Source organism: Anabrus simplex, chromosome 10 (genome assembly GCF_040414725.1).
Source record: "Anabrus simplex isolate iqAnaSimp1 chromosome 10, ASM4041472v1, whole genome shotgun sequence".
Classification (NCBI taxonomy): Eukaryota; Metazoa; Arthropoda; class Insecta; order Orthoptera; family Tettigoniidae; genus Anabrus; species Anabrus simplex.
In genome coordinates, this window is record NC_090274.1 from 51,130,396 (window position 1) to 51,255,346 (window position 124,951).

General features: G+C 38.8%; 1 protein-coding gene across 1 annotated transcript; it reads left to right on the top strand.

The window, feature by feature from the left end:
- Nucleotides 1-29,197: 29,197 nt before the first annotated feature.
- Nucleotides 29,198-102,345, top strand: LOC136882346 (zinc finger protein 718). The gene is made up of 7 exons (XM_068229448.1): nt 29,198-29,252; nt 44,809-44,891; nt 51,806-51,937; nt 64,722-64,835; nt 72,504-72,596; nt 88,493-88,575; nt 99,277-102,345. The coding sequence occupies exons 2-7, from the start codon at nt 44,823-44,825 to the stop codon at nt 99,938-99,940; spliced, it is 1,155 nt and encodes a 384-aa protein (XP_068085549.1). The 5' UTR covers nt 29,198-29,252; nt 44,809-44,822; the 3' UTR covers nt 99,941-102,345.
- Nucleotides 102,346-124,951: the final 22,606 nt, after the last annotated feature.

Sequence of the window (124,951 nt, forward strand, 5' to 3'; positions counted from 1 at the left end):
TTTATTTGAACTTATTTGGCTTGTGTACTGGGATTTTATTTCCCTTAATCATCCATTGTTAGGAGCGGCTATTAATTCTTGAGCTCTACAATTCCAAATATTTAAATCTATGATCTGCTATTATTACGTTGATATGGAGGTGAATTCTATTCACTCAATTGGAAATCAATATTGGTGTGCATGCTCTTGACTGATTTCTGGACAGTGAGCCCCTGTTAGGTGCTGAGTATTTCTCCGACCAGGCTACAACATGCAGGTCCGTTGGCATGTGTGTTGGAAGACATATTTGAATGTTGGAGGAATGTAGTCTAATTCTCTGGGTTAAAGTAGCTGAAGACTAAGGCTATGCCTTAAATTGACTTTTGTGTTCAGAGTTATTAATGTTTAAGTTTTAATTTTATATTAAGTCATGTGAGAGATAAATTTCTAGCTGTGTGGCTACCTTCAAATGTGTCTTTAAGTATGTGAGTCTTTGGAATACATATATTTGGATTTTCCCAACAGAAAATGTAAGTAATTATACATTCTTAAACAATCTCCAACATTTCTATGGCATTGGATTACTTGAAGAAGATATTACCATAAAGCAAAATAACAAGCCATCGCTCATCATGTGACATTATTAAAATTAAGCTAATCTGTTGTAAAAAATGTTAACAATAATTTGCCTCATTAATCAGAACGACGTTCTCTGCAAAATAAATTGTAATAAAATAAGGACAAGACGTTAAATCATTATTGTAAGATTTTAAAATATTATTGTAAGATTTTAAAATATAACTGTAAGTAAATTATGAGGTAATTTGGAAACACGGTGTATGGGCCTATGAGTGTTAGTCATTCTATTAGTTTAATTTAACTCTGATTTTCATTGTATTAATGTTTTGCTCCTTTTTTTTAGGAATTAGTATTATTATTATTATTATTATTAGTATTATTATTATTATTCAGATGTATTTCATTCTATCTATATTTCCTTGTTCCAGTGCTGTGATCATTTTACCATAATTTTGTGTGATACCCTTTGTGGGGTGATTTGTCGAAATGGGATCATTTCTTCTTGTCTTTATCTTTCACGGTTGTGTTTATGTCCTATCTAACATGCGCATTTTCACGGTTCCAAGCCACCTCATATTAAATTTAATAACATCAATTTTGGTCCTCTGTTAAATCCTCCATTAAATGAAATTTTAAATTCAATCAAAATATTTCCTACTTTTTAATGTATTATTATTATTATTATTATTATTATTATTATTATTATTATTATTATTATTATTATTTATCTTCTGTATCGCCGTGCTTTGTAAGAAATTGAAATTTGTTTCTCCTAATTCTTAAATCTTCCTTTGGTTTACGCTCACCTGACTTATTCATATCCGTGTTTTGTTTTGTTTTCCTCACATTTCTTGTTGCGTCACTTATCGTAGCTGTATGTGTTTATTTAGCCAGCTTTGGCCATTATTATTGATAGCTTGGCTTGGTGGGCTGCATATTTCTCTTCATGTGTAGTTGTTTTGTACAGTTTATGGAACTTTAATATACCTTCCCATTATTATTTTGTGAACATTTAAGTGAATTTTTTCTGCTATTTATTAGTTTATCATTTCATTAAATTATTACTTTTCAGTGTAATATTTTTCCTATTTTGGTCACAATTTTGAGTTGGGGTATGTGACCCTATTACTATGATTGTTCTTTAAATATTTATGTGAAAGTAACTTGAAACAAATTTCAATTTGATGAGATTAATTGTACCTAGGTAAACTTACAATGCTGTATTTATATTTTTTTTTTGAAAAGGTTTTATTTAATATTAATGATTGGTTTATTTAAAGGTATCAATTTTTCAATTTTCTTTATGTTTCAATTCATTGCAAGAATTTAAGAAGGTACCAGCTTTTCAGTATTTTCTAGCGTAATTATTAATGAATTTTTAATTTCTTTAAAATTAGATATTTCAAATCCAATTTTTATTTGGTGTTTTCATTTGGTATACTTAGTCACATTGACCTAGCAACTTCTCCAATGTAAATTTAAGATCCTGGTCTCTTAATATTCCATCTTTCTGGGCCCTTTGCACATGTTATGTTTGTAAGCTGCTGAACCCAAGGTAAGTAACTTTGCACTTTGTTGGATTTTTGTTGTTGTTTTGACCATGTTCATTTCCTGTGTCCTTTGGCCATTGCAGCAGTAAGGACCTAGCACCTTCTCCAGTGTAAATTTAAGATCCTGGTCTCTTATTCTCTCATCTTTCTGGGACCCTTGCACATTTTTTGTTTGTAAGCTGGTGCACCCAAGGTAAATAATTTTACTCTTTAATGTTGTTTCTTATTGTTTTGACCGTGTTCATTTCCTGTGTCCTTGGGCCTTGTAGTAAAGTTTCTGGTTGAACACATCTCATCACTACAAGAAAGGATCACTGTATTATGCACCAAGCACATCATAACCTCTTCACATCTAAGCTTGCCATCCACAGACAAGTAATGGACTCCCTGCAATATTCTGTGTCTTCCTGCACCACTGGTCAGACTAGCTGCAGTCAGTCTAGGGAATTGCCATCCCATGTGTAGGCTGCCATTGATTTTTAGTGAAAAATGGAAATGTATGTATAGGTACTTAAAGGTAGAAATAGGTTCCATGAAGGACATTCCAGGAATCATTAATGAAGAAGGGGAGTGTTTATGTGAGGATCTTAAAAAAGACAGAAGTATTCAGTCACCAGTATGTAAAGATTGTTGGTTACAGTGATAAGGTGCAGATAGAGGGGGTGACTAATGCTAAAGAAGTATTAAAATTTATATATGATAATAATGACATTTACAATAAGATACAAAATTTGAAAACTAGAAAAGCAGCTGGAATTGATAAGATTTCTGGGGATATAATAAAGACAACGGGTTGGAATGTAGTACCATATCAGAAGTACTTAACTGATTATTATTTGCATGATGGAGCTATACCAAATGAATGGGGAGTTGCTATAGAAGCCCCTGTGTATAAAGGAAACGGTGATAGAAATGAAGCTGAAAATTACAGGCCAGTAAGTTTGACATGTATTGCATGTAAGCTTTGGAGAGCATTTGTTTTGCATATATAAGACAGGTTTGCAAAATTAATAACTGGTTCTATAGAAGGCTGTTTGGGTTTAGGAAAGCTTATTCCACTGAAGCTCAACTTGTAGGATTCCAGAGAGATATAGCATATATCATGGATTCAGGATGTCAAATGGACTATATCGCGATTGACCTGTGTAAAGGACTTGATAGGGTGGATCATGGGAGACTACTAGCAAAAATGAGTGCAACTGCACTAGACAAAAGAGTGACTGATTGGGTCGCTGTATTTCTAGAAAATAGATCTCAGAGATTTAGAGTAGGCAAAGCTTTATCTGACCCCATAATAATTAAGAACAGAATTCCTCAAGGCAGTACTATTGGACCTTTATATTTTCTTATATATATATAAATGGTATGAGTAAAGAAGTGGAATCAGAGATAAGGCTTTATGCAGATGATGTTATTCTGTGTAGAGTAATAAATAAGTTACAAGATTGTGAACAACTACAAAATGACCTCAATAATGTTGTGAGATGGACAGCAGACAATGATATGAAGATAAACAGGTTTAAAAATCAGGTTGTGAGATTCCCAAATAGGAAAAGTCCTCTCGATTTTAGTTACTGCATTCGTGGGTTGAATGTGCCTTAAGAGGATCACTGTAAGTATCTAGGTGTTCATATAAGGAAAGGCCATCAATGGGGTAATCACATAAATTGGATTGTAAATAAAAGGTACAGATATCTGCACATGGTTATGAGGGTGTTTAGGGGTTGTAGTAACGATGTTAAGGAGAGGGCATATAAGTCTCTGGTAAGACCCCAACTAGAGTATGGTTTCAGTGTATGGGACCCTCACCAGGATTACTTTATTCAAGAACTGGAAAAAATCAAAAGAAAAGCAGCTTCATTTGTTCTGGGTGATTTCCAACAAAAGAGCAGCATTACAAGAATGTTGCAAAGTTTGGGCTGGGAATACTTGGGATAAAGAAGATGAGCTGCTCCTCTAAGTGGTATTTTTATCAAGAGTATTACAATAATGTTTATTAAGACCACCTTTTCAATACAAAAAAGGTTTGGTTGTTAAGATTTACATAGTATTATAAAGTCCTTTTCATTGCATGTTTGTCCCACCTTCAGCCTTGAATCAAACCTTAAAGTCATTGGTCAGGATCTGAAAGATCCTTATATGTTAACAAATATTTTAAAATTCGAATTATTTCATACTTGTATGGTAACTTGAAATTGATACAATAAAAATCGAAAATTATGGTTGAAACAAATAATTGCTAATGGAGAAAACTTAATGGTAAATTTAAGTTGCACTCAAATTAGACATTAAAATTGCTCTTATATAAGGTGTTTGCTGGGTAAACCCAGCTTGCTATCATGTGTAATGAATTGAATGAAAAACAAGTTCTAAAAAAACGTAATATTAATGTAGCATTCAGGACAGCGAATACTAATCAGAACATATTCTTTAATCACAACACAATCAGTCATATTAGAAGCCATTATTCAGCATATACAGACCAACTTGCATACAATGTGGAGTCTCATGTATTTGACAAACAGGCCGGAGTTTTTGTACTAGATAAACAGAACATTACAACGCCAACAAGCATAGTAAATATTCAGTGACGAGCTCTCACATAAGGGAAGCAGGATATCATTCCACATCCATAGAAAATGACCTTACTATTGTCATAAGAATAGGTAAAGGTAAACTAATGAATGAATTAGAAAATTTATTTATCTTTTTAGACCTATGAATCAACACCTCGCTTATTGCGCATTTTGAACTCGAAAAATAATAAATTCTTAAACATTTTTAAATTTTCGTACTTAAAAGCTCCCACTACCTCACAAAGCACCACACCCTTCCACGCCGCCCCTAAAAACTCTTCCCAGCCAACAGCGCACACCATCAAAGCTCCGCCTACCCCATCTTCCCCTCCATGTTCCCCAACCCTACCTTTACACCGGTACGATGCTAGAAGTAGAAGCACCAGTCAGGCAGTCACAGCCGGAGCAACCAGACACGCCAAGCCCAATTGAAGGAGTAAGTAACACGCACACAGTGACCTCGTTCAAGTTTAGGTGTCTCGTGTAACAAATCTAATTCTTCTACCTTTCCTCACGTTACAGATAATTTTCAATCATACTCTACAAGTTGAGAGCCAACACCTAGCAACTGTATCAAGCATCACCATTCGACCAACAACTTCAAACAGCAACAGTTATACCTACATAGTCGAGCAACAATTTTAGCTAACCTTTATCGAGAACTTGTTATTCGTTCAATTCATCACACATGACAGCAAGCTGGATTCACCCAACAAACACGTCCTATAACAGCAATTTGAATGTCAAATTTGACTTCAACTTAACCAATCGTAAGCATAGACTCAAATGATGTTTCTACAATAAATGGTTTATAGTAGTATGACACATTCACTCGAGATTGAGTTCACCTTAGGCTCTGGAACCAAATAGTAATGCTTTTACCAGAAAGAACTAGTCATCCGACAAATGACTACTAACGGTTTTAAGCACTCATGGGTAAAATAATTGAAAATCCATTTTAAACTTAAATATTGTAAACTTCACAGGAGGTAAGAAAGGAATGACCAAATTCTACTTTTAGGAAAGTTTCTTTGTCATTAAGTTTTCTCCATTAACAACCATAAATTTAGATGTTTTTATTGCATCAATTTCAAGTTATCATACAAGGATGAAATAATGAGAATTTTTCAATCTTTGTTAACATATAAGGATTGTTCAGAATCCTGACCAATGACTTTAAGGTTTGAGTCAAGGCTGATGATGCCCCTGAAGGAGGGCGAAACATGTACCAAATTACCAATAATATTATGTAAATATTAACTACAAGAACTTGATTTGTATTGAAAAGGTGGTCTTAATAAACATTATTGTATTACTCTTGATAAACATTAAATTCAACACGGACCAAACATGAGAATTGTCACATGTAAGTGATATCTTCCAAGCTGTCAGTGGAGAGATGGGATGGAATGACATTAGTAGATGAATAAGTTTAAGTAGTGTCTTTGAAGTAGGAAAGATCACAATATGAAGATTAAGTTGGAATTTGAGAGGACAAATTGGGGAAAACATTCATTTATAGGAAGGGGAGTTAGGGATAGAAACAACTTACCAAGGGAGATGTTAAAAAAATATCCAATTTCTTTGAAATCATTTAATAAAAGGCTAGGAAAACAAGAGATCCACCTGGGCGACTGTCCTAAATGCAGATCAGTATTGACTGAATTCTGCAATACAAATTGCTGCATTTGGAATGGTGCCGTGACCAGCAAATATGGACTGCTGATGAATGATGTCGCATTATATTCAGTGATGCATTGTGGTTCTGCATTATCCTAAGTGACCATTGTCTGCTAGTATGGTGGAGACCTGATAAGAGGTTCCAATTTTGGAATGTTTTGGAGAGGCACTGTTCTATTACTCCTGGAATCATGCTGTGGGGTGCCATCGGGTATGACTTCGCTGATCGAGAGAACGCTGATGGCACAACAGTATGCAACATACATCCTACTTCCTCATGTGTTACCTCCCCTGCAACAGAATTGTGGTGTCATTTTACAACAGGACAATGCCCCACTACACACAGCACATGTCTCTATGAGCTGTCTGTGTGATAGTAAGGTACTCCTGTGACCAGCAACATCCCCAGATCTGTCCCTGATAGAATACGTGTGGGACTAGTTTGGATATCCACTATGTCCCGGTGTTAATGTCCAGGATATCTGGGACCAGTTACAACAATTGTGGGCCAGCTTGCTTGAGAAGGAGATACAATGGCTTTATGTCCAGCTCCATGGCTAAGTGGTTAGCATCCTGGCCTTTGGCCACAGGGGTCCCGGGTTAGATTCCTGGCAGGGTCAGGAATTTTAACCATAATTGGTTAATTTCGCTGGCAGGGGGGCTGGGTGTATGTGTCGTCTTCATCATCATTTCATCCTCATCATGATGCGCAGGTCGCCTACAGGCATCAAATCGAAAGACCTAAATCTTTTAGGTAATAATATAACTTGTAATAAGACCTAAATCTGGCGGACCAAACATGTCCTCGGACACTCCCGGCACTAAAAGCCATAGGCCATTTCATTTTTCAATGGCTTTATGATACGCCAGAGAGGGTGCAACATCGTACTGATAAACAGGCTCGTACTGTAAAGTTGTATGTAAATTTGGCCGAATTTTGTAACCTTTCAAATAACATAACACCCTCCTAACATATGAAGTTCCATGTCATGTACCCCTCACTTTCAGGTACTTCCTTTTATGCTTCAGGCAGTGTGATTCCAACAAAACTGTTACATTATTTAACAAATATTTCTTGAACAATATTTTGATTAAACAGAATTAAATCTGCTTGTAATGAAAACCTACAATTTTGCCTTAATTTCTCTTAACAAATCCATCCTTTCCACTTCAGAAGATTAAGTAATTCAACACTGGAATTCCACAGCACTGGCAACACACATGCAATACAATCATATGCAAAAAGTGACCAATCCAATGCAACCAAAATCACACACAGTCAACGATGTCAGTGAAAAGAATACAAGCCACAAAATCACACAATTGTATAAAAATATTATATATGCCCTGGATAGGCTCATTTAAATCAAATCTACACACATTTTTAAGTGAGAGGGAAGAAATCAGAGGACATGCATATCCTGTGAAGAACTTCCTTACAGAGTGAGTAAATCCTGGACTAAGATGTATACAACATGACCCTAGCCACTATAAAAGATGAGCTTGGCATAACTCTGAAAACAGACACAATAGGCCATAGCCAGGGACTAGACCGCCATCACAGAACTACTGCTGATGCTGTTGCTGCTGGTAATGGGACTATCATATTGAAATTCTCAAGGTACTACCAATGTGACCAAGTTTGGTGAGCGAAAGGGAAGTTGAAAGGGACTAAGCTACTAAATCCTTGACTGCAAAAAGAAATGAAAATAATAATCTACAGCCTGTTTCCAGTCATTCAGTCACATAAGGAATTGAATGAATGAAGCCCCCATCTAGCTTCGAGGATAGGAACGGTGTTGGCCATGGAGGCTCATGCAAAAAAGAAATGAAATACTAAATAAATTTGGTGTGCATAATATCTGCAGATTGGATTGTCGAATAACTGCAGTGATGATGGCAGGAAGAACCAATTGAACACATCTCCAGAATTGAATTGATTTGAGACGAAATATATAATATATAAAGCTTTCCACACTTTCTAATGAATGGATTCCTAGTATGATGTTCGTTGGTCGTCCCTCTCTCTTTATTGCCATCACTACTGTTTCGGGTTCGCTTATCTTGAGATTAAACTCCTGGAATTCAACCTTCCATTCATTGATTCTCGACTGTACGTATTCCTCGGTTTTTCCCCAAATCATAACATCATCAGCGAAAGCCATTGCATTTAGTTCACCAGAGGTTTTCTTGATGTTCTTCATTATGTCATCCATGATGGTGATAAACACTAATGGGGATTATGCGCTGCCTTGCGAGACTCCAGTTTTGGTCTGGAACCACAATGAATATCCGTCACCCAATCGCACACAGCTGGTACAGTGTTCATACAGTTCATATTCATAGAGATTGTTATTAATACAGTTAAGAGTGGATGTCCACCTTTCAGTGTCAAAAAATTGTATTCTTGAATTTATGAATTATTTGAATGAATAATCTTTCCTCTTTCATTTTGTGATAGAAAAATGAAAATATCTTTAAATGCCTCTAAATGTAAGTTGCTGTCAGTTAAGTTTTCTCTCAAGTCAGACCACCATGCTCACATTTGTTGGTCACCTACTGCACTAAGTAAGTTATTATTCTCCAAAGTGTGTTTGATCATGGTGTCCATATCGGAAAGCTTTGCTGAGGGATCTGTGCAGCAGTACACTCATAAGAACTGTATTGACCCTGCTATAATAGCGGCAATAAAGCCAGTATTCAACAATCTTGTCCTAACAGAGTTGCTATGGCAGGGTATCGACAGCCACACCCAAAATAATAATGAACCATAAAACTGCAATTATTATTAGGTTCGTTACGACCCCTGAGGATCACGAGTGACTTGTTCGGTACGTCTTCTTTCTTCCCAATACCTCTTCATTCTCTCACTCCTCCTCTTTCACTCGGCTTCCGTGATCTAAATCTGGATCCTGGTGTCTGTCCATCTGTGACCTTCCACTGCAATATTTTCAAAAAATGTAAAAAAAAAAAAAAAAAAATACTGAACATGCTGGGAGAAAAACTGTTGAAATTGCAGTTAATGATATCTAAAATGTATTTTACCCCAAAAATTGAAAAAAGTCCAGACAGGATAATAATGAGGAAAATACTTTCCTGAATCTGTAAGTCAATAATATTAGTCTATGTTGTAGCCTTGAATGTTGTTAACAGCTCAAAACAATATTGATATAAAAATGTAAAATTATGGGGTACTTGTCATGAAAAACTGTCTGACTGTACAGAAAACAGCTGGAGGTTTGTTGGTATAGTGATGCATGACAGCAAGCATATTATAAAATGTGTTTTTTGCATAATAATGAATCAACTGTGGTTAATAATCTTGCAATTTTTTTATTTTTTTACAACACAGTTTATGAGATATGACTAATTTCACTGAATTAAAAGTGTTCGTGAGAAAGGTGCATCCACCCCTTAACCCATTCAAGTCACAACAAATGGCCACATTGTTGACTGTGGAATCAGATTTAATATTCCTGCCCATCGTTTGAGTGTACATGTCACACAAAAACTTGCATAAAAGAAAAACTAGTGAAGATAATTCACTCAACTTTTACACTCTTGCCATTGAAGATTATGACTTACCGATTCTTCATTCCTTGAGTGACTGCTAGATGTGGTACAATTGTTTCATTTGAAAGAATTTCAAAAAGAGCGGATCCATGTATGCTAAAATCATCGCAATTTCGGACAGTGGGCAGACCATACATTTTTCGTAAGTATTTCTGAAACACCGCTGTATCCATGAAATTGATATATATCAGGATTATCACCTTTATTCTCCAATTTCCAGTCACAATGGTTCTTTTGTCTTACCAGCCATGCACATTTGGAAAAAACCTGGTGCGGGATTTTCACTCCTACTTTCTTCAACATTCTGCTCACTTCAGTAACTTTCACTGTTGCTTTCACTATCTCATGCTCGGATTCATTTTCCATAATGTCATTACTACGGTACCATAATTGCCATTTAAACAATGTCTACAACTGCTTTCAATCTCTCGTTGATATTGCAAAACCGCTTCTATTGCATAATGAACACTGAATATCGATGAAAGTAAACTGTTATTAAACAAATCCAATGCTACACAGAAATACAGACAGCATTGTTTACCAACAGTACATGCCTCTAGTTCCATACAGTGTCCACTGTTAGAAATTAAATTGCAAATAGAAATCTAATATATGAAGATAAGCAAAGCACTGCGCCATTGCGAGCTGAGTTTGTCATTTCATTCATGCGCCAAAACACTGCGCGCGACCACAACTCGTCATGTGACAGGACTGGGTTAAGGTTCCTTTTGCAGTAGTATATATTGTGCCCTTTTCAAGGCAACAACTGCGGTGAACTCTTCCTTCTTCTGTGCGCCGGCTGCTCCTGTAATAAATGACATATAAATGATACTCACCGCTGCATGTAGACTCTTCTTCCTCAGTCGTGACCGTCCGCTATCCCCGAAGAGAGGCCACCCGTCGATCAAGGAGTGAGGAAATGAAAAGATGGGTAAAACTAACTATAAATGACGGTACCCAAAGACTGAATTAAAATTTAAATAAAAGACTGATTTATTGAAGAAAAAAAATGCAAAAAAAATGCCAAAAATGAATGTAAGTGAACTAGTGCAAATGTAAACAAAATGAAATAAATGAGATTAAGAAAAATTAAAGATTGAGATTCTGCCTCACAATAACACCATAATCTGCCTAATAAACTGACTGATGGTCAATCACATTAATTAAAATATTCCAGACTCTGTTGACACTGTCTCCAAGTTGATAACGTGAATCAATCTAAAACTCGGGTCAGAAAGACCACCTTCTTGAAATTCAGAATTATATTATGTAGAAAAATATCTCTCAAAATAAATTAAAATAGTTGAATCATAATAAAGTAATTAGTTACGTCATCAAATCCACTATCTCAGAGGAGTTATGTGGCTCATTTGGGAAAACACCCAACTTTAAAATAATCATGGACTGCACTAACCAAGTGTATCACATAAGGAATAATTCGAAGAAAACAGCCATGAACATCACCCTTCATTTACCACATAACTACTGTCTTATTCAAACACCTCATGATTAAACAAAATAAATTATTGAAACATAAATCTGAGTGTTACAACCACTCATCTATTTTTTTAAACTTCACTTGCTTGCCTGTGATAGACTGGACTTCTTAAGAATAATCCAAAAGATTAGGCCAAATGCCTCATGTAAACATTTCAAATGTCAGCGATCCTTGTACATTAAAGTTTCTGTTGAATTTTGCCGCTAACTGCATTTCATTATCAACTCATTATTTGTGGTACCACCACTAGATGGAGGCAGATGCCATCTTGTTTACCTCATTCATTGCGGCAGTTTTTATACAATTGGTTTATTAAAGATCGCTTCATTTTCTAAATAAAATGTAGTGGATTTTAAAAGGTTTGGTAATTACTAAATGCCTGGTATGAGCATACCACTACTATGGTTCCGACTGTGACTTAATCGATGATCCATTAACCTAACATCTGAAATCTTATTTACATCATTAAATCTGTCAACGGAGAAACACTGCTCCGACAAAGAAAATACAGAAATCAAAACTAGCCTATCTACACCTATCTATTTACATCAAATCAAATATAAATAATTCACATACGATTACGTCCTACAAATGAGCGATAATAAGGTATACTCAGAAAGAAAAACAAATAAGCAAAACTAGATCCCACCATCGCGGCCTACTGGAAATTAATAAGGATGGAATGCGCAAAATAAAAATCAGAGTCACCAGAAAAATATACCCCGCTGCGAGTAGCAAAACTATAAATATTGTGAATTTGACGGCAATCTCTAACCTCAGACGATAAATGTCTGGCCATGATACTATTTAACCTTTATGGACAATAATTACTGTTATCTCATGTCATCCATGACTTTACATGACTATCGAAAAACACATTGACTCGTCGCTCTGCTCACATGTACAATGGCTAGCATATTTACCGAACATCCACTTTCCCTGGAATTATTTAAACAAATACAGGCTTCTGCCTACAATCATAATCCATGTCGTAACACATTTAACACTCTTGGTTAAATTATTCATTTCACAATTCTATTTACTCATTAATTCTCGACGTCATCATTATTCATTATTCTCACAATACGGCCTCGCTCGTATCCGGCGGGCGAAATATCTGTCGTGCATATTACGATTTCTTACGACAGTTCATGACATGGTCCAAATATCACATTTCCATTATCAACGTAGATCATCAGGGATATTATTCATCTAGCTCGATCTCTCGATCATTCTCTGCTTCACATATCACAAAATATCAGAGCTGACTCATCAATGGCTTCCTGGCACTCACTGTTTCTATATAAAAAAGACGAGATTGCCTCTCAAAACACAGATGTTGAAACATGTGTAACCGCAACTACACAGAAATAAATACTCGCGTCTACCAACAGTCGTCGCAAAAAAACACGGGATAAGTACTACCAGAAACGGTCACCTGAAAGATGATCCCCCAACATAAAACAAGCTGAAATGCGCATAAAAGCAAAAATAAACATTAAAAACAACAATGCGGCGTCTACAAGATCAAAATTCCAACAAAATATGACTCAAAACCAACGATATAATAACATGATGAATATAATAATAAAATAAATCGGCGTTACACTCATAGATCAAAATAACATAGCTTCCTAAACTGTCAAAGTGACATACTACAGAAATAATCCATGACAACACGCAAACAACATCTACCTAAACGAAACGCACAAATAACTCTAGCTGAAAGTGCGACATTATTATTATTATTATTATTATTATTATTATTATTATTATTATTATAGTAGTATAATAAAACTGTGAATTATTTACAATCCTACCTAATACTCTAAGCTACATTTGATCATCGATTAGTCACGGTCCTACATATTTATTTACATTATTTATTGATGCTCATACCTGGTGATGGAGGCATGCTGGCTCACCCTCCGGACTCGTTCATGGTGAATTAGAATACAATCTTGAAGCTGCTGTGGTATTCCAAATTTTCACACACGCAACTTTGACACATTTTTGTCATGCCGTAACACACGCTTACATTAACATAAAACACTCGCATTTCTCGCACTCCAGTGAAGGTTAGACGATAGCACTGCAGATTCCTGTCGTGAAGTTGGAAGGTCGTCTCCGCTATCTACCTGAAAATCACCTGTTGGTCTGCACTCTGGTCTCTCAGCTTTTGTTTACATAGAGCTTACCGTACATTAACCCCAACGGGACATAACTGTTTGCTCAAGGTCTACCACTGCTGCCTTCATTAAAGAAAAGTCATTCTCCTCCCTGTCTGCCTTTACTAGTCTCTCCCCGCAAACATCTCGCTTGCCAAACAGTTTATTAAGTGGTAAAAGCAAGCTAAAATAAAGTTTCAAATGTTGTGGAGAAGTTTATGCTGATAACAAGTGTGAAACTACCCGTGGGTTAGAGAGGTTTTATGTAATTATGCTGAAAACATGGACTTGTTCCTCTCGACTCGTGATGTGAGTTCATTTAAGCCAAGTGTTGAAAGTGTAGCTCTTGCCTGTTATCTCTGCATAAATAGTAAAAGTTCGTTAAAGTGTTCATTTTCTGAAATGTTACTCTCCCAAGTAAAATAATACAAGGCTTTCTCAAAATGCCTACAAGTGTCTCTACTCGCTTTCTTACCAGCCAAAAGTAAAGCTGACTAACTGAATTAGCTGTCACCTCTGTCACACTGTCGCTCTGATTCACACTGTCAATCTGAAGTTTCACTGAGAATACTCAAGAATCACTGCGACTACTAAAGAATCACTGAGAATCTGAAGAAACACTGAGAATTCAACCCCCTGGTCGCTGGGTTTTGTAAAGAGTTCTCCCCCCCACCTTGAAAATAGTTCTGTGGAAGGGATGCGGCGTAGTGATCTAGCCCTCGGGAGCGCTTTATCGTACATCCGTAGGTTAAAGTTTTCAAAATTTATGTGCAAAACTTCCTAATTTTTGTCTGACTTACATGTAATATTGCGTCGTGGGAAATGATCACAGGATAATCCACACGACGGCGCGCGTCACTGGTGTTATTTTCTTCCGGTGAATGACTCCATCCCGCCATGACAGTTCATTTTCCTGGAGACTACTACCCCTCCGTGTGGAGTTAAATTTTATTAATTAGGCACTAATTAACCAACGATTCGCACTGATAAATTTCCAAATATTATAAAGAAATCAGGACACTGTTTTTCACCACCACACCGGGCTTCAGATAGCGAAATACTGACTGTAGATTCCCGCTATGACAGTTCATTCAAATTTGGAATTTTGTGATTGGCTGAGACTTTCGCGCTCTTCGTAGCGTGGATGCTTCCATTTCCTCCCAAGAGTTGGCGGGTATTGTCGTTGTCCCTTTGTCCTAGCTAAGTAGGTCAGGCCTCAACGCGTGCTTTTCTCGTGAGAACCAACAGAAAGTCGCCACTCCTAGGCGGTATCATAAAATTTATTGGAAGGAGTACTCAGGGCGGTTTACAAGTTGGTCGTGCTCTAAGAAGAGTTTCGAGGATTCTACTCGCCGTCACACTGGCGCCAGAAAGTTCCTTTGTGACTGCTATATTCACAGCCTACTGTAGCATTGCATATGCGAAATATTCAACTTTTAATTTGTAAATTAATTTGGTAAATTCGCTTATGGTTGCAATGCTCCCCTACGACGTTAGAAATCTTACGCGATAGTGGAAGATTTCTCAATTCAACCAATGATATACACATACTTGCAGCCATAAGCGAATGTATACTCCTGACTATGAAGTATACCTCTGCTTATGTCTGAGTTTTTCTCTGATTTCTCTCTCTAAACTCTTGTTCTCTTTCTCGAGGTCATCTGCAATCTGTTTCATGACTGCCAGTATCTCGGCTGAGTTCTGTTCGCATTCCGGACAATTTTCTTCTGTTTGTTGACCTGTCTCAATCTCGAAATGACTGTCGTCTCCTGGGTTCGTTGATAGGGTTTCCTGGTCATCTTCTTCTTCTGCTTCAGTACACGGGTCATCATCATCATCTTCTTCTTCCGTGCCGGAACTTGTTTCTTCTCCTGCGTTTGAGCTCCTTGGTTTTTCCACGAGATTCACTTGAGCTGCGCCTGGTGCTATTTTATATATTTTAAGATTGGATGCATTCATAACCATTTCATTCTCTCCATCTAAACTCCTAATTTTATATGCATTGTTTTGCATATCTTGAACAATGCGGTAAGGGCCGATGTACAATGGTGCGAATTTTGCGTAATACTTCCTTTCAGGATCGGAGATGGCTGGTCTACGGATCAATACCATTTCACCTACTCTTAATGGCCTGTGAAATCTTCTTCTTCGAACCCTTCTCAGCCTGCGGTCAGCTTGCTCTCTTAAACGTTCTTGTACCTGCTGTGTACACACTTCCGGAGATAATAGGGGTTCTGGCGGACAATTGACGACTGGATTCCACGGTCTCGCCGGTTGTAAGCCATTGTGCACTGTGGCTGGAATTTTCGCTGTTGCTTCATGGACAGTATTATTTATGCAGTCAGTGATCAATGGGAGAATATCGACCCATCGCCAATGCTGTTCTGGGATATAAATTCTGCTGAATTTTGCGATGACTTTCATTACTCTTTCTGCCGGGTTCGACTCTGGGTGACGTGTTGAACTCAGAACATGCTGTATTCCTAGTTGCCGTAAACCTGTTTTGAACTCTGCGGAGGTGAACTGTGTTCCGTGTTCTGTTAATAATTTCTCCGGTTTTCCCATAGCCGGAATTATTTCCCTATTAATGCATCTCAAAACTGACCTAGTATTGGCCTTTTGCATTGGAGAAAGGTTTGTAAATTTCGAAAATACATCCATGGTGACTAATATAAACTGATTGCCTCTCCGTGATTTCGGGATTTTTCAATGTGGCTGAGCTATTCGATGGAGTCCTTAATTCCAATTCGGAGGATATTCTTTCTTCCTAGCACCTGTTTCCTTATGTACGGGTGCCTCTGGGTTTAGTGGTCTGCTGTTCTGGGTTTCTCTCCTGGCTGGCTGCTGGAATTCGAGGCTTTCGGCTCCCGTGATATCCGGGTTAATGTCCTGGGATTCGATTGCCTGTTTCCACGGATCGCGCTGCTGTTTACTATTCAGATCATTAATATATCGGCGCCCCTCTTGGTATCTCGGGTCCGAGTTCCTATCTCGCTGGTAATTTCTTCTCTCGTTCCATCTTCTTTCAGGGTCACGATAATAAGGCCTGTCTCTTCCTCTATCTTCCCATCGCCTTCTATCTCGTGAGAGGTACCTCCTTTGGTATGGCTGCCTGTCCTGGTATCTCGGTCGCCTGTCTGGATAGTTAGGTTTTCGATACCTCGGACGTTGGGTTTCTTCCTCCTGGCGTCTCGCGTTCATATCTCGCCGCGGTACAGCACCTGAATTCGGGCCGTTTACCTGCGCGTTGCCTCGTGTATTCTCACTTGTGGCATTAGCTAGGTAAGCCCTATGTTCTTGCGTCTGCCTAGTTACTCTCTGCGGTACATTACGGGTTGATGTGGCGTCTAGCTCCCTTAAAATTGCCTCAACTTGAGCTGGATCATCTACCCTCGCCGTAATTAGCATTCGCTGCACGTCCGGCGGAAATTGCTTGATTATTGTCTGGACGATTTCTGCGTCAGACACAGGGGAGTCTAATTGTCTAAGTTTCACCAATTGTGTTAAGAAAAAGTCCAGGTAACGTGTGGGCTGTGTTGACATGTACTTGCGAGTGTACAAGTCCATTCTGAGTCCTTGTTGTGTTGACAAGGACCAGTACCTTTCGAGGAAAGCTTTTTCGAAATCTTCGAATGTCTTAAACGTATCCACGAAACCATAGTACCATGTCTTTGCCTGTCCCTCCAGGTATTTTTCTACAATACGTAGTTTCTTGTCTTCTGGGACTTTTATATCTTGGAAATATTGTTTTAATTCCCTAAGATATACCTTTGGGGTAATTTGTGACGTTCCACTAAATTTCTTTGGTTGATCGTCACTTGTACGCACAATGTTTATTATCTGGGTGGAAGCTTCAGTTCTTTGTGTACTTTCCGGCATTGTCCTTTCCACGTTAAATACTTGTGTTATCGGCTCGCTCTCTGTCTGCTCACACTGCGGCTGTACCCTAGTTTCCTTTACTACCTGCGACTCGGCTGCCTGCTTGTCTACCAGCAGCTTGACTAAGGTCGACAGGTTTTCGCCCTGGGTCTTAATTGCCTGGATTTTTCCCTCAATGACCTCGTTAAATTCCTGTCTTATTGACTGCTTACTGAGTGTAATCTCCCCCTCAGTCTCTGCTATTTTCTCCGACAGCTCTGTTAACTTCTTTGTAATGTCCTGGGTTTCCGACTTTAGGGTCATGATTTCGTTACTCATTTTCTCCTGAGTCTCTCCAACCTGCACGCATACTTTACTCATTTCTTTCCTGGTCTCGTCCTCAATTTTATCTATTCGTTCTTCCAAGAGTATGATACCTTGAGCTAAATCCTTGCCCTGATCTTGTATCATCACCCTGGTTTCCCTCATACTTTCCTCAACAGTCGCGCTATGGCTGTCTAACTGTTCTTGTATTTGTGCTTGTACATCTGCTAACTTCTTTATTTCTTCCATTGTCTCCTGCCTGTTCGCATTACACGCCTGCATGAGTTTGTCCTGGTTTGCCTGTAACTCTTTCTTCAATTCAACCTGGCTCTTTATTAATTTTTGTTCGAGCTTTACCTCGCACTGTTTGAATTCTTCTAATACCTGTCCTTGTACTGCCTCTACTTTATTTGCAAGTTCGGCTTGGCTATTTTCAATCTTATTTGCAAGTTCAGCCTGACTAGATTTCAATTCGCTTTGTGTGGTTTTTAACTCGTTAGCTAATTCAGCCTGGCTACTTTCTACCTTGTTTACAAGTTCGGCCTGACTGGATTTTAACTCATCTTGATTTATTTTAAGTTCAATAGCTAATTCTGCCTGGCTACTTTCTATCTTATTCGATAGTTCGGCCTGACTAGATTTCAATTCGTCGGCTAATTCTGCCTGGCTGGATTTCAGTTCATTAGTTGTTATGCTTAAATCACTAATTGTTTTTATTAACATGTCCCACTGCTCCTGACTAATCGACATTTTGTATACTGAGAGAAGCGACTGAGACCTTCAGGTTCCCCAACAATACTTCCAACACATGCAAGACACAGTAATCACCAATACAAAACAATTTTACCCTGAATTTGGATAAAATTATACAAACATGTCATTTATAGTTAATACCACTACTTGTCAAACAGTACTATCACAGCATTCATATTTATCAACACTCAGTAAACCTATGTTCATGGCTGTTAGTCTGGGTACAAAAATAAATTAAATGTAAAGTGCAAAATCCCGGGGATAAGCAAATCTGGCCCCAAAGGTGGGCGACACGCTTTTCACTCCTCACTCCGGCCCCTGTGCCCTTTTCAAGGCAACAACTGCGGTGAACTCTTCCTTCTTCTGTGCGCCGGCTGCTCCTGTAATAAATGACATATAAATGATACTCACCGCTGCATGTAGACTCTTCTTCCTCAGTCGTGACCGTCCGCTATCCCCGAAGAGAGGCCACCCGTCGATCAAGGAGTGAGGAAATGAAAAGATGGGTAAAACTAACTATAAATGACGGTACCCAAAGACTGAATTAAAATTTAAATAAAAGACTGATTTATTGAAGAAAAAAAATGCAAAAAAATGCCAAAAATGAATGTAAGTGAACTAGTGCAAATGTAAACAAAATGAAATAAATGAGATTAAGAAAAATTAAAGTTTGAGATTCTGCCTCACAATAACACCATAATCTGCCTAATAAACTGACTGATGGTCAATCACATTAATTAAAATATTCCAGACTCTGTTGACACTGTCTCCAAGTTGATAACGTGAATCAATCTAAAACTCGGGTCAGAAAGACCACCTTCTTGAAATTCAGAATTATATTATGTAGAAAAATATCTCTCAAAATAAATTAAAATAGTTGAATCATAATAAAGTAATTAGTTACGTCATCAAATCCACTGTCTCAGAGGAGTTATGTGGCTCATTTGGGAAAACACCCAACTTTAAAATAATCATGGACTGCACTAACCAAGTGTATCACATAAGGAATAATTCGAAGAAAACAGCCATGAACATCACCCTTCATTTACCACATAACCACTGTCTTATTCAAACACCTCATGATTAAACAAAATAAATTATTGAAACATAAATCTGAGTGTTACAACCACTCATCTATTTTTTTAAACTTCACTTGCTTGCCTGTGATAGACTGGACTTCTTAAGAATAATCCAAAAGATTAGGCCAAATGCCTCATGTAAACATTTCAAATGACAGCGATCCTTGTACATTAAAGTTTCTGTTGAATTTTGCCGCTAACTGCATTTCATTATCAACTCATTATTTGTGGTACCACCACTAGATGGAGGCAGATGCCATCTTGTTTACCTCATTCATTGCGGCAGTTTTTATACAATTGGTTTATTAAAGATCGCTTCATTTTCTAAATAAAATGTAGTGGATTTTAAAAGGTTTGGTAATTACTAAATGCCTGGTATGAGCATACCACTACTATGGTTCCGACTGTGACATTGTAGAACGTGTTGTCGTGTGCCACAGGACACGTGTATAGCTAAGAATGCCAGGCCGCCGTCAACGGAGACATTTCCAGCAGACAGACGACTTTACAAGGGGTATGGTGATCGGGCTGAGAAGGGCAGGTTGGTCGCTTCGTCAAATCGCAGCCGATACCCATAGGGATGTGTCCACGGTGCCTGTGGCGAAGATGGTTGGCGCAGGGACATGTGGCACGTGCGAGGGGTCCAGGCGCAGCCCGAGTGTCGTCAGCACGCGAGGATCGGTGCATCCGCCGCCAAGCGGTGGCAGCCCCGCACGCCACGTCAACCGCCATTCTTCAGCATGTGCAAGACACCCTGGCTGTTCCAATATCGACCAGAACAATTTCCCGCCGATTGGTTGAAGGAGGCCTGCACTCCCGGCGTCCGCTCAGAAGACTACCATTGACTCCACAGCATAGACGTGCACGCCTGGCATGGTGCCGGGCTAGAGCGACTTGGATGAGGGAATGGCGGAACGTCGTGTTCTCCGATGAGTCACGCTTCTGTTCTGTCAGTGATAGTCACCGCAGACGAGTGTGGCGTCGGCGTGGAGAAAGGTCAAATCCGGCAGTAACTGTGGAGCGCCCTACCGCTAGACAACGCTGCATCATGGTTTGGGGCGCTATTGCGTATGATTCCACGTCACCTCTAGTGCGTATTCAAGGCACGTTAAATGCCCACCGCTACGTGCAGCATGTGCTGCGGCCGGTGGCACTCCCGTACCTTCAGGGGCTGCCCAATGCTCTGTTTCAGCAGGGTAATGCCCGCCCACACACTGCTCGCATCTCCCAACATGCTCTACGAGGTGTACAGATGCTTCCGTGGCCAGCGTACTCTCCGGATCTCTCACCAGTCGAACACGTGTGGGATCTCATTGGACGCCGTTTGCAAACTCTGCCCCAGCCTCGTACGGACGACCAACTTTGGCAAATAGTTCACAGAGAATGGAGAACCATCCCTCAGGACACCATCCGCACTCTTATTGACTCTGTACCTCGACGTGTTTCTGCGTGCATCGCCGCTCGCGGTGGTCCTACAGCCTACTGAGTCGATGCCGTGCGCATTGTGTAACCTGCATATCGGTTTGAAATAAACATCAATTATTCGTCCGTGCCGTCTCTGTTTTTTCCCCAACTTTCATCCCTTTCGAACCACTCCTTCTTGGTGTTGCATTTGCTCTGTCAGTCAGTGTATAATCGAGATGTGAAATGGACTGCTGTGAAAGGGCTTGATCTTTCATTTATGCATTACTTTTTTAGCTTTAGCATATCTGCCTGAACTTTCATGGCTAGATTTGACTATTTTCTCATTAAAAAGCATCACGTTAGGACAGTTGTCAATAAAAATACCGGCACATTCCTTACACATATGATTCATTGAATTTACATTTAAGAGCTGGACAATTTTCCTTTTAACTTGAAGCCTACTAACAGAGAGAAAATCTATAAATTTAGCTGCAAAAACATTCAAAATTTCCCTATAAGCAATACTTGCCATTACATTAGGGTAAAGCAAATTTGCATCATCATCACATTTCTTAAATCACCCATATTTTCTTCAGTGCTTGACAACGCGTTACGGCATTCCAAATTGGGTACCTTGGAACACAACCAGCCACACACATATGCATTTTCCTGAATTAAATCAAAACCACAGATCACACCTACAACAACACATCGGTATTGAAGGTTAAAATATGGCTCGCGCAGGTCAGAAGTTTAGGAAGTAGGCCCTCTATAAAAAAATCTTTGTAACAGGAAGAATATATATGTAAACACAGTATTTACCTACATTTTCTTGTCACGAGGGAAACGGAAGAAAGACCGCGAATCCTCTTGCATTTCATAGTTATTGCAGCCAAACACAGCACGTATCTGTCCACTCATATTGACAGGAGATAGAAAGGAATGACACACGCTACTATTTACTTATGCCAACTTAATGCAAAGGGATAAATAACACCAAAAACTTAACAAACAAATACACCTGCTCATATGACAGAATCAGTAACTCTCAGGTCATTCCGCTGGATAGCGCTCTAATCGCTGTCCCGCGATATCTCGCAGAGTGTCGCGTACTGTCTCTATTGTAGTGATGGGTCGAACTAGCTCTTTTGACGGAGCTAGCCAATTCGCTCCCCCTCCTAACTGAGAGTCGTTCAAAAGAGTCAACTCTTGGGAGCGGGAAGGTAGGAGAGAGCCGAGGAAGTCCGCTCCAGGTTCGTTCGTTCATCGTTTGTCCGGTTTAGGGCAGACGGCTCTTTATTACTTCCGGTCCCTCTTTATGACGTCCGGGAACGAATGATATAGCGCAAATAGTTTACATGGGATGTAAGTTACTATAGCCTAGTATATACTAAGGCATGAGTTATTTATTCATAAAAGCCCAGAATAGTATGATTTTACATTTTCTAGGTTAATCATGACTCCCGTTTTTATTTGAAGGAGCGAGATGGCGCGAGATAGTCCACATTTCCCTCAACAAATGACAACACAATGTCCAGTCTGGCACGCTACTCTTGGAATAAAACAAATGAACAATATATACATTGCTGGCATCATTGGCAATTAATCCAATGATAAAGCTTTATATAGAGTAACGAAGAAACGTATCGTAAATATACAGTGTTAATTGATGACATATAATACTAAAGTTCCATTCTCCTTAATATGATGTCTTTCAAGACTGCATGCACCGTACGGGACGTATGTTCGAGTCTTAGAGATATTGGCAATACTTCCGTTCGACCCCGGCAGTCTAGATGAGCACAAGAAGAATCTCTGTTCCTCTTCACGTAGTTTAAATTTCACTCAACAGATGTTATCAGAATATCCTCTTTCGATTGGAGCTACAGAAAGTTTTCGCGCCTGAATCTTCGCGTTGGAACAACAGATTCTTTCATTCAATAATGCAGCGTAGGAAACATAACTGATTAAACGCGATCTTTAACGAAAATAATGGAAACTACTATCAGCACAAATGCACATATAACCAAGTATACTACTGTATGCATAGCATTTTGCCTTATTTTTCGCGTGCAGTATGGTCACACTGTCTTCTATTTTTTCCAAGAACGATGACACCGTATGAGACGTATATGTTCGATGTATTGGCATTCCTTACACGATTACACTACGTACTTCTTCTTATTCTTCTTATTATTCTTCTTCTTCTTCTTCCTCTTCTACTACCACTTTCCCCACACTTGTGGGGTCGCGGGTGCGAACTGTTCCGCAAATGTGGACTTGGCCCTGTTTTATAATAAATAATAATGTTATTGGCTATACGTCACACCAACAACTTTTACGCCAAGGTGCCGAAATTTAGCCCCGCAGGGATTCTTTTACGTGACAGTAAATCTACCGACTCGAGGCTGACGTATTTGAGCACCTTCAAATACCACCGGACTGAGCCAGAATCGAACCTGCCAAGTTGGTGTCAGTAGGCCAGCGCCTCAACCGTCTGAGTCACTCAGCCCGGTTGGCCCTGTTTTACGGCCGGATGTCCTTCCTGACGCTAACCTTATGCGGAGGGATGCAATCAATATTGCGTGTTTCTATGGTGGTTGGTATTGTGGTGTGTTGTCTGAATACGAAGAGGAAAGTGTTGGGACAAACACAAACACCCAGTTCCCGAGCAAGAAGAATTAAATTCCCGACTTGGCCGAGAATCGAATTCGTGACTCTCTGCACCGAAGGTCTCAATGCTGACCATCCATCTAAGGAGTCGGACTCCTTGCACGACTACACGTTAATAAATAATTATTTGAAAATATACTGCAGTATACACTTTGGCATGAGTTATTTAGCCTATATTGTAAAGCCAAAACTAGCGCTAATTTCTATTCCCCTTAGTTCGATTTAAAACGACGGTATATTATTTCATCCACTGTACTGTAAAACCGAAAGATTTTGGCAATATGTTGATTTATAACTACGACCGCATTTAAGAAACAGGTGAGGATTTGTCAGAGTATTTCTTAATTATTTCAGACAGAATAATACTACGCCGTTTCTATTTGCCGAGTGGTATATTCAGTATTCTGGATAGTGACCGTTCGTGCTTAGTTGAGGATCGTTAACCCGAACTTGCTGTCGGTTTTTTTTTTTTTCTCTAGCTGCTTTACGTCGCACTGACACAGATAGGTCTTATGGCGACGATAGGACAGGGAAGGGCTAGGAGTGGGAAGGAAGCGGCCGTGGCCTTAATTAAGGTACAGCCCCAGCATTTGTCTGGAGTGAAAATGGGAAACCACGGAAAACCATTTTCAGGGCTGCCGACAGTGGGGTTCGAACCTACTATCTACTATGGCCGCACTTAAGCGACTGCAGCTATCGAGCTCGGTCGTTTATTTGCTCTTAACCTACTGGATCTATACTAGGCTCTACATCCTTCATAGATTATGAGGGCATACAGGATGTAAACTGGTAAGTATTGCTCAATAACATGTTTTTTATTTCATTTCATTGTTTCGTTAGTTAGCAAGTTGCCAGAATGATGGCGCAAAAAACGTATCTGGCAGACAGACCACAACAACTGCACTCAGAGCGTTGAGCACTGACTGAGTGCGGGAAGAGGCTAGACTGGGCAGCCTATAAAAAGGAAAGCGGCTTCTGTATGTCACGTGATTATCTGAGGCATGGTTTTGGCCAAGACCATCTACAATAATATCAGACCTTAATACAAAAACAACATGGCCGACGCATCGGTTCCATGTAAACACGCCTGTGATACATAAACATACTCTTTTGATTATCGTATTGAATTGATGAGCAGTCAATAATAACGAACAGAAACTTTACTTTGGGTAATAGACCAACACTATCTAGAAACAGCCTGTGTTTAGATAAGCAATATATGGATAATTCAAAATATACGGTACCGGTACATATTTTATATGAACTAGTATGGTAAAAGAAATAGGTAATATAGGATTGCATTCTAAAATAACAGTCCTGGGGGGAATATTTGATACGTTTCAATTCATTCAATTAATAGCTCACCTATGATCTGAATTTAGGGCTGTCAACCAAGTGGCAGATTACGTATCAATTGTCTACTATACTTAGTACTTAAGTGATTTCAAAGAAATTGGAAATTTATCATATTGGTATAGGAAGCATCCTTGGTAAATTATTCCAGACTGTAATTCTTCTTCCTATAAATCAATACTTGTTTTATAAATACATTTATTTGAATGACCATTCTATTACCATATGTTTTAAGTAGGCCTATAATAGCCTACCTCGTTCAAGAAAATTTTTAGAAACATAACCTTGTCGCGAATTTCAATTCTCTCATAACAATGATTCTGACAGGGCCTAATGGTCCACCAAACTGCTACATCTGTTTCACTTCAGAGAATCTATAGGAGAATGAACTTGAAATTCTCTGGTAGCATATTTATTTTCGTTTAAAGCACTTTAACACCCACATCGTTGGCAACGTAAATACGTACTGTAAGGGACAGTATATCAATTGATACCTTATCCTCTAATTTAAGAAGGAGAATATAATCTTCATTCACAGATGAATAAATAGCTTTATCACTTTTTATAATCTCACTCTTAAAATACTCAAAAGGTATAGTAATTGAGAAATGTACTAGGATTGGCACCAACACAGAGTTTTGGCCTTTTCCGAAAAAAGCAGCTCATCAATTACACGGAACACATCCTCTCTATTGACAAATTTATCCTCGAATGTTTTAATGCACCGTAAAAAATTACTTGTAACTACGAAATCGTCACGATGCATTGAGTACACTTGATCCAAATGCGAGTGCATCTCCTGTAATATGAATTACATCCAGGCATACAATACGATCGACACATCCTAATATATCAAAATAGTTTTAAAACCATATTTAAAAAAAAATGACTACACTAACGTTTTCTAATCGATCCAAACCAACAGAAAGAACTAAACAGTTGCTTTGCACATGCTCATGTTTACATTTGAACAAACCGATCGGGCCGCCATTTTAGCTAATAATAATAGCTGCATTAAGGTCTGATATATTGTAGTTGGTCTTGGCTAGCTCTTTCTCGGAGTTGATAAAAGAGTCACCGAGCTCAATAGCTGCAGTCGCTTAAGTGCGGCCAGTATCCAGTATTCGGGAGATAGTAGGTTTGAACCCCACTATCGGCAACCCTGAAAATGGTTTTCCGTGGTTTCCCATTTTCACACCAGGAAAATGCTGGGGCTGTACCGTAATTAAGGCCACGGCCGGTTCCTTCCCACTCCTAGCCCTTTCCTGTCCCATCGTCGCCATAAGACCTATCTGTGTCGGTGCGACGTAAAGCAACTAGCTAGCTAGCTAGATAAAAGAGTCGGCTCGTACTAGCTCTCAAGGTGCAAGGAAAGAGCTAACTCTCTACAATGAGTCATTCAAAAGAGTCAGTTCGTTCATGAACGACACATCACTACTCTACTGTACATGGCTCAACACTGTCACAATAGCAGTGGATCGGTAGCAGCAAACTGCGAGTCGCAGCGCAACATTCACAGTGGGAGTGGCCGGTAGCAGCAAACTGCGAGTCTCAGCGCAACACTGTCACAGTAGCAGTGGACCGGTAGAGAAGAGACTCCTGGAGCAGATTATCACTGCTCCACTCCGAGAACAGGTGACGCGTACCGGTACACCAGTACCGCACACCTCTAGTGTCACATTTGCAGCCATGAGAATGACAAAGCCATAGATTAGTGATGGGCTAGCGACGGAATCGAGTAGAATCGAGTAATGTGCTCTTAGAATCGGTATTACTCGACTCCAGACTCGAGTCCAAGCATACTGGTGTCGCTATCTGTGGACATGCCTTAGAACTAAAATCTACTGTACTGCAGTGCACGGCATTCAGGATCATCCACAGAATATTTTTGTGGTGTGGAGTGCAATATGTTTGCTGCTGATGATTGATGTTGTTCAGTCATCGGTCGTCAATAATTCGATTGTTATGATTATTATTATCATCATCATAGGCACTAAAGGTTGTGACTTACTAACAAACTGTCAGCTGTTTAGCTAGAACAGAATGACGTTCTGTCCGCTGATTTGCTGCGTGAACGTACGTCACATTCTGGACGCCTCATCTTAATACCCGACATTATATCTGCCGAAAGTATGATGTACATATAAACTGCTGTAATTCACCTGTTCCCCCGGACGATTGTAGGCTTTGGCGCGGTTAGCAATAGGCTATGGTTACAATAAATCTGTCATACTACCGATCATATTAGCACATCTACGCCCGTGTATATGCATAATGGCTACATGAGATATAATTTACCAGTAGCGAAGCAATACAATGTGTGCAGAAATACCGTCTATAGTGTACAAATAGCACATGTTTAAAATACACTAATTACAACATACATACCGTGACAGGGATTTGAAATAATAATAATAATAATAATAATAATAATAATAATAATAATAATAATAATAATAATAATAATAATAATAATAATAATAATGTTATAACTTTTACGTCCAAGTACGTACATTTGTATGGTTTTCGTGGATGCCGAGGTACCGCATTTAGTCCCCCGGGAGATTTTTTACGTCCCATTCTACCGACACTAGGTTGACGTATTTGAGCACCTTCAAATACTACCGGAATAAACCAGTATCGAACCGGCCAAGTTGGGCTCTGAAGGCCAGATAAGCTATATTATCAATATTAGAATAGATGGCATATTCAGTGAAGTGTGTGCGAGACGCCGTAAACGGATATTTTCATATCTTATTATGCGTATTAAGTGGCATTATTATCGTTCTCAAGTAATTATCAAATTTAGGTTATTCCTTTTGCGCATTCATTCAGTTTTTTAACTGAACAACTGAGCTGACCATGAATCTCAGAACAACACACATCCTCGCAGACAGTGGTACAGTTAATTCGCATTTGTCGGGAGGTAAGCTGACAATAAATACATCCAATTGTACTGTAGTAAATGCTCGAACTTGGTTAGCAGTGCAGTGGTAATCAGAGGCAATAATAATAATAATAATAATAATAATAATAATAATAATAATAATAATAATAATAATAATAATAATAATAAGAAGAAGAAGAAGAAGAAGAAGAAGAAGAAGAAGACGACGAAGACGAAGACGAAGAAGAAGAAGAAGAAGAAGAAGAAGAAGAAGAAGAATTCGACATGTTTCCGGCCAAATTAACGGTGGAGTTTTTCACATCTCCAAGGAAGTAGTGCATCTCTATACTCCGTCAACAATCTCATTTCGTTGTGCAAAATATTTCAAGAGACGTCAGTTACATCATTTTCCTTTTACCTATAATATACATTGACGCACTTCATTCACCGCGTTGTAAGAAAATGTCATGAATGTATTCCAGCACGGGAAATCGTGTTTACGGTATAACCCCATTTTATATTGATATGTAACGAAGTTCTTTCAGGGAAAGATGAAATTTGTATATGCTATGTGACTTACATCACTTGAGAATGAATTATTAAAGAAAGTGCAAATAAAGGAAAATTTCTTTTTAACTATGCGATATGTGAGGACTGAAGGGTTTTCAATATTTTGTTGTCCTGACATATTATCTGCGCACTTTTTAGTGATAGATTTACACCCTAGTGCTGAAGTGGTCGACTTCGGTTATCTTCGAGATTCGTATTGGCAACCTTTGAAACACAAACTAAGAATCGCTTATCATCGCTGTGCGACATCTGGCGTACACTTTAACCTGGATCCGCCCAAGATTGAATTTTTTGAGAATAAAATTGTAACTTTTAGCGTTGGATACAGTGCGCGCGGTTACAATAATAAGAGTCCAAGAAGACTGTGTAGTTTGCCGTGCCATATATGGCACGCTGGGCGGATTCAGGTTAAGTACTCGTACTGTTGTTGTTTACACAGTAAAGCCAAACTATAGAATTCATGCTAGGAACACGTTTCGCAATGGGAAATGTTATATAGTATTATATATTGTGTGTGTGACGCAGTTGTTTGCTTAAAATAATAAAGGTTTATAAAATTCATATCGATCGATCATATTATCGATTCAATTCAGATTTCATTTCCATTCAGTTGGCAGTATTAACGGAACCCTTCTTACTTCTCCAACGAGTACAAAAATCTATCATTAAAAAGTGCGCAGATAATACTTCAACTTTTCTGCACCCTGTACCCTTGTTGGAAGTGATGCACCGTACGTTAAAACATATCGTAAGTGCTGTATTAAGACCTCGATATTGTTACGAACTTTTGAAATATAACTTGTAGGTAACTACTCATCAGATGATTGGCTATTGTGAATTCAAACTGTGATATAATATTCATGTGAAAAATAGTTTTATCTAATACCGATCTCTTTCCGCTTCTTTCTCACGGTGGGTGAGAATCGTGCCTTTCAGGTGGACTTGGTTTTGTTTCACGGCCAATCCTCGCGGCCGTGGCCTTAATTAACGTACAACCCCAGCATTTGCTTGGTGTGAAAATGGGAAACCACGGAAAACCATTTTCAGGGCTGCCGACAGTAGGTTTCGAACCTACTATCTCCTGAATACTGAATACTGGCCGCACTTAAGCGACTGCAGCTATCGAGCTCGGTCGAGAGGGTTGTATTCACCATTGTGTGTTTATGTGGTGGTCAGTGATGTGCATATGAGTCAAAAGGTATGTATTAAGATGAGCACTAAATTCCAGTAAATAAACCAGATTAATTAATCTGACATGACTGAAACTATGACCCAGTCGGTTTTCAAACACGGGGCTCTCTGTCAGTGCGTTGCAGAATTGCTATGTGATATATATCATAACTCTACTCTTCCTGTGCATCTAGATATTCACATGAATACTATCCAAATGGTGTATGATTTATTTTATTGATCAAGTCATAGGCATATTGGTTATTCAGTGCTCTCCCCAGAAATATTCGTTAGCTGGGTGGCAGGAATGAGTGGCCGGGCGGGAAATACTACATAAAAAATAATTGTGATACAATTTCAACTTCTTCCCCTCAGGCCATTGATAATAATATTAGACAGGTAAACATTAACTGCAAAGATGAACTATTTTAGTGTTATCTTGAACAAGACATAACAGAGTGGTTTGAACTTCTAGTTTTTTACTGCTCGTTCATAATCACTCTGTTGCTGTGGAGATTTAGACGGGTTTGTTATGTCCCGCGGAATTGAGTGCTCGCATGCTATTCCATGCTAATCCAGACACCGCTTGTGCACGACACTACGTGATAAGCTGAACTCTGATGTAACTCGCGCAATTATGCTGATAATAATGAAGATTTTTCATTGAAATTAACAATTTACAGTGTTTACATTTTAATTTGGAACACATAATGACTCGAATATGTGTAGCCTCCATAGCTCAGGCAGCAGCACGACGGCCTCTCACTGCTGGTTCCGTGGTTCAAATCTCGGTCACTTCGTGTGAGATTTGTGCTGGACAAAGTTGAGGCGGGACGGGTTTTTCTCCGAGTACTCTGGTTTTCCCTGTCATCTTTCATTCCAGCAAAACTCTCCACTATCACTTCATTTCATCTGTCAGTCATTAATCATTGCCCCAGAGGAGTGCGACAGGCTTCGGCAGCTGGCACATTTCCTATCCTGCCGCAAGATGGCGCTTCATTCATTCCATCCCTGACCCGGTCACTGACTGGAAAACAGGTTGTAAGTTTTCAATGACTGAAATATATATTAATATCATGTAAACAGAGTGAGTTAGGAGCGCACAGCTGTGAGCTTGCATTCGGGGAAATAGTGGGTTCGAACCACACTGTCGGCAGCACTGAAGATGGTTTCCATGGTTTCCCATTTTCACACCAGGTAAATGCTGGGGCTGTACCTTAATTAAGGCCACGGCCACTTTCCTCCCACTCCTATCCCATCGTTGCCATAAGACCTATCTGTGACGGTGTGACGTAAAGCAACTTGAAATATCATGTTACTAGCAGATATCTAGGTTATGATAGCTGGGTGATTAGTGAAAATGGCTGGGCGGTGCACCCATTAGAGAGTTCCTGGGGAGAACTCTGTTATTATTTTGTTTTATATATGTCAGCTTTATAAATAGACCTCGATGTCTTTCACAATAGATTTTAAGGAACAATTGCAGTTTCTCTCTCTTCCTCACGTAGGTGCACTGCACATTTTGGATAGAGGTGCAAGTCCAGGTTCCATCGGCATGGACTCCGCAGCTGTGAGCCATGCGTCTGTGTAACATAATGGACGATGGTATTGGAAAGCAGATAATTTGAAAGGAGATTGACGACCTGGTGTCATTTGGGTGTTTGATAAAATGTACAAAATTAATATAGATCAAGGGTAGCCTGTGAGTATATGCTAATGAATTAAACAATTACTTTAAACCCATCCCATAGGCTGTTTATACAGTTTTCCACGAGTCATAATACTTCTATTATTCCATTTTAATTCCTTTGTTCTGTCACATTTACTTTTAATTATGATCGAACCAGCTTCATGAGCCTGTCACTTCGATTTCTCTACTAGGTTCTCTGGTTCTATCAGCACCATGCCTGGAATATTTTATCCTCTAGTTGGTTCTATCATTCTCTGATTCAGCTCTTCTTCATGGACTAAGTTATCATTTTCTATTTGTTGATCGTGCTTTTTATCATTGGCGTTACCATCACAGCTAACGTTTGGTAAATTGAGATTACCTACTACAATCACGTTCCTTTCTGAATAGTTTCCCACATAGCTGATGATCTTATCAAATATTTCTGCATGTGCAACTCCCCATTCTGGTTGCTGCACCCCAGAAACATCAAGTTACCTATTTCAGTATAACTCCGATTTTGGGTGCCCTGAATATAGCATAAACCACCATTTAACGGAAGAAATTTCAAGTCCTGAAAATTATTCCAAGGGAGCAGCTCAATTTTATATTCGATTTAACATAACATTAGGGCAAAACTCATGTTTAGCATAAGGATTGTTAAAATTCTCAAGTATTTATTTCTGTTCGTTATGGTTATGGGACATTAAGAACCTACCTAAGAGACATCATAAGATTGCTATGTCATAAGCTTGCTAACAATGATCCAAGGCAGAAGGGGAATTTAGAACTTGGGCACTTAGGGCTAAAGTTAGATGTTTAGACTCAGATACACATCCGACCGCAGCTGTTGTAGTAAAGTAGAAAAGAATCTCATTTTAATGACAATATTATTATGCTCCTTGAAAACTCCTATATTAATCTGTGTGCAATATCCTTCAGTTACAGTGAGAACCCTTTTACTGATTAATCTGGTATTACGTGCAAATTTGGGCTGGTTAGGTTTTTCTGCTATGAATATTCATACACTCTACTCCAACGTTTATATCAGATGCAATCGATTATCTTCCATATCGATTCCCCGCTACATGCACGAGTGAGCTCTCCCCTTCTCCACAATTCTGACCAGTGTAAACAAACATTGCAAGAACATGTTTTTGCAATGAGTGCACTGATAGCAGTTGTTAACTCCTTAGAAATAAAGGATTAAGTAAATGATTGCTTAATTTTAATACTATGTACTGAAATAAAATAAGAATGTGATACTTCTCCTTCTGAAGATACAAGGGAATGCATAATTAAAAGACGTTTTGTGTCTGGGTAAATTTCAGAAAGGGTGTTCCACATAAATTTATAGTAAAAAGGTTATCGTTACTCCAGAGGGAGCTTGAAATATATTTTCACAGTATGTGTATGGTAAACTGAGGTTAGGTGATGCCATTTGATGTAAGAACGTGGAAACAAGCCTCTGTTGTAATTTTTAAGAATGAAACTGAATATACAGTTCAGACTATTGGAATTAGAAAATACCATGCTAATGCATAAACCACTTTTTGGAAAACATCCACGACAACTTTTAAACAAACCAATTGCTGTTTCATATTGATTTAATATGTTATTTTTGTGTGCATTTTGCATATTTCTAGACTTCTATGGAAAATCATGTACACTTAAGAAAATGGAAATTGCAACACCATGAAGGCATCGGTCGTTTGTGTTGATTCTCTAGATATGGAACGATGCCATGTAGGTATGTAAACGATCAAAGTTTCAGACCCATTGGATTGTTGCTACAGGTCTTCCCACGTGATTGGTCGCGGAGGAATCAACTCCAGTATATGGACTCTGGTGTAGCGTAGTTGACTTGCAGTATGTGCAATGAAGTGTTCGCCATCAAACATGCCCTGATGACAGAGAAGAGCACACTATCAACAACTGTCGCCGTTTGAGAGGGTTCGGATAATTGGGCTGTGCGAGGCTGAATTACTAAGGACTGTCGTTGTACGTGTTGGCCGAAAGGCATCTACGGTACGTGTATGGCAGCAGTGGTCAAATGAAGGTACTCACACTCATAGACCTGGCACATGCCTAGCGCTATGGACAAGTGTGAGAGAGGATCGCCGCATCATTTGGAAGGCCCGGATGGAACCCCATGCAACAGCAGTGCAAATTCGAGCAGCTGTGGCACCCCACGTCACACAACAAACAGTTGGTAATCACCTGCGTGCAGCTGGCTTACGAGCCCGTGTCCCTGCAGAAGCTGTTCCATTGACCCCACAACAGCGCCGTGTAAGGCTGGCCTGGTGTCGAGAAAGATCGACGTGGGTCGACGAATGGCGTAGGAATGGAAAATTCAGAATTCCCATAGAGGGAATTAGATATTTTTCACCAATAGAGCATGTCAAAAACATATCAGATGTGAGGCTTTTCAGGCGTTTGCTCTATTAACCGCGTTTCGGCTTAGGTCTGACACTAGACTCGTCAGAGTGGGATGTGTCAGACCCTACCCACTTGCCCGCAGTGATCGCCGGAATCGTGTGGGCCGACGTACCGGGGAGAGGGGCTGCCCAGATCTTATTGTCTAGAGGCACACAGGGCCAAAACCAAGCATTATGGTCTGGGGAGCTATTAGCTTTAATGTGAAATCACAATTAGTGCTTGTTGAGGGCACTATAACTGCTCGACAGTACGTTGATAGGGTACTCAATCCAGTGGTTGTCTCTATGATGGCGAACATTGCTAATGGGATATTTCAGCAGGACAATGCCCGGGTTTACACTGCATGCATCTCCAGAGAAGCTCTCCACGACATCACAACCTTAAAATGGCCCGCCAGATCCCTGGACCTCAGTGCTATTGAGCTTGTGTGGGACATGATGGGTCGACAACTGGCCAACCGTCCTCAGCCACCCATAACTCTGGAACAACTGACCCGTGCAGTGCAGCAAGCATGGGTCACAATTCCTTAGGAAGTGATCCAGGCCCTTATTGACTCCATGCCTCGTTGAATTCATCAATGTATTGCAGCTCGTGGTGGGCACATCCTGTATTGATTGTTGTCCAAACTTGCGGTCAAAGGGACTTGAAAGTGTAATTATCGAATCATAACCGAACACTCGTCCTGCATGTTCAATTGCAGCAGAGTAGCACCACTCCTGGGTGTTGCAATTTCCATTTTCTTCAGTGTATAATCTTATAAGAACAACCTTAAACTGAAGGGGTTTTGCATTCACTGACAAAAATCTCCTGTCAGAAGAAGGGGTTAACAATGGGCTCAGCAATATCAGGAATAATAGTGAACGTATTCCTAAATAATATTGAAAACAATTTCTTAACCAACTAAGAGACGCAGAAGGAGACCAAGTTTTAAGAGGTGTGCAACTAAAAGGAGCTACAGAGCTGTTTACAAATAGGGGATTATGGAAGCACTTAGTTAATTTGCACGGGTTTTCAGACTTAATGTTAAAAGGCGTAACAGTGTACAATGATGTATGTATGAGATTATGATCCATCATCTAGCTACCACATTTCCTTGTGTATGTGCCTTCAGCAAATATTCAGTTTGGTTCTGCAAATAGCATAGAGCCCAGTTTATTCAACCGTGTGTTTAATTTTACTAACCATTGTAAACTAACAATTGTTATTAGTTTAAACCGCCACGGCACTTAACGCCCTTGAAATGGCCTTGGCCTGCCCAGCAACCGCTGCTCAGCCTGAAGGCCTGTAGATTACGAGGGGCTATGTGGTCAGCAGAATGCATAATCTCGGTCGTTATTCTGGGCTTTCAAGACCTGGATTAGTTTAAAACTTAGGTTGAAAGTACCCTGTTTCACCAACACATTTCCAACATATGTATTTTGGCTTGCGCGTTATCATGGTATTTTCTAATTCCAAATTTGTTATGAAGCAATTGTTAAAAACAAATTAACACATTTCATTGAGATTTCTGAATGTGTTTGGCAGTGAGCGCCGGTTGTTTCTTTATATAATGCACTCTTATAGTGGTGCATACCTGCCAACTTTTACGGTTTATCCGTAAAATTTACGGAAATTGCAGCATATTACGGTTTTATGGATGGACGGTGTCATTTTACGACTTTGCAGACAAAAATTTGAAATAACATTTGATAAATGCTCCACTTCTGTACAATCGATTGTTTGCGTGGGTCGAAGCACGCTCTGTCTTGGTTGAAGGCAAGTCCACGATAGTCGATAACTCATTCTTTGATATGATTGGTATTTTTACTGCGTGTTGTTTGTGTCTTTATTAGAACTGAATTTAAAGCCGGGATAACAGTTATTCCTTGTGAATTTTAGGTGTCGACAGGCTCTGCTACGCAAATTCTTTGTTCTGGTCCATTCGCTTGTTGTGATTTAACCTATATTCTTTGACCACGCGAGTGTCGTTCTTTGTTTACGGACAGTACTTCCAGACATTTAAAGAATCATATTGTGTTGATTTTCCTTTCATACTAAAATCTAGAATGTTTTGGCCTTTTAAGGTTATGATTTGTTTTTTGTGTTATAACTTCGTGCTTCGCAGCTTCCTGTATTTGTTGGACTAAGTACATTCGTTCCAGTGACTTGGTATACCGCTGTTAGCGAAGTCCATTAAGTTATAAAGAATAATAATAATAATTACATTCATTCCACATGTGTGTGACATGTTTTAATGAAGTGTTTTACTGCCTTGAGTGTTTATGTTATAATTTTATGTGACGTTCAGTGGTCCAGGTTCCTTTCGATGTTTCATTTTGTTCTTGGACATTTTCATTCGCTATATTCTTATTGTAGATTATCGTGAATAAATCCAGCAAAAAAGTACTTCCAGACATGTAAAGAATCATATTCTGTTGATTTTACATGCATTCTAGAAGAAAGGGAGAAAATTTTTCCTTTTGCACGGTATGTGATTGTGATATTAACAATTTAGGTGACGGTGAGTTAGTTGTTGGCATTCAGACTTCCAACATAGTGAATGATCTCCGGGATACAGATAAATCCCTTTTCTTTTCATCAGTGAGAAACTACTTTTGTAGTGCCTGTGACTACATCATCGTCATCATCAACAAGTTTCCACTCATGGTTGATGTGTTAAAGCATGCTCAAGTTGCTAGGTTAGACAGAATTTAAGATGCACAGTTTTCTTCCATTCGTTTTATTCTTGGAAAGGTTTCCTATCATGTTATGCAAGGAAGAGAATGAAACTACAGATGAGGTGGTGAATGAGTTCAGGTAGATGACACTTTGGTTGCAAATCACGATGCTGCAAGCGATTCCAGTTGGGCACAAATATCAAGAATTCGTGGAGCTGATGGACTTCTTAAGTAAAACCAAATTTCTAGAGTAATGCTGTCTATTCTCACCATACCCCATGGCAATGCAGAATGTGAACCTGATTTCAGCCTTGTGAAGAAAAATAGAACAGTTCATCCATGTCCATTGAATCTCTGGAGTCTTATTTCTATTTTAAAGACCAGGAGTTCTGGTCTTTGTTATGAAAAAACATTTTTCTGGAAGCTAAAAAGGCCACAACTATGACTTTCAAGTCGAACTAGCATTTGATTTGCAGCGTGTATTATATTATTTCTTGCCTGTGTTCCGTTAAACAAGTTTTATTGTGTAAAGCCTTTTTCACTTATCGCATATGTGTTTAATTTATCAAGGAAGTCCTGTTATCTATGCTCCAAACAAACATTCATCACGCCTGCTGCTGTTTAACATGGATTTCTTTTTGATTGTTATATTAATCTACAAATCATTGGCATATGATGTAACTAGATATGATTTCTTTTAAGTATTCTATTTAAAACATGAATTCTAGTATTTTCTTTTTTTTTTGTTTGCTAGGGGCTTAACGTCGCACCGACACAGATAGGTCTTATGGCAACGATGGGATGGAAAAGGACTAGGAGTTGGAAGGAAGAGGCCGTGGCCTTAATTAAGGTACAACCCCAGCATTTGCCTGGTGTGAAAATGGGAAACCATGGAAAACCATTTTCAGGGCTGCCGATAGTGGGATTCGAACCTACTATCTCCCGGATGCAAGCTCACAGCCGTGCGCCTATACGCGCACGGCCAACTCGCCCGGTCTAGTATTTTGTAGCCCAGAAGTATTATTATTTTCGCCAAGCCGGGGTACGTCATAAATCGTTAGATTTTTTGTCGCGCATGAGTTTTACTGATAGCCCTTTTCAAAAGTTGGCAGGTATGGTGGTGTGTTGAAATAGTATTTTGTCAGTCACACATGGTTGGCATTATTATATGCACCTAGCTTGATAACTGCAGTGGGTTTGAACCCCGCTGTTGGCAGCCCTGAATTTGGTTTTCCATGGTTTCCCATTTTCATACCAGGCAAATGCAGGGTGTCCCATTTGTTGCCATAAGACCTGTATGTTTTGGTGAGACCTAAAGCAGACTGTAAAAATAAAAAAAATAATGTGAATATTATAGGTTATGGTTAGCGGAGACTGCTAAGATGTAAACATGTGAAATAAGAGGCACAGAAGTGCTATTAGGATGAATGGAAGACAAATATTGTTTTAGATTTAATTTTAAAGTGAAAAATGAAAGAATTCAATTCAATGTATTCTTATATGAGTGCAATCTACATGTGATATAGTGGTTAGTGTGATATTCTGTAAATTGCACTACACCTTATTTTCTAACTGAGATTAACATTCTCACAGTGACTGCTGGATATCTCTCTCTATAGATAAATACATACATACATCATCATTATACACCATTCTGTCTTTTATCATTTAGTCTGCAATCTCTGTGAATTTAGTAAATGTTGCCACAATCCTCTATTTGCAACTAGTGGTATTGCCTCATTTAGTTCTGTGCCTCTTATCTTTAAATCATAGGAAACTGAGTCTTACCATCGTCATCTTGGTCTCCCTTTACTTCTCTTATCCTCCATAACAGAATCCTTTATTCTCCTAGGTAACCTATCCTCCTCCATTCGCCTCACATGACCCCATCACTGAAGCTGGTTTATGCATACAGCTTCATCCATCAAGTTCATTCCTAACTTATTTTTTATCTCCTCATTCAGAGTACCATCCTGCCTTTGTTCCCATCAATTCATACCAGCAATAATTCTCGCTACTTTCATGTCTGTTACTCCTAACTTATGAATAAGATATCCTGAGTCTACACAGCTTTCACTCCCATAAAGCAAAGTTGGTATGGAAACAGACTGATGTAAAGATAGTTCCTTCAGGAGCTGACTTCCTTCTTACAGAATACTTTTGACCCCAACTGCAAGCTCATTGCATTAGCTTTACTGTACCTTGACTTTTGTCGCCATAAGACCTATCTGTGTTGGTGCGACGTAAAGCCCCTAGCAAAAAAAAAATGTACCTTGATTCAATCTCACTTGCTAATTACCATCCTGGGAGATCACACATCCTAAATACTTGAAATTATCTTCCTGTTTCAGCTTTGTATCACCAATCTGACATTCAGTTCTGTTGAATTCCTCACCTACTGACATCAATTTACTCATTGAAAGGCTAATTTTCATACCATAGTGTTTGCACCTTTTTTCAAATTACAACATATTAGACTGCAGGCTTTCAGCACAATCTGCCATTAACACCACAGCATAGGCCAGACTGCATACTACATTTCCACCTAACTGAATCCCTCCCTGCCACTTTATACCTTTCAGCAGGTTATCCACATAAACTACAAACAACAAAGGTGAAAGATTACAGCTTTGTCTAACCCCTGTAAGTACCCTGAACCAAGAACTCATTCTACCATCAATTCTCACTGCAGCCCAGTTGTCAACATAAATGCCGTTGATTGTTTTTTATAATCTACCGTTGATCCCATAGCCCCCCCAGTATGGTGAATATCCTTTCCCTCGGTGCCCTGTCATATGCTTTCTCTTGATCTACGAACCAAAAACACAACTGTCTATTCCTCTCGTAACATTTTTCATTTATCTGGCACATACTGAAAATCTGATCCTGACAGCCCCTCTGTGGTCTGAAACCACACTGGTTTTCATCCAACTTCCTCTCAACCACTGATTGCAGCCTCCTTTCAAAGATGCTAGTGAAAACTTTGCCTGGTATACTAATCAATGAGATACCTCAAAAGTTGTGTACAATTCCCTGTCTGTCAGCCCTTGTTTGGAGCCATTTCTGATAAGCCTTCTTTTTAGATTTACAAGTTGCTCTTACTTTTTCATTCCACCAAGATGTTCACTTTTTCCCTTCTTTACAGACGGTTGTTCCTGGGCATTCCCTTGCCGTTCCTACTACAGCATCCCTGTAGGCCACGCATTCCCTTTCTGTATCCTGAACCTGCTTACTGTCCACTGTTCGGAATTTCTCACTAATTATATACATGTACTTCTGTCTAATTTCCTCGTCTTGGAGATTTTCTACCCGTATTTGTTTGCAGACAGATTTCACTTTCTCTATTCTAGGCCTAGAGATACTTAGTTCACTACAGATCGGGTAGTGATCTGTTTCATCTAAAAATCCCCCCAAAACCCGTACATTCCTAACGGATTTCCAGAATTCGAAGTCTGTTAAGATATAGTCTATTATGGATCTGGTACTCCTAGCCTCCCCTGTGTAGCCTTATGCTTGAAAAATGTATTCATAACAGCTAAACCCATACTAGCACAGAAATCCAGCAGGTGATTCCCATTCCCATTAGCTTCCAAATTTTCCCCACATTTACCAATCACCCTTTCATATCCTTCAGTTCTTTTTCCAACACTCACATTGAAATTTACCATTAGCACTATACTATCCTTGCTGTTGACCCTGACACTGATGTCACTCAATGCTTCATAAAACTTGTCCATGTCATCTTCATCTGCACCCTCACATGGTGAATACAACAAGACAATTCTCATCCTAATTCATCCAACTGCCAAAGCTACCCACATCATTCGCTCGTGTATGTGCCTAACAGAAACTGTGTTGTGTGCAATAGTATTCCTGATGAATAGCCCTAACCCAGGTTCTGCCCTTCCTTTTTTAACACCTGCCAGGTACACTTTATAATCTCCTATCTCTTCCTCGTTATCTACCCTTAGCCGAATATCATTTACTCATAGCAAATCCAGATGCATCCTCGTTGCTGACTTAGCCAGTTCTACTTTCTTCCTTCCATAAGCCCCATTAATATTGATAGCTCCCCTTTGAATTTCATTCTGTTTGCCAAGTTGTTTCCAAGGAGTCCCTCGTCTGTCAAATGAGAGTGAGACTCCATTAGTCCAATAGGTCCGAGGCTTGCTTAAAATGTTCGGAGCTCGGTAAATTAATGAAGCAGGATGCTACTCTACTTACACAAAGTCCAAGTGAGGATATCTCGTCTAACGGGTTAAGGACCACTGGTGGATTGTATAGCCCTAGCCGCCTAAGCCCAAGGAAGGCCATGACTCAAAATATATCCGAGATGCCCACTCCCATTTCATAGCAACTGGTATCCCGACTCCCAGGACCTCTTACTAGGCCACTCAGCCGTTGCCCATGGTTCACGAACTAGGACATGATTACAGTAACCCACACCATATATATTTGAGGTAGAAAATGAAGTTCACTGCAGTTTGCCTAATAATTTTATTCACATTTTTATCTTCATGTTCCCTCAAAATGGTAATTTGTTTTTAAAACGATATATAGCTAGAACAAGACTTAATCTCATGTTGTCATGCTTTGTGGAGAAATATGGTGATAATTCGGCCACCTGTCCACTTGACTACGATGTAAATCTCAAAGTGTATATGCGTTGCATTGGAATCGGGGGGGTTCATATATTTTTTTAATTATTAGGTTGCAGACGTGATATGTTTAAGCAAAATGTGTTCACCTTTTAGTGTTTTATCACCTCCAGTACGTCCAGAGCAGATCCTGTGTCATGGCATTTGTCCTCAAATCTATCAAAAACGAAAGCATCGTTGAGTTAAACCCTTGTACATGAGTTAATGTTTAATGTCCTCCATCAGGTACATTCAAGTTCATTTAAATCAGTTGGTCTTGGGAGGAACTCTAAGCAACTGCTCCACTGGAGACACTGATAAGTTTCAGTCTGTTGGAAAATAACCTATTTTCAATTTCTTCTGGAACCTTGTTCATTGTGGCTTTGTTCATTAAATATCTTTGTAGAAAACTTTCTTCTGACAACTCTAAAAAGTTGTTTTTCTTAATATGGTTTGTCCTTTGACTTCTTCAATTTATAAATAGTCTCCATACAGCAGTAACACTTCAGACTTACGTCTTCTATATTCTACCATTTTGAAATTTTAACGCTCTTAGGAGGTTTAACACAGGGCTGCTGCCATGTTAATTTATCACAAGTATTAACAATTTTTTTTAAGTTAACAACTCTTGATGGGATGGTCATTTTTAAAAAATTATGTTTAAGTCTCCTTAAGAGCACGTTATAATTTTTTTTTTTTTTTTTCATATTAAGAGCAGTGTTAACATTTAACATTCGTTGAAGAAACTGGGCCTAGGTCTGTTAGTCTGATGATCGTGCAAAGGAACAAACTTTTATTTATTCATTCATTTACTTTTTATACATTCATCAATACAGGCCTCTTGCTTAGATAGCAAGGGCAGTTTAACACAAGAGTAATCTTCAGCACAAATAGTACAAAGTTGTATCTAAAGTAGTGTGTGTAGGATAGATATCTGATTTTATTACTGTCACTTTTTAAAGAATGTGTGATGGTACAATTTATTTTAATACAGGCAAAGATTTCTTAAAAATTTCTACTGAAACCTCAATATAAGGTAAACCCCCATTTAAGGTTAAATCCAGAGATCTGTAAAAACGCCGTTTTTTCAAAGATGAACCTTACACCGGGATTTTTTGTTTGTTTCTCATCCTTAACTTTTTCAAAGAGTACAAATATTTCTTTCACCAGTGCTACAAACTTGGAAACAATTGAAGGAATACAAAATAGATGCATGATAATATTTTAGGAGCTTGTGACATTAGAGCAAATGCAACCATAGTATGACCAAGGGCTGAAACTTTGTCTGCTCAGTTAATCAGTCTAACTGAGCAGACATACTTTCAGCATAGAGCACCCCAGATGTAAACTAGTAGTAGTTCCTGGTCTGGCTGAGTGAATCGTATTTTGTACATTATGTCACAGGCCGACTCAAGGAATGTCCCACATTACCGGTATATGCCTGCAGATTTTATATCTGGAACGGTGCTGCCTTTAAATACTTTGGTGCTTGAGTTACCCTCCACCTTGTTATAAAAGCTTGTACATAAGTAACAAACAAGTTACAAATCAAGGTTAGTCTTATATAAAAGATAAGTGTTCTCCCCAGAAATTTTCATCAGCAAGGTTGCTGGAATGAGTAGCTGGGTGGGGAATATTATGTAAAAAATAAATATGATAAAATTTAATTTGAATCCCCTCAGGGCATTAACAATAGTATCAGACAGATAGACTTTAACTGCAAAATTCAACTATTTTAGTGTTATTATCACGAACAAGACCTAACAGAATATTTTGAATATCTAGTGTTCCAATGCATGATCATAGTTATGTAATACCTGGACCTATCATTCGGTTGCTTTGGAGTGCCAAACAGGTTTGTGACGTCTAGCGAAATCTAGTTAATCCAGCCACTGCTCACGCACGATACTGCATGATAGTCAAGTGAAACTTTTAAACTCCGATGTAATGGATGCAATTATTTAGATAATTATAACAATAATAATGGCATGTGGCCTGCGAAGAGGCCTTGTGCCGGTCTTTAGAGTTGACGCCGTATGAGCGACCTGCATGTCTATGAGGATGCGACCCTATCTGTGATGAATTCTAATGAAGAAGATGGCACGCACACACACACATACCCAGCCCCCGAGCCATCAGAATTAAGAGTGAAGGTTAAAATCCCTGACCCAGCTGGGAATTGAACCTAAGACCCTCTGGACCAAGGGCCAACACTCTAACTATTTGGCCACAGAGCCGGACATAGTGCTGATGAAGATTTGTCTTTTAAACAAACAACTTTACATTATAAAAATGTTTATTTGGTACACTCAGTGATTCAAATATATATTAATATTATGTAACTAGCACATATGAAGGTAATGTTAGCCGGATGTTGTGTAAAAATGGCAGGGCAGTGCACCCATTAAAATGATCCTAGGGAGAACACTGGATAAACACAATGACAGTTGAATGTGAGAAAGGAAAGGAACAACAATAGAAAATAAGGACATTTAAAGGGGACAAGGACATTCTCCTCAACTTCACATAGTTTGTCTTTCTCTTTCTCTCTGTGCATCAATCCCAGTTCTTCTACATCCATTTCTGCTTCCCAGCTTCAACAAAAGTATGGATATCTGTGAATATCGCCATCCTTTTAAGAGCCATTTTATCAGATATTCAGTTTTGATGTGGGAAGTGTAGAGTGAAAAGGAAGCCACTTAATTTTTGGTTTCCATATTTACCTAATTGATTAGTTTTCTATTTCTGTAATTGTACCAAATTTGTAGTCTGTTATCTGCTGTTTTCATCATTGTTTTAATTTCTTTCCTTTCTCTCTGTTTTTCTTCTATAGACTAAAACAGGTGCATTATTTTCCTCATGATGTCCAAGATTGATTTTTGACTGTGACAGTATCGAATTGACTAAGGTTTGAGCGATGCTAGTAACATACCATTCCCTGTAGACAGTCCCTGTGATGAATAGTACGAAAATTTCCCTTTATAGGGGCTGTTGATATTATATTTATATTCAGTGCAATATATTCATTTCAGTGGCCTTGGGAGCACCTGGCACATTGAGTAATCTGTGGGAAAATGCCTCACGATTCATTTCTTCGGTATTTTCTATATCAGTTCGAGGTGAAATTGTTGGGATAGAACAAGCCTTTTTTAAATAATGTTATCATTTTTACTTCCCACTGATGACTTTTTGATGGTTTTCGGAGATGCTGAGGTGCTGGAATTTTGTTCTGTAGGAGTGCTTTTATGTGCCAGTAAATCTGCCAATAAGAAGCTGACATAATTGAGCTCCTTCAAATACCACCGGACTGAGTCGGGATCGAACCTGCCAAGTTGGGGTCAGAAGGCCAGTGCCTCAACCGTCTGAGCCACTCAGCATGGCAAACAAGCCTTTGCACTGAAGACGATTAACATACATGCATATCTAGTTACATAGGTACATGTAACACTATTTTTCCAAGTGTACAGTTACCTATCATTTCATATGTAATAATGAATTGTGTTAAATAATTCAATATTCCTGATAAATTAGAGCATTACTCCTCACAAGCTGTCAAAAATTGTGGGTAATTTTTGTTTAATTTGACTTACTTGGTAGAGTCTAATTTCAAAAATCATCATGTCTTTTATTCTCTGCTTAGAATGCATTAAATAAAAATGTTTGAGTAATGTAATTTAAAACATTGTTTGGTCTTCTAATGTTCTCATTAAGGAAATTGTTTTTATTTTTCAGGATCTTTAAACAACATGCAGGAGCCACACTTTGTAGAGTGTCAGAGGGGATGGCTGGCAGCTGCAGGAGAGGCGGCTGCTTGTGTAAGTGAACTTTTAATTAGTATGTGACTGAATGGTAAAACTTCAGTTTCCTCTGAAAATGCTACTGAATGAAAGTGTGAAGTGTCAAGTCGTTTGACAGAAAAAGAGTTGTGTTTATTGTGAAAATGAAAACCTACAACCTGTTTTCCAGTCTTCGACCCGGTCAGGGATGTAATGAATGAATCATATATAGGCTACTAGTACAATGGAGTCACCACTCCCAAAGTGATTTATTAATGACTGATAGATGCTGTGAAATGAGAATGGAGAGTGTTGCTGGAATGAAATGTGGCAGGGAAGACTGGAGTACCCAGAGAAGAACCTGTCCCACCTCTGTTTTGTCCAGCACAAATCTCGTATGGAATGGCCAAGATTTGAACCACGTTATCCAGTGGTGAGAGGCCGACACGCTGCCCTCTGAGCCATGGAGGCTCTCATTGGCAATGTATATAGGCCTGTTAGTATTAAAGTAATAAAAGAAATACAGCTGATCAATACTCTTTGTGGTGATTTTATCAAATGACTGGCTTTTACCTGTGATCTCCCTTATGAATGTTCATAAATGAACACATTACACACACATAACTTTGTAATAATCTGCTCACATAAATACAATCATCATCACTCATAGATTTACTTATTTCTGAGCGTTATGACCCCACTGGCTTCTTTGCTGGTCACATCCCTGCTGTAGCGTCGCCATTCCAGACAGTCTTCTGGTTTCTTCAGGGCACATTGGAAAGATGAACTGGCAATAATCTTCAGTTGTCACATCCATCTGGTTGCAGTCCTTCCTCGTGATCTACTACCCTCAACTTTCTCTTCCATGATAAACTTCTCCAGACTTTCTCCAGGTAATCTTGCAGTGTGTCCGAAGAACTGAATTAGTCTTTTATTGATATGAGAAGAAAGGTATTTAAATTAATTTTATTGACCTAGAAAAATTCCTTTCCTCATCTCTTTCTCGTAACTCGTCACGAATAGTTGACCCAAGGTATACAAAGTCATACACTACATCGAACTCTTTCAAACAACCTCTGAGCTCTCAACCTTTGTTGGTTTGAGTTTGGACTTACCGAAGTCGACTTCCAGTCCATTATCAAACTGCCATTCTTCACTATTGATAACATATCTGAAATCTCTTCCTCACTGCTGGCAAGTAGGTTGATGTCATTTCTCTCCCACCAATTGAGATGCCCCCAATCCGATCATCAAATACCTTCCGTATGGTGTACCCACTATATAAAGGCAATAGTAAGTTGATATCCTTGAATTCAAGGATTATAATCTGTCAGTAGCTATTGTGGTTCCTTAGGTAATTAATACAAGGTTCTTCCTTTAATTCCCTTTTCATTTGTTGCTCAATCTAAGCTTTCATTGCCTTAGTTGGTGTACTGATTTTACCTTTTTACCTGAACCATGGCCATGACGAATTGCCTCTGTGGCTCAGGCGGCAGCGCCCCAGCCTCTCACCGCTCGGATCTGTGATTCAAATCCCGGTCACTCTTTGTGATATTTGTGCTGGACAAAGCAGAGGTGGAGCAGGTTTTTCTCTGGGTACTTCAGTTTTCCCTGTCATATTTCATTCCAACAACACACTCCAATATCTTTTCATCTCATCTGTCATTCCTTAAACATTGCCCCAGAGAAGTGCAACAGGCTTCAGCAGCCTGTACAATTTCTATCCTCGCTGCTAGATGGGGGCTTCATTCATTCCATTACTGACCTGGTCGAATGACTGGAAACAGGCTGTGGATTTTAATCACCTTAACCATGACAATCACAAAAAAGTTAATAAAGTAGCATGATGTTGATGACAGTTTTTTATCAAGAAAAATGAAATAGAACAGGCCAACAAGAGTTTGGCATACATAGCAACAAGACTTTGGGATGTCTATATTACTAATGAGACCATTCAGTTAGAAAAACAGACAATGTGGCTTATGAGAATCAGTTGAAATAAATCTGTGCATCCATTACTTACTAACCAGAGAGTATACTGCAGAAAATTGCATCATCCTGTAATACGTAATATAACTACAGTCGAACCTCCCTTCTGCAGACACCGTCGGTTCCGAGGAAAAATGTCCGTTACGAGAGGTGTCCGCTAAAATAAGTTTGTAAAAATAATCAAACATTTTAACAGCAAAGAACATCCACCTTAAATAAAAGCATACATATCTTTATTTTTATTATTCTAAGTCAATTCTGTGTTAGTATTTCATAGAGAGTTATTATAAGTGATTTTACATCATTCACAAGCGTTACAGCTTTGTGAAGTAATCGTGAAGCTTCGTCTGTCTAAGTTTAGCACATGTTTTCTTAACTGTGATATTCAGTTCTATTCTTCACAATAGTGTTTATTTGAGTTTTCCTGCAGTTTAATTTTTCGGCAAGCTTTTTCACTGAAAGTCCCTTGTCACTTTCTATAATTACATTTCTTCTTCCCTCGAGATCTAAACACGATCGTCCCTTGTTACTCATGTTTAACAGACAACTGAACTGCTATGATATTTCTGTCTCACTAATTAGCGCCTGTACTGTACTGTCTTTTCCTTCTCAAGTTGACTACCTGAGCTCGACCTTATCAGCGACAATATGAGTTATGAATAGAATGATGCCGGAAGGATCGAAAATCCCCAGGTAACTTGTGAGTCAACAGTCTCTTGCAGCATTTCTGGGTAATTAGAATTCTCAGAATAGGCCTATACACCACTAGGTAGAACTGCACTCTGATGTACACTCTCTCCCCTCGCACTCGAAATAGTACAAACATTCAAAGGGGATTTCCTTATGTCTGTAGAATGGTTTTAAAAGAAAGGATGACATGTGGTCCGGCGTAATAAATTGCCCTGCAACGTGTAAAGCATCCGCGTAAGTCAAGTGGACAGGACAAATGGCGATGTCCGGAGTTCAAGGTGTCCACTTAAATGAGGCCAATTTAACACTTGACTTATGTAAAGTTAAGTCGGTTCCGAGGGAAATTGTCCGTATAGGCAGGTGTCCGCTGAATAACGGTGTCCAGTAGGACAGGTTCGACTGTACTATATTTTGAATGACAATGTGATCGGGTGCTGCCAGAATGAAACTAAGACTACGATTAACCCTAACCCCTCAAATTAAAGTTCTCTGTGTTGTCTCTACTACTCGTATTTTAAATGTGAATTCTTATCTTACATGACCTGTATTTATCTTTCACAATTTTGGAGATAGCACTTGCTTTTAACACGTTCAGTACCTGCTTCTGAGCGGGGCACTTGAATGCCTGGACCAGCCATTTTCATGCCCGGCCCTCTTGACGTGCATCACTTAATACAATTGACAAATACTACTAAACTATAAATGTTAGAAAAAAGATACTTTGTGCTTACCTCTAGTAAATATTTAGGGTGTGATATCTGGTGTCACAGGTTTCAAAATACGTCTAATTTTATACAGCCTATCTGTATTTTCGGCATAATGATTACTGTCACCGAAGTGAAGAAATGGAAGAATATGAAGGAAACGTATTCGGAACATTGTTTAAGAAAATATCGGGGTATGAAAAACAGGGTCTTCGGTCCAGTGCTTTTTATATCAGGATTTTGGACTAATCGGTTTCCACGATTGCATGATCGAATTCTTTGTGAAAGGCCGGGGCACCGCACTTATCACTTGACTCGCGTATAGATTCGTCTGCTCACGCACATACTGATAAAATTTGTCATTCATGAAAATACTCACGTAACTCAAAATATCCTGCTTATTTTCTATTTGAACCATTCACTCTAAATGGCGGAACGGGTGGACAATAACTAGGATGATATGTATCAGGCACTTAACTTTTCTCTATAGGCCTATCGGATTCGGGAATCGGAATTTCCTCGTCACTCTCACTTTCACTATCTGAGTCTATTTCAGGAATAAGTTCGTCACCAGAATAATCATTGTGAACAATATCTAATAATTAATCTTCCGTAAGAAACTTTGTTCTATAAGCCATTATACTACACTCAGTAAGAACGACACGAACTGCATTGGAATCTCAAGTACCGTCTTGACGCGCGAGGAAGTGCTGAGATATTCCCGCTAAAACAGCTAAGATAAACATGAGCCCACTCAACGCGAGGGTTATCTCAAGAAGGTCAACCAACTTCCTGCTACAGCTAATAACGCTGAATAAGGTGTAAGAATGCATAGATGACGTATATAAACAGCACTGCTTGGCGCGGAACATTAAACGTCTTACGCCGTCCACGGCCCGCAGCATAGGGGCAAGCTTAAACGTCTTTCGCCGTCCACGGTCCGCAATGAGTTAAATGACGTATTTAGTCTATACACATTTACAGCAATCTATACTGGAGCAAATAAAAGCAATATGTGCAATTTAAGACAAATTAATTTGCATTTTTATTGTTATTACCACTATCGTTATCACATTCTGATTGGTTTTGTTAATAATTTCACTGAACAAATTATCGGTAAAATGTAATTGAAATACTCTATTCAGTCTCTGGTTTCATACCTCGTGGTAGTTTTAAAGACTGAAAAAGCTGTAAACGGCGATTTCTTGTAATTGGGATCTGCTGATTTATAATTGCCCCTGCCACCAGCATCAGCCACATGTTGGGATACGGTACACAAGCTGACCATCACCAGTTTGCTTTTAGGCATCGTCAAATGCTATTCGGTAATTCATTATGGTACAGTGAAGGAGTAGAGGTGCGAAAATACTGTGGTTTGTGTGTAACGTGATATAAACAACATTGAACAGTAAACTATATATGACTAGAAGAGCACATGACGACCATGTTTGTTTACTATTGCTCAAGCGTGAATTGACAGCTGACGGCTACACTGCCATCTAAATAATAGATTTTTGACTGACTCAAAGAGTACCTGGATTCTACAAAGTTTGACACTGAACCAAAAGATGGCAGTACAGAATAGCATCGTGTATTTTGTTGGCTAAGAGACGTCAGATGAGCGGTGGGTGATAGAATGTCATGTCGGATCTCGCCCGACATGTGACTGGAACAGGAATATCGTAATGTTGGACCTCACCCAACAGACGAGAGGTAAGGGTTAAGCTGTAATTGTGCACTTTGCATTTGAACATGACTAGCCATTCTGTGCTTTGGTTATTGGGTGATTTATTTGCCAAGTGTCTTCAAAGGTGACATCTTGAAAACTAGCCACACTGAGTGGCTGGGACGGTTGAGGCGCTGGCCTTCTCACCTCCAACTTGGCAGGTTCGATCCTGGCTCAGTCCGGTTGTACTTGAAGGGGCTCAAATATGTCAGCCTCATGTTGGTAGATTTACTGGCACATAAAGGAACTCCTGCTGGACTAAATTCCAGCACGTCGGTGTCTCCGAAAACTGCAAAACTAGTTAGTGGGACGTAAAGCAAATAACATTATTATTATCTTCAAAACTATTCAGTTTAAATAATTCCTGTGATTTTTTTCAATTGTCATTAAACTTACTGACCTATGGATAGGTTATATTCATAAAGTGCATCAGATTTTTTGCATTAACCATGCAAATAACTTTCTGTTCTTTAAGTGTTAAGATTTGAAACTAGAAAACACATATTTTGAATTATCTATTGGGTGAATGTTTCCGCTTATATTTGAGTAGATAAGATCAAAAAATAATTTCATTACTTTTGTCCAGAGTTTGATTTGAGAATGCCAGAACTCTAAAAGAGCTATATCAATCCCGTTGTGCCTTCTTGTAGGATATTTTCTTCTACTGCATGTGCTTCACTTGAATTATCTTAATAATGTGTAGTCTACCTTTTAGGTTAAAAAATGCTCCTGAATGATGGCTAAATACTTTGAAATATATCCATCTATTTTTGAGTTGTGGCAGTACAAAACCCTTGAAAATTTATAATACATGTATTGATACTAAGGTCATCACATAATACTTGGAGTATGAATTCTAAGTGAAATAAGATAATTTTCTATTTATCACCATTGATCTGTCAGATTTAGTATCTGATAATTGAAAGGGCAGGATTATTACAGGATCGGGTTAGCAACAAGGGGCAGTGAACGGCAAGGGCATAGTAATCCATAAGTTACAAATATACACACTCATATTGCAGTGGTAGCTGCTCTGTTTCTCATATTCGAGGATCCCCACTTTTTAAAACATTCTCAACATTTGTATTTTTAGCTGTAATTTCTTCTGTGTTTTTGTAATAATAATAATAATAATAATAATAATAATAATAATAATATTATAAGGATGAAAATTATTTTATGCTGTGTAATATAGGGATAATGGCTCTTCTAAGTTGCTGTGCCATTATTGTACAGGATGAGTCTCTCCTCTTTGACAAAAAATGAGGAGGTAATTGGGATTAGAATGAGGATAATATATCAGAAAGTATGGTCCAGTACATTACTTCTGTTTGGTAATTACAGGTTATCAAATGTGGAGGAAAATGTGCATCATGTTATGTTGTCTCTGGCTTGTGAAACAAGTCTACACGACATTGATTACTGTGGAAGTTGCCTGCTTTGCTAATCATCGATTGCTTTTATTGCCAGCTTTTCCTTGCTCAGCCCAGTGTAGACTTTGTTACATGAATTCTACTCATCAAGAGTCTGCTTGTTGATTGGAGTACAAGATAATTTCTTACATACCCATTATTCACACTTGTATATAAATTGCTTGTGTCAGTGTTACTATGAATTGTAGTTGCTTCAGCATCATGAAATGCAGGCCTGGCAGTTCAGTTGCTTGCTGCCCTAGTGGCATATATTTATAGTACAAAAATGATAATGAATTGAACTGGGCATCTAATTTTTTTTTGCTTTGTTATCATTGTTACCTTCCAAATAACCTCCTTGTTTTTCCATATTAGAGTAGAGAATCACTCTGTTCGTCTTTGTTTTTCTACTAATTTACTGAATATTCTTAGGTGCCAGATCTGCGCTTTCCAACTGCTGACAATAAACTGGTTGCAGTAAAGGTTGAACCACACCCTGAAATTGGCAGTGAAAATGTTCAAGAGGCAGATATGAGCATTGTCAAGGAGGAGTATGAAATGAAGGTAATTACTTTGCTGTGTAATATTTTCATCATCATCATCTTTATAATAATTTCTCCTTATCCAGTTCCTGCCAGGTTGGGGTATTTATGGCATTTCTCCATCTTCCTCTTTCCTTCCACCATTCCTCTTCCACAATCTTGTCCCACGCTAAATTTCATCTTCTTATGCTGCTTTTCACTGATTCAATCCACCTTTTTCTAGGTCTTTCTCTTGTTCTCTTGCACTTGCACTTTGCCTCCAGCATCTATCTTAGAATTCTATTCTCTTCCATCCTCTTCACATGTCCAAACCACCTTAGTTTATTATTTTCAGTTCTCTCATTTAGCTTTCCTATCCCAACTTCCTTCTTAACATCTTCATTTCTCACTCTGTCTGTCCTTGTCTTTCCTATCATACTTCTTTTTTAACAATTGGCTTAACGTTGCACCGTCACAGATAGGTCTTATGGCAATGATTGGATAGGAAAGGCCTAGGAGTAGGAAGGAAGCGGCTGTGGCCTTAATTAAGGTACAGCCCCAGCATTTGCCTGGTGTGAAAATGGGAAACCATGGAAAACCATCTTCAGGGTTGCTGACAGTGGGCTTGAACCCACTAAATCATCCAGATGCAAGCTCACAGCTGTGCACCCCAAACCACACTGCCAACTCGCCCGGTGGTCATACTTCTTAGGAATTTCATCTCACTGGCTTGAATTCTACTCTCTTCTGTGCTAGTCAAATTACAAGTCTCAGCTGCATAAGTCAGTATAGGTACATAGTACATTTTGTACATTATCTCCTTACTTTTCCTTGGCACTTCTTTGCTCCAAACAAGTTTTCTTACGCTTTGATAGAATACATTGCCCTGCTGTACCCTCCTCTTAATCTCCATGTCCACCTTAGAATATTGCATTAATTTACTTCCTAGGTATTGACAGCTGTCCACAATTTTCAGACTCGGACTTCCAGTTTTCACAGTGCCCTTTCCTTATATTTCCCCTCTCGATATCACCATAGTCTTGCTTTTATCTGTACTGATTTTCATGTCATACTTCTCAAGTTTCTCGTTCAGTACATCTAGTTGGAGTTGCACTTCTTTGTTGTTCTTTCTCCAGATCACATAATCATCTGCAAATAGGAGTATCTTCATCTCTTTATCTCCATAGGCTTCCTTTGTTTTGTTTACAATTTTGTACTGTAATAATAACAGTAATGCTGGCCCCATGGTGTAGGGGTAGCGTGCCTGCCTCTTACTCGGAGGCCCCTGGTTTGATTCCTGTCCAGGTCAAGGATTTTTACCGGGACCTGAGGGCTGGTTTGAGGTCCATTCAGCCTACATGATTAGAATTGAGGAGCTATCTGACGGTGAGATAGTGGTCCCAGTCTAGATAGCCAAGAATAACAGCCGAGAGGATTCGTTGTGCTGACCTCACGACACCTCGTAATCTGCAGGCCTTCGGGCTGAGCAGCGGTCGCTCGGTAGGCCAAGGCCCTTCACTGGCTGTAGTGCCATGGGGATTTGTTGTAATAATAATAATAATAATAATAATAATAATAATAATAATAATAATCATAATAATATTTTCCTTCCTTAGTGCTAAGCGGAGACACTATGTAGCTGAATGTCTTGCAATGAATAAGGAAATTCTGATAGAGAAATTGAAAATCAGAGAACTGAGATCTTGAGGAAAATCCTTGTTCCTGTCTAGAAACAAACTTGAGAGTTCAGGAAAGAACAACGAACTACATGTGCTTGCGGAAAAGATTGAACGAAAGTTATCATTTTTGGTTGTAAAATTTATGAACATTCACAAGGAACCCTCCTGAGTGCGAGGTTATGGGTGTGATATCTAGTAAGGGGCATTTGAAAGTTGTAGTAACGATTGAGACAGGAAACAATATTAGTTGCTAATGATGCACATTGCACATAGGAGGGCGACAGCAAATGTGTGACCGGGTAGTGCAGAGTACAATGTTCTGTGGAATGTTTGTGTTACACTTCACAAATTGGTCTTCATCAACGTTCACAAAATGTTCGAAACAAACCTTTAACTTTCATCATGAGCACCAACTGAAAAATGACGCACCACAGAGATCATAAATGTTAGCGTCAGGAAGATCAAAGGGGAATGCCTTGGGAGTTATAAATTGTTCAAGATGATCAACTAGTTATTCACTCTTACAGAATGGGTAGATAATCATATTGATACAACATGGTGATAAGAACTGTTGGAAAGTGATGACATGTAACCAAATGCAATCCAGTCTGTTGTGCATTTTATTGTGAAACTGGCTATTCTGTATGGCGTAGCTGCTGATGATGCAATAGTATGTTTTGTAGGCACGGAAAAGAAACTGACATCCAGAGGTTGAATTTGTCCCATGGTTCCAGCTGGTATGAATTGCAATCACATGCTTTCCACTTTTCTCTAACACTTCATGATTTTATAGGCAGACCAGGAGTCAAGCAACAGCAAGTTATTTTCACCAGCTATAGGCCGAAAGCAGTGTTCATACCATAGCTGTAGTTCTGGTAAGCCCATTTTCTCACCCTTGCTTGCTGTGATGTAAACATTCCCTAACGCCTTCCTAGGTCCATGACACATGATAGAATCGTTGAAGCCAGACAACCTTCAACTTCTTGCAGCACTATAAATAACTTCCCAGCCAGTTTTCCATCCAGACTAACAGTAGGCATAATCGTATGTGTTTGCATTAGGGTATTGACATTCGTTGTTTGTGCTATAACTCTGCTGGTATCTCCAACTACCAGAGTGCCTTTTATACGCATTTCCTCATCAAATCCTGATTGATATAGATGTAGATTCCCATAAGGAACCTGAAATATGTTCCAAAAGAGTAATTTTTTTTTTTACCAATATATTTGGTCTGTTATTGGACAGTATAAATTTTCCAGCTAACTTATTCCTGGTTGCCAGCGTAAATCCTGACTGGTCGAAGTTGAAAACGAGTTCCATACTAATGATGGGATAAGATTGTCATCTGCAAATGCTTAAATCAATTCTGCAGTTTAGTGTGCATCTTTAAGTTGCCACTTTGGAATCTCATTATTTTTCGTCATCCAATGTTGCAGCTCTGTTTGAAGTTATGCAACCATCCACTACATCCCTTGAAGTCACTGTATCCTATGTCCTGCGCAATTTGATGCCCATAACATAGTAGGTCAATATCATGCACATTGCGTGACTTCCCTCGAGTGTCCTTGAATGGCGCAAACATCAATAATTTTAACAGGTTCACCTTGTCCTCCCTTGGAGTACTATAATTTTTCATATGCACCACGCGGTCATATTGCGGCGGACTTATTCAAAATCTGTTAGTGTTTATTTTTACTATGTTGTAGATGGACATTATGTCTTGTACCCGCTTGCTGGACAGCGATTCACTGGAGCCGGGAGTTGTGGCTCCAACATGGACAATGAACTACATGCCCGATCATCTGTTTCTATATCACTTTCGCTCGTATCGTCATCAGTGCTATCCGCGTGTGCACTGTCTACTTAGTCGAGAGCATGCGACGCTACAAATTCCATGGAATCATCTTGCAAAAACACTAATATTTCATCTGCCACTTCATTCTCACACTGCGAAATGTTTTACGTTCCTTTCTGACGGAATGTCAAGTTGTTGTAGATACAAAGCAGTGTTTTTCTTTGTTTATGGTTGCCATTGCACTGGTTTATATCAATACCATGAGCAGTATGGCACTGTTATGATGTACGTGTTGAATGTGCCATTAAACTGCATCTCACAGTCTCATGGTCTCATACTCTGTTCACATTTGGATACCTACAGTTCTGCCCCTTCTTGCCATCAGCAGCCAATACTGCTCATGCAGGGTAGATGATAGATGAAGCTTTGAATGCATTCAATACAATTAGCTGTTTGCGACCTTGCACTCATGAGGGTTCCTTGTCAAACTAAGAAAATAAAATGGACTGCAAGTGTATTTTATTCCGAAAGTAACTTATGTTATAGAGAAGAAAGTTTCCACCTTTTCAATACAAATTTATTTATATAAGAATTCAATCTACAGTACCGGTTTTGACCATTTTACATAGAAATTTTTATATAAATAAATTTGTATTGAAAAGGTGGAAACTTTCTTGTCTATAACATACGATAACTGTCAATACGGAAAATGAAACTGACAAATCAAGAGATAACTTATGTTGGTAAAATCCTGTGTTAGCTATGGAAAATACATTTTGATTTATCCATAATCTTTCATTCTTGTCTCATATGTTACCTGGTCTTGCCCTCTATTTCCGTTGTAGTTTAAGGGAAATATTCACCGAGCTCTATAGCTGCAGTCGCTTAAGTGCGGCCAGTATCCAGTATTCAAGAGATAGTGGGTTCAAACCTCACTGTTGGCAGCCCTGATGATGGTTTTCCGTGGTTTCCCATTTTCACACCAGGCAAATGCTGGGCCTGTACTTTAATTAAGGCCACAGCCACTTTCTTCACAGTCCTAGCCCTTTCCGGTCCCATTGTCGCCATAAGACCTATCTTTGTTGTTGCGATGTAAGGGCAATAGCGTAAGGGAAATATTCGGTGCTTCTTTTGTTGATAAACTGGAATAAGAAAGAACTGCAGTAACTAGGCCATGTTTTACACATCGATAAGAACACAATTGGGAGAACATTGATGAAAACCATGGTGCCTGGGAATATGCCGTGAGTATGATAAAATATGAGGTGGCTTATGGGATGAGCCAATAGACGACAGTCCTTCTGACCTATTGACATGCTGCAGATCTTCATGTATGTTATTAGAAAATCTTGCAAATGGCACAAATTCTAGGAGAATAATTTTATTTTCGGCTCCATTATTATCCTTACATTGGAGCTATCATTCATTTACTCTTTATGTGCATTCTTCTCATCCTTTGTGCCTATGTACAGTATTTCGCACAAATGTACAACAAATTCAGACGACTCCATACTAGATATTCTACAGCATTGAAACAGATGATACAAGATCAGCATCGTTTCACACACCATACGAAAAGTTGTCTCATCCGGTGAATCCTCCAATCTTGCAATCATTAAGATGTAAGGCCAATAGCGTAAGGGAAACATTTGTTACTTCTTTTGTTGATAAACTGGAATAAGAAAGAGCTGCAGTATCTAGGCCATGTTTTACATATCGATAAGAACACCATTGGGAGAACACTGGATGTCAGGACACATTGAAAGTTACAGAAGTGAATGAGATCATTTTCTAGCAGAAGTCTACTCCACAAGGAACAGATTGAACATATTGTCTCCAAAAGCCTCATCCAAAAAGCTATTCATTCCAGATGTCTGTTGGCACAAGCACACCAAAATAACTCCCCTTATCCTTACATAATTCCTATTGGAAAATTCCTTTAGTACTTTCACAGAATTGGTAAAGCAACTGTGAAGAGGAAACTCACAGCATTTCATCTTCTCAACCAATGCAAACAGCCATTTGTAGAGAGACCCACGCACATTCCGCAGCCAAGTGCTAAGCTCTGAATCCCAGGACAATTATGTTTAAGAATGAAATATGCCAGACCCTAAGTTAATGAGATATATTCCAGCAAATGTTAACAAATGTAATTACCTACACTACCATGCAAGTTTATTACAATTTTTTTAAAATTCAAATTTTTTTCGAGGGTTGCCAACAGTGTGCTACACTTTACTTAGTGGTATCGCACTCTATATGGTTTCTTTGCAGTATTATTAATTTGTAATTAATCTGTGTGATGGTGCTTTATGTTAAAAATGTATTTATTTTTTATATATGTCATTTTTGAAGAATTTAAAGGTGTTCTTTTACAATTAATAATGCCTGTCTTCAATTGATATGACTCCAAGGAAGCATACTGTGTGGTTTTTATTGTAGACACTTGAGTTTAAGCTTTAATTGCTAACAAACTGAAAGTCCTATTGCCAAATAAGTTATACAGATATTTTCCTTATTTAATTCTGCATTTGAGTGAGTAAGATAAATTGTTTTTGAAGTTCATTAATTAATTTTTATTTGTGTTTGTAGTAAATATCGTCCTGGTTTTTGGCTTCTTCTCTAGGAACCACTTACTGAAATATATACACAGGTAAAACTTTGTTATAGCTACATGTATTCATAATATAATACTCGTGTTACTCTAGTTTTCATCTACTCCACAGAAAATTCATATCATTTTTGTACAGCAACATTTTCTCAGCCCAGGATAAACGTACAGTAGGAAACTTGTTCTTGTTTTGAAGCACTCAGTTGTGGTTATCAGAAACTGCCACCACTGTAACCATACAGTGTGATACTGAATTTATGAAGAGTTATATTGATGGGAAGTTGTGCATGCGCTAGACCGTGCAATTAAAAGCAGGCAGGGTGGTGAAATTGTGTACAGCTTTGCTGTGTTTAGTAGTAAATACAGCGCACATTGAACACAGCTTTTTTTGTTTATTTTCAACCTTTGATTTTATTTCTCTGTATAAATTCTACTTCCCATCACCTTTGCTTTAAGGACTTTGGGCATTCAGTTGCAGGTTTGCAAATGGTAGGCATCCTCATTTAGAAATATCACACAGTACAATTTTTACAACAGTTATTTACATTACTACTCATATATATATTTACAATATTTTATTCTGTCGATATTCTTTGTCTGAAAAATCACTATGTTCCGATGGATCGGAACTGCTACAATTCATGTTGATTATGACTGGCTCGAAATGAGGGACATTTTTAGACAGTCCCATCTTTCTCCCATTTTCTTGGCATGTGTTTTTACATTGCTTCCAGAGTTTCAGAAGTGTAGAAATTGACATATCAGTAAAATCCCCCGTATTATTTTCCAACAGTTTCAGGCAGACCCTTTAAATTGTGGAGAATGTTTTATTTTTGTGAAAATCGCTTATATTTCCTCGTATTATGGCCAAAGTAAAATAATTTGGATTTTTGAACGTCCCGGCATCAAACATTGCTTTTTTCTTGACCTGGATGATATATTTCCACCAAGCTCGAAGATGGTTTTCCGTGGTTTCTCATTTTTACACCAGGTAAATGCTGGGACTGTACCTCAATTAAGGCCATTTCCTTCCCACTCCTAACCCTTTCCTATCCCATCGTCGCCATAAAACCTATCTGTGTCGGTGTAACGTAGAGCCAATTGTAAAAGGAAAAAGATATATTCCCAATCATTCTCCTTTGAAACAGCTCCTACTCCCTTTTCTGATGACAACAATAATCTAAGACAATCTGCCATTTTCTGGTACACAAAGAGCCTCAAGCTGGAAATAAAACCAGAGCTGCTCACTTCTCAGGCAATATTTAAATTGAAGCTCAGCAGAGGTTTAGGCACCATCAAGTTAAAAAATTCATAATGTTAAATCTACAAAATATAACGTAATGAAAATTTTAGGGCTACTTACTGATATCAAGTCCAATGTTTTTGAGCACTACATGTGATGGCTGTTGTTCAGGGTTGTCCATAATCACATGCAATATTTACAAAAATATGTAATTTGGGCAAGTCCAATATGGAAATTTGTTTCCAGTATATTTATGAAGAATGCAACTTATTTACATGAAAATTTCCTTTTATAATTTCCAGGAAAGGCTGAATTTTTAAAATCTTTTTAGGTCCTGTGTATGTACGCCATGTAGAATTATCAACAAAATGTAAATATCGCAAGATGACTTCAAACAATGGCAAGGGACAGGTTTGAGGGAATATAGAATTTCTTAAAAATCCATCCCTGATGAAATAGCTCTTCAGAGTGGGTTTCTGACCCCATGAATATTATAATCTCCAAGAACACATAAATTTCCTCCCCTATCTCTGGCTTCCACTTCCAGGCGCGCGACCTTGGTTCCAAGGGCGCGCCAAGTATAAACTCTGCCGCGTACCTATTTGTTTCTCGAGAAAGTAGATCAATCACTTTGTCGTAAAAAAATGGCAAAAAACCATCTAAAACAGACATGAAATGCTTTCTTGTACCTGGCATGAAGGGAATCTTTTGTGTGTTCATGATGACATCTACCACTCACCACAACCACTGAACAGCGGACGAAGTTATTACGGCTGAAGCTATTTCTTCTTCATCTGCGCTGTCTGCCACTTCTCCAGTAATCTCTTGCTGTGCATAGTCACTGTCCATATTACTACCAAAAATATCACTTTCTGATACATCAGTTCCACTACTGTCATCTATCAAACCAACTACCTCCGTGCCCGAAAGAGAATGAGAGGGCCCAGTCATTCCTCTGCGACTGAGTAGCTGTTAGCCTGTGAAGAAAAAATATATATCTGCGCACTATTTGCTTTCAGTGCTTTCCCTTTGTATGTGGCAAGAATTTTCAAGTTAGACGTAGTTCACAAAATATTCTTGAGTTGGCAGGAAAGAACCTTTTAAAGCAAATACCTTCAAACTAAATAATAGCGCATCACATGTATCCCTTATCAATACGATTCAAAAGCAACAGATATCGATCAGTTTCGTGTTTGTTCTAATAATGAAACAGAGATGGCATGAAAGTACGTTACTTTTTGATTCATAGGGTGAAAACAAACCCTGTGAAGCAGCAGTATTACATGAATAATAGGCATTCTAACTTCTACTCGCACCGGCCGTTTGTCCCTGCTCTGCGGCATAGCAACAAAGACAGCATTTCGCTTACTTTATCTGTGCATGACATTAGATAACAATTAAAATTAAGAATTAAGAAAATAAACTCGTACCTTATGACAGGAGCTTATAATAAGACATATGTGTTGCTGCGACATAAAGCACATTGTAAACAAATTTGTGGTTGGCTGCTGAGGACTTCAAATGCATATAGTAGACTTTTGTCAACTGGAAGAAAAACCTACAAGACCTGTAAAAAAACACCTTCTAACAGGAGAAATATGTAGAAAAAGTTTCTTACTGTGGACACATAAGACATCAGGATTGACAGTGGAAACCAGATAGAAAGGTCTTTTCTCTGATGAGACACTTTGATGTGCAGAGGTAGAGGGTTCAGTATGTGACCCTAGTGAAGAATAAGCCAACAACTTCAGCACTTTTGCAAAACACCTCATGGAGATGATGCTTTAAGGTGCTTGATTAAAAGAACTGGCACCAGTCTGCCCAGTACATCCAATTACTAGAAAGGAGAGTTGTTGGTGAGCTGCAGAAGGGGATTAGGCTCTTTGAGATACTTAAAATAATGTGAGCACATTCTTCATATTCATGTCTTATGGTGGTCAGGGAACTCCATTGACATTAATCCAATAGAAAACATGCAGGTTGTTTTCAAAAGACGGCTCACAAATCATGATGGTTCCACCAAAGTATGCATGATAATCTCAATTTACAGTGTGAATTTATGATGGTGAAAAAAAAAATGTGCTTAAAGCCTGTGGAATCCATGTCAAGTCATTGAAAGGAACTTACAAAATAAATTGACATAGTAGCAAAGATTAAAGATATGTATTAGCTGAATAAGTACACACAAAAAATATAAAATATGTATGTTTTTAGCAGGTTTTGATTAATTTGCATGGCCTGGTTGTCTTTCAAGAATATACTACAGTGATTTTCTCTCATCGGTTGGTATAGCCAGCTTATCTACCTCCTGTTGACTCATCAATCCCTGCTCTGCGACATACCAACAAGGACAGCACTTCACTCCATTTGTCTATGCATGACATTAGATAACAATTAAAATAAAGAAAATGAGTAATTAAGAATTAAGAAAATAAACTTGTACCTTATGACAGGAGATGTTGGAAATATTCTCCTCCTGCATCCACACATTTCTGGCATTGTGTTAGGAAACTCCGATTCACACATGTGAGTTCGTCTCCCGAATTGAGGCTATTTCTCTCCAGATATGTTCTTTTTTTGAGTTCGTCTGACATGTGAGAAGTTCTTGCATACACTTTATTGGTGAAGCTCCTCTTTAAATAAAAGTTACAAACAGTTATATCTGGAGACTGCGATGGCCATTAGTCCATACTAATAACATAGCTCAAAAAATGTCCTCAATTAAGTTTAATGTGTCATTAGCCTCTGTGCGCAGTGGCAGAGTCTTGCTGAAAATATCGGTTTCGACAGTTGGTGTCAGTCTGTCAAAAAATAGTTTGAGTATATTATCCCTGTATCTTTGTGCATTAATTGTACCCTGAAAAAGAATAGGCCCTATAGTTCTGTATCCATTCACTGCACACCATACTCCATCCGTTCCTCTTGTAGAGGAATATCATATATTTGATTGGGGTTTTCTGTACTTCAGTATCCATTATTCTGCATCAAAACATACTCATGTAAATGAAACCATGCTTCGTCAGAGAAAAATATTAAGCGCTGATCAATTATTTCATCATGGACATTTTGCAACATCCAATTACAAAATTGTACCCACTTATTGTGATCACATGGATACAGTTCTTGTTCTACAGTTACCTTGTATGGTTTCAGTTTTAACATTTTCATAGTCCGCCATGCTGAGCTCTTCGAAATCCCGGCTTCTTGTCCACGTCATCTTAGGGATTTTGTAGGCATATATTTTAATCTTTCTGCGATTTTATTTACATTTCCCCACTAAGTAGACATTTTTTTTTACACTTCACTTGTTATCAGTTAAAGAACCAGTTCCACTCAATTTGTTTATGAGTTTCTACAGGGTCTCTCTATATGGAGGGCGTACACCTGGAAATTGTGTTACAACTTTCCTCATGACTTCCCTGCAAGATTCTGTTTTCACATAATTATCGTACATAAATACCCTTCCCTCGACTGTGTGGACTTGTGGAGACATTATGAGAATTATACCCCGAAGTAATATTTCATGACTCGAGAACATTGGAGTGACAGTTCAGCACTTAGTGCACGTTCTGAGCATGGACCTGAACTGCGAAGTGCCGGCATTTTCTACTGTCACTGAGCTGTGTGGTGGGAAATAATGTGTCAATGGGAGGCAGATAAGTTGGGTGCACCTGTCGGCCGACCATTGAGAGAAACTCACTGTAGATGCTAAATATCCTATGATATATCCAAAGGGTGAAAGGTGGGTTATAACTGCAGTTTGAAAGGAAGGATATCGTCCCTGCTCTGGCAAACTAACGAATCTGCAAATTGTCAAAAGGTTAGGAGAGCTGAAAGAAGTTGTGATTACTCATGCCAAATCAATTTTTATATTTAATTATTGGTTTTATGTGTTAGGCATACAGAACGAGCTGCAGATATGAGACTTTATTAGAGGGTAGACAATATATAAATAACAAAATCTAGACCAGAACTTCAGAACTACAGATTCCTTAGTTTGTCAGTTTCGCTAGTTTGCCAGAGTGGGGACGATATATTGACAATATTTTAACCCAAAGTTATTCTTTATAATATCTCATTGAGTTTGTAGCTAAATTTAATGATGTTATACTAGGAAGTCTTTTTGTACTCTGCACCTTCTGATTGGACATAAGCTCTAATCAGATTTAACTATAGAAAAGGGAAGAAAACAAGGAGGATTGCAACAGCAGTTTTTGAGGTGTTTCTGTGTCTTCTGTTCCTGTTCTCTGCTGACCTATCACAGTGTTTATCATGTTAAAAGTTCATATTCTTGTTCCTGTCTTTCCATGTATGACTTTATTATGCTTGCCTGTTTTCTTTCATTCCTGAACATGGCAAGGTTATGAAATTTGGAGTGCTTTATCTCCATAACTGTTTATCATTTTATATCCAAAATACCTTGGTGTCATCTTGGACCATACACTATCCTTCAAACAACACCTCCTGAACTTAGCACAAAAGTTGAAGTCTCGAAATAACATCCTTCATAAACTGTGTGGAACTACCTGGGGGTCTTCAGCAACCACTTTGCGATCTTCAGCCCTGGGTTTGGTGTATTCAAGTGCTGAGTATTGTGCACCTGTTTGGATGAACAGTCACCATACAAGGCTTGTTGACACCCAGGTTAATACCACAATGCGCATCATATGTGGCGCAATCACATCTACTCCAATTCATTGGCTTCCACTGCTAACTTGTATAATGCCACCTGATCTACGCCGATCTAACGCCTTTATGAAGGAATTCCACAAGATCTCAAGAAATCCTAGTCTACCCGTGAATAGTGACCTGCCACTTCTGAATCTTAACAGACTAAAATCACGCCATCCAACTCTGCGTGATGCCTCTAACATGGATGCTAAGGATTTTAAACCTCTTGATGAGTGGAAAAGTAGATGGGAAGCAGCAACGGATGTGCGCCTTCATACCTTCTTCTGAGGTCCCAGACTTCCAAGTGGATCCCACCTACCACGCAAGACCTGGACTGCCCTGAATAGAATCAGAACAGGACATGGTCAGTGCAGAGCTGCTCTCCATAAGTGGAAAAAGCTCCAGACTGTTAGTCATATATATATATATATATATATTACTGATTATGTCTGTCCGGCTCCATGGCTAAATGTTTAGCGTGCTGGCCTTTGGTCACAGGGGTCCCGGGTTCGATTCCCGGCAGGGTCGGGAATTTTAACCATCATTGGTTAATTTCACTGGCACTGGGGCTGGGTGTATGTGTCGTCTTCATCATCATTTCATCCTCATCACGATGCGCAGGTCACCTACGGGTGTCAAATCGAAAGACCTGCACCTGGCGAGCCGAACATGTCCTCGGACACTCCCGGCACTAAAAGCCATACGCCATTTCATTTCACTGATTATGTCTGTATAAGCCATATGTTAAATAATAATTGTATACAATCTGCAGATGTATGTTGAGGTCGATTTGCTGAATAGTTCTTGATGTTATAATTTTCTTTTAAGGAGGTAAGTGTCTACCCTTCAACTGATCAACAGCTGATAGTGAAAGTGAAAGATGAACCACAACCATATACTTACCCATTTGAGGAAGAGTTGGATCTCAACAAAGTCAAGGAGGTATGTGTTTTTGAAGTAATATTATGAAATTTCTTTATAGTTTTTCTCCTTCTTTGGCTGGTGAACATTTCAGTGTCACTTCCCTGGAATATTTTTTGTTCTTTATGCACTGTCACAGTCTGTATAGTGGTCACCAAAGGCAACCACAATGTGAAGGTTACTGTTATTATACAGGACATGTCTTGGAATAAATTAATGGGAAAATAAGAGTAGGCAATGCGGCATAGGAATAAAAAACAAATATATAAAAGAACCAGAGAACCACGATACTTGACAACATAACACACGAAGGTGGAAAGGGTGGAAGCACAAGAAAATGGGAAAACAATCAACTAGACATTCAACACTTAACAACAAAATGATAACATTTATGAAATTTACTTTTCATACAGTAAAATGAACAGGAGGGACTATGTGTGAAGAGGGAATTCTGTTACTCTATAATCTCAAGGGGAGGAGAATCTTGGCACTAAAAACCAAAAAACCTCCCCAAATAAAGCTGACAAATTGAATTAATTAATAATTATAAATGTATAATAACAACAACAAATTCCATGGATCAGTTATCCAGTTAAGGTACTCTTGAGGTAATGTGAAAATAAATTAAGATTAAATGAAATTTAAGATTTAACCAACAATGATTCATGAGAAAATATGAAAATAAATTGAAATTAAACAAAATTTGTGAAAAAATATGAAAATAAATTGAAATTAAATAAGATTTGTAGATTAAATAAGAGTGATTCATTCTCAAACAAAATTGGATGCTGTACTGTCCTATAAATAAGAGTCCAATGCCTTATTAATTTATGTCCATCTATGTATAATGTTCAAAAAAATTATTAAATTTGGAGAAGAAAATCTTGCAATAGGTTACTACATCCATTACTGGAGCACAGTACAATGGCATATTATACCACGACATCTATACGCCAATTAACAGTGAGAAACAACACCAAGGACATAAGAAAGTCAGTTACAATAGAATGTTCAACAATGCACAACTAGATATAACTGGAAAAAAATAGAAAACTAGGATAAAATTTTTCACTGGGTCAAAGAAAAGGTTTCATACACTTGTTCACAGTTAATTTACTTTATTTGAGTCCAGTTAAAGTATAATCTCAAAAATAAATTAGCATCACACTATGAAATCATATTCTCACAAACAGAAATTTTTAATAAGAGGATTCAAGAGGATCAAACAGGTTTCACATTTGAAAGGTACATCTTTGTAACTCCTAGTTGAAATAATAATAACAATAACAACAACAACAACAACACCCACCAGATTTACCTAACAAAAGTTGAGGCAAATCTTTCTTGAAGGAACAATTTAATCATGAATTAGAATTTCACAATGTAAGAGAAAACAATTTACAGTTGGAGAAGTTAGAAAATATCTCCGTTAGTAAACACAAGTGGGGTAACTTCTCAAAGTAATGAAGTTGGTGCAATTAGTCGTACATTATGGTTGAAACATTACATTGGAGGTGTCTTTCTCTGTGTGAATAATAGTTACTGAACTCTCTAAACAACGATCAAACACCTTTTAGAAGTAAATCCTATTGGTACCTGAAACAAAGTAGTCCCATTATGATAATAGGAAGTTGTACTTGCAACACCCAGTGATAATTGTGTAATATTAATTAATTCCTTACCACAGAATTATCATTTCCATGTTTTCTAGCTAATAAAAGTAGACATGACCGAGGTTCCGGTCAATCCATGTCCTTGCAGCATTTCACCAGTTAAGGCTATTGAGAGCCTTGTCTGCAAGTACATATTGGCAGCCAAGGCTCCACAACTCGATAGTAACTGAAGTCCTTAACTTGCGAGCATGAAGTCCTTGTGCGGACAGAGGGGGAAATATCCCATGATTCCGAGCATTATGCAGTGCATGCACATCATCATTTAAATTAAGAGAGACCATAAGTACAAAAGCAAGCTATTCCCTCAGGATATAATGTCTTTAAAATTAACATGCATCATAGTCGATTAAATGCGGGTATTTGTTTAAAGGAGTTGACTTCACAGCCGCATTTCAATGTATATAGGGTTTCGGTATAAAATATTGTTTCTAAATTTGGTACACTTTACTAAAGTTTTAAGGGTACTTGAAGTAATACTGCAGAATGATTTTGATAAACCACATGACAGTGGTGTGGATTTGTGAGTGAATCCAAAAAGACCTCGAAAAAGTTGTGTAGTTGGAGAGCAGGCAATAGTATGATAGCAAACAGGGTGAAAAGTCAAGTTATAAATTTTACCAAGAGGAAATAATCTTTTGGTTTTAATTACTGTGTTGATGTGTGAAAATACCCCATGGGAATCACTAAAGGAAGGATCTTCTTTGAGCTAATCACAATAATGATGTTGTAATTAAAGTTTGGAGAATTTCTTACCAAGATCTGTCAGATAGTGATGAAGGACACATGATGGTCTAGTGACACCATTACTGTTTTCTCACCAAACTGGCCATATATAAAATCCTGGCTTTTACATGTGGAATTTTTAACTCTCTTGCACTCAGCCTATATGCAGGGGTTTGCTCGAAGCACCTCAAACTAATCCTTGTGATTTTACAGCCAAATTATAAATAAATCTACACATAAACAATTTAACACATATTAAAATAAATAACACTAATATAGGAGACTATAAGCATTTTAGAAATGAACATACCTTGGATGTATTATTATTGGTAAAGCCAAAAAAATCATTAAACTTTGAAAATAATTGTTGAAAAATGACAGAAAGGTTAAATATTATTGCATCTTTTTTTGTTTACTCTTAAACATTAAAGAAAGAACATTTAATTCTGAGTAATTTGTATCAATATGATGTGTGTGCTGCAATTCACTCATGAAGTATAGCACAAAGTTATTCACTGTACACACAACTGTCATCGATGTCAGGTTCTTCAAGGTCCAATTCACGATTTACAGCTGTGACCGTGTGAACATCTTCAGGGGTAACAACAGTGAACACATGATATACCAAAGAAATGAAATAAACTTTAAACTGAACTGATAGCGAGATCAAATTGTTTATTCACAAGGTAACAAAAAACAGATCTACGCAGTAACAACTTCGAACAACCACAACAAACATTCACGGTCCACAGATTTCATTTGTCGAAACTAAAAATATTTCGTAAAGCTGGTGGATATACCTATTGAGTAATATGCAAATTCAATGCTTTAAGTTACTGTCACCATCATCTGTTACCATATAACAGCCACACGAATGACCAAAACCGACACCATGAGCTTTCTCGCCATAACCTCTTGCGCCAATAGATTGGCACACTGAGTGCAAGAGGGTTAATATGAAAACTCTTGCATCTCTGATTGAGATTCCATAAGACATAGATCCCATGGCTGTAATACAAAATCAGTGGTCATATCTTGCTTTAAGCATTGAGGCAATTTTGAGGTCTTAACAACAGCAGCTGTAGAACTGAGCGTTCTTTATATTTTTGTACAACTAAGGAATGTTGTGTTCCAGTTCTAGACATCCCTATCAATTTCTATGCAGCTGCTGGAAGTAGTGATGCAATTTCTGCGAATAAATGTAAATAAACACGTCTTGTAAGAAAGAGAGCTCACCTGGTATCGAGTACAGCTTTGCAGATGCACCTGGGTTATTCCTTCTTCCTTTTGCTTTAGTAAAGCGTAAAGATTCAAATATGGTTCAGAATAATACAGTAGAACTGCTATTTAACATTTTTTACAGGAACCTGATTTTTTTCACCTTAAATAGTGGTTTACCTTAAATAGAGGTTTCAGTAGATAGCCTGTATTAACATAAATTCCACTATCACACATTATTTTCACAGTGACAGCAATAAAACAAGGAGATATTTACCCTACACAATATACTGTAATTAAGCTTCGTACTGTTTGTGCTGAAGATTACTCTTGTGTTAAACTGCCCCTGCTATCTATGCAAGGGACCTATGTTGCAACATAATTAGCTCCGGCTCAGACTGTAAATAAATAAACGAATAAATAAATTGAATTAAATAAAGAATTAATGCGTAATGCATGGGTGCAGCATAACAAATTTATTTGTTTGCACTATCATCAGATTAACAGACCTATGCTATTTGCAGAACCCAGTTGAATAATAGCTGAAGGCTATGCTTAATGATCCTCACCACATACAAAGGGTAATATGAATTCTAGATGATAGATCATTATCTCATACATACATACATCTTCATTGTGCACTGTTATGCCTTTTAGTAGTCAGTCTGCAAGCTTCTGCAAATTAACTAAGTGCTTCCATAATCTTCCATTTGTAACCAGCTCTTTAGCTTCTTTTAGTTACAAATCTCTTAAAACTTGGTCTCCTTCTACGTCTCTTAGTTGGTTAAGAAATTGTTTTCACTGTTATTTAGGAACATGTTCATTACTATACCCGATAATGGTGAGCCCTTGGTTAACCCTTCCATTTAACAGTCGATTTTTGTCGGTGAATGCAAAATTGCATCTGTTGTTCTTATAAGGTTATCTGCGATCTTCGATAAATTTCAGAAAATATACCAAACTCGCAAAAAAACACATTAAAATCGGTATGAAACAGCATTTTTGCAGATGTTTTACAAACATCGGTATACCATACAAGTGATAAGCTTTAACAGCTTCATTTCAAGTAATACTAATCCCGTATTGTCTGTAATCAATCAATGAATATTCAAGATAAACTTAATATTATAATTAAGTGGTCTGCCTATTCAGTACAATATATAATTTATTATATCTAGTACATGTTTCGTCCCCTAAGGGACATCATCAGCTAATAATAAATTAACATTAATATATCAGAAATAAATATTATTAAAATTGGAATGACACATAATTTTTTTTTTTTTTTACATTTAAAATAAGATCTTCGAAATTTTGTTAAAATTGCAAGTCATAAGAGAGATAAAACATTTAAATAGTCCCTATTTCTCTTGTTGATGTTCTTGGGAAATACCAGTTTTGCTTATAAAATCTTAAAATATCAGTTGTTGTAAATAATACACTTGACGTGTATCTCTTGGTAGAAGATTTGTTGAAAATTAATAAGCATTCCTTAGATGGTATAATAAAATTTATACGCTTCAGAATTTGAAGTCAGATCGGGGCCGTGATGGTAAAGTTCTGTGTGGTAATGGATATAATTTTTATCTGAAATAAAATGAAAAAATATATCCATTACCACACAGAACTTTACAATCACGGCCCTGATCTGACTTCAAATTCTGAAGCGTTTAAATTTTATTATACCGTCTAAGGAATGCTTATTAATTTTCAACAAATCTTCTACCAAGAGATACACATCAAGTGTGCTATATACAACAAATGATATTTTAAGATTTTATAAGCAAAACTGGTATTTCCCAAGAACATCAACAAGAGAAATATGGACTATTTAACTGTTTTATCTGTCTTATGACTTGCAATTTTAACAAAATTTCGAAGATTTTATTTTAAATGTCAAAACAAATTTAATGTGTCTTTCCAATTTTAATAATATTTATTTCTGATATATTAATGTTAATTTATTATTAGCTGATGATGTCCCTTAGGGGACGAAACATATACTAGATATAATAAATTATATATTGTATTGAATAGGCGGACCACTTAATTATAATATTTAAGTTTATCTTGAATATTCATTGATCGGTATACCGGGCGAGTTGGCCATGCGGTTAGAGGTGTGCAGCTGTGAGCTTGCATCCGGGAGATAGTGGGTTCGTATCCCATTGTCGGCAGCCCTGAAGATGTTTTTCCGTGGTTTCCCATTTTCACACCAGTCTGTACCTTAATTCAGGCCACAGTGGCTTCCTTCCAACTCCTAGGCCTTTCCTATACCATCATTGCCATAACACCTGTCTGTGTCGGTGCAACGTAAAGCCACTATCAAAAAAAGAAATACAAATAGCAGCTTACTCATTAGCACAGTAATTTCTAATTCCAATAGTCTGACCATGCATATTGAGTTTCATAGATAAAAATTGTAATAGAATCACTCCAGAGGCTTGTGGCAAACATTTTCATTTTCTTACTTCAAACGGTGTTGCCTGATCTAGGTTTACCGTGCAAGTATCATGAAAAATTTCAAGCTCCCTGTAGATTAGTGATAACCTTTTCACTATAAATTTACATGGGAACAGCCTTTCTGAAAACTTTCCGGACAAAAAGGTACTTAACCTAACCTATGAAATTAGTTACGCACACTGCTGTATCTTGAGCAGGAGAAGTATTACATTGTTATTTTATTTCAGTACTTAATTTATTAAAATTAAGCAACTGATTACTTCGGCCTTTATTTCTAAGAAGTTAACGACTGCTGTCAGTGCATTATGTTTGCTTAAATCATTGGTGAGTTTTTATGCTCGATGTCAACAGCACCTTTGAATGTCGGAGAGAAAGCTTGCTTGTGCATGTAGTTAGAAATCTGTACAGATTATCTTCGATTGCATTCAATATAAATACAGGAGTAGAGTGTATGAATATTGCTAACAGAAAAACTGACACACCCAAATTTGCCCATAATAATGGTCAAATTAGTAAAAGGGTTCTCATTGTAAACGACGGATATTGCACCACAGATTAATGTAAAAATTTTGGAGGGCAAATAATGTTGTCATTACAATGGCGTTCTCTTCTACTGTAGTACAATGGCCATGGTTGGGTGTGTGTATAACTTTTCACTTTAACCCTGGGTGCCCATGCTCTAAATTCCTCTTCTGCCTTGAATCATTCTTAACAAGTATTTGAAGTCTTTTTCATAGGTTTTTAAATGTGCCGTAACCATAACAAATAGAAATAAATATTTGAGAATTTTAACATTTCCTTATATAAAATGCAGATTTTCTCCTAATTTGAATTACGTTAAATCGAATATAAAATTGCATTGCTCCCATGAAACAATTTTCGGCACTTGAAATTTCTTCTGTTAAATCTCGGTTTATGCCAAAAATTGAGATCATGCAAAATTGAAGTTATGCTATGTATGGAGATATATTTAAGAAGTTTGCATTTTGAGATAATATTGAGTGTTAAGAGAGGAATCTGAAAGCAGACCACTCAGTATTGTGATTATACTGACTTGTGGTATCTTAATAGCTGCTTATTCTGTGGATACTTCTGATCATTTGTGACTTTATATCGTCGGCTTACTTCTAAAACCTCGTATGTTACAATGTGCTTCCTACCCATTATGTTCCTTAAGATCGGTCGTGCCTCCCAGCCACATATTTATATGCAATCCATCAGAACCTTTTTCATAGTGTTCATTTTCCTGTGCTGGCGTGTGAAGGAAAATGGACCTTACCATACCGTATTGTAGGGATGTTGTATTCATGGCGAATTTAAGCATTCCTACAGTTTAATGTATTTAAGGTTCATTTTCCTTTACACGTCAGCATAGGAAAATGAGCACAATGAAAATTGTTCTGATGGATTCTACATCCATATGTGGCTGGGAGGCGTGACCAGTCTTAAGGAAGAAAATTGTTAGGAAGTACATTGGGAGATATGAGGTTTTAGAAGTAAGCCATCGATATCTTGTGGTGTGTTGGCAAAAAGCTTTCCATTCTCCCTGTTTTTAAAAAAGTATTTGGGCTCACATGATATTTGCTCTGAGTAAGGCTTTTCATTTTTTTAGAAGGTAGAGATCAACTCTGCTGGCACTAATGAGATGAATAATGACCAGTATCAAATCCCTGTGGAAGATTTTTGTATAGACGTATTAAATGAGGTATGTGTTGTTGAAATGACTTTTTTTCATGCAAGTTCATTCCTTAAGCCCTGAAGGAATTTAACATTATACCTTAAGAATTGTAGCTGTTAACCTATTTTCTTTACACTATACTCGGTGTATACCAGTGGTTAACTGAAATACCTGGATTATCTTAACTGCGATAACTTAAGCTTTTGATATTTTTAGATGCAAAACTGTTGTTTGCAAGTGAAATAAGACTGATAATACAGGTGACTGATGTTAGCAGGGTATGTGAAAACACTGGTATTAATATTAACAGGAGGGAAAAGGAAGCCCAGAACAGAAGATGAGAGAGGCAGTATTGCCCATTGTCCCCATACCGTTTTGAAATAACAAGCAATGATTTTCTTTAAATTGCACTTCACACACTGGATGAAGTACTGAGACATATCTTCCAAACTCTATATTTGTCACAGCCGATTAGAGTTCACAAGTGTCAGAAACAGCTTAGTGGCTGTGCAGTATGGTTATCTTTTGTTTAGATAAACAATCTCTCTTAACTTATGATTGGAGCCCTATTACAAAGAAACATATACAAGTGTATGGAAGTGTGCTCTTTCGATCTGCTAATATAAAACTAATAAAACTTCTTAGTTTTTTATATATGTATGTTCAGTCCTAGGCATCACTGAAGAGGCGTACTAGGGAAATAAGGAGTGAGATAGTTTCCTGTTGCCTTCCTCACTGAGCCAGAATTTGCTATTACGTATCAGTCTGCCAAGCCCACTGAAATGCATGCACCAACCAATCCTATGAGCAACAGTTCCACACCATTCATAGCAGGGACTGGCTGCATAACGAATGACATTACTAGCATAGCTCATACCGTAGTCACTTTCATATTGTTAAAGCTGAGGATAAGACTGAGACAAATCAATGAAAGTAACAAAATTGCTCTAGCCAATACCAGAAGACATAGCACACTGTAAACACTAGGTCCCGCCAGCAAAATTCAAATACCAGATTTAGGTAGAATTCAGTAGAGGAACAAGTGATACCTTCCTTTACTTGTTAATAGATCTGTACAGATGTGTCTTAGACACTGCATGTGAGTACTATGGTAAATTCTTTCCCATGATGTTGGTAAATGCAATACATACACTGTGAAATCTAAATTAATTTTCAGTATAGAAGTGTACTCTTTTGTGGTTTAATCTGCATAATTGCAATGTGTACAGGAATATGGTGAATGGATTCATTTGATAGAATATGTCCAAAGTACCTTTCATGTAATCACATTAATACATGTTGGTACATTCAGTATTATTTCAGTATCACTGAAATGCAACTCAGGACTTCGAGGGAACTGCTTGTTATGTGGTGGTGGATAGTGCCATGTATGGTATATGGTGAATGGTGCATGGGTTGCAGAGATATTGGGTACAACACGAATGCCCAGTCTTCAAGCCAAGTGTGGGGAATTGAGACCAAGGCCCTCTGAACCAAAGGCTAGTACACTAACCAGTCCGCCAAGGAACAGGTGACTGTGTCTGAAGTGATTCTACTTCACTTAAGATCCACATACAGGCAAACAAAGGCATCCATTTTCTTTTTTGAGCAGTACAGTTATTTGACATTACTGTCAGCTCTTCTGCAGCTTGTTTAATTTGCTCCAATGCTCCCTTCACAAGGAAGAAAGCAGTTTTATTTCCTCTTCTGCCACCCAGTGATGCCCTCCATAAGATGTGATGTGTCTGTGATGTTGGTGGTAATAGCAAAATTGAGAGTCCAGAGTTTTCTGAGGTAGAAAGACTGGAAGATTTCCAAACTTGAAGCTGGGAGGCTGTCTAGAGATCTGTCATCTCAAAAACTTCACTAACCTGCAATGATTCTACAGTCTTAGTGAAAATGAACTAATTACCATATTTGCTCGCATATAACTCACACTTTTTTGACAAAATTAAGTGTGAAACTTTTTGGTACCTGATATATTTGGAGATTCGTGTGCAAAAAGATCGTATTCCCGAACAAATGTAAAATTTGCATTGGGCTATTGAAACAAGACAACTGGCATACTTACACTATTCATTGTCACTGCCTTAACACATGGGTGACGGGCCCCGAGAAATCTCGTAGTACGCTCGCCAGCGGTAGGTGACGGGCCCCGAGAAATCTCGGTTTTATTCACGACACTGTTTTCGGTCTTCCTGTGACATCTCTTGACTATATCTTGAACTATTTCGGACGTGCACATTGAGTAGAATAAATCGTAGATGTATATCTGCCACTTTTCTTTTATTCACGGCCTATTTTATTCTTTGATTTAGTTTCAAAACGTCGACTTTCTTCCTGCCGGTTCAGTCAATGACAAGATGGAGCGCCCGTGGAATACGGTGTTAGCTGACAACAATATTTTAGAAGAATTATATGCCGATGATCGTTCAAATGGAAATAGTCTAATGAATTAGTGGAAACTGAATGTGAGAGTGATAGCGGAAGTGATAATCAAGCCTCTACAGGCCGTAATTTACCTAGTGTACTTATTTATTCAAGTGATTCTGACGACGACAACGATGTAAACATTAATGATGTTTTAGGAATTGACGCTGAATATGGTTTTGTAAAGGCAGATCCACTATAACTTAGGGGCATTGGAGAGTACCCATACCAACTTTAAAGATAAAATATTGACTGGTTTAATATTTATTAACGTCTTTATAATCAAGTGCACCCTAGCATGGTTAGTAGAAAAATGTCCGGTCCACAGGGTATGTGACAAGCTCAAGCATTCGGTCAGCAATGTGTTAAGTCTCCAAGCTATTCACGTGTGCATCATTCTGGTCACCATCCCATACTTCATCATCCTAACTTCTGTTCAATGCATTTGTGATGCCCATCTTCAAGAAACTCTTCACCATAATGTCTGTCGACACCATAACCCATGGGCGCATAGCCCGATCACATACGGGTTCAAATGATGGCCTCCTTATTTTGCCTGCTGGTGTCAGCTCACGCTCCCCTCCTGCCATCCATTGGGCGTACAATTTACATATGTTGTCCTTGAAGGGCTTGTTGACAGAAACATCTAAAAGCTGTAGACAATGTGTGAGTCCACCGGGAATTACAACAAGATCAGCTTTCATTTCCTGAAGACATTTCTTCGTGTCTTCCACCAAGTGTCCGTGGAAACTGTCCCACACTAGCATTTCTGGGCATCAAAGCAATGCCTCTGGCCATGCTCCCCACTCCTATGCACCCAGTCTTGGAAGAGCTGTATCCATCCATTCTTTCTTTTGAACCTGTACTTGAATGCCTTTGGGAAACTTCACTTTAGGCACTGTTTTTATTTTGAAAACAACGTACGGTGGCAATTTTCTTCTGTCTGTGGTTATTGCTAGCATGACAGTGCATTGCTGTTTTTCACACTTAGTTGTTTGTACCAACACACTAGATTCTCCCTTCTTGCTGATGGTGGTTTTGTGTGGCATGTCAAAGTTTTTGGGGTTTGATCTGCATTGCCACTTTGAGATAAGAGGTAATTGTTTTTCTTCTGCATTGCTATCACGTGGCGATGAAAATATATGATTTTGTCACTGAAATCACTTGACATTCTCTGGCAGAGAGATGTTTGCCTTCGTGGACACAATCTCTTTCGTATCAAGAATCTACGGATCCAATCCCGGCTCACTTTCAGATCTGAACAGCTGATTCCTCCTTTAATCACTAGTTTGCGTGCTTTGAAATGTAGCATCTTGTGCGAGATGCTAATGTCATCATTTTGAAACTCTGTAATGTAATCATACCTGCCAACTTTTACAGTTTATCTGTAAAATGTATGTAAATTGCAGTGTTTTACGGTAGGACGGTGTCATTTTACAACTTCGCGGACAGAAATTTGAAATATTAACATTCGATAATCACCCCACTTCCGTACAGTCGATTGTTTGCGTGGGTTGAAGGCAAGTCCGTGACAGTCAATAACTCATTCTTTAATATGATTGGTACTTGTGATGTTTGTGTTGTCATTGGAATTTAAAGCTGGGATAACAGTTCTTCCATGTGAATCTTAGGTATCGACAGGCTCTTTTCCGCAAATTATTTGTTCTGCTCCGTTCGCTTGTTGCGATTTAACCCATATTCTTTGACCATGTGAGTGTTGTTCTTTGTTTACGAAGTTGGCGTTCCTTGAATGTTTTGGCCTTTTATGATTATGACATATTGTAATTAAGTGTTTGAGTTTTTGTGTTATAACTTCGTGCTTTGCAGTTTCCTGTATTCCTTGGACTAATTGCATTCATTCTACATGTGTGTGTTTTATCATATGTATATTCTTTGTTCACGAAGTTGGCATCATGTTCATTTAATGGTTTAAGACTTTGTGCTTTGACATATTTTAATGAAGTGTTTGACTGCCTTGAGTGTCTATGTTATAATTTTATGTGATGTTCAGTAACCCAGGTTCCTTTCCATGTTTCAGTAGATATCGAGCTATTTGTTCTCGGACATTTTCATACACTGTATTCCTATTGTAGGATTCATGAATAAATCCAAAAAGAAACAGTACTTCCAGACATTTAAAGAATCATATTCTGTTGATTTTCTGTGTGTACTAAAATCAAGAGAGGGAGAAAAACTTGCCTTTTGCACTGTATGTGTGTGTGATATTAATATTGCATGTGGTGGAAGAAATTATATAAGTAATCGTGGGAAGTGCAGTAAACATGTAAGTTACATTAAATCGAAGGAAGATAACAAGAAAATCAACACTTTTTTGCCAAGTCTGGAAACGTTGACAGTGATATAATTAGGGCAGAGCCTGTTTACTTCCTTTTTGGTGGAACACAATGTGCCCTTAAGTGCGGCTGATTATGCTGGTGCTTTATTTAAGATGGTGTTTTCCCACATCAGAAGTTGAAAAGAAATATAGCTGTGGCCGCATGAAAATGACATGCATTGTAAATAAAATGGTAAAAAAAAATGGCCCATTCGTTTTGGCAACGGATGGAAGCAATGATACGAATGCCAAGTTGTATCCTATTGTTACATTCTGTGATATTCTGCAGGAAAAAGTAGTGAGCACTGTGCTATCCATACCAGCGTTAGATGGTGACCTAACAGGGCAAAACATAGGTAACCTGATGTTATCACAGCTGAATTCTCATATCATACCAATTGAAAACTGTGTGGCTTTCTGCTCTGACAATGTTCCTGTTATGATAGGACACAAAAATGGATTTTCAGCAGTTCTGAAGGAAGTTAGGACCGATGACCTTCGATGTTAGGCCCCTTAAAACAACAAGCAAGCAAGCACGAAGGAAGTTCAACACGGTATTGCCATCATAAGTTGCATTTGCCACCTGATTAATCTAGCAGCTAAAAATATGCTGGAAGATCACCACGTAAAGTGGATGAGATCCTTGTTGATGTATTTTCTTTCTTAGAGAACAGTGTCAAAAGAAAAGAACACCTTCAGACATTTCAGAACTTGCACAATAAGGAGGCAAAGAAAATTCTGAAGCATGTATGTACTAGGTGGTTATCTTTAGGCAGATGTTTGGATAGACTACTGGAGCAGTGGAATCTGCTTCTTTCTTTCTTTCTTTCTTTCTTTCTTTCTTTCTTGAAGGAGGAAGTAATATTATGTAGGCTACTCGAAACATTTCCACAAGTTTGACATCTTTCAGAATACCTAGTTGAACAAAGTGGATCCAAAGAGTATCAGAAGAAGAGAATTCTTGATTCTGCTACTACACATGCCCCTAAAAGAATAGCATATTGTACCAAATGTGACAAACTCATCCTAAAATGTAGGACTTTTCCTACATCACAAGTTTTCACCCAAGGATGATATGTTTGCATGTTCTAGTTGCTAGGTTAGACAAAATTGAAGACGCACAGTTTTCTTCCATTCGTATTTTCTTGGAAAAGTTTCCTATCATGTTATGCAAGGGAGAGAATGAAACTACAGATGAGGTGGTGAATGAGCTTCAGAGGCAGTTGACAGATCTTCAAGTAGATGACACTTAGGCTGCAAATCAAGATGCTGCCAGTGATTCCAGTTGGGCACAGATACCAAGAATTTGTGGAGCCGATAGACTTCAAGTATAACAGAATTTCTATAGTAATGCTCTCTATTCTCACCATACCCCATAGCAATGCAGAATGTGAACATGTTGTCGCCTTTAGAACAGAGTTCAGATCATCCATGTCCAATGAATCTCTGGAGTCTATTTCTATTTTGAAGACCAGGAGTTCTGGTCTCTGTTATGACAAAGCATTTTCTCAAGACGTTTTGCAGGAAGCTAAAAAGGCCACAACTATGACTTCAAAGACAAACTAGCATGTGATGTGCAGTGTGTATTATATTATTTCTTGCCTGTGTTACATTAAACAGTTTCATTGTGTAATGCCTTTTTCAGTCATTGCATATCTGCTTAATATATCAAGGAAGTCCTGTTATGTATGCTCGAAACCATTATTCACCATGCCTGCTGCTATTTAACATGGATTTCTTCTTGATTGTTATGTTTATCTATAAATCATTGGCATATGATGAAAGTAGATATGATTTCATTGCAGTATCCTGTTTAAATCAAGAATTATTGTATTTTGTAGCTCAGAAGTATTATTATTTTTGTCAAGCTAGGGTATGTCGACTTAATCAGATTTTTTTACTCACTTGAGTTTTACTGATAGCCCGTTTCAAAAGTTGGCAGGTGTGCATAATGAAGCAACATATCTTCCTTATCAGGAAACTTACCAGGTATTGGCACTCTGAATGCCTTATGTGTTTGGTTGGTGATATCTAGCACAGCATTCTGTTCAATCAATCAATCAATCAATCCATCAATCAATCAGTACTGATCTGCATTTAGGGTAGTCGCCCAGGTGGCAGTTTCCCTATCTGATGTAGCCTTTTCTTAAATTATTTCAAAGAAATTGGAAATTTATTGAGCATCTTCCTTGGTAAGTTATTCCAATCTCTAACTCCCCTTCCTATAAATGAATATTTGCCCCAGTTTGTCCTCTTGAATTCCAACTTTATCTTCATATTGTGATCTTTCCTACTTTTAAAGACGCCACTCAAACTTATTCGTCTACTAATGTCATTCCACGCCATCTCTCCACTGACAGCTCAGAACATACCACTTAGGGCCGGTTCTACCGTCTGCTGGTAAAGTGGCTGGCAGCTGCCCGAGAGGTAAACCACCAGGGGATGTAAAGCAGCTGGTGCTTTGCCTTGCATGCAACCACCTCCGTGCAAGCGCTGGGTAGCTACCCGGAGCTAGAAACCGATATACAGAGTTGGCTAGACTGATTTTCAGCGACTTCTCGCTTTCGAATGTGATGCTATCTTTTGTCAAATATATGAAGCTCATTTCAATTGTCTTATTTTCTTGTGCTTGCATCTGTTGATTATCTTAAAAAAAACCTAATAAGGGGAGTCTTAAGAGTTATGGACAACGATTTATATCAAGCTTTCATGATTTTAATGTATGAACTTCAACATCAATACCTAATTGGGATTAAAATCTCGAGATTACATTTTCTTACGCCAGTTATAACCTGTCATGTAAGGCAGCATTTTTGGAAAGTATTCTCGTAGTAGATTGGTCAAGTCGCTCGCTCTGTAATAGAAGGTACGCAGGTTTTTATCGTCTTTCTAATTTACATTAAAAAATTTATTTTCGTTCCCTGCCATTGTTCTTAACTCTTTTTCACATGCTTCCATATACGTATATATATACACACACACACACATCTTCCTTATGGACATACTGCCTTTGAGCATTCTATTTGCAGGCTTCTGTAAATTGATTAAGTATCTCTCCACGATGCTCTATTTGCAACTAGCTCTGTGACCTCATTTAGTTCCACATGCTTCCATTTATTTATAATGCATTCCATTCTAATGTTTATCAAGATTAAGTTGGAAGGTACCGTACTGTTAAAGAACTTATTGAGGTAAATATCCATCATAGGAAGAGGAATTTGGGAATGGAATAGTTTCCAATTTCTTCGAAATCATTTACAAGAAGACTATGTAAACAACTGATAGGGAATCTGCTAGGCGACTGTCCTATACGGTATGCTATATTAATCGTAACAACACTTTCTATAAGTAGCACACATATAAAGCATATTAAACATTTCAATAAAATGTATTATTAACAAAAGAACATTTGAAGAGAGGCATACAGATTAATACAACACTAATAATGAAAAAAAATTCATCATATTGAAGACTCAAACCTGCAAATCTCGTCTTAAAAACTGAGCGTGTTAGCCATTACACTACAAGGAACCTTGCGGTAACTAGGATACATAGAAGTAAGTTATACCTGGTGTTTGAATACTGAAAACATAGAATATTAAATCCGATTTGAAATTATTTTCAAATAGGTTTTGATTTTATATCCTTTATAAAATGTGTTCCCAACGCTATCAATGCGAGAGGCTGGTGTGACCGTTACAACCCAAATGAAGCATTAATGTTCAAAATCCTGCAATACAATATCGATCACTGTTACAGTATAATGCTTTTATTCAGTATACTAAGCTAATTTGAGTTGTATACCACCAGAAATACAGCTAATAATGTTCAGCTCTCAAACTTGCCCGGCAAGTACAGTCTTAAGTATATAGGAAAATATTTAAAGTGATTTTCATCCCTTGTAATAAGGTACAGTCTTATCGGGCCCTCGAAGAGGCCGATAAATTACGTGCCGGGTAACGGCAATTTATACTGCTGATAGCTCTACCTGCAAGTGGTAGAACGGAAACATACTTTTACGTGGAGGGCAAGTTACACGCTACTTTACCAGTAGGTGGTTGAACCGGCCCTTAGTCGAGCAGCTCGTCTTCTTTCTCCCAATTCTCCCCAGCCCAGACTTTTGCAACATTTTTGTAATGCTACTCTTTTGTTGGAAATCACCCAGAACAAATCAAGCTGCTTTTCTTTGGATTTTTTCCAGTTCTTGAATCAGGTAATCCTGGTGAGGGTCCCATACACTGGAACCATACTCTAGTTGGGGTCTTACCAGAGATTTATATGCCATCTCTTTTACGTCCTTACTACAACCCCTAAACACCCTCATAACCATGTGCAGAGATCTGTTCCCTTTATTCACAGTCCCATTTATGTGATTACCCCAATGAAGATTTTTCCTTATACTACTACCTAGATACTTACAATAATCCCCAAAAGGAACTTTCACCCCATCAATGCAGTAATTAAAACTGAGAGGACTTTTCCTATTTGTGAAACTCACAACCTGATTTTTCACCCCATTTATCAACATACCATTGCCTGCTGTCCATCTCACAACATTATTAGGTCACGTTGCAGTTGCTCACAATCTTGTAACTTATTTATTACTCTATACAGAATAATATCATCTGCAAAAAGCTCTACCTCTGATTCCACTTGTTTACTCATATCATTTATATGTATAACAAAACATAATGATCCAATAATACTGCCTTGAGGAATTCCCCTCTTTATTACAGGGTCAGATAAAGCTTTGCCTACTCTAATTCTCTGAGATCTATTTTCTAGAAATGTAGTAACCCATTCAGTCACTCTTTTGTCTAGTCCAATTGCACTCATTTTTGCCAGTAGTCTCCCATGATCCACCCTATCGAATGCTTTAGACAGGTCAATTGCGATACAGTCCATTTGACCTCATGAATCCAAGATATCTGCTATATCTTGTTGGAATCGTACAAGTTGAGCTTCAGTAGAATAACCTTTCATAAAACCAAACTGCCTTCTATCTAACCAGTTATTCATTTCACAAACATGTCTAATATAATCAGAAAGAATGCCTTCCTGAAGCTTACATACAATGCATGTCAAACTTACTGGCCTGTAATTTTCAGCTTTATGTCTATCACCCTTTTCTTTATACATAGGGGATACTATAGCAACTCTCCATTCATCTGGTATAGCTCCTCCGACCAAACAATAATCAATAAGTACCTCAGATATGGTACTATATCCCAACCCATTGTCTTTAGTATATCCCCAGAAATCTTATCAATTCCAGCCGCTTTTCTAGCTTTCAACTTTTGTATCTTATTGTAAATGTCATTGTTATCATATGTAAATGTTAATATCTCTTTAGCATTGGTCTCCTCCTCTATCTGGACATTGTCCTTGTAACCAACAATCTTTACATACTGCTGACTGAATACTTCTGCCTTTTGAAGATCCTCGCATACACACTCCCCTTGTTCATTTAATATTCCTGGAATGTTCATCTTAGAACCTGTTTCTGCCTTACAATACCTATACATACCCTTTCATTTTTCACTAAAATTTGTATGACTGCCAATTATGCTTGCCATCGTGTTATCCTTAGCTTCCTTCTTTGCTAGATTCAATTTCCTACTAAGTTCCTTCAATTTCTCCTTACTTCCACAGCCATTTCTAACTCTATTTCTTTCCAGTCTGCACCTCCTTCTTAGTCTCTTTATTTCTCTGTTATAATAAGGTGGGTCTTTACCATTCCTTACCATCTTTAAAGGTACAAACCTGTTTTCACACACCTCAACAATTGCTTTACACCCATCCCAGAGTCTGTTTACATTTTTATTTACCGTTTTCCACCAAGCATATTTACTTTTTAGAGACTGCCTCATGCCTGCTTTATCAGCCATATGGTACTGCCTAATAGTCCTACTTTTAAGACCTTCCTTTCTGAAAATGAAAACCTACAACCTGTTTTCAAGTCAATGACCGGGTCAGGGATGTAATCAATGAAGCAGATATAGGCTATTAGTACGATGGGGTCGCCACTCCCAAAGTTATTTAGTAATGAGTGATAAATGCTATGAAATGAGAATGGAGAGCGTTGCTGGAACGAGAGATGACAGGGAAGACCGGAGTACCCGGAAAAAAACCTGTTCTGCCTCTGCTTTGTCCAACACATCTCACATGGAATGACCGGGATTTGAACCACGGTATCCAGCGGTGAGAGGCCGACGCGCTGCCGTCTGAGCCACGGAGGCTGCCTTCCTTTCTATCACATTTATTTCTAACTACGACAAAAACAGCTTCATGATCACTAATACTATCTATTACTTCGGTTTCTCTGTAGAGCTCATCTGGTTTTACCAGTACCACGTCCAGGATATTTTTCCCTCTAGTTGGTTCCATCACTTTCTGAATCAGCTGTCCTTCCCATATTAACTTATTTGCCATTTATTGGTCATGCTTCCTGTCATTCACGTTTTATTTCCATTTGACATCTGGTAAATTCAGATCTCCCGCTACAATCATATTCCTTTCCATGTTGTTTCCCACATAGCCGATTATCTTATCAAATTATTATGAATCCATGTCAGCCCTAACCTTTCCTGGTCTGTACACTGCAAAGATATCAAGTTGCCTATTATCTTTAGAAATGTGCCTTACACCTAGAATTTCATGTGTGTCATCTTTAACTTTTTTGTAGCTTACAAGTTCTTTCACCAGAATGAATACTCCCCCTCCCACCATTCCTATCCTATCTCTATGTTACACACTCCAATTCCATGAGAAAATTTCTGCATCCATTATATCATTTCTCAGCCATGATTCAACTCCTGTTACAATATCTGGTAAATATATGTCTATTAAAATAATTCTATTCCTTTCTTTACAATACTTCTACAGTTCAACACTAATATTTTTATGTCTTCCCTACTTGATTTCTAGTTCCCTGCTCCCTTACCACTGCTCCCTAGGCCACCCCATTTCCCTGAATGTACCTCCCTATTACTCTTCCAAACAAATTTCCTAACTCATCTGCCATCTGAGCGCAGATCCCTATCTCCTACCCACCCATTAGGATCTAGAAATTTCACTCCCAGTTTCACACATATCCACTCCATAGTCTCATTTAAATCCCCAATCACGCCCCAGTCAGCATCCCTCCTACACATTATTCCACTGATAACAATCTCCGCATCCTTAAATTTCACCTACGTTGCATTTACCTGATCCCACACATCTCCAACTATGTTGGTTCTTATATCAGCTTGTCTTACGTTGTTGGTACCAACGTGAAACACTACCACCTTCTCCTTCCCCTCCTCCCTCTCTTCTACTTTCTTCAACATCCGCCTCAACCTAATTCCTGGATAATACTCTACCCTGGTTCCCTTTCCTTCACACACTTTCCCCACATGTCTAACGATGGAATCCCCTATGACCAGGGCCTCAACCCTACCCAACTCATTTGATCCACTCCCCTTCTGGTCAGACCTATCTTTCCTGATAGCTGCAGAAGCTACTTCCTCCTCCCTTTTCTCCTTCCCATGACCCTGTTCCACCTGTCTTTTCCTATCCTCTACTCTACATTTCCCTTTCCTACCTTTTCCCATCCTCCTATTTCCACATATCTCAGCAACAGTTCCCTTTTCCTCATCTTCCCTCTGTTGTTCTACCTATAGTGACTCGTACCGATTTTGCACAGACACCTGTCCTGAATTCTGATCCTGAATAGAGCCCTTAGCCGTAATCTCCTTCTCCTTAGAACATTAGACCACCGGTCTTCTACAACCCCGCCCTTTCCTTCCCCTCCCTCTTGTACACCTACTGTAACCTGTACATTGTTTGAGGGAGTCCTATCTTCCTTCCTTTCTTCTGTGAGAATCATAATTATCTCCCTCAAACTCTCCAACTCTTCCTTCATATCCCTCAATGCCTCGCCGCACCCACAGTTCCTACCCTTGCACTCCTTATCCATTCTTTCAGGAAAAAATGAAAAGGAAAGAAAAATAAAATAACTTATTTGCAAAAAATAAATGAATGGAGGGATATATTGACTGGGATAGTACTCAAAGATCACACGACAATAAGGTAATTAATGAACAACTACACTACAATACTACTAAGTCGTTCTCTATTTTTATCCTACAACATTCTAACAGGATAAAAACTGCTGTCAATTACTGAATACCAAAAGGAATACACAAGAATTACACTATTCTAAACTGCAATTAAGCCTATCCTAATTACAACACCAGGCTTTTAGTAAGAGTTTCTATGGATACCTCTACTATACCGGTACTACACAAATATTTTACAATAATAAAATAAGCATGCTAAATTCTAATAGGATATTACTCATATACTACTGTACAGTACACTACAATAATTTTAAATTATGTTCAGACATATCCTAATTACAATACCAGTACCGTGTCACTACTAAGCACAAACAGAAATGAAAATTGAAAGTTTGAAATTTGCAAGAATTACTGTACTCAAAGATTACCAACAAAGCTAACTGCTTAGACAGATTATTATTAGTACTATGCTCTAATAGATACACACGAAAGATACACATGAATATACCAGGCAATATATGATACTATCTAAATATACTGTACCTACATGACAATTCTCAGCTGAAATGTGGTTATATGAATTTTTACTGCTCGTGGATTACTATTATTTTCCCAGCTTTGCAGGACGGGGAAAGAAAGTCTCCTTAAATGCTGAAAAATAAGAGGTTGTCTACAATAATTTCTGTCAAAACTATGCCGGGGGCTTGATCTACAATATTATTGGAATATATTAATTTGATTATTAACTTTTACACGATGAATAAACGAAGGTGGAAAGTACAAAGTATGCAGGGGACTAAGACTGCAAATTATTGGAATAAAGTAATCAGCTAATTTTGCATTTATTTACACAACTAGCATGTGCATATAGCAACAATCGTCAACAATCCATAAACTGTTAAGTACCGTAATTATCCAGTGAAATTACCATGTATTCTCTTTAACTTCTTTTTAAATCAAAGTTTACAGGCATATCGTGTTATTTAATTTAATAAATTATTACCTTCGTGATAGTATGAAATATCGATAAAGTTGTGGCTTTGTAAGTATTATACCAACAAACCCACAGTTATTTAAGAATATTGTTTTAGAATTAATATTATTACCTAAAGTATTTCCTCAACCTAAATTCGAAGCACGGTACACCTACTTAACCTAGAAAATGTAATCTATTGAACACCAACTGAATTACCAGTTATAAAATTCAAATAAATATCACTACTCCCAGTTTCTACCAACAAGCACTAAACACCAGTATATAAATAGCACTAAATGGAATACACACATACAAAATTTAAACAGTTTCAATAGGTTTTAACTACTTTATCACTACAAAAATGCAAGAGCTCTCTTAACAGCCAACCGTTCACAAACGAGTAGCGAACATTGAACTCAGTCACACTGAATTCTCAACCGGCAGCCCTGTTACCATGTTCTTCAGCATATTTTGTCACTTTGAGTTTAAACCCAGCCATATAACTCCTACGTTTCTCCATAACTGGAGGATTGACCTACACAAGAAAACATAACTGAGGAACAACTATAAAACATGAAGACAGAATACTGGTACTTATTTCAATAGAACAGTTGGATGATATCTAACACCATAACCACTTGACTGCCTGGACAGGGAAACATTCCCAGTTCACATGATCAGCTCTGCTGGACAGATAGCAGTAAGCATATTGACCAAGATGGAAGAATGAGAGGGATGGTTGAGTGTGACTGACTGGCTAGGAATGCGACCTTGGGACGGGGGTTTGCGAGTTAGCCTCAACTGTTCTGCAGGTAGAATGAAATGCTGCTTCTTGTACTGTAACATACAAAGTACCATAACAGCAATTGGTACAGTCCCGATATTTAATGTAGGCCCATCTGCGGAATACTCAAACTGTATTTTGTAATAATAATAATAATAATAATAATAATAATAATAATAATAATAATAATAATAATAATAATAATAATAATGTTATTTGCTTTACGTCCCACTAACTACTTTTACGGTCCTCGGAGACGCCAAGGTGCCGGAATTTAGTCCCGCAGGAGTTCTTTTACATTTCGGTAAATCTACCGACACGAGGCTGTCGTATTTGAGCATCTTCAAATACCACCGGACTGAGCCAGGATCGAACCTGCCAAGTTGGGGTTAGAAGGCCAGCGCCTTAACCGTCTGAGCCACTCAGCCTGACACTTTATTTTGTATATGTACCATATGTCTTTATGACAGTTTAACAAATTAATCCGAGTTATGTGTGAGGATTTTTCCCCTGCAATTTCAAATGTTAAAAATGCGGTGTGAGATATACAGTGGCGAGTTATATGCGAGCAAATATAGTATATAATACCAATATAGTTGGTCCGGTATTGGACATTATATATATTCCAGCTAACTCATTCCTGGTTGCCAGCGTTTCTCCCCAGTGTGCTAATTCGGAATCATCAGTTGTTAAATAGCACACCTACCAAGACGCATGGCTAGTGCATACTGTGGAGGCCACAGCGTAGGTGACTTGGAGCTACCGGCAGTGCCAATGCACTATGAGAGACTTTGTTTCATTTTAAAAAATTGATGCCTGCCTGACCTTGAAATGATATAGATGTTGATGGCAACCAGGAATGAGTAAGCAGGAAATTTATAATGTCCAGTAATGGACCAACTATAAAAGATTATAAATTTACTCATTAGTGACAATATTTCAAAATCTATATCAAATACAGTATATGGAAAACGATGTGCTGATCTTGGAAATGTAAACAGTTTCATCCTAGCTCTTACATATTGTACATAATTTGATATTTTTTGAATTTTACTGGATACTGTATGTAGCTCCTCATCTCTGTGGTAACACTGATCTGTAATTCTGTTTATATTATTACTGTGTGATCCTTTTCATATTCTAATCTCTCTAAATAATCATGACTTGACACTTGTTTGTTCCTGTCCAGTACATACATTTTTATATTGGAAGATCAGTAGTTCAAGTATATTTTGTGCAAACAGGAAATAATTCCTCAGTTTTCTAGTTTACTTATCTTTTTAATTCCTAAACCTCTTTACATGTCTTATTTTATTCTTTCCTACTTTCTTATAGCCTTCTGCAAACATTAAGAGTGAAATATTCATAGAAGAGCATGCACATGAGCAATTGGTTGCAGATTTGAAAGAAGAAAAAAAGTGAGTACCATGTAGTTAAACACCCCTAATCCTGTACAGTGTGGAATGTGTTATTAATTGCTATAAAATGTAAGTTATTATGTGGAAATAAGCTTCTCATATTAAGTGGATTTTAAAAAATCAGCTCTGCAGTTGGAAGGATCCCATGTGAGGGGGAATTTTCTAAATCAATGAGCCAGTTGTTTTTGGGGTTTGTGTCATATAGGTGTGAGTTAGCATTCAGGGCATGTTAGGTTCGAACCCCACTGTTGGCTGCCCTGAAGATGGTTTTCTGTGGTTTCCCCATTTTCACACCAGGCAAATGCTGGATTTGTATCTTAATTAATGCCATGATCGTTTCCTCCTCACTCATAGCCCTGCCCTGCCCTGCCCTGCCCCAAAGTCTACGTACAACCTGTCTTTGTCTGTGACGTAGATAAAACATCTTAAATCTGAACAAATTATTTGATTTTTGTAATGGTTGTTTGAGTATTAATCTTTCAACTGGTTTGAAAAGACTCTCCATCCTATCTTCATCATCATCTATTACTCTCACCCAGGTCCCCCAGGGTTGGGATTATTTCGGTACCTTTGCAGCTTCTTGTATCCCACCACCGTTGTTCCTCTTGAACTGTGCTCCAATCCAGTATTCTTCTAATTATACTATTCATGATCATTTTCATCCATCTTAGTCTGGGCCACCATCTTGCTCTCTATTGTTCACTTCGGCATCCTTCCCTCTTTCATATTCTTAACATTGCCAAACAATCCACCTTTACCCCTGCCCATTGTGTCATAAAGCTCTTCCACTCTCATTGAAGGTTCCACTGAAAACAAGGTGGTTCAATTTTTGTAAACTTGTGCAAAACAAAAAACCTCCCCAAAATGCCAAATGTTGAGTAAACGTTTTTCTTTTTTACAGCACCTAGTACCTATGTAGACATTTTATTGTAACAAAATACTAATTTATCACAATATAAATATAATTGTTGTAAGAGAAAACAACTTTTGGAGCTGTCTCCATTTTGCAATTAAAACTGCAAGATCTGAGAAAATAGGCACTGAATACAAATATAGTATACTTTGTCATAATACAGTAAATGTTATCATTCTATAAACCCCAGGTGAGGCTGATGACAGTTATTATTTATAGTCTAGGCCCCTAAGGAAACAAACAACATCATTATTGTCATCACCCCAACTTGCTAGTCTCACACGTTATTTCTTCACTCACACTCATTGCCACTTTTGGATGTTGTGTCATTTGTGTCTCCTACTGAAGTAAGCACTCCTGTAGAAATGAAGTTCAATTGGCGATACACATTTCTTTGCCAGCTTAAGGACATTGTTAAGTTTTTCAGGAGCTTTTGACAGAGGTGACTTTTAGTGACACTTCGTTTTACGGGGGTGAGGAGTAAGAAGGGAGCTACAATGGTTCCGGTAATACTGCCAACTGAATGGAAATGAAATCTGAATTCAGTTGATAGTATGAACGATTGATATGTATTTTCTATTTTCTAAACTGTTGTTTCCTTGTAGGACTGTTCCTGTGATGTACTTTGATTTTCCTCACTCATGTTCAAGCTTAACCTGTATTTTGACCTTGCTGTGTAAATAACAACAGTATTTAAAATGTAGCAATGATACTACCAGATGTCTCACGGCGATGCATAATCGATTCTTTTTTTTTTTTGTCAGAGGTTGCCAATAGAAATCTCAAAGTAACCGAAGTTTATTAATTCAGCATTAGGAAGCCGAAGTATCACTAAAAGTTTCGCGGACATGTCATTGCCATCGTTTAATAACGTTATAACATGATGCCTTCCTATTATGGTTAGGCAGTAAATACAAAGATATGTGTTTGTTTTCTTGTGCACACCAGAAAGGCTGATGTTTTCATGACATATATAAAACCACCAGTTAGTTGGGCTGCATAAAGTCAAATTAGTAGGTGCAGGAGTATCACCCGGTATATGTGGCATTGCAGTTAGGTTCTTGGCACTTGAACTTGCAGATTCCTGACTTATATAAATGGTTGCTTTTGCTGATGTGTCTCTATAATGTGTTGCTCCTTCCAAAGGCTACTTTTAGACCTACTTTTTTGAAGATTAGAAGTGTATTTTTTCTTTCATATCTGGTGTTTTGGGTATTTTTTTCTTTTGTTTATTTAATTCAAGAAGTGCCACGAATCACTAAAAGTGGCTCACTGTGCCTTCCTGCACTGCTGGGATCACTATTTGAGATCCTCAGTAAATGTGTGTTTTCATGACTGTTGTTAAACATTCATACTAAATCAAGTTCGATGTCTCTAATTCACACTTATCACCACTGTTGTCACTTTTGGTAGTATTGGATGGAGTTTCATGTTTGTACAAATCGTGTATCTGGTAGTTGCCATATGACTGTAGTAAACAAACATGGCAGCGTCAAAATCAAAGACCTTCCCAACTGAATTGGATATTTTACAAGCTCTTGATGATGGTAGTGACTTTAGTGAAATTGATAATGAAAATGATTGTGAGAATATTCAAAATCCAGGTGAGGAATTTGCATAATTTGTCAGGTGACAATACACCATTGCAGACAACTGAGGAAGTGCATTTGTATGTGCGACGACAGAAGATAAGCAAGGGCAATCCAGACATTGGTGTCTAGGATGTAATGTGGAAGTCGATGAAACGTGCTGTGATCAATTAGAGCACTTCTGCAGAGCAAGGAGACACAAAAGGAAGAAATCTCAGAAAGAGAAAGTAGAATCAGAATTAGCTGCAAGAAAAAAGTTAATATTTCCTTTTTTCCCTGTTGTGACATAAAGTATTCTAGGTGTGTAATTAAGTCTGTATTCTGTCAAAACTTTTAGGGTTATTTCAGCATTGTATGGGGAACATTTTGTACATTACTTTTTGTTTTGTTATGATATTTTTTTGTGCAGTTTCAATTTGTGTTTTCAAGATAACACAAATTCAAGCCAACAAAACGTTTGCTTTCTATAAAGGATCTTCAGTTCTAATATATTCATTTTTTTATACATCCTTTTATTGTGGAATAACTCTTTCTGATCAAAATGGTGCATATATTGTTGGTTTCTGATAAAACAGAGTTCAAAAAAATTAGGGGGACATATATTTGAATGTATGCCATGCTCCACAATACAATACCTCATACCCAGGTGTATTACCAACTAAACCTTTATTCTTTACCATTGAAGTATGCAGAAGAACATCATTGGACTTGCATTCATTTTCAGAACACAAAAGGAAATGTCCAAATAGGGGCGAAAACAAAGTGGTAACAGTCCTCCAGGGTGGACTTTTATCACAGTTGGAGAGCTTCAGTGTGGTATATGTCCTCCACGAGCATTTATCCCAGCTTGGCACCTACTTGGCAAGCTCCATATAAGTCGACAGAGGTCACATTGCGGTATCAGATCCCTTTCTTCAATGAGAGCATGTTTCAGGTCTTGGAGAGTCAGTGGTGGAACAGGACGCCACCAAACACTTCTGTCAAGCCTATCCCACACATGCTCGATGGGATTAAAATCAGGACTTGCTGCTGACCATTCCAATTCTTGAATGTCCAGTTCTTGCACGACAACTCTGTTGATGCGCACTACATGAGCCCTGGCATTGACGTGCATGAGTACGAATTCAGGGCCAACACTATATGCAGCAACCAACACATGCTGTAGCAGTATCTGCTCGATGTACCCCACAGCAATAAGATTACCATGGACGACGACAAGATCCGTACGGCCATCAATACTGATGCCTCCCCAAAGCATCACAGAACCTTGTCCGAATCGGTTGCCTTCCTGGACATTAGGTATATACTGCTCACCATAGCATCTCGATGCACGTTGACGTCCATCATGCTGTGTCGGGAAATCTGGACTCGTCTGTGAACAACACAGGTCTCCATTGGCGAAGACGCCAGTTGACGTGGGTACAGGCAAACAGAAGGCGAGCTGCGTGATGTTGCTGCATTAAACGGGGAACTTGAACAGGATGTCTGAGTCATAAAAACACTTCTGTTAACGAGTTCCTTCCTGTCTGGTCAGACACCATGACTCCAGTGACCGTCCTGAGGTCTTGTTGCAGTTCTCTGGCAGTTGCTGAACAAAGCTGCAATGTACAGATGGTCAGATATTGGTGATCCTGTGAGGTTGTCATGTGTCTACGACCTTGTCCAACACTCCTTGTGAACTGTTCTATCTCAGTGTAGTGATTCCACAAGCGATAAATAACTGACGGAGAGACATTGAGATCCACAGCAACGCGATAAAAAGTCCATCGTTCCTGGATCGAAGTGATGGCCCTTGCGACGTGAACCTCGTTACAATGTCTCATGGGATGTGCTGGTTTACGCACACCATGCTCAAATGACCACAGTAGTTTGTGTACCTCACAACTGTACATGGACGCACCGCTATTCACTTTGTTTTGAAGGGTCACCTGACAGTTTACTGCATGGCTACGCCTACAGATGGAGTATAACTTCGATTTGACATAGCCTGAGTAGCTAAGGTTGCAAGGTATGCTGTACGACCATTGGAACCCCATCTACCACATTAACGTTCACATATCAGATGTTACTAAGCATGTTCCCCTAACTCTTTTGAACTGTGTATTTACCAATGTTATAAAATTTCTTAAACCACTACAGTTTCAGCGTTAATGCTTGGCACTACAGAATACAAGGGAGTACCCCAAAGAAATGGAATTATTTTTTTGAAAACTATATATTTTCAAATTTTTTACAATACTACTTTACACCCTTGAAAATAATCTCCATAATAACTAATACATTTGTTACACCGGTGCTTCCACTGTTCAAAACATTTTTTGTAGTCATCTTTAGGAATGGCTGACAGCTACTCCCTCGTTCTTTTCTTGACCTCTCCAGTGTGGTCAAATTGGTGTCCTTTCATGCCCCTTTTCACGTGTGGAAATAAGAAAGAATTGCACAGAGCCAGGTCATGCATGGGGCAGCAGAACCATGCCATTTATAGCCAAAAACTGTCTAACAGAGATGGCTGTGTGTGCAGGTGCATTGTCGTGGTGGATGAACCAGTCGCCTGTCTGCCACAAGTCATGTGTCTTTTTTGACAAACACTGTTGTGCAGTCTTCTTAAAACTTCCCAATAAAAGGTTTGCACGTTTTTCACTTAAACTTACATCATGAAAAAACAAAACAATGCTAGCAAAACAATCACTGCAGTTGAATAGAACAAGCCAGGTCGACAACACAGGCGGCACTGAACTGGCAATGAGTTGTGCTATACACGCCTAGAGGCAGAAATGTGTACTTCATAAGCGTCACCCACAGCAGTGTTATTCCAGTTATTTTCGGGTACCCCCTTATATAGCATTGGTACTTGTAGGGTCAATAGCTTTTCTACTGTGGTTGGAGGATGGTTGTTTTCTTTCACAATTTGTTTAATTATTTTTCTCTCTTCATTGAAATCCATTGTGCTCATTGGTATGGAAACAGCTTGATGTATCATATTAGTTGGTCCTGCTACTTTGTGTATATATGGGTGGCTTGATTCATTGTCAATAGTGTGCCACATCTGATTGGGCTCTCTATAGACTTCGTATGACAAGTTGATATTATTTGTGAGGTCTAAAATGTTTATATCCTTGTTAGTTTCTGGTTCCATTCTGAACCTCATTGACTTGTGTAAAGAATTTAGTGTGTTTAATAACTGTCGTGCATTTTTGACGTCATATTGACCACATTGACAGCATTACTGTAGGGGATGTCGAACTAGTGTTAAAAAAGCTCAAGCTAAAGTCTTACGCGGGACCAGATCAGATACTGCTGTATGTTATAAAAGGTTGCAAAGATGTACAGAAAACCTCGTTAATTCAAAGTCATTGGGACGCAAAAATCGGACTTCAAATTACGTGATTTCGAATTAACCGACAACGCATACTTCAGAAATGCCAACCCTTGTGGCCTCACAATATATTCTAAGACCCATTACTGCATGCAATTAACCTTGATTCACAGTTTAAAGCTCTCAAATGTCATGGAGAAAACTATTTCCAAAATGTATCCAACAAGGTGCATTTACAGTATTCAAATAATGCACTTGGATAACTCACCGGCAAACATATCCTCACGCAATGAAATCAAAAGAAAGAAAATATCATTCAAAGACGAGGGGAAATCTATACTGGCTTCCCTTTGCAAGTGCTTTATTCATTGGATTACTGTACTGTATGCATTTTAGATGCCTTGTGCTTGCACGCAATGTACCCGATGTCCTTACAACATTGCGGCTTATCAAACTTTCCTATGATGAGAGGAGAAAGTCTCTTGCTTCCGTCCACATTACAACAACAGTGCAGTGACTATACTTCTATGATTTCCCGCCATGGCACTTCTAAGACCCATTAATGCATGCAATCACCTTGATTCTCAGTTGAAACTTTTCAAATGCCATAGAAAATACTATTTCAGAAATGTATTCAACAAGGTGCATTTACATTATTCAAATAATGCTCTTGTATAAAACAGTGACAAACTTAACCTCACATAACGAAAGGAAGAAAAATACGATTCAAAGACAAGGAAAATTTATGCTCGCTCCCCCTTGCAAATGCTTTATCTTTTGGATTACTGTACTGTCTGCATTTTTAGATGCCTTGTACTGGCATGTAAAGTGCCCGACGCCCTTAAAACATTGTGGCTTTTCAAACATTCCTATGACAGGGGAAGGAAGTCTCTCGCTTCCGTGTGCAGTGTGCACTGCACAGCAACACAGTACATTTGTCGGCTGGCAATTCTCTCCTTTAAAACTGTAAGTCCATTTGGCCTCAGCATTTTAAAAAATAAATCACACAAACAATGCAGTTTCGTCGGCATTGACAATATTGTTTGGTATGTACGAATTGATTATAGGCTATAAGCCACGCTTTTTCACCAACTGTCTGCATCACCAGTGTTCATGGATTCTACCTCTCCACACACTGCCTGCTACGTGATACTGTGAATTGTGGCGTTCTTAAAAACACTGAATACAAATTAATTACGATTCCGCTCGAACATAGCAGATATGAAGCCCACTGTAGACACACCAAAGAATACTTGAGTGTGAATGGTTAATAGTGTGTATTTTTAATAGGTATGCCATACTGTATAAAATTATGTTTTAAAGTTGTGGATTCGACATACAAAAAAACTTTTAAGGAACATTAACTAAATCAAGACTGGAATGTATGGCTTCATTCTTAACAAGTTTAGTTTTTTAATAAATTTAACAACTTTCTCTTTCTCCTTGTTGGCGTATGAATCCTATCCCTGCCATGGCAAACCATAATTCCAGTAAAGCTTTTAATTTTTCTGTGTGTATGCAGTACCCAAAACTGTTTCACATCAAGTGCTACAGGAACTACTTCTGGCAGATTGATCTTTGTTTTCCACCTGCCCATGTCTGAAGTGTAAATAATGAATTTTACTAAGATATTATATGGCGATTAACATATTCATGTATGTATTGTTAAATGTTCTATAAATACCAGTGTCTTACACTTAGTGAAGTACATCATATTTTATTAAAATTATGTGAGAGGTTCAGTATTTATTCTTGACCTCTTTTGTTTGGGCATGCAAACATGCATCATATTATGTTCTGAGTTTTTTTTAAATTTTTCTGACTGTAAGGCCTTCTTCGTGCTTCAGTTATGATGTTTGTCTGAATTTTATTACAATCATATTGATTATTTCTATGATTAAATGGATTCTCAAAATGTTCAAGTAAAGGGAAATATCTGGAATAAAATGTCCTATATGATAACTTAATTTTGTTCATGCTTAATGAATCTTTGCCTTCAGTGAGAACATATTTAACACAGCTCCTTTTCTTCCATATCACTGGGCAAGTTGGCCAAGCAGTTAGGGGCACGCAGCTGTGAGCTGGTATCCAGGAGATAGTGGGTTTGAATCCCACTGTCGGCAGCCCTGAAGATGGTTTTCCATGGTTTTCCTTTTTCACACCAGGCAAATTCTGGGGCAGTACCTTAATGAAGTCCACGGCCACTTCCTTCCAACATCCAGCACTTTCCTAACCCATCATCGCCATAAGACCTATCTGTGTTGGTGCGACGTAAAGTCACTAGCAAAAAATTTCTTCCATGTCCCTCATACTTTTATTTGTTTTCCCTTTCCCTGTGTCCAATACTTCCTCTCTCCTGTTATTTCTCTCTCATTTAATTCACACAATTCACTTGTGTTCCCTTAATTAAAATATTCTTGTGGTATTTCCACATTATTTGATTTACCTCTTCAAACTAGAGGTTGTTTGTTGACATTGGAGAGAAGTAGTGCTGCCATCCTAAAGAAATTCAAAACAAATATAGGAGAGCAAATCATGGCAGCCAACTTCATTGAGTTCTATGAAGCCAGTGTATTGTAACTGCAATTGCACTAACTAAATTTTCAAAACAAAAATGTCTAGTTTGTTCTGAGTTATGAAAGTCATGTCCTATTTCTTAGCTTTGTCATTGTGAGTCTAACAAAGTTATGATTGCAAAAGTTATTTCTGACATTGCAAATCCCGTTAAATCTCCCATTAAATCTCACGTTCTCATACCTAAGTCTGTTTTGTATCCAAGTCGACAAATGACTTTTTGAGTGAACATTCTTCATGCCAGGTCTTGCCACTTTTTCCTGGTCATGCCACTATCTCCCGAATGCAAGCTCATGGCGATGTGACACAAAGTGTGCAGCCACTTGCACGGGCAATGTGACACAAAGTGTGCAGCCACTTACATGGTAATACATTCATTATTTATTCATAACATCACTAATTTATAATCATTGACTAGTTTATGCAATGTAAACATTATTGTACATATATGCACATTATTTCACCATTTTATTTGCCTTTCACGTTATCTTTCAGTGATTCAACTAAGTAAGTTTGTATCCATTTTTCATTGCTTGTTTGGGGACAAGGAGAAGAATAATAGAAGGGTCTTGAGTGGCCTTTATTTCTTCAAACTAGATACTATTTTATGCTTTCATCTTGACTAGCATGAAATTTGCTTCTGATAGTATATCATGCTGCATTTATGTCAAGATATCTTGACAAAAGGTCAGCAAAAAGTATTTCCAACATCAACAATTTAAATGCCAGGGTAGCTTATAGCATAGCATCTTAAAATCTGTGTGTATGTGTTTTTTTTGTCCCTTGCAATTGACTGACATGTTATAATAAGGTAATAGGGAATAGGTGTTCCACCATTAGTGCAAATAAATTGATTAGCAAACATCAGGGGCTATCATGTAATGAACGTAGAGAATGTGTGTCGGTTGCTTGTGCTATACCCGGCAGAATTGAGGGAATCAACCTCTCTTGGTATTGCAACAGGCAGTTTAAAATACTTATTAATGTTCTAGTATTTTGTGATCATGTTACGCGTAAAGAACTCGTGTCATCACACTGCAAATGCCTGAAAGGAGAGGGGATTCATTGTCCATGTAGGACTGCATGGGTTTTCTGAGGTTAACATCAATTTCTGGACAACTATCATTTTACTTAAGCCATTCTCTCATCATGGATACATAATTGATTCTACTATCAAGATGTGATAGGCAGCCTGAATAAGTTGATGCATCAGAAAGCACTTCTAAGAGCTTACTGTTAACATTTCCATGAAAAGTGCCAGTGTAAACCAGTGACAGTTCATGTGTTAATGATGTGATGTGCATGTGATCATCCTGTAATTTTGCAGTTTTTATTAAAAAAAAGGGGGTCTTGTTCTCATAGACTTCACAAATCCAGTTGCTATATGAGTACTCAAGGAATCTGTTTTTATTTAACACATTTCATTGGTTTCACCTAAATATACAGGATGCATCCTTGATGATGTTACAAACTTTCAGGTTGGTGGAGGGTGGCAAATGGATCAATTTGAGATGAGGAACCATATTGCAGAAACAATCCAGTCAAAAGTTAGGCAAAATTCTACATATTTAAGTCCATTTACCTGCACAAGTTTCACAAGCTTCTCTATTTACAAGTATTCAAAATGGCATCCCCCTGCATCAAAGCAGGTATAGCAATGTCGCACAAAGTTCTGTTGTATTCATTTAAGTATTCCCAGTGTCATTTGAATGGCATCACAGGCAGCAAGAATTCTTGCCAAGAGATCCTCTTCAGTCTCGATAGGTGTCTCATACACAAGGCTATTCACATGACCCCACAAGAAGAAATCAAGTAGGGTGAGATCAGGTGAATGAGCAGCTATGACACAGGACCTCCTCTTCCTATCCACTTTGCTGGAAATGTCTGATCCAGGTGTTCCTGAACCCTCAGTCAAAAGAACTGCTGCAAGACGAAATTCCAACACCCTAACGTCTGTTAAGAATGGGCAGATGTTAAACAACTTGGATTATAAATCATTTTTGAGTCGAATGTTTCTAAACTACGGTTCCTTATTTCTAGTCAATCCAGTTGCCATTCTCCGTCATCCCAGAAAGTTTGTAACATAATCGTGGATACCCTGTACTTTTAAAAGATGACATCTGTTAAGAGCAAAGATTTTGTGTAGCAACTTGCCAATGCTGCAACAATATTTTAGACAAATAACAGTTATGTTGAAATAGTAACAGAAATATGTTGGTTCCTATATTAATTTTTCCATTTTGAATTTGTACTTGATTTTGTTTTGCTGCTGCTGTTAAATGCTGACATTTTTTTGGTATGTATTTCAGTGTGGAGAATGTTGCAGTATTAACTGGAGCGCTGGTGGAATCAAGTCATCTCATGAGTCAATCTCATACAGAGCGGAGGCCCTTCTTTTGTTCAATATGCAATAATAGGTTTACTGATGGAGATCTTGAATCACACCTTTTGGATGTCCACTCGGCAGTAAGGCCGTACAAATGCCCTGTTTGTGAAAGTACTTTCATGTGGTTGTCGGATATACAAAACCACGAATGTAGTGAAACTAGCGGAAAGCCTTTCTCGTGTTTGATTCCCGATGAAAATTTTCGTACTTCGGTGGATGTGCCAATGGATCAGCAAATACATCATGGTGATACGCCCATCACGTGTTCTGTATGCGGACGAAACTTTAAAAATAAGTGGAACTTAAAACAGCATGAAAAATTACACACTGAAAAAAAGCAATGTTCAATATGCTGGAAAGAGTTTCGTTGGTTGTATCAGTTAAAAAAGCATGAAGGTAGCCACAATGATACGAGGGTGTTCCAATGTTCGGATTGTGGAAAAGCCTTTAAAGTGTTGACTCAGCTAATGAAGCATCAAAAAACTCACATAGATAGTAGGCCATACTTATGTTCTATTTGTGGAAGAACTTTTAAAAAGTCAATCAGACTCCGAAGGCATAAGAAAGAACACAAAGGAGATAAGTAATCCTCATGGTCTATTCGTGGTAAAGGTTTTGTAACGTTGTCCGGAGTTCGAAGGCATAAGGAAATGCATAATACTGAACAGCTTTCTGTTTGTTCCATTTGCGGAACAGCTTTTAGGAAGTTGACAAACTTAGGATAGCATGATAAAACGCACATCGGCAGTAGATATTCGTAGTGTTCAACCTGACCATGTACTTCATAAAAAGATCAGAATGCTCACACTGCAAAACAAGCATGAAGTGATAACACCGCCTGTCAGGATGAATAATGAAAAGTAGACTGGATAATTGAAAGGAGCTGTAGAAATTTAACTTCTAATGTTTCTACATATTTGAACTTGCGTATAACGGCAAGGCTATAACCGTCTCGGATAAAAAATAAATTTACTCCATTTTGTAGCCTCCAATTTAATGGGCTATGTCATTCATGATTGCTAGTATTTTGATATGAAATCTTCTCCAGATTTATATAAAAGTATGAATTTTACATCGATATATGTACATATCAATCATCAATGATTTCCATTTAGGCTGTTATCCATGTGCAGAATCCATATCAATACTTGATGTAATCCTTTCCTAAAATTTTTAAAGAAAATGGAAAATTATTGAAAATTTCCCTAATTCTTCTTCCTATATTCAAATCCAACATTGTATAACGATCCTACTTTTATAAACTCAATTAAAGCTTATTCATCTACTTAGGTCATTCCATGCCGTTTCTCTGCTGAAAGCTTGAACGTGCCACTTAGTTGAACAGCTCATTGCCTTCCTGCCATGTCTTCCCAGTGCTATGTTTTTAATTTTTCATAACCAATACTCTTGTCAGATACCTCCTGCTTTGGATCCTTGCCAGTTCTCAAATCAAGTAATCCTACTGAGTGTCCCATACTTGGGAACCTGGCTGTAATTGGGATCTTACCATTGAGCTGTAAACCCTCTCCTTGACACCCTTAATAAATGCTCTGGATACTCATAACCACATGGAAATGTCTGCAACAGGCCTTACCTGTAATTCAAGTTCTTGTTCATAAATGTGAAATTCACAAAGTCAAATTTATTCACAATGGAAAAGATCAAAGATAAATTTTATGTTGGAGAAGAAATCATATCTGCGACATAAGATCATACTAGCTCTTAATGATGTACAAAATTAATCAAATCTAGTAAATCTCTTTCCTGATACTACTTGCAAAAAACTGTAAATCTCATTAATAAAAATATGAGTATTCTTTCTTGACAATTGGAAAGAGGTATGCATTTGTAGACTAAGTGACAATTTGCTCATTACAGGCTTTTCCTGCATTCTGGTGGCCAAGACTTCAAACTTAAATTATAAAAATAGGAAATGCCAACTTTCTTCAGTAAAATTCTTCGTAGAATAAAAAACTTAAGTGCCACATGATATAAGTCCTTTAATTTTTTTTTAAATTTGAAGACCAATTATCATCTTAAGGGGATACGGGGCTGCCCATCTTACCAATGTTAAATTTGTTTAATTCATGTTCCTTTTCCTCAGGATCTAATGAAGTTATGAAAATGAAATTTATGCCACATTTCATTCAAACCTTACTTGATGAAGTATTATTTATTGGACATATGGGGACTCAGATCTATATATTTTTTAAACAGTCAAGAAATTGAATGATTTTTACTAAAACCAGACAAATCCCGAACAGTTGCTATTAAACAAGAAAACCCCTCTGCTAAATTGTTAGCCAGAATATGACAAATTCATGATGAAAATTACACAGCTCTGTGATAAAAAGTCATGTAGGAAAAGGAACATACATTTGAAAAAAGACTGGAATCTAAAAAAATCTGCATTTTAAACTTTCCATGTGTGTTCATATTTCAGTGCATCGCTGCCTGATATCAAGGAGAATCTGGATCTTCCTGTGATTCACACAGGTCTTCTAGCTTCTGTTTAGCCTTGTCCCTGGATTGCCTAGCCCTTTTCTGCACTTCCTGAGCCATTATTTCTACTTTCCATAGTCTTTCTTGGTCCAACTCCTTCATGGCATTCACACAATTTCTTCCTATTTTCAGTTCTAAATTCTGTAATACCAGACATTTAGCATTGTTTCCTCGATTACAATATGGTCACTACATCAAGAACTCCAAATCTTAGTGTTTTATGCTGACAAAAGTGCCTTCCAGGATGCCTGATCATATAACATTGTTTTCTGATCCATTGGGGTTTTGACTTTTCCCAGGAAGACACTTCACCAACATCTGGGGGCTGTACAGATCTCTAAAGATGGGCTTCATTTCCTCAAAACAGGCAAGAGGGTGGTATGTATGTTTGGAATGGTCGTGGGGAATTCTTTCTTCTTTTGCTCATAGTTACGGCAATGTAATTCAACTCAGTTTCACAGCCATTACTGACGATTTTCTCATTGTTAGTGCAAGTTTAAATTAGGCTTATGGCAACTTATAATTGTTAAACTATAATGTATTATATATCATTTTAAAGAGCAGACTTCAGAGATTCATAAAGTATAAAAAATATAAAATAATGTTTTTGACAATTTTAACCGTTTCCTGTCACCTTAACAGGCAATAGTAGACCAACTGACTAAGCATTCTGCAATTGTAGACAAAAGCTGTCACATGGTCATAAATGCTTTGGCTCTTAATGTTGATGCTTATTTCTAGCGGGCTTTTCGTTTAAGAATGAAGGTTCTTTTGCTTAATACTGCATTTGACATCTGCATTGTTTAGCAGCTGCAGTATATTTTGGCAGGTTTGTGTGCCTAAGAGTATGTATTTCCTTCTCTATAATCCCCCTTCTGTACTGCTGCAGTATTCAAAAATCTCCTATTTAGCTCTAAACAAGTATCCTTCAGGAGGAAAGAAGATGTTAGAAGCATTAGGAATGCTATAGAAATAGCAAGATCAATTCTTCATAATCCTATTATAATGGACATAATGGTAAGTTTTATAAATGGATATTTTACATTTTTCTATATCCTTTTTAGGCATTTCCACAAATTCTGCCTTCTGACAAAGAGCATGTTGAACACCGCATTCAAGAATTAATTAATCTTGCACAACACTTTCAAACCAATTTTCTTGTACCTACTGAACACGGTGGAGGTGTTCCTGGTTTACATGATCAATTTGATCGCCCTAAAACAGACATGATTCACCATGAAAATAATACATTTTCACCTTCAATCAACCAGGACATTCTACCTTGTGATATTTCACTTCCAGTTGGGAAACACTGTGTAAATGGTTTGGCCGAAGTCGTCAAATTTGAGTGCTGGTAATAGTTCCAACAGAACAGCTCAGGAGTCTGTTGAAATCCAAGTGTCTGACCCTGAGTTAAGTGAATTAATGAAAACAAATTTAGGGAATGTTGGGGAAATAAGCCACTCTGGCGAAGATGTACGTGTGTTAAAAGAAGTGTTTTCTAATGAAAAGCCTCAGAAAGACTGTGATGATATTCCACGCTTGTGCCAAAAATGTTCAGATAACAGTATTCCATCATCAAACAACATTTCTATTGTGAATGAAATATTTCCTAGCACATCAGGAAATACTTTATGCCAAAATTGTAAAAATGCTGGAAAACGGCACCTGCAATAATTTTGCCCCACATGGAGGCAATAGGACATTAGATGTAAAGATGAAATTGGACACTAGCGCCGCTATTTCAGATGGCCGACGAAGAAATGGAAGAAAGTGAAAATTTGAAGATCAAACGCGACAAATTAAGAAAAGGAAGGCGAATACCAATCAAGACTACATCAATACTAGGGTGAGTTGCTTCGGGATTACGAATGTGATGTAATTACAGGATCAAATGCCATGAATAATATATAGTGGAGGAGAGACGCGCGATATTTACTCATTTTCAGAAAGCTGGCTCTTATGGAGCTAGATGCCAATTAATAGGAGGAATGGTTCAAGAGGTCAGTATTAAGCAGAAGAGAGCAGTAAGATCTGAGAAGTGGAATGCGACCAGGGAATATTTTCTGTGCAATAGGAAAGTGTGTAAAGCAATATATTTAAGAACATTACAAGGTAATACAGAAGTTGATTTCCATAGGGAATGTGAAATATTTGTTCCAAATAAGTAAAATTATAATACCAATATAAATGGTCCATTATTGGACATTATAAATTTTCCAGCTAACTCATTCCTGGTTGCCAGCACTTCACCCCTGTGTGCTAGGCTGGCCTCATCAGTTGGTACCTAGCACACCTATCAAGATGCATGGCTAGTGCATACCGTGGAGTCAACTGCTTAGGCTAATTGTAGACACCAGCTGGGAAATGCACTATGAGACTTGTTCTCATTGCCAAAAATTGATGCCTGCGTAGCCATCAGATGATACAGATGTTGATTCCCAACTTAGATCAAAGTCGTCGTGGTGATGGGTAACGAAATTCCTGGTGAACTGGAAATGAGGTAGATGACCAGATCTTCTTTGCTTCTCTCATAAGAGCTTCCTTTCTCCTCAGGTGGGGTGGTGGGATATGACTAAGTACTGGTAACCAGTGGCGAGGTGTTGACATTACAGTTATGCTGCACCGCAGTTTTGGTAGTCACATGCACTGAGCCCTTATTGAAGTGCCCATTCATTTATTGAGAGTACAGTGAATATTTTATTTTATTAAGTCTTGGTTACGTGCAGTGACCAAGGCATATGTTTCACAATTTGGACGGGAACTTTAGCACCGACGTTTATTGCCCGCAAGCTAAATTTAGAAAGACGGGTTACTACATGACGCGCGTATGACCTTCATGTGCAGGCTTCAAAACAAGGAAATGATAGAAGTTAGTGGGAGAGACCGGCAGATCACATTTTGGAACCCCGACACAAGACTAGAATGTCTTACGAAATGAGTTGAAAGTAAACATGGGTGACGCTATGATTTGAACGAGTGGAAAGGTAGTATCATTCCTATATTGGCAATACATAGGTTAAAACGAGAGATCTGCCCTGAATGAGCCTAGGACGACGAATGTGGAGGAAAATTATTAAAAGTGACCAGCGCGTGGGTTCGCTATACTATTTGACAGGGGTCTTCCAAGCAGTCGATATGACGAGGAGAAGTGTCTACGTACCATGTGTGTGGCGTTAGAGAAGTCAGTTATTATAAATCTTATTCGTTTATTGGGACATTCTAACTCTAACTCAATATGCTCAGACTTTATTTAGTTATTCATAATTTTTGGAGCGGGCTAAGAATATTTGTAGGCTTGGGGACCTGCACGAACAATGCATTTACGCTCTAACATTTCTGGTTGGAAGTGAACTTGATGAATTCGACATTTTAGTGTCTGCAAAATTTAGATGGAAAGAACATTTCAATATGAACATTACGCGCATAATTGCCAGCCTATTTCAAGTATATTCCTGGGTAAAGTTAAGTATATTTTCCTAAGACACGTACACCTGATAGCCTGATATACACAGTTTCAAGTCCAGCATTGTGTACTGTTACCAGATGTAGAGTGAGTGAGTGCGGAGTGAGAGGAAAGTTGACCAAGTTACGGGGTTAGATGAGCAGAGAGTTGTTGCGTGGCTGAATGAGAATATTTTTTCATGGTCACTTGAAACTACACCCGAATGTTGTAAATTGTAACTGGCAGGTTGCATTGACTCAGTTGTAATACCGTAACTGAAGGGAATGTTGTAGTCAGGTTCCGAACCAGCGGATGCAGGAAGACTTCAGAAACATGATTTCTACGCCTGGATGGAGATCCATGGACGACACAAGTTTCAACTTGAATAAATCACAGAGAAGATGGTTAGTTAAAATGATTGGGAGCCAGCTGACTGGAGACAGGTGGCGGAATCGACCATTGTCATAATATACTTGTGCACGTGTTGTAATGCAGCAAATGGGATAGGTTAAAATATATTATTTAATTTCAGTAGGTTTGGCTGTCAGTTGGGAGGCCTACGTACTATCTCATTAAAATGTAAGGAACTTGTATATTTAAATATAAATAACTGTAAAGTACATGTGGACCAATTGAGTGAGGTCATAGCTTGCATTTCCTTTATCGTCAATCCATATCATCATATCAATGTTCTGTCATATGGCAGGTCTTCACATGGCAGCTCTCTACGCAATCCTGTCCCTTGCCACCCTCTTTGTTTCCTCATACTTGTATTCTATCCTGATACTGTCCAGCATCTGATTTCTTCTCCGTCCTCGTCTTTTTTCATTTACCGTTCCTTCTATAGCATCTATGAGCAAGCAATCTCTCCTCATCCAATGACCATTCCAATTGTGCTTTCTCGTCTTGATAACTTCTAATGTATTTCTCTCTTCCCCAACTCCTCTGAAGACTTCTTCATTCTTTACTTTTTCTATCCATTGTATACTTTCCGTTCCCCTCCAAATCCACATCTCAAATGCTTCCAGTCTTCTTTCATCTTATTTTCTCAATGCCCATATCTCAGCTCCATACAGTGCCACGCTCCATACAAAGCACTTCACGAATCGCTTCCTCAAGTCTCTATCCATACCCCCACAAAAAGTCTACTCTTCTTATTAAATGCTTCCTTCGCAATCGCAATAAGAGTTTTCACCTCTCGACTGCACCACATGTCCTCTGTTATTACACTTTCCAAGTATTTGAAACATCCACCTGTTCTATTATTTCTCCATAGCTCAGTGATTAATATCATATTTATAAGTGACTTTCTTGTTTTTTAGCCACGTTTCATAATTCGTTTTTCTGTGATGTTCGAGACGCAATAAGCGTCTCGGGGCTTAAATGTAAATGTAATAGAGGTTTAAATAAAAGTCAGGAAAGTCTAGATTCAAGAGATAATGGAATTTCAAAGTGTACGAGAACATGCCGTCAAGTTTTTCCGATTTATTGCATAAAGTGTGAATGAAAATGTGTGTGTAGGGGTACTTTGAATCCACAATCTTTATTAGCGTCATCTTCATGCTTATTTGAATGTAAATATGTGTACTTTGTAGCATCAAAAGCCCGTTGTCACTAATGGTGTGAAATTGTGATTGATTCACAACTTCTTCGATCGCAGTTTCGTATTTCAAGTTCCGAATATTAAAATCAGATTTCTTTAAATCTTGTTCTTATTATTCATAGTGCGATTTTTTCGAGTTTAACGGGTAAGATATTTCAGTAACATTCAGATTTTCAGACACGAATTGTGTCTATGGTGGTAATTTCTACTTTTTTTCTATTTATGGTATTACAGCAGAGTTGGCCGTTTGATGTAAAGTTTTCTTTTCGAACGCCAGTGCTCTTGCATGTGACTAGCGCGGTAATGGCGTGCTTTTTTGTAAGCGAAAGTAAGACGACGTCATTTAAATTTGTATACAAATATTTGTATATACACTGAAGAAAATGGAAATTGCAACACACAGAAGGAGTGGTGCTACATTGCTGCAATTGAACATGCAGGACGAGTGTCCGGTAGTGCTTCGATGATTACACTTTCAGGTTCCTATGACGGTAAGTTTGGACAACAATCAATACAGGATGTGCCCACCACGAGCTGCAATACATTGATGAATTCGTCGAGGCATGGAGCCAATAAGGCCCTGGATCGCTTCCTGAGGAATTGTGGCCCATGCTTGCTGCACTGCATGGGTCAGTTTTTCCAGAGTTGTGGGTGGCTGAGGACGGTTAGCCAGTTGTCGACCCATCATGTCCCACACATGCTCAATAGGACTGAGGTCCGGGGGATCTGGCGGGCCATTCTAAGGTTGTGATGTCATGGAGAGCTTCTCTGGAGATGCGTACAGTGTGAACCCGGTCATTGTCCCGCTGAAACATCCCATTAGCAATGTTCGCCGTCATAGGAACAACCACTGGATTGAGTACCCTATCAACGTACTGTCGAGTAGTCATAGTGCCCTCAACAAGCACTTTTTACCTCACATTAAAGCCAATAGCTCTCCAGACCATAATGCTTGGTGTTGGCCCTGTGTGCCTCTCAACAATAAGATCTGGGCGGCTCCTCTTGACGGTACGTCGGCGCACACGATTCCGACTATCACTGCGGGCAAGACAGAAGCGCGATTCATCACTAAAGACGGCCCTATGCCATTCATCGACCCACGTCGAACTTTCTCGACACAAGGCCAGCCTTACACGCCGCTGTTGTGGAGTCAATGGAACACCTTCTGCAGAGACACGGGGTCGTAAGCTACCTGCACGCAGGCGATTACTAACTGTTTGTTGTGTAACGTGGGGTGCCACAGCTGCTCGAATTTGCGCTGCTGTTGCATGGGGTTCCATTCGGGCCATCCAAATGATGCGGCGATCCTCTCTCACAGTTGTCTGTCGCGCTAGGCCTGTGCCAGGTCTACGAGTGTGGGTATCTCCATTTGACCACTGCTGCCATACACGTTGTAGTGTAGATGCCCGTCGGCCAACACGTGCGGCGACAATCCTTCGCGATAATCAAGCCTCACACAGCCCAATTATCAGAGCCCTCTAAAACGGCGACAATTGTTGATAGCGTGCTCTTCTCTGTCGTCGAGGCATGTTTGACGGAGAACACTTCACTGCACAGACTGCAAGTCAACTACGCTACACCGGAGTCCGTATACTGCAGTTGATTCCTCCGCGACCAATCACGTGGGGATACCTGTAGCGACAATCCAATGGATCTGAAACTTTGATCGTTTACATACCCACATGGCATCGTTCCATATCTTGAAAATCAACATAAACGACCAATGCCTTCATGGTGTTGCAATTTCCACTTTCTTAAGTGTATTTATATTTGGCAAGTTTAAGATATATGATATATTATGTGTTGACGAATAAGGGGATGCGTTCCTTATCCTTCAAGGCCTGCATTTTCATGTTTGAGTAACTTGCCTCGGGTAGACTTGTGAGTAGCGTGTGTAAAGGGTTGCACTCCGGATATTTTTGTATTTGCTGCAATTTTGGGGGACTGAATCTCCGTTTTTGAGTCATTCGATCGTTCGGTACGCGAGGACGATTTGTGTTTCTACCGAGGAGAGTTTTGTATATCAGCTTAATTTGTTGATTTATTTTGTATTTGTCCATGTCACTACGGTTGATGCTGAATATGAGACTTTTATGGCGGTACGCTTAATTCTTACTTGTCTTTCATTATATGATCGCGCTGAGGATTATTTGTCATGGAATCTTTTTCAGAGGCCAACTTGAGTTATGTGATGAAGGTCAGAGCCCACTATGTTTATTTTCTTGAATTTTGTGCCATGTAATTTATTTCAGGCAAACACGTTGAGTTCTGCTTGACGTTGTAACGTCCACCAGATGATTGGTTTTATGTCATGTGATCTATTTCAGGAACCTACGTTGAATAGGAAGTGATAGCTCAAAGTGTGAAATTTATATGATTAATGTTTTCCATCGAGAACGTGTAAGTGTTTGTTGCCTGAATGCGGCATGCTTTTTTGGTGATGCCGTGAAAAATATGGCAACATGTTTTTGTTCTTTGATTTATGTGATTTTTTTTTTATTGTGTGCGGCTCCGATCTACAGCTGTTCATGTATTCATGGGGAGGCCCGTTATCGGGGTGTATATATTGGTAGGATGTTTTACCACTCAGAGTAATTGCAGTTAGATTAGTTATTTTTACACTGAAGCGCAATAAAACACTCTTTTCCTTTAAGTTTAGGGACCCCACTGCAATGTAAAGTGTGCAGGAAAGGGGAAGTACTCATCTAAATTGGAAAAGATTAACTATCAGCCAGAAGCATGATGCGTGTATGCAGGTCACAGTGTTAAAGTGAAAATGTTCAGGAATTTTCTTACCAAACAAAACCCCGTGGCACTACAGCCCTTGAAGGGCCTTGGCCTGCCAAGCGACCGCTGCTCAGCCCGAAGGCCTGCAGATTACGAGATGTCGTGTGGTCAGCACGACGAATCCTCTCGGCCGTTATTCTTGGCTTCTTAGACCAAGGAATTTTCTTGCTAAATGTTAAATATATGTGTCGGCATACGCATGATTAATTGTAATAGTATATTTTGATCCTCAAGATGAACTCTATACCCATCGAGAAAGATCTCAGTCAAGTATTTCTTTTCATATTTGATTATTTTGCTATACATTTCGTTTTTTTTTACTTTAATAAACATGTATTCTTCAAAACTGATGTAATGCCTCGACTTGTATCATTTATAGCTAATAGTTGACCTCGTCTTGTCCATATTAGATATAGGTTCCCAACAAATCCAGGGTGTAACTTTGAAGTTATTTTCATAGTTCGAACTGAGCACGCCTGAGAGCGGTATGGTAGGAAATGGGGACTGCACGAATGTGGGTAACATCGAAAATGAATGCAGATATTCAGAGCCATATTGTCAGTTTTAAAGATAAATTTGGAATGTTCAACATGAACTGTAAAATATTTAAGAGCCACGAGAACAGCCAAACATTCAATATCTTAAATTGAATATATCATCTCAGCAGAATTCACTGCTCAGGATGCTTACGAAATAGGGCCTGTACCCAATTCGTCCTCATGAAGCAGAACACCAGCTCTAGCAGAACCGGAATAATAGGTCTGAATAATAGAGGGATTAGAAAAGCCAGGAATAGCCAAAACAAGTGCATTAGCAAGTTGAAAACGCAACTGAGAACCATATTATCAGTTTCCAAGAGAAATTTAGAATCATTAACATAAATTCTGAACTTTCCAAGAGCAAAGGAAACAGACAAACAATTTCGTAAATTCAATATTTCGTCTGATCAGAATCCAATTCTCGTGGTGCTTAAGAAAGAAGACGTGTATCCACTTCGTCCTCTTGAAGAAGAATACCAGCTATAGCAGAACTGGAAACACCGGGCGAGTTGGCCCTGCGCGTAGAGGCGCGCGGCTGTGAGCTTGCATCCGGGAGATAGTAGGTTCGAATCCCACTATCGGCAGCCCTGAAGATGGTTTTCCGTGGTTTCCCATTTTCACACCAGGCAAATGCTGGGGCTGTACCTTAATTAAGGCCACGGCCGCTTCCTTCCAACTCCTAGGCCTTTCCTATCCCATCGTCGCCATAAGACCTATCTGTGTCGGTGCGACGTAAAGCCCCTATCAAAACAAAAAAAAGAACTGGAAACATCGGTCTGAATAGTAAAGGTTTTAGAAAAGACAGGAATTGCCAAAATGTGTGAATTAGCAAGTGCAGATTTAAGTTTGTCAAAAGCAGATTGCTAAGGTTCCTGTCATATGAAGTTGGAAACTTTCCCACAAAGGGCGTTAAGAGGAGCAGCATTCTGGGCAAAATCAGGGTTGATCGAGCGATTTGTCTTTGGTCCTTCGGTGGAACAAAATCGTAGATTGTTTGGGTTCGACTCTTATCCACTGCTATTCCTTTAGTGCAGGGCCTCTCAAACGCCCAAAATTTCATGTGTACAAACCAAAGCGCAGAATCTGTGCACTGTACATCAGCCCCACTCAGCTCAACTCTGCTTGACACGAATGGTGTAGCGTGCTGAAGGCGACGAAGCTTTCGGTATTAGGCAGCTTGTTTATCATTGAAATAGATAAGCTCAAGACAACAACGTAATAATGGAGCAACCTGTTTCGAAGAAAGCAAAGACTTCCGAAAGTCTATTTCAAACGAACTGGGAACATTCGTTTTATTTTTACCAATCTTGACGATAAAGCCAAATGCTTGCTTAATCGGTGGGACAATAATTACGTTATCCTCAAAAACACCTGTTTTTCAATACAAAGGCCCTGCTCGACTTCTACGAGAATTTGTCTAAGGAAGATTTTCCTAAGCGGCATCGAGAAGCAGCTAAGATTAATTTTAGGTTTCATTCCACACGCATATATGGTAGTCTCTTTTCTGTTTTGACGTGTACGAAAACTAGACTGCGTGAGAATATTGCGTGTACATCAGCCCCACTCAGCTCAACTCTGCTTGACACGAATGGTGTAGCGTGCTGAAGGCGACGAAGCTTTCGGTATTAGGCAGCTTGTGTATCATTGAAATAGAAACAAGACAACAACGTAATAATGGAGCAACCTGTTTCGAAGAAAGCAAAGACTTCCGAAAGTCCATTTCAATCGAACTGGGGACATTCGTTTTCTTTTTACCAATCTTGACGATAAAGCCAAATGCTTAATCGGTGGGACAATAATTACGTTATCCTCAAAAACACCTGTTTTTCAATACAAAGGCCCTGCTCGACTTCTACGAGAATTTGTCTAAGGAAGATTTTCCTAAGCGGCATCGAGAAGCAGCTAAGATTATTTTTAGGTTTCATTCCACACGCATATATGGAAGTCTCTTTTCTGTTTTGACGTGTACGAAAACTACATTGCGTGAGAATATCTTTGGTTGCAATGTAAAGATACGCTCTCAGAATTGCTGTCTGCCGATCCCTTGTTCCAGACATTACCGGTATAATTACAAAGAAACAGGAAAAGAAGAGCTACCGATGATAAATTGTCTGCTCAAACCAAATTGAAAGAAGAGTATTTTAACACCGGTAACATTGTCCGATACAACAGATTGTCTCCGCTCACCGCACATATACATTTCTCAGTGAAGGAAGAATCAGCGGGGAACGTGAAGAAAGCGGACATAAACCAAACGGGTGAGGCAGATGTTGCGAAAGAGCAGTGGGGATTTCCACTCTGGTCAACCTAGTGAGGTCGTGTCCTGCACCTTGCACCGTGCAGTGCACTGGTACATGCACTCTGATAGGCCCTGCTTTACTGGATAAAATGTGCCCTAGAAAACTCATTTTGGGTTCGACTAAAGAAGCTATAGATGGTAACTTAATAGTGAGCACAGCGTGCTTGAAGTGATGAACAACTTCGCGGATTTACGAGGTGTCCTTCGAAGGATTCTAAATAGATAAAAACATCATCCAGATAATTGTACACGAATTTAAATTTGTTATCAGATAGTATGGAATTAACTAGTCAGGTCAGGACTGCACCACAAGTCAATAGAGGGAAAGGAACTCTCTGGTTCTCATACAGGTTACAGTCAGTGGCAAAAGCTGTCAAAAGTTTGCTTTCTTAGGCGAGAGGTATCTGATGGCATGCTTCATTGAAATCGAAGATTATGAAGAACTTTGCACCATAAAACAAAGGAAAACAGGTGTGCAGATCAGGCAGTGGAACTGGCTGAAGTGTAACCTTCTTATTTATGGCTCGGTAATCAACAACAAACCTGAATCCGCCTTGATGGTTGAGCACTAGGTGGATTGTAGAGGCACAGGTAGAAGTTGAGTGCCTAATCACACCATCCTTGAGCTTTAAAAAAAAAAATTGAACAACAATTTTCATGCGGGGTGCAGCATGGCAATAGGGAGGGGGACGTAGAGGTTTATCATCTGAGACATCAATTTTCTACTTTACCCCTGATTCGCAGCTCATACAGGACCTCGTGCTTTCTATAGGTGGGCCCACAAGAGTTGGAGTTGACATCTGAGCGACGAATGCAGTAACAAGTAAGTATGCTGCGTTGTCATAGTTATCTCCATTTGCGGCATATCACGCTTTCATTCAGGCTGAATATTTAATCAAATATATAGGCCTAATGTGATTCAACAAACTTGAACACGTTCTGTTGTTATAGCTCGTGCTAACAATTCAAGCATTTAAGACAGAGTACGTCATTGCCGATAAATATGAGATTTCATAATCACTAAACTGTTAATAACCTCAAGAAATGCAAATGTTAAATATGGAATACAACTGTACAACTAGTCGCTGATTAACTTACAAGCAACTAACAACGAAAATAATATTGAGGAAATAACACGTAAATAATTACATAAACCAGCTCCAACTAACACAGTAACACTCCGAACAATATCACAAAAGCGACTGAGAGCAAGCCACCACACGTGGCGATAGCTTCCTTAACTGTGGCATCTGTGTTCTCGTTGCCATAGCAACAGACCATTTTGGAGCTGCGTTTGTCAACTTTCGTCGGTGGCGTTACACGTCAATCTCCAACTCTTGTGGGCCAAACTATAAGCCTCCGGGGTGCAGGTAGCGGACGGAACTCCATAATATGTTAGCATGTAACAGGGAAACAAGAACAAGGCATTAACGTTTACAGTTGGTCTTACAAGGATTATACTTTTCACAAGTCTTGATCATTCAGTGAAAATCACCTCTCAAGCAGTTTGATTTGTCAAGTTTTCCCCCAAAACAGAAAATAAAACAACTAGAACATTATCAAAATGCATACACAAACCGTGGTGTCTTCTAACCCAACCACTGAGACGAGCAACAATATAAATTAGGCAACAAGAGAAACGATAAACAGAACCGTAACAACACCAAGTAAGCAACAAATAACACCTTGTCTCGGTAGATTTAAAGAAGAAAGAAAATTTGAGAGTGCCCAGAAAGCAAAAATAAAGAGGGGTGAATGTGCAATTTGCCTACTAAAAACTTAACAATTCTCTACTTCATTGGTTGAACACCAAATAAACAATTCAATGAAAGGTGAAATTAAACAATTAAAAGAAAAAGATAATAATTTAACACATAACTGAGCCAAAAATGTGTAGTATGTAAAAGAAAATAATGGCTTCAGAAGTAATTCCGAAATTATTACTTTATTTCTATATTTGTTGGACGGGCGTGCGTGCGCGCGCGCACGTCCCTTGGCGGACAGAGTATTCGTAAGGTCCGAGCCCACCGGGGTTTTCCTTCCCGGCAGCATTTTATCTTTTTCGGGGGGGCGATGCCCGCTCCCCCAGCGTGACAATCAAATCTATTCTACATTGCCTCCGACATGCTCTTAGTTCTAAGAAGAGACAGATAGCAGGGAGGAGTGGGAGTTTAATACTACAGAAGTATGTGCCTGTCCCCATGCTCAGCATGTTACCAGGCCAGATGTGGTGATGGGTATCAATAGTGGTGTAATCGGGAAATAAGGGTCAGGACAAAACCACATAGGCAGAAATAGAAAGTTGCCTCATGTAAAACCTGACATTTTGTAGATAGCACATGCAAGGATGTGGTTCTGGAGAGGTCCAGGTAATTGCGTTCGTTGAGAATAGGTATCATGCTCAAGTCATAAGCCTAGCCCACGCCAGTCCAGTTATTCAGGGGATAAGTCCTGGGCACTGCTGTGACTAGCGCGATCCTTGCCGGTTTCCGAGCCATGCGGCAATAGCCACTAGGGCTTGTCCCACAGCCCTTGGTGTCCCTGGTACCCAGTCTCCGATCCCGGAGAATGAGGCCAAGCTCGCCGAGGTGGAGACCTGCTAGATGGGTGCGGAACATGGCGCCGGGCCTCCTTCCTTTCTGCCCGCGCCATGGCCCGGTATACAGGGCAACTGTGATGGGAGGCCGGGTGGCCTACCAAGCAGTCGGCGCACACCGGCGCCTCCCTAAGTGTAGCACAGGCCGTCTAATGATGATCACCACCAGAGCGGTTGCACCTCACTTGGAGCCCACAGCTGACCTGACGGTGGTCCCACCTCAGATAGCGGAAACACTGCAAGAGCTGCTGAGGGGGACGTTCTGTTCTCACCTGTCTGCCGCTACACGTTGAGGTCCACTCCTGATTGGCTCCTCGTTCGGCTGCCTTCCCTGCAGCAGTCCTGGGTTGCGGCTGGTTGGCCCCCTCCTGGTGGGCCAACGTCGTTGTCTTCTTTTTCTTATCCCTCCTGGTCCGTCGACGGCGTCTGCTTCCTGGCAGTGGTGGTCTCTTCTCGGCTGATCTGGCCTGGTTCCATGGGGCGAATGATTATCGCCCAGATCAGGATGTTCTCGACGGCGTCGGTTGAGAGGTCCTTCCCTGGAGCCCCCTCCAGCCTGGTGAGAAGAAGGCCTCCCTGTTGGGGTCGTGTTCCGTTCAGTACTGCACTATTAGAGTAGACAGGACCACGTTCAGTGAGACGGCTTTATGGTCAACCTACTGTACGATATCCGCCACTGCTTCCCTGTAGCCTTCTGGTAGGTCTTCTGGCAGTTCCGGCATCCCTGTTGTTTCCTGAAAATAAAAATCTGAAAGAGAAATAGCACTAAAAAGTGCTTCCTGACAAAGCTCACTGCGTACTTAAAAGTACACAAAGTAGACAATGCTCTTTCGAAAGTGTACCAACATGTACAAGTGCCTGATTACTATTTTGAAAGTACAGATCGCCTGGCGAGGAAAAGGAGAGCGGAGCGAGAGGCACGTACGTCTTTCCGCTACCACATTCAAGCTCTTCCTTGGCAGCATATGAACTGCACTGCCCTACTTATACACTCACAGAAATTAGAGAATTTGAAAGAACAACTTCGAGTAAGGATGGATTTCCGTACAAAATGGGGAATGCGATGATAATAAATGATTTATAAATCAATAGTTACAATTTATTCATAAGTTGAATTAATCTCTTATTAAACTACGTCACCTTTGAATTTGGACGCACTGTACATAATACTGCATTTAAGAAAATCTTCGAAATGACATGAAAACCTCCCTGAGTCATTCGTATGGTATGGAGCACTAGTGTTGCTTGACATGTCAATATATGTTCTAAGGACAGGGGGGATCAGTAACAGGCAGGGGCGATTTCTCCGAGCATGCTACGCTTGCTGCGCAAGCGCAATATTTTTCTAAAGCATGCGAGAAAAAAATTACAATACGTATCGTATCTATAATAGATCTGCATTATACAAATCGCATGTTGCATATATCTTGGTGAGTCCAGCGAGGCTTGCTCGTGTCTTAGGAGCTTCAGCGGAGCTGTCGACATAGCGAGAAATGTATGCGCGCGCAGGTTTCTTCTCTCCAAGGCCGGTTGCAAGCTGTCACGTTTGTAATGTGTAGTTGGAAGCTCTGGTGTGAGAGCTACAGATCTAGTGTGTTGTGTCAGTGAGTAGTGTACTGTAAGTTCCTGATCATCTATTCTGAATGATTTGACGTGCTGCAATGGGTTCCGAACCGTGCATTATTGACAGCTTGTTATCAAATCCATTTTCTCGGAGGACTATCCAAGAGAAAGCAGACATTATTAAGAATGGCAGGTCCTGACCGGCGCTGCCAGATTTAAAGACACAGCACAGGGAGAAAAATAGAGAATATGTACGTTCGTTCTCTGTATCTCAATATAATAATACGCACTGGTCGACAGGGTCCAAGAAAGTGAATAGATTGTTTTGCTGGCCGTGTTTACTATTTTCTGCTGATAACGGTGTATGGTGTAAAAGTGGCTTTGACGATTTTAACACCTTGACACTGTCCATTACAAGATATGAGAAATCTGCAAACCATGTGAAGTGTTTCTTGCAGCTTTGGGCTTACAAGGATCGACCACCAGCTGGATGAACAGAAACGCACCAGTGACCAACTTCATAATGAAAAGGTAAAGAAAAATCGTGACATACTTAAACGACTGATCGATGCAGTGTGTTTTTAGCAAAACAAGAACTACCATTTCGCGGGCATGACGAGTCTGCAACTTCCGTAAACAGAGGGTATTACATCGAACTTCTACAAATTATAAGTGAGTATGATCCTCTTCTGGCAGCTCATCTGAAAGACTCCACCATTTTAAAGGGACGTCATCTGCAATCCAAAATGATTTAATAGCAGAAATAAGTTCAGTAATTGTGAGAAGAATAAAGGAGGAGCTTAAACAAGCAACTTTTGTGGCAATAATGTTGGACAAAACGTCCGATATTATTAATAAGTCACAACTCTCTACTTTACTCCGTTTTGTAGATGAAAGTGGTGAAATTCAAGGGAGGTTTCTTGGTTTTGCTGGCGTTAGTAAATATTGCACTGCTGGAGTCCTCTTAAATCATGTTCGTGCTATTTTAAAAGAGTTCAGTTGTGAGGAAAAGATTGTGGCTCAAACATATGACGGTGCTGCTGTCTTAGCCGGTCATGTGAATGGGCTTAATAAACTACTTCAAGACCAGTCTCCATATGCGACATTTGTGCATTGTTATAGCCACCTATTGAATATAACACTACAGCAGTCTATTTCAAAAATCAAAGAATATACAATTTTCTTCCAAACAATGTCAGGACTGCTTTTTTTTTTTCAAAGTCTACAAAGAGAACAGCTGCTCTTCGAGATTTTGTTCAGAAGGAGTGTCCAACAGTAGCACCAACGACATGGAATTTTACTTCACGTCTTATTAATACTGTGAAGGAATATTATGATACGCTGGTGAAATTCTTTCAACATGTACAGGATACTTCAGACGACTGGGATGAAGAAACTACATTGAAAGCACAAGGATTTTTGTTCTTCTTACTTAAGTTCAACACTAGATTTCTGCTGGCAGTGTTCTCCAAGATTTTTTCATTCTCCGATACTGTGTTCAATGTTTTACAAACAAAAAGTCTGGATATTCAGTACTGTGGCAAGAAGGTTGAGGAGCTCTTTTTAAATATCCAGTCTATGAGAGATGAAGATTTTGCTGGTTTGTATGGACATGCTGATACTGAAATTGATGTTTATGGAGGACAGCCGTGCTCTAAAAATCGAAGAATTAGTGATGAACCAGAAAAATCAAAATACAAGCGTCTATTCAATGAAATTATTGACAATGTACTTGTCCAAATAGGAGAGCGTTTTAAATGCATAAAGAAATTTGTGTTCTTCTCGCTGTTGGATTGGGATTTGTTTGAGAAGCACTGAAATAGGTTTCCAGACAGTGATGTTACTGTCTAGACCTAAGGGTCATTTTTCGACATTGTTCACTTAAAAATCGAATTAAGTGTGATGTATTCATCTTCTGATTTTAGACTTAATCCAGTTTATGCATACTAATAAATTGTACATGGGTATGCCAGAAATTTTCAAGCTCATCAAACTTGTACCATCAATTCCTGCTACTAGATCACCTGCAGAACGTTCTTTTCCAACACTGAGGCGCATTAATACATATTGCAGATCGACTCAAGGTCAGGAGAGGCTATCATCATTAGCTATGTTGTCGATTGAAAAAGGATTGCTTACAAAAATTAGATTACAGTCCTTTTTCTATGATGATGTTATTGATGGTTTTGATAAAGAGAAGCCGCAGAGTAGAGTTTGTTTTCAAGTAGGAAGATCTAATAAATAGTTGCAATTTTTCTGTGTACATAGTTTGACGTTTACTTGTTTAAATAATATAATCACTGGCTTGTCATGATTTGTTAATAATTATAAAATGTGTCTGATTGTTATTCTTTTGGCCATTTTGAAAGTGTGACGTAACCAGTTCATGCATGTTCATGTAACCGATGATTAAAATGTTCATATGATTTAGCGATTATTGGGTTTATAAATTTTATTCATTCAGAACTCTGCATGTCCCACCCCATCAACTTTCACAAATGGAAGAGCAAGCCTGACATTCATGACCAGCATTCGCCCCTGGCAACAGGACACTAAGGCGCTGACGCAATTCCAAGAAGCGGGCCACGCTGAGGGGACGACTCTACAAGAGAAAGTAGCGAGTTATTTTGTTCTAATCGCTTTATAGTACATTACACTTCTCGAGGCACAAAAACATCATTCAAACGAATGAATGATTTCATAAAGAAAAAAGGTAACAACATGGACCTTAGAAGGCACGATACCCGCAAACTGCAACACCACATTCCTCACAATGGAAATTCGATCTTGATGCATTTCCTCTTTTTCTTGGAGCATACTTTGCACCTGCGAGATGATCCTTTCATTCATAACTCATATCCCTCGGATGTGTTCAATATTGTGTTGTTCGCCTGGAGGTTTAGAACTGTGGAATTTGAAAAACTTCCTGCAAGCTTGTTCGTCTACTAATGTCATTTCATGTTATCTTTACACTGACAGCACGGAATATATCGCTAAGTTCCTTTTGGATCTGTTCCAGTTCTCGAACCTAGTATTCCTGATGATGGTCCTATACACTGGAACTATACAGTACACTACTTGGCATCTCACCTATGACTGCACTGTCATTCACATCCTTACTACTACCCCCAAATACCCTGATAGCCATACGAAGAGGTCTGTAACCTTTACTAACAGTCGTGTTAATGTGATTACCCAAATGAAGAACTTTCCTTATATTAATATCAAAGTACCTTACTTACCGGGATTCCTATGATGTTGACCTACTTCCACTTCATCAACACTGTAATTAAAACTCAGAGGTCTTTCCATCACTCTGTCCAATACACAACAATGTAGAGCTGTATGTATTTCTGCATTCACTCACAGTCCTGTATCTCTTTATTGCTCTCTACAGTATAACATCATCCCCAAAAAACCTCACCTGTGATTCCAGTTCTTGAATCATATAATGTACACATGGAAGAAAACATAAAAGACTAATTTTACTGCCTTGCAGAATCCCGTCTTCTTTAGTAATAATAACTGCCAATAGCCCTCATTTTCGTCAGTAGTCTTCAACTATCTACCCATCAAGAAAGCCTTGGATAGGTCAATAGCATATCTGCTATTCTTGTGAGAATCCTACAAGTTAAACCTCACTGCAATAAAGTTTCCTAAACCCAAACTGCCTTCTACTAAAACTATCACTGTTACCGACATAAAGAGGAAAGGCGGATACTAAGAACTTATTTCTTTGCTCTTCACAACGCGTTTAATTATATGCAAGTAGCTGTATGTCATCAACATTTTCTCCAATAATATACACTGAGTGGCCAAAAGTGCGGAAATGTGCCGTTTTGACCCCTGAGCGTTGCGGCTAGCTGTGGCGTAGCTGAACAGTCTGTCATAGACACCAGTGTCGTGAAGATGGCAACACGTCGTGAGTTAAGCAACTTTGAACGTGGGATGATTTTCGGCGCACGGTGCATGAGTCATAGCATCGGGGAGATTATACGCGAATTCGGGTTTCTGAGGTCAACAGTGTCGAAGGCGGATCTTCAAAATTGTAGAGAGAATGTCACCACCCGCGTAAACCGCCGCACGGGAAGACGACAGGTGTTTAATGAACGGGCAGCACATCGCCTCCGCAGAACCATACTGGGCATTCAACGGGCCACTGTGAGTCGGATCACCTCCCAGATGAACGTTGGGAATCAGGAACACATTTCTACCAAGGCTGTAAGAGACAATTTCACCGCTTAGGCTTCAACAGCCGACGACCAACTCGTGTCTCTTTGGTGACACCTCGACACTGAGCTCAACGACGTGCATGGGCCCGCGAACATCGGCAATGGACCACGGAAGAGTGGCGGCGTGTGGTATGGTCCGATAAATCCCGGTCCCAGTTGTATAGAACTGATGGGCGCTTGAGAGTGTGGTGTACCGGAATGCCCCATGAAGCTACGGATCCTGTGTGTCAACAAGGTTGTGTCCAAGCCGGAGGTGACTCAGTTCTGGTCTGGGCAGCCTTCTCATGGTCGCAATGTGGCCCCACTACCCGGCTGCAGGGAGCACTAACAAGTACACTTTATGTGGACGTCCTTTCAGACTATTCGCATCCCTTTCTGGCCCTAAAGCACGTTGAAGAAGATGCCATGTTTCAACAGGACAATGCGCCATGTCACCACTCTGATGTGGTTGGAGGAGCACTCCAGTGAAGTTACGACCATGGATTGGCCCTCCAGATTTCCAGATCTTCATCCAATAGAGCATTTATGGAATGCTGTCGATGCTGGTGTACGCTTCATGAACCCCGCACCAACTACACAAGACCAATTGTGGGTAGCAGATTTGTCCAGATCCCTCCAGTACTATTCCAACACCTTGTAGAGTCGATGCCTCGCAGTGTTGCTGACGTTAGAGGGATCGCGGAGGAGCAACTCGTTATTAACATCACATTCAGTGTCTTCTCATATATTGTATCTGAGTGACATAACAAGCCCATATACATTTCACGAAGAAGAAGTGTCTTCCCATGACTTTTGGTCACTCAGTGTAGGCTTCCGTGGGTCTGTATTTATTTAAATTTCTTAAAACGTTTGTAAATGTTCAAAATAGAAAACCAGAGGCTGTGTGATGGGAACAAAAACATAAAATAAGGGGACTGTCGTGGCAAAACTGGGACGTACACCAGTAGCGGCTCGCTCTAAAGGGCAGAGGGGCACGTGCCCCTCCAGCTAAGTAACTATTAATGCATGGTTTTATGAATACTGGCAATTTGAATGGTGATACATTCAGTTTTGATATTAGGCGCCGCATGCAGCTAGAGCGTCAATGTTTTCATCATACACGTACTTTGCTTCCTCCGGCGGGCTCTACGCTGGCCGGTCATGCTGGGCCCTGTGCCCTTAGCTGCTGACTCTTTCTTAGGTAATTTTTGTTCACGCATGCATGGAACTAACCAATTTTTAACATGCACTGAATGGGAGATTGGGTAATTGCCGAAGCCAGCCCGCTACGATTCCGAAAATACGCGAAGGCTTATCGCGCCGAGCAGAACATCGTGTTCCAAGTTTGTCATATGCGGTTTGATAAACATGCTGTACTAGCTAATGAAATTAGTCAGTATCCTATCTCGTAATATTTAGTGTGGTGTCTTAAAAGTAAATCTGTCGTGTTTTGTGTGCCGACATACAGAATCCCCATAAAGAGTCGCTTAAGGTATATCACACAGGTATGATTAACCTGTAGGCTACGTACAATGAATTCTGTGAGTAATATTTTAAATAGACCATTTTCTCAACTGTCCCTAATGGAAAAGACTGAGATAAAGACACTCGGTTGACCAACGCCTCATTTACAACTAGAGCAAGTCGGACAATATAAACGGCGTGGATATCGACGTAGATTCCAGCCAGCGCCAGGGGTGTATACAGAATACGAGTGGTTGTGTGGCTGTGATTCAAGGAATGCGTTTTCCTGTTTTCCGTTCATGTTGTTCGGACATGACCTGACGTGGACGAAAACCGGAGTAACAGATCTCAAACACTTGAAAGAAAAAATTAAAAAACACGAAAGCTCCTTCCAACATATCAATTCATGCATGGAATTAGCTGTGCTAGGGAAAGTTAATATAGTGACTCAACTGGATTCTGCTTATCGCCAATCCATTAACAAACACAGTGATCAGGGTAGGAAAAATAGGCACATATTACGCAGAATTATTCAGTGCATAAAATTCTGTGGCGTATTTGAAGTGGCACTCCGTGGCCATAATGAGACAGAAAATTCTCTAAGTCCTGGAATTTTCAACGGTCTCGTTAATTTTACGGCTGAAATAGACGTTGCTATGAAAGAACACCTGGCCAAAGCTTCTGTAATTAAAGGTACCGGTACTTCAAAGACCATTCAGAACGAGCTTCTAGTTGAATGTGTGCAGGGAACAAATTTCTTCAGAAATTGGGGAATCCAAATTCGTTGCAGTAGAAGCAGATGAAACAACGGATGTTTCAAACAAATGCCAATTTTTACTTGTTTTTCGATATGCATTAGAGGGTCACGTCCATGAAAGATTCTGGGGGTTCATGAATCCAACCGACAGGACAACGGATGGATTGAGTCATTGTCTCTTAGAGCAAATTAATCCCATATTCAGGGACACACCACATAAACTTATTCGACAGAGTTATGACGGAGCCAGTGTAATGAGCGGAAGGACAGGGAGTGTAGAGGCGAAATTGAAAGTACACTACCGGTACCCTAATGCACATTTCATTCATTGTTATGGACACCAGCCAAATTTGACAAAGCAGAAGGCTTGTTTGTACAATCCCCAAGTTAAATTATTTTTCTGTAACCTGTCCGCATTTTCAACTTTTCTTTTTCCAATTCATAGAAGTGACCTCCTGAATGAAATAATGAAGACTAGACTCCCTCGGACAATCACCACTCGCTGGAACTACAACATTCGTACGGTGAATATAATTTACGAGAATAGAGATAAACTGATTGAGTGCTTTCGTAGAGTAGAAGAAGAAGAAGGCAAAAGGTCTGTTAGCGTAAATGAAGCCAGTGGACTGCGACGTGCTCTTGAGGATACCATATTCATGTTATGGTTGTCTATTTTTCACAAATTAATGCCGCATGTTGACATTTTGTACAATCAGCTACAAAAACGCGAAACAGATTCAGTCCAAATAAAAAAGGCTTTTTCTGACTTCGCAAAGTGTGTAACACAACGTGAAGAAATAGATACAATTTCATGTGATCTCACGGACTACAATAATTCCGATAAAAGACGTAGAGTAAGTGACACAAGGATCATTGCAGCGAAAGAAGTATGTGACGTAATGAATCAGGTGTATGATGGGTTTGCATTTACTGCGTATATTGAAGCTGCAACTCTACTGTACTCCGATTCATTTGACAAATTATCTATGAACTTTTCACAAAATATATTAAATTCTAGTGTGTTACATTATCCAATGTTGCAGAAAGAAAGGATAAAGACGGAATTAGAAGTGCTTTATAAACGGACAGATTTCAGGCAAGTCAAAGGAGCTCTACCACTCCTCGCTTTTATTTTAGAAAATAATCTGAAATCAACGTTCAAAGAAACGCTATAGCTTCTCAGGATAATTGTGACAACACCCATGTCCACAGCCGAAGCAGAGCGCTGTTTTTCGACACTGGCTCGTATTAAGACATTTCTACGCAACACAATGACCGAAGAACGACTATCTGCTCTGGCAATGATTTCTATTGCGAAAGACCTTATTTACGATATGCCTTACTTTGACGATAAAGTCATTTCTAAGTTTGTGAATTTAAGGCATAGAAGAATGGAATTCGTGTTTAAATAAAGGGATAACACTGCGGTCGTTGAACAAGACCCTACCGTATTCTTCATTTGTATGGGCAGGGCGAGTAGACTATACTTCATTCGTCCCGTAGACTCAGTAGTAGGCCTATCAGTCGGTACAGTAATTTGAATGGACTTCTGGATTACAAGACCATCCAACGGTAATTCCATAATGTATATAGCGCTGTGAACGTATTTCAGATAGACTTCAGTGGCAGTAGGTACAATGAAATAGATCAAGATACATTAGTGACAGTAGGTACCCGGTACTGTACATTTAAATAGTTCGAGATACTTTAGTGACAGTAGGTGGTGTACATTTACATAGTTAAAGATACGTTAATGACAGTAGGTGCTGTACATTTAAATAGTTCAAGATACTTAGGGTGATGAAGAGTCTGGATCGCTGATTTCTTCGAAT

Excerpts from the sequence above, each read along its gene's own strand:
- LOC136882346 (XM_068229448.1), top strand. The coding sequence starts at position 44,823 with ATGCAGGAGCCACACTTTGTAGAGTGTCAGAGGGGATGGCTGGCAGCT. Across the intron at positions 44,892-51,805 it reads CAGGAGAGGCGGCTGCTTGT|GTGCCAGATCTGCGCTTTCC; the intron begins GTAAGTGAACTT and ends GAATATTCTTAG. Across the intron at positions 64,836-72,503 it reads ATCTCAACAAAGTCAAGGAG|AAGGTAGAGATCAACTCTGC; the intron begins GTATGTGTTTTT and ends TCATTTTTTTAG.